Source organism: Notamacropus eugenii, chromosome 2 (assembly GCF_028372415.1).
Source record: "Notamacropus eugenii isolate mMacEug1 chromosome 2, mMacEug1.pri_v2, whole genome shotgun sequence".
NCBI classification, from domain to species: Eukaryota; Metazoa; Chordata; class Mammalia; order Diprotodontia; family Macropodidae; genus Notamacropus; species Notamacropus eugenii.
Genome location: NC_092873.1, coordinates 433532392 through 433676570, shown reverse-complemented (window position 1 = coordinate 433676570; position 144179 = coordinate 433532392). Strand labels below are relative to the sequence as shown.

Below are 144179 nucleotides of genomic sequence, written 5' to 3'. Positions count from 1 at the left end.
TCCTCTGAACATTCTTCAGTCTATCAACGTCCTTCCTAAATTGTCACCTAGAACAGAACATAATATTCCATACATATATTCCATATGTAGTCTGACCAGGGAGGCCACTAGGTGGCACAGGAGAGTGTTAAGCCTGGACTCAGGAACATTCCTCTTCCCAAGTTCAAATCTGGCCTCAGACACTTAGTAGCTGTGTGACCTATTGGGCATGTCACTTAACCCTCAGTTACTTCATCTGTAAAGTGGGCTGTAAAAGAAAATGATAAACCACTCCAGTCAAGAAAAGCTCACATAGGGTCATAAAGAGTCAGACATGATGGAAATGACTGAACAACAACAAGTCTGACTAGGGCAGAGTCCAAAGGAACTATTATCACTTCATCATTCTTGGAAGCTGTAGCTTGAATAATGCAGCTGAAGGGAAACAGCTCTGAAACTTGTATGGCCGAGTAAATAAAGCACTGTATTTGGAGTCAGGAAGACCTGGGCTCAAGTCCTTCCCTTTCTATTTACTAGCTGGGTGACAGTGGCCTAGCCCCTGAAACTCTCTGACCCTCTGTCTCCTCATCTATAAAATGCGGGGGTTGGACAAGGTGACCCTTAGGGTCCCTTCTCTGAGTTCTAAACCTATGACCCTATAACTACAGAACTCTGATCACAGCAACGCTCCATCATGAGTTCAGAAGAATGATAATGAAGCAGGCAAGCCCTCTCTTAACAGAGAGATGACGGACTAGAGGTGCAAAAGAAAACATGCATTTCTGAATGTGGCCAATATATGGATCTGCTTTGCTTGACTGTGTTTATCTGTTATAATGGAGAGCTTCCATTAGTTGGGAAGGTGGGAAGAGGGGAAAGAGTTAACGATAGAGAATCAGAAAAGAAAAGAAAAGAAAGAATGGCGCGTCAATTTAACATTTTAAAAACATAATAAAGAAGACAAAAGTTTTTTAAAGGGAAACAAACAGGATAATTTTGTTACTGTGTTAAATTTAACTTACACTCAATCTTTTTTGTTCTTTTTTGTATACTGAACTGTTGAGATTTGTTGATGACTGTTAAGTTTATAATGAAAAAAAAGAAAATTTAAAACAATGCAGCCCAAGATCACGCTAGTTTTTTTGGCTGCCACACCACACTGCTGACTCATGTTAAGTTTGCAGTCCACTAATAATACCCCAAGACCTTTTAAACTCCATCTAACTAGGCGTCTTCCATCTTATACTTATAAAGCCAACTTACTGAACTCAAGTTTGTAGGAATTTGTATTTATCTCTATTAAATTTCATCTTCTTAGCTGTCATTCCCTGACACGGTTACCCCTCCTAGAACTGTATCACTGGCAGATTTAATGAGCCTGCCATCTATGTGTTTTGTTTTGTTTTCAAGCGGTTGATGAAAATGTCAAACAGCACAGAGTCCAACATAAATCCCTGTGGCACTTTACTTAAGATGTCCTTCCAGGGTAACATCAAACCATTAGGAATTACTATTTGGATCCAGCCATTCAATGAGATCTGAGTCATTCTAACTGTACTCTCATTTAGCCATTCTTTGTACTTTTTCCAAAAGAATAACATGAGAGACTTTATCAGACAGTGTTGCCTAGATCTGCCGGTTTAATAGCAGATGACTGTACCAGACCCAGAGGTCCAGAATCACAGAGTAAGCCAGCCATGTTATCTCTCTGATCACAGCTGAAGTGATAAAGTAGGGAGAGTTAGGTGATGCAGTGGATCACTGGCCCTGGAGTTCAAATCTGCCCTCAGACACTTATTGGCTGTGTGACTCTAGCAAAGTCACTTAACTCCAGTTGCCTCAAAAACAAAAAAAAAAGTGATAAAGTACATTTCTCTGAGCCACACACACACACACACACACACACACACACACACAGAAACACACACATATACACACCTTGTTGGCTAATAAAAGGCAGGGCACAGGCTCCCCATTGGGCAGCGTGAGCTTACAATCCAAGTCTTGCTTCCACCTCTGGCTATTGCTGAAGGTGGTGGCATTAGTGACATCAAACATGATGACACAGGCTGAGGCATCCCGATAGTATAGACGAGTCATGGAGGTGAATCGCTCTTGGCCTAGCAGGAAGCAAGAGACACTTGGTTATCAAAGGGGCAGTGCTGAAGACTGTCCGGAGGCTTCTATTTCCTTCTTCAATCCACTTGTATTGGAACATATAGCTGCTCCTAACAATTCTATCTTGTTTTTCTGCTTGGACAGATGAAAACCCAGGAAGAGGGAATATTTCCTTGATTATTGCAGAGGCAGCCAGCCTGCTGTGATAAGAATACTCACTTGCCTAATTGGACCTTACTTAATCACAGAAATAAAGGTCAATGCAGGCATTTCAGAGATAAAGTTTGCAGTTTCACAGGTCTTCAAGTTTCCAAAGATTCTCCACCACTTTTCAGTTTTTAAAAATTTTTCCTGGTTTTGCTACCAGGCTGATTCCTTCTGAGGATACTCAAGCAAAGCAGATTTCTTCCCCATCCCTACTCCAAATGGTACTATTTTACCTACTCACCTGCAATATCCCATAGCTGGAGCCGCACCATTTCTGAGTCAGACCACTGGACGACCTTCAGAGCAAAGTCCACTGCAAAATTCCAACCAAAAATTTAAATCTCAGGGACTAGGAGGTGTGTGTGTGTGTGTGTGTGTGTGTGTGTGTGTGTGTGTGTGTGAGAGAGAGAGAGAGAGACAGAGAGAGAGAGAGACAGACAGACAGACAGACAGACAGAGACAGAGACAGAGAGAATCAAGCTTTCAAAACATATGGGACAGTAAGAGAGGGGAGGGGAAATTTTTTTGCTGACTCATCAACCATTCCCCCCGCCCTCCCCCTATTATGCATAGGTATACTGTAAACCTCTGTCTTCTTTTCTCTGCGTTCTCTTTAGGTGACCTCATCAGTTCTGGTGAGTTCACTCATCATCTCTTTGCATATGACTTCCAAATCTGAATCTGCAGAACTTGTTTCTCTCCTAAGTGCCAATCCTGTACCACCAATTGCCTTCTGGGCTTCTCCATTTGAATTTTCCCTAGCCATCACCACCTCAAACTCATTATTTTCCATCCACAAAACCCACCATTCCTCCAAATTTTCCTACTTCTGTCAAGGGCGCGGCTATCCTTCCAATCCCCCAGGTTCACAGCCTTGGAGTCACTCTCAGTGCTTCCCTCTCCCACACCCCCTCTAGCCAATCAGCAGCCTAGTCCCATCTACCTTCCCAACAACCCTTGAGTCTGCCTTCTTCTCTCTCTCTCTCTCTCTTACTCACAAAGCCACTACCTCCACTGATCCCCTTACCACTTCTGGCCAGGGCTACTGTAATAGCTTTCTAATTGGTCAAGTCAGTCGCCTTTCTAATGAGTCTTCTACACAGACGCCAAACTGATATACCTAAAAGCAGAAGTTTCAGCACATCCCTCCCTTGCTGAGAAGCTTCAATGGCTCCCATTTTCCTTCAAGATTAAAGACAACCTCCTCTCTGGCGTTTAAAGCCCTCACAAAATAGCTCCATCCTCTCTTTCCAACTTGCTTTTATTTATGTTACTCCCTTGATCCAAACTGGCCTCCGTGCTGCTTCCTGTACAGGATGTCATGTCCCCTGCCTCCATGCCTTCTACCATGTTGGAATGCCCTTCAGGAACTGGCCCTGGTCACTTCCTCCAAAAGACCTTTCCTAATCCCCTCTGCTGTTCCTGCATTCCTATTTCTAACCCACTAAAAAAATTACTTTGTATCTACTAATCTGAGTCCATATTGCTCCCCTCCCCCAGGACATAAGGGCAGGGGCTGTTCTGTGTTTGTAACCCCAGCACACAGTAGGGGCCTAATGAGTAATCACTGAGCTGAATTGCTGAATGTGGACACTGCAGTGCTGTGCAAGGAGAGCAAGATTTGGAGTGAGAAGGCTGGATCTAAATACCCAATTTCTGTTATGTTTTTATGCCTTCAAACAAGTTACTTCTCTTGGCCTCAGTTTCCTCATCTGTAAATTGAAGGGTTTGGATTAAAGGACCCCTGAGGTTCCTTCTAGCTCTCTAACTATATGAACTCTATTTTATGGTTGAGGAAAAATTGGAGCAACCACTAATTATTATTGCTATCTGTACTCTTCAATCAAGAGTCACGAAAGGTAGGGCTCTCCCTACAGGGGGATGGGAAAAGGGACCATGGGATCACCAACCATTGACTTGCATGAACCTGATTGCCCCCAGGTTTTCTTTATTTTTGCCATCCCTTTAGAGCAGGTGCTTCAGACAACAATACATGATCAATCAAAATTAAAATACTTATAAAATTCACATTCGAAAGAAATCTGCATGAGACTGCTTGGTGGCTCAGTGGATAGAGTACTGGTCCTGGAGTCAGGAAGACCTCAGTTCAGACACTTCCTAACTTACTAGCTGTGTGAACCTGGACAAGTCACTTAACCCTGACTGGGAAAAGAAACAAAAAAAAGAAGAAAGGAAGGAAGGAAGGAAGGGAAAGAGGGGGGAAGAAGAGAGGGAGGGACAAAGGGTGGAAAGGAGTTAAGTGACACTGGCAGAACTAGAATCTTGTACAAATTGATGACATGGATGGAAGAGATATCATGGAATAGTGGGTAAAAATCCAGCCTTGTCAGGAAGATCTCCCTGGCAGTTCCAGTCTGGTTTCTGACACATACAAGCTCAACCTTCTAGTCAACCTTCTGTAAATGACAGGTAAGAATTCAAGCTCTTTGCAAGTGAGGATTATTTCATCATTTGTTTATTGATTGATGGATTTCTCGGGAGAAGAAAGTGAGGTTGGTGACCTTGCATAGCCCTCCTCACACAAATCAAAGTCAACTGCAAACTGATTGTTTAATGAATAGCTGATATGCATTGGAAAGGATTTCCATACCAGGTACTCCCTATATTGATGAAATTGACTGTCTAGAGATAAGTATCTATTTTAATGTGATTACAATTAAATTATATTTTAATAATAATATGAGATAGCATGACATACTGTAGTAGTGTCAAACTCAGAGACTGCAAGACTTCCCAAATGTAACAAACCAGATTAAAATGTAATTGGGAAATGTTTGACAAAATAAAAAAAACTACAATACTGATAATGTTAATTTTCTATTTTCTAAGTCAAGATGCAGCCCACAGGCTCAGTTTCTATTTCAGTTTGACAAGCCTGGTATAGTGGATAGAGAGCTGGCCTCAAATCCAGGGAGACCTGGGTTCAAGTTTCATTTCTGACATATACTGTCCCTGTTACCTTGGGCAAGTCACTTAACCTCTCAGTGCTCTGGGTAGCTCTTGAAGACTATAGTCAGAAGAGAAGGGAGTTTCCTCACCTGGAAGTTCCTTATTCCAATGAAATCACAGGTGTGTTTCCTGTCTCAAATAATAACTTGTAATCACTCCATTTTTACTTGATAACTATGTGTTTATTGGGTTTCCATCATGGGCACTCTCAGTATGGAAACTCCTTTAAAGATGTATTATATATTTAGGTAAATGTTTAATAAATAAAGCTAAAATATATCTTTAACAAACAAAACTAAGGGCAGTTAGGTAGCACAGAGGAACAGAGTTTGGGACCTGGAGTCAGGAAGACTCATCTTCATGAGTTCAAGTCTGACCTCAGATACTGTGTGTCCCTGGGCAATTCACTTAACCCTGTTTGCATCAATTTCCTCATCTGTAAAATGAGCTAGAGATGGAAATGGCCAACCACTCCAGTATCTTTGCCAAGAAAACCTCAAATGGGGTCATGAAGAGTTTGACAGGCCCAAACAACCAAAACAAAGCTAAGAGGAACTTGTGAACTACCTAGAAAGAGACACAGAGCAAATGCAAATATGTTTGCTGCTTGGTTAATTTCTTTGGTTCTACTTTGATAAGCATAAAGAGTTCTACCAAGATTTCATTCTGAATGATTACATTTATAAATTTTTAAAGTTAGGATAAAAATGTCCCTCAAACAGGAACAGTTTTCTCAGAAATGTGTCCCCTCTTCTGTCTGTTACATACATGCATCCTTTCCCATTAAATAAAAAGCATCTCTGTTGATAGATATCAGTATCAGTTACATGGACCAGGAGGGAAAGAGAAATTAACTGTTGATGAGTGCTCTCTCTATTCCTGTCCTACTCTTCTGAGGAGTGAAGTTATAGTAATATCTCTCTAAATCCTCTTCTAACAACTCCTGTTCTATATTCTGGGCGATGGATACACAGCTAAACCTCACACAAGTATCCTGTTGGGGAAGGGTGGTGAATTATTCCACCTGATTCCTAAAGCAAAGCTACAAGATGCCTCACCTCTCTGAATGCCTTTCCAGGATTCATACACATCCACTCGATCTCCTTAGTTCACCCAAGTTCTCTAACCTTCCCCATTTCTAGACAGATGCTCCCAGAGGACCAGAGACCCCTATGTGTGGTATGACAGCAGCCCTGGCTAAAAAAAGGCCTTTTTCTTCCCTGTTTCATGGACATGGAAAAGTCATTTGACCTCTGGCTTTCCTGTCTGTAAAATGGGGATAATATTATTCCTATTACCTCCTTCTCAGGCTAATGACGTAAAAGGAGGCTGTTCTTATAATTAGCTTCCAAAGCAGCTCGGGTGCCTTCTACATTCCCTCAATCTGATAAAAAAGTAAAAATCTAATATAAAACTATGCCTGGCCCTGAAAATCAGAGCAGCCCCCTGGAAAAGTCTTGTGCCAGGAGGGAAAGTTAGACCGTGAAAACTTAGCAAACTCCTCCGAGCCGCCTCCGCCTCCGATCCCCTCAGCGTCTCACCTTCCCAGCTGAGCCAAGGTAAGTCACTGCCCACATCTGCGCCCCCCGCCCCCTCCGGCTCGAGGACACCTGCTCCAGACCACCCTCCCGAGCTGGGCACAGAGGGGGCTTCCCAAGCTCGCCCGACCCGGCTCACCTCCCACGGTGGACTTGTAGTGTTTGCTGAAGCTGTCCTGGGAGTACCTCTGGACCAGGGACGTCTTGCCCACCGCGGCGTCGCCCACCACCAGCACCTTGAACAGGTGGTCTCGGGTGCCCATGGCCGCTGGGATTCCGGGAGGCCAGAGGCGAGGACCGGGCAGCCCCGGCGCTCAGCTGGCTTCAGTGGGGCTCCCTGATGAGAAAGCGAAAAAAGGGAAACTTGGCAGTCACCCCCAGACGCTTCCTGGGTGGGGCGCGCGGGGCCGAGGCTCCCGGGCTGACCCCCCGCTCCGCACCCCCTCTCCCGACCTAGCCCCGCGGGCCGAGAAGGATGCTCCGGAGGCCGCCCGGCCCCACGGAGTCCCCCAGGGCAAGGGCTAAGCCCCGGCTAACTGGAGTCCACCCCCGAGGCCCGGGAGGCAGATTTCCAGCGGCACGCCACGGCTCCGAGCGGGGTGGGGTGGGGGTGGGGGGGAGAAGCGGACACAGCTGCCAGAAGTCCAAGTCCAAGTCCAAATCCAGGTCCGGACTGCTCAACCCTTTCGCCTGCCCACCCCCTACCCGTCACGTGCGGGAGAGCTCCCAGGACTACATTGCCCAGCACACCCCGTGGGCCAGAAAGTAAGATACAGGGAGACGCTGGCCCGAATGGCCTCTTGGGAAATGTAGTCATTGTGCTGAAAGTTTCGTCGGGGCCTGGGTCCCTAAATTCCTATGCGGTGCTTCTTCGGAAACACCACAGTCTGTTCAGAATTGAAATCTAGAGCATCTGGAGTGGAAGTGCAGAGTAATTTGGCGTAAGTGAAGACAGTGCAGATTCAAAACCAGAAAGATGTGTGTTTGAGTTCTAGCGGAGAAATAAACCAGGACTGCACTGTCTCTGGGCTCTGTTGGTCTAGTAACTGTCTAAGAAAGGAGTTTGTAACTTGGGCTTCAGAGGGTCTGTAAACTTGGATGGGGAAAATGCACCTTTATTTTCAACGCACTCAGCCAAAACTTACCATTTCCTTCAGTCGTGACTACAGGCAGCACAGATTATTCAGAGTGACAAAAATGTTGAGAACCCTTGCTCTAAGACCATACGCTGCAGAGAAGGTAGCTACCAGCACCGGCAGGAGGAGCTTCTTCACCCCCAAGTTCCCTGTTCTAATGGAACCACAGGTCTCCACTCCTGGGATGGAAAGTGCTTTGGCAGGCTTTGTCATGGTCAGGACCAGACATACTTCTGCACGTCCCAGAAATCTGAGAACCTCTGACAGCCTAAACTCAAAGGGTCTAGGCTGAAGGCTTGGCTTTGATGATCACCAGTCAGGGGATTATGGATAAGTCAACTGACCTTCGGAGCCTCCATTTCCTCAACTGTAAAATATGACTATGTTGCGTAGCAGATACTACACCGGTCTTGGAGTCAGAAAGACCTAGTTGTGTGACCATGGGTGAGTTAGTGAATCTCTCAATGGCCAAGACAAACGTCTAAGCTAAGTTACAGGCAAGTTACAGACAAAAGCCTTTGTTGAATCGAATTGTATACTCCTACATCCCAGGCCACAGTCTCTTTAAACCTAATGTCCACGTCAAGCAGGTGAGGGGAAGCTTGTTCTGAGATCCCAGCCCTTGGATGGACTAGTCTATATGATATGAGTTATACGTAACATCAGGCATACCAACACAGACCAATGGCAAGGAATGTTTCCCTATTCTCATATCTATAGTCACTATCACAACCGCACCAATCATAATTCATTTTCAGAAGAAATCCAGGCAGTGAGTCAACCAACATATATTAAGCACTGCATGTCAGTCACTGTGCTAAGTGCTGGGGGTTGTTTGTCCTTCATTCTCAAAGAGGACCATGACATCAGGGAGGTGATGCCATGAAATGCAAACAAATTGGATTGAAGTGAGGGAGGGCTGTGCAAAATCACCAGCCTCACTCTCTCCTCTAGAGTCATCTGGATCCAGTGGCCGGGTTTAGATCAGGATGACTGGAGATGGCCCCAGATGCAGTGGGAGACCTTGGCCTTTAAAGAGAGGAATAAACAGACCCTGTTCTCAAGGAGCTCATAGTCTAAGGGGAGAGACAATAAATGTGTATATATGTGTGTGTGTGTGTGTGTGTGTGTGTGTGTGTGTGTGTGTATGTATATATACACATTATATATATATATATATATATATATATAACTGGGTATAAGCATGATGAATACAAAGTAGATGGAAAGTGATATGAAAAGGGAAGTCATTAGCAGTGGGAAAGGGGGTTGTGGTGCTGATACTGGTTATTCATCATCATAGTCTATCCTCATTTTCAAGACTAATGTATTTATTTTATCAGACAGCAAAAGCTTCTAACTACCTTTCCGTACTACCAGAATAGTTATGTTCACCCACCACCAAGGCCCCAAAGGAAATAGGATATTTATTTGGTAGCATGTGAAATAATCTGTTCTTTTTATGCATTTTTTCCAGAAGAAAAGAGAGTAGTAGCATCCTTGGGAATTCTGAGTGGATTCTGCTTAGAGGATGCGAGCCCAAAAGTTATGGTTATACTAGGTCTAAAGATAATCATTGTTTTCTGTGGCCTACTTGGCCTAAATTACTATTTACCCTGGGTAAGTCAGCCCTGAGTCAACTACCAGAATTAGACAAGCTATCTCATCTACCTCCCTTTCAAATAGCCTTTTCTCAGTTCTCATTCTCCTTGACCTTTCTTGGATATTTGATAGTGCTGATCATTCACCCCTGGAAACCTTTTGCTCTTGCCTTCCATGCTTTATGCATTCTAATTTCCTCTTGCTTATCCTACCTCCTGACCATGAGTATCCCCACAGCCCGATGATCTCAACCTTCTCACTGTACATTTTTTCCTTAGTGAACTGAACCAGTCCCATGGCTTCCACGGTCACCTCTGTGTGAACTGTTTTTGTTGTTGAGAGAGCAGTGACAGAAAGATTTAGATTCTAATTGAATCTCTGATTTTTGCTACCTGCATGAACTTAAACAAGTCCCTCGAGTAATTTTCCAAGACTAAGCTATGTATAGGTTGTGCTTTGAAGGAGTGCCCACATCCATGAAATGATAAGTTTTTGAGATATTCTTCTTATTAAATAAATCTCCAAGTTGTATATCTTCAACTGTCTGTGGGATATCTCCATTTAAATATTCTGCTATAAACTCAAACTCAACATGTCCCAAACAGAATTCATAATTTCTCTTCCACCTAACTCTTGTTACTCTAGTGGGAGTATGCCCCCTTTAGATCTGAGCAAAATTGAGGATCATAAAGGATAAAGATAGGGACAATGAAAGGAAGCCTTTTAAAAAATATATTTATCTTTGTAGATGGGAATAGTCACATGTATGGGTGTTTGTCAAGTTCAGAATAACAATAAAATTTTTTAATTATTGAAGAAAGAAATATTTGCATGATGCCCTTTCAGGTATCAATTGAATATGTGGATCTGAGATTTGGAATGGTTCAATTGCATAAGAAAAGAGTAGCAGAGACAATGCACTTTTCCCCCTCTTCTCCAACAGACACTCACTACCTTTGTTTTCAGCCACTTGTTTATGTAAGACCGGACAGGAATCAGAGAAATGTTCTGGTGGAATCACCATAAATTAGGATGAGGTCCCTCGCCAGCCCTGAATCACAAAGAATTGTCAAGAAGATGAAAAGCTGACTATCTCTCACCCCCTGCCTGGGAGGTGACAAACATCAGAGCTGAGGCCTTGAGGAAACAGAATTGGAATGACTTCTGACAATCCTACACAAAGAATTTCTGACCTTTCTGAAAGAACACAGTAGCACTCCAGCTGAGCCTGAAGCTGGATGTGTTGGATATTATAGCTCCCTATCAAAGACTGAGTCTGTAGAGTCCAGGGAATCAACCTACCACTGATGTCACACCCTGTGAGGAGCCAGTCCAGGAAAGGGGAGACCTTTCTGGCTCAGCCCAGCAACAGATAGATTCATTCTGCAGAGATGCTATATCCTGTGCGGAACAGGTCCAGATGAGTCACCTGTCCCTCTCCAACACCATATCCCACTCCAGAGCACTCTCTGGAGAGAGAAAGGACAGCATGGCCCTGCAGCTCCATAATTGTGAGTTAACCTGGCCACATAGATTCCCTGTGCATGTGCCTTACTACCATGGTAGTAAGTACTCCTTCTCCCTTCCAAGGATTCTGTGGGTATTTATGGAATATGCCCCAGGTTCTGGAGGCCTTTGTATCTACAATTCTTGCTTTGACATTTGAATAAATTTCTTTTCTAAGAGCTAATTGACTATACTTGCTAGTTGTTAATGGGAAAGTACATCACTGGGAATTTGTGAGCTGTGGCGTTAAGAGTAAGTGTTAAAAAGTACCAAGTATAATCACACAGACTTACCACTAGAACCTGAGGTAGCAGTTGTCCCTTTGGAAATTTGACCTTCCAGGGCAAGTGAGAGTTGAAGGAGTGAGCCTAGGTTTGGTGTTACACTTCTATATATCCATATTTCCATTAGTGTGAATACTCCCTTCACCAGTACAAAATGAATCCCTTAGGGTTCCTCATCCAGTGCGTTCTTGTTTTGACTTTCAGTAAATCCATTGGAAGATCTACTCAACGTGTTAAAGATTTTCCTCTCCTTTTACTCAGGGCAATGAGGTGGTGCAACGAATTGAGTGATGGACCCAACTTCAAATCCAACTAGATACACTTACTAGCTCTGTGACCCTGGGCAAGTCACATATTCTGGAAAATATGTGTGGGTAGCCATAGAGCAGTCAAGTTTGGGTTCCCTTCCAGAATTGATGGTTGTATTGATTTGATTACCATTCTTAGAGCAAGTGTTGGAAGTAGGTAGACAGGAATTGCATCACAGCAGGCTGGATGTCCTGGGGCAATGGAACACAGAGCAAGCATGGTCTGGGGCCAATTAGATACAGAAGGTTAGGTAAGTGTGCACTCACTCATCCATAAATTTTTCATTAATTCTAGCCAGCTTCTTGGTTTTTCCTTTATTATCTGTCTTGACCACAGTCAGATCCATATCAGATAAATGTTTGGACAGAGTTCCAAACTTGGGTGTATTGACTCCCCTAGGGATCAGGGTATGGTTTTAGGAAGCACTTTGTACTTATCCTTCCTACCCTATCCCTATTCCATTTCTTCAGCGAAATATTGAATATAAAACAGATCAACTCTTTTAGAAATGATTGACAAGGGGCCTTGTGGCTTTCCAGTAGCTAGCCTTGCAGTTTTAGCCAGGGGTAGGAACAAGAAGTGAGGGTATCAGGGCAGAACAAGGCTGACTCAGGCTCTTCCAAGGGCTGGTAGCCAAGCCCTGGAATATGTGGGGCTTTTGGGGAGGGGAAGGCAGCTTGGTTAAGTATCAGGGACCTAGTTGTGCAGTTTCCAGCAAAATGCCCAAGCAACCTTCCTGAGATAGAGGGCTGGCAGATTCATTGGCCAAGGACTTCTCTCCTGACTAATGCATCAAGTCAAGGGACAGTAAAAAAGCCAGAAACGGGCCTAGGCCTGCAGTTGAATGTGGTAGCGCCTCGGCCAAGTCGAGCTTGCGTATTTTACTGATTGTGGTTAGTGTGGGGAATAGGGTAGGCCTAGTGTACAACATCACTGAAGAATGAGGGACTTACAGGTCATCCAATATGGAGCCTTAATACGAGTGTGATAAGTGAGTCATTTACTTTGGGAAAAGGAAGTTGAAGGATGCAGAAAAAATATACCATATACAAATATGCCTTTATTTCTCAAGCACACCTTTAGGATAGGGTCTTTTTACTTAAAGCCCCAAATAAGCTGTCTACGCCTTTGTCTAAATTGGTGATAAAGACCATAAGATCATACTTTTAGAGCTAGATCATACTTTTTAGAGGTCACCTGATCCAATCAACTTTTTTAAAGATGAGGAGATGCAAGTCCAGAGATGGTAAACGACTTGTCCAAAGTTCCATAGGTATTAACTGACAAAACTAGGATTTGAACCCAGACTCTCTGACTGAATCTAAGGTTCTTTCCTCTGTATCACTATTGCCCACATGTGACAAGCATGGATCTCTAGGACACTACACTAGCCTAATTCTTCATCCAATCTATAGTCACTTAACCATACTATCATCCAGCAACCATTTTTCCATGAGTCCTCTCTTTTCCATTAAAAATAGCATGAAAGGCTTTGTAAAAATGCTTTGCTCTAGTATCTTGCCCTTCAAGAAAGTAAAAGGGAAGGGGATAAGAGGGGAAGATGATAAAAGGGAGGGCAGACTTAGGGAAGGGGTAATCAGAATGCATGCCATCTTGGGGTGGAAGGAGGGGAAAGATGGGGAGAAAATTTGGAATTCAAAATCTTGTGGAAATGAATTTTGAAAACTAAAAATAAATAAATAATAATAAACAAATAAATAATAATAAAAATAATAATAAATTTTTAAAAATGCTTTGCCAAAGTAAACATGAATGAAATGGACTATTACTTCAGTCTAAGAAATCATTAATATAAAATATTACAAGAAGCATGGAAAGACTTACATTAATTGATACAAAGTAAAGAAAGCAGAACCAGTAAAACAACATATATGGCTACAACAATATAAATGGAAAGAAAAACCAATCAATCTTGGATATCACGTAAATATAATGACCAAGCTTAGCCTCAGAGAAAAAATGAAAAAATTCTTCTTTTTTGAAGAGGTGGAGACTATGGGTATGGAATATTGTATATTCCATCAGACATGGTCGATCTGTTGGTTAATTTTGCTGAACTTTTTTTTCTATTAAAAAATTTCTTGTTACAAGGACTTGGGTATCTGCAGCCTATGTCAGCCTATACTTTCCACTCTTTTTATATCACAGATTCTAAGAAGGATGGTAACTTATCCAGGGTTCCTATTATTTTCTCTCTAGTAAGCAACTTTCTTGGTAAGAATTACATTCATACTAGAAATTAGATTAAGATATGTAGATGGCAAGTTTATCAGATCTGGAGATAACACAAAGATGGAAGTGACAGCTATCATATAGGATGGTGCAGAATCCAAAAAGACTTCTTTGCAAGCTAGAATACTGTGCTAAAATCTAAGAATCTAAGAAATAAAGTAATTTAAATTACAAAGTAATTTTATTTAATTTACTTAAAAGTAAGTTTAATGACTTTTCTTGCATAATTCCAAATTGAAATTCAGAACAGTTGAACCATTTCACAGATCCACTAACTAGAGTGGGTACCTGTCTTTCCACAGTTTCACCAGCACTGATTGTTTTCCTCTTTTGTTGTTGTTGTTCTGTCAACGTTGAACGAAATGAGGCAAGATCCTCAGTATTGCTTTAATTTATGTTTCTCTTACAATTAGTTATTTGGAGCAAGTTTTCTTGAGGTCATTTACAGTTTGCTAATCTTCTTTTAAAAACTGTTCATATCTTTTGACCATTTATGTACTACAGAATGGCTCTGGGTCTTATATGTGTCAAATCCATATATGCTTTGGATATAGTAGATTTTCATTAGTGATATTGATACAAATATTTTCCCTCAGTCTACCATTTCTCTTTTAATGTTTTCTTCATTGATTCATTCTCTGTATATCTAAAGAAGTATCTTTAGGCAACTCCCTCTTTCCATTCTTTTTGTAATTATCAATTTTTGTATTCTTGAGAGCTTCTCATCTTCTGGATTGACTTCCCTAGCAGAATTTTAGGCTGTGGGAATCCATTTCTATTTCCTATTAATACTCTGAAGGCTGCTTGCTACTTTTCCCAAATCTGCAGCATATGTCAGCCTATACTTTCTTCTCTTTTTAGATCACAAATTCTAAGATGCATGGTAACTTATATGCAAGGTTCATATTATTTTCACTCTAGTAACCAACTTTGTTGGCAAGAAGTAGATCCATACTAGAAGCTGGATTAAGATATACAGATGGCAAGTTTATCAGATTTGGAGATGACCCAAAGCTGGAAGGGACAGCTATACAGGATGGTTCAGAATCCAAAAAAAGATTTCTGCAAGCTAGATACTTTGTTAAAAATCTAAGAAATGAAAATTTAACACCTGGGTTCAAAAAAGCAACTTGAAAAGTACAAGGTGGAGAAGGCATGGCTAGAAAGAAATTTGTCTCCAAAAGTTCTATAGGTTTTGGTGCACTCCAAACTCAGAATGAGTCCATTGCGTGATATGACCACTAGAGAAACTAGTGTGAACTAGGCTTCACACTAGTAACTGAGGTTTGAGACAGGCACATTGACCAAGCTTGTCCCCAAATAAGAAATGAGAAAATATGTCTTCCTCCCTTCTTTGCAGATGTGGGGGCTCTAGGTGCCATACTTGGTTGACGTATTGGTTAGTTTTGTTGATTTTTCCCTTTTCCCCTTCCCTTCTCTTTTGTTCTTTGTTACAAGAGATGGTTCACTGGGTAGAAGAAGGTTAGGAAGGATGTGTTTTGAAATGAAGGTAATATAAAAACAATAGAAATCTTGAAAAAATTTTTCACAGTAAGTGTTACTATTAAAGTCTAGGGAGGAGATTGTTCCATTGAACTGTGCTCTGGTCGGATGATGTCTAAAATACTGATACTGTAGCCATTTCTGAGTGTCATATTTTAGGAAGGACAATGAATGATCAACTTGGAAGTGTCACCAGGATGGGGAAGGGCGTTGAGTTTGTACTTTATGAAGATCAATTACAGGGACGGAGGATGTTTATCCTTAAGTGGTACATGATTGCAGTCTTCAAGTATTTGAAGAGATATCATGTGGAAGGATTAGGCCTATTCTGCTTGGTCCTAAAGGGTAGAATTAGGAGGAATGCGTGGGAGTTACAAAGATATGAATTTGAGGCTGAGGGGGTTCCAACTACAAGATATCCCAGAGTGGGATGGGCTAACTTAGAAAGGGAGTCCTTCCTCACCAGAGGTCTTATCCTCAGCCCATCCAGTCTCAATGACCGCCATCAAATAAAAATTACTTTCTCCAACTGGGATCTCTAGTTCTCTCTTTTTATTTTTTACTCATGACACTAACACAAGTTCACAAGGGGAGCTATTGGCAGATGTGGATAGAGACAGGATCTGTGATTTCTTTAGTACAGGAAATCTTGGGTGAGGAAACTCTCTTTACCAATGCAAGCAGACATTTTGGTATCTTCAGGAGTTGTTTAGGGCAGTGAGAGATCAAGTACAAATTCACACAGCTAGTGTGAGTCAGAGGCAGGACTCAAACCTGCATCTTAGTGGCTCTGAGGCTGCCACTTATTAACTATCGTTTCCTATAAATGCAGGGAATATGAAGATTCAAGTTCCAGGGGACAGAAAGGGGTTATGATTTTTATACCCTGTTCTAGGTACACCAGCTTTTTTCTGCTCTGGCAGGACCGTCTCCACATGGCCAATACCATGTTATGTCTCCCAACTATAATTTGTAGAGCTTTCCTTGGACAGAATGGGTCTCTTTACCTATTAAATCATGTCCAACCATCATGTTAAACTCAAAGAGAAGTGGGGGCCACTGATCTGTACATAAGGATTCCTATGGGCCACAAATTGACTTAGTTTTAAAATGTAATATCTATGTTTGATTGTATTTTTATTTATTTTATAAAATATTTCCCATTTACATTTCGATCTGGTTTGGATAATATTTAACAGTGTCGTGGGATGCATGAGGGGTCTTATGTTTAGTGTACAGCATAGTAAGAGGACATTAGGAACAGGAAATTTCATCCTTATCTTACAGATGAGGAAACTGAGGCCCAGACTGGTTAGTTGACATGACCAATGTCAAATGGAGTCAGCAGAAAGGTAAGTCTACTGGTTCTTAATCTGTTGCTTCCTTCTTACCAAACAATACTTTATTTTTTTTCCCCACTACAGATGAAAGGGGGAGAATTTCTAGGAGCAGGATTGCTTCTCAACTGTTTGAGACTCAGGACAGCTGAAGAGGAGAAACCTTTCATCTGAAGGAACATTGAGCACTCTATCTCTCCAAGATAACAAATGGTCGTGTTTTAAAATAAAGTGTACACTGAAATACTTGGATTTAGGGAGGAGATGGCTTCTAAGATTATAGTGGAGTATGCCTAAGGAGTCAGGCAGCCTATGACCTTGATAAAGAGAGATTAGCTATCTATTTAACTGGAAGGAATTGTGCAGTAGGGAAGGCCAGATACAATGTATTTCTTCTGTCCTCAGAGGCAAGAGAAATAACACTGACAAAGTACCAGTTTTCCCCCTTCTAACTCAGGAGGTGGTTTCCTTCTTCCGCAGGGGGAGATGGTGACAACTTTCATTCTACTCTTTATACTTCTATGGCAAGAACACTGGGTTGTCAGAAAACCTTGGTTCTTACCCCGCTGTGCTATCATGGATTTGTTCCCTGGGGTTTCTTGGGGACAAATCATTTAACTCCTCTGAGTGCTATCTTCTGACCCCCAGATTCCCAGCTCCTAAAAATCAGCGCTGAGAGCTCTATATACAGGGTATGATAGTTAATAACTTTAGGAAGCTCTAAACACATCATATCAACCAGTTAGTTCTTTCCATTAGGCTTTAAAAGTCTCATCAGAGAGATCTGGTGATGTCATAGTGCTAACCTGGGTATATTTCACTAATATTGGGCCTGGCAGAAACAGATTTGGGGCTCGGGACATTTATCTTGTTGGGCACAGTGTATCTCCTGCTTCAGTTAGATCATAAGTCCTGATAAGGTAAACATCTTGTCTCACACTTCTTGGAATCCCTACTACCCTTTGAACTGTGTTTGTCCTTCGATGCTGAAGACCACCATGCCATCAGAGAAATGATGACATGAATTGCACTTGACTTGTTTTGAGGGAGGGCTGTGCAGGTCACCAGCCTCACTTCTCCTCCAGAGTCATCTGAATGCAGTGACCAGATATTCAACAGGTTGACTGGAGATGACTCAAATCTTTGTTGATTTACATAACAAAGAGCATTACTCTTGGAGTCAGAAGACTTGAGTTCAAATCTCAACCTTAACATTTTTTAACTGACTATAGGCAAGTCACTAAACTCTTCTGGATATTTTTTCCTCATTTGTAAAATGGAGAAAATGATTCCTCCTTGCTGTGTTAGCAGTGCCGGCCCTCACTGAATGACTGGTCTATGTTTGAGATTTCATTGTGCTCCATGATGCTGGTTTTGTTCCATTCAGAACAAAAACCCCCTCTTTCCAGACACAAGTAATCACCCACAATCTAAATAAATGTCCTCTTTATTTAACCAAATATAATTTATCAGTTAAGTTGACATTTGTCAATTCAGTTATAGCAACTATAAATAATTCTCTTAAGACACAATTCTGGAACTTTTTAAGAATACAAGAGTAAACCAACATTGCTCCTTGCAGCCAGGTCTAAAGTACATGCACAGTTGGGGAAAGAAACCTTGGATGCATTTGCACTTTCAGTGATATTCTCTCACTCCACAGTCCCTCTTTCTTCCCCTCTTCTAGAAGGCCACACATTCAAGACCTGAGAGGGAGGAGGGTCCACTCACTGGCCCAAATAGGAATCTGTGGATGAGGGAAAGATGAGTTGGACAAGTTGGTCAAACTGGGAAGCTGGAAGAGGGATGACCTCTGGCGGGGGTTTTGTTTTGCTGTGTGTGTAGAGAAGATAGGAGAGGACAGTGGAGGCATGAGAGGAATCAGGCAGGGGAAGCAGAGAAGACAAGTCCAAAGCAGTGAATTTATCACTCTGCTGACATAGCCCAGGGTGGATAGATGATCATGGAAGTCACTTCCAACCAGAATCTAATTCTAGGATGAATGACTGGGAATAAAGGCTTGCTCCATAAAATTCAGTGGAAGGTCCCAGTGATGAGAGTGGTATCAATAAAAGATGGGGCTCCTGCCTAAACAGCCCCTAGGCAGACAATGCAGAAGATGGGGGTAGAAGTGGAGAGTGGAGATGAGCCCAGCCTCTCCTTTACCCATCATCCTCTTGGCTAAGAAGGAAGGTTTCATGGGAAGTCCTTAGAGCAAAGAAGCTGAGCAACACCTGCATCCAAATGCCCAGACCCATACATGCATGAGTCTATGTGTTGTTTTCCCCAGATTCCTGATCTGGTCCAGAGCAATAAACGGTGGAGATGCTGAGAAGCCCAGTTTCCTTCCAGTGAAAGACAGCAGCAACTGGGTAAGGTCCAGACTCCTGATTCTGGATTCTCTTGGGCGCCCAATGGGCAGAATCCTAGGAGTAGAGGGATGTGTGTGGGGGAGGACGGAATTGGGCTCCTGCTGGCTGCAGTAGGCATACACCTGGGAGACAAGCCAGGAACCCTGATGGACACCTTGGCTGTGGTCAGGGATGGGAAGAGGTATGAGCCAAAACACAGAAAAAAGGGGAAGCCTAAGTTTGGTGAAACTTGGGTTCCAGAAGCCCTCTCTCACTGCCAAGTTCAAAAGCAGGTTCTGTCTATAAGACCAAAGGAAGTAGGGAGTGCTTTAAGTAGCAAAGAGATGATGATGTGGGGAAAAACAAAGCCAGCTTCCTGGGGGGCTGGTCTAGGAGAAGACTGTTCTTCCAGGCTTTGTACACAGTGAGTACTCAATACATATTTGTTGGATAAGTGAATAAATGAATAAAGGAATGCTCCAAGACAGAAGCTAAGGGGAAGGAAAGTGGCAGTGGGGGTTAGGGGGAAGGGGAAGTGCTGCTTAGAAACCACAGAGTTGACTCCATGTGATTTAGAGCACAGAGGGGGAAATAGAACTTTCTCCCCGAAACTCTCCAACCATAGAACCAGCTGCTGACCCAGCCCCTTGGCTCATTCAGGGGGCAGGGTGTGTTCAAATATGAAAAAGGAGTGGGTAGAATGGGTGGGGGAGGGGAGGAAGAGACACGTAGTCTGTTGTTTGAGCCCTGAGAGGATGTGGGTATCAGTATTTGAATGACTGGAAGAATTTGTGGCTGGCAAAGGGTGACCAAGCCACTATTTGCTTCTTCCACGGAGTGTTAGGTAATTTGAGAACAGTGGGATAGCTTACTGGTGGTACCTAACAGTTATGGGGTGAGAGACATACCAGAATGGGAACAGTTAACCCACTTCATTCTCTTTGGGGGGCAGATTTCAGCAGCAGAAAAGAAGGCTAGGGACCAGTTGTCCCCTCCACTTAGCTCCTTTCTTATGACCCATTTTCAAGGAAAGAAGGGGATGATTTTATTATCCCCATCAGTCAACCAAGAAAGCCAGAGCCCACCCACAAAAGGCTCCCCTATTAGTCAAACATGTAGGTTACTCAGGTTGGACTCCTTGTCCCTATTTCCTAAAAAGATGTCCCCCATCCTGCCTGGAGGCACCCACCATGAAATTGCACTTGGTGATTGTCTCAAAATTGACTCATATTGTTTTTCTCAGTCAATCTGGCCTTCCTAAATGCTCACTGTACAAACTCGGCTTGACATATTAAAAATTCCCATTGAAAATAATGAGAATTCAATATCAAAATGAAGTCCTAGAAAGGGAGATGGGGAGAAAACAAAAAGAAATAAAATCAAATACAAGGTGATGAGGGTGGAAGGGTGGAAGCTAGTCCCCGACATCTGTGTCTCGGTCCCCGATGAGCCAAAGAATGTGGAAGCTGAGAGCCAGGAGTCCAGTGCCTAACAGGTCACCCAAAGCAGTCAAGTATGGGATGGAGAAGTTGTCTGGGTCCAGACCCCGGCCCCACATCCAGTGCACCATCCAGTCTGCGATGTATAAGAGGATCAGCACCTGGGGAGAGAAGGGAGGCCCAGCTGCATGAAACCTCTCATTTGAAGTGAAAGAAGCAAAGATCACCCCATCCAGCCCACAATCAGAGGGTTTAGGTGGCCAGGCCTCAGAGCACCAAAATCTTTAGCTACAGACCATCTTGTCCAATCCTTTGCCTCTCCACAATCCTTCCCCACCCCCACTCACTTCTCCCAACACTAAAAATACCACCCTGGACAGGGGGGTATCAACACCAATCTGGAACTAGTCTAAAACAGAAATGTCATAGGCATCTTAGGTTAAAAAGGGCAAGGTTTTTATTTAAGGTGCTGGGATGTAACAACTGTTCAGGTCATGTCCTGAAGTAGGATGGAAGAGAGATCTTAGTACTGGGACCCAGCTGTTATGGAAGAAAATAACAGGTGCTAATCAATCAACCCGAATCTTGCTTAAATAATCACCCTCACAGCCACCCCTCCTCTTCTCAACACACAAATGGGTCTGTATCTTCTCCATCCTTAGAAAATTCTCAGTACTGATACTATCATTCCTTCAAACTATTATCCTTTGTCCTTCTTCAGCCAAACTCCTAGAAAAATAAAAACACAACCATGTACACCTGTTACCTACACATTCTCTCCTTTCACTCACTTCTCAGGCCTTTGCAGTCTGGCTCCTGGCCTCATTTGTCAACTGCTCTCTCCAACATTACCCAATGATCCCTTGATCGCCAAATCTACTGGCCCCTTGGCAGTCCCTCCACTCTCTTGGCTTCTCTGCAGCATCTGATGCTGCTGACCACTTTCTTCTGGAGATTGTCTCCTCTCTGGGTTCTCACAACACAACTCTACTTCTCCTCCTGTCTGGCCACTCTTCAGTCTCTTCTGCTGGATCCAAATGCCCCTCGAATGCTGGTATGCTTCAAGGTTCAGACCTGGGCCCTCTTCTCTTTCCACATGCTCTCATCATTCTCCCACGCATTGAACCATCATTTCTACATAAATTACTCCCAGATTTATATATCCTTCAGATTTACATAGTTCTTGCCTAAGCTCCAGACCTGCATTACCAAACAGGTATTGGATATTATGAAATTGATGTCCTACAGACATCTCAAAATCAACACATTATCTTTCTATGCAAACATCACCATCTTGTTATGCAGGTTCACAAGCTTGGTATTCTCACTCCATATCCAGTCAGTTGCCAAATCTTGTCATATCTACTAACAATAACCTTATTTTTCCCCTCAAACTTTCTAGGGCACAGATTTAGTTTTTTATCTATTTCAGTCCTGTTTACAGCACAAAGTAAATCAGCAGCATTCTGAGGCAAATTAGGATAAATAAGTAACATCTTTCACAGTAGAAAGAGGGGGAGAGAAAGGCGGAATCATACAAGAGATAAAAGGGAGGACGACTCTGGGGGAGTATTTGCCATGCAGCTGGCAGGGTTTGCTTGTTACTGGAACGAGAAGGAATTCCTGTTCAAAGGCAGGAGACAAGGGGAGGTGACCAACTACTTTTGCAATTATGAAAGAGGATCCTTCACACAAAACTTCAGGGTTTAGGTAATAATAATAACAGCTAATAACAGCTAACATTTATACGGTGCCAACTACGTGCCAGGGACTGTGATAAGTGTTTTACTTTTACTATCTCATTTGGTCCTCACAACAAGCCTGGGAGGTAGGGGCTATTATTATCACGAAACAAAATTCTGGCCATCCTTCAAAGTCTAGCTCAGTTGTTACCTACTTCAAAGAACTCTTCCTTGATGAATTTAGCTGAAAAATCCCTCCTTACTTTGCATTCCAAAAATGGAATTCAATCCACTTAACAGGACACTTCTAACCCAATGCCTTGTATTGTAGAGATCTGTATTTGTTTCTTAGCTCTTCCACCAGACTATAAATGACTAGAAAGTAGGAACTGTGTCTCAGACAAATGAAAATTATCTCTTTCTGTTCAAATTTCTAGCATTTTGCCTAAGGCTTTGAAACAAAGTTATCAGTGTACCTTCTTTTATTTCTAGCCCTCACCACGGCGACGTGCACATTGATGATGATTACAAAATAGCTGGAGAATTGAATAACGTATCTTTGCTTCACCGAATCACTTGTGAGATCTGCTATTTTATATTCATCGCATTTGCAAGTTTCTGTCTAGAATGAATTGATGATGCTTGCTAAGCTGGGAGCTCTGACTGAAGGCTTTTTCACATATTTGACACTTACATGTTTTCTCCCCAGGGAGAGTTCTGTGATGTCGAATAAGTAACGAGCTCTGAGTGAAGCTTTTCCCACATTTGCTTCACTTATATGATTTCTCCCCCAGGTGAATTTTCTGATGTTGAATAAAGGATGAGCACTGACTGAAAGACTTCCCATATTCTTGACATCCACAGGATTTTTCTCCTGTATGAATTCTCTGATGCTGAATAAACTGGGAACTCCACCTGAAGTCCTTTTCATATTCATTACATTTCTAGTATGGATTCTCTGATGTTGGATAAGTAGTGAACTGCACCTAAAGTTTTCCCCACATTCATTACTGATAGGGTTTTTCTCCAGTGGGAGTTCTTTGATGTTCAATATGCACTTCATTGTTTGGGGGACTTTTGGCCTGGATAGCATGCTTATCTATGAGGTCTCCTTTTATTCTCTCTCTGGTAGGTACACATCCAAGTTCCTTCTACATTTACTATATTTCTGGGTTTCTTTTTCCCTCTGGCAATCTACTTTTACCAATTTTCAGTCACGTGGTTGGAATGTTTCTTTTGGGAAGAGGATTTCTTCAAAATAACTTTTTTGGGTTCCTTTGATAATTCTTCATTTTCCCTTCATATTCAATAGGCCATTCTTTAAGAATATTTCAGAAATTGCTCCATGTGAGTCTGTATCTTCCAAAGAGTGCACTTTTTCAAAGGAATGTTTATTCTCAGTTAATACCTTGGGATCTAAGCAGGAGCCTCTTGAGGTCTCTTTCTTCTCAGTTCCCTGCAAAATTTAGGACCTATAGCGCTTTCCCTTGCTCCAGCTAGGAGATCAGATTTAGAGGCTAGAAAACTCAGGGAGATCTTTGTTGTTCAGTCATTTATCAATCATGTCCAACTCTCCATCACCCCATTTTGGGTTTTTTTTGGCAAAGATACTGGAGGGGATGGCCATTTTCTTCTCCAGCTCACTTTACAGATGAGGAAGCCGAGGCAAACAGGGTTAAGTGACTTGCCCAGGGTCACACAACTAGTAAGCCTCTGAGGCTGGATTTGAACTCCAGCTTCTACACCAGGCCCTGGTGGGTAGCCCCAGCATAGGCAAGGGCTGAGTCTCTAACAACTTTCAAACAGCCCCCTTCTTTTTCCTCCTAAAAGCATGATCCGAGTTCAGGCTCTCATAAACTCTCAGGTGATCGATCTCCACACCTCCCGTCTCTTCCACTCCAATCCATTCTTTCCATCACTGCCAAAATAACTTCCCTCCAATGCTGACTCATTCATATCAGTAGCCTAAGGAATAAACTCTAGTGGCATCCTGTTAGCCTAGGATCAAGTATAAAGCCCTGTTTGGCATCTACAGCTCCTCAAAACCTGGCTCCAGATTAACCTGTCCTGCCTTATTACACATTACTCCCCTTGGTGGACTCGATGATCCAGTCATACTGGTCTTCTCACTATTTTTCATAATGACCCTGGATGCTATCTTTATACAGGCTATCCCCGCTGCCTACAAGGCACTTCCTCCTTCCCACCCGTTAAGGCTTGTCTCTGATTCTCCTTGGATGCTTGTATATTCCTCTTCTGAAACTTCCAATTATTCATTTATTTTGTATATACCTATAAAAATATAGGTTTGTTTTGACTTATTGTAAACTCCTTGAAGGCAAGAATTGTTTCACTTTTGGTTTTGTATTCCTAGTTCCTAGCACATAGTGGGTGCCTAATTAATGCTTGCTGAAAGTTAAGTACTTTTTTTTTCTGTCTTAGGTATGGGAATCTCCGGAGCTCATATCCAGTGCAAGGCCCAGTTGGGGTACTCTGTCTCCATACTTACACCTGGGCTAGACAATGGTGGTGGGACAGTTCTCCAAGGAGTATGACAAAAATTATGATTCTTATGGGGCCCCTGGCCCTGGGACTACAGGGATCCTAGGGATGTTTCATGGCCTTATCTACTTCAGGGAAAGTCCCATTTAACAAACTATGTAGAAAGCACTGTGCCAGGAACTGAAGATACAAAGAGGGAGACCACAAAGACCCTGCATCACAAGGAGTTTACAATCTCCTAAGGGAAATCGTGTACACAAAAAGCTGTGCCCCAAGGGACAGTGAAATAAGTGCAAAGGAGAAATTGAGGCAAAGTGCTATGAGAAATCTGAGGGAGAGAAAATTTCACTTGAGGGAGACAAGGAAGGTCCCACAGATGGCAGAAAGAGCACTAGATTTGGAATGAGGAGAGTAGGGTCTTAATAAAGAGTCTTGTAGTTCTGGGCAAAGCACTTTCTATTCTGGGCCTCCATTTCCTCCTTAGAAAAATGATGATCCTGGACAATAAAGGAAGGGTGGCTTGGTGGATAGACTACTGGACTCAGAACTGGGAAGACTCCTGAGACACTTAAGACAATGAGATTCTAGGCTCACAGATTCAGGGCTGGAAGGGACCTCACAGAAAAGCAAACTGAAGTGAAGGGAGAAAGAGTTTGAGGTCAGTGCAGCTGTGAGTGGGAGACCTCAGATTCCAAACCAGGGCCCCGCCTGCTCTAGTTCTGTGTTCTGTGAACAACTAAGGGAAGCTTATCTGTTTCTAGTACTAGAAGGTGGATAACCAGGATAGGTAGGAGACCACAGAGGGGAGCCCCAGAGATCAGTAACCTATTGTATGTGCCAGTGAAAAGGAGAGAGGCAACAAGCAATTCTCCAGAGTGCAGATCGAAGAAGGAACAGGTCACATTAGGGACAGGTCTTTAACAGTGGGTAGAGGAGACATAGGGGAGAGACATGAACACAGCTTCCCACTTTTGAACATAAACTCTGAACATTTTTATTTCCATTATCAAATGAGAAGACATGTAAAGTGCTTTGTAAACCGAAATGAGCTAAATAAATGCTGCTGTTCAGTTGTTTCAGTTGTGTCTGACTTTTGATGATCCCATTTGGGGTTTTCTTGGCAAAAATACTTTTGCCATTTCCTTCTCTAGCTCATTTTACAGGTGAGGAAACTGAGACAAACAGGGTTAAATGAGTTGCCCAGGGTCCCACAGCTAGTAAGTGTCTGAAGCCAGATTTGAACTCACGAAGATGAGCCTCCCTCATTTCAGGACCCACACTCTATCCACTGTGCTGCCTAGCCCTACATAAATGTGAGCTATTATTATTTTTATTATTTTTATTTTTCTCTTTCTCTCTGCAGAGAAAGGCAGCTGGAGTTAAGAGATGCTGGGTTCAAATCCCTCGTTACTCCCTATTTATTTGGGCAAATGATTTCACTGTTCTGAGCCTGAGGTTCCTCATCTGTAAAAAGAGGGGGTTGGATCTGGTAAACGGCAAGGCTCCATCCTAAATCTCTTATCCTAACTGAAATCCTTCTTGCCGTGATTCACAAGGATCTAGATTTGTCATTTTGCACGACTGCCATCTAGGGGAGAGAGGCCCTTCTCAGGGTGGCCTCTAACATTCCTTTGCTCAGTGAGGATTCAAAGAAAGAGGGAGGGACATCAGCAACATATTCAATATTCTCAATTAGCATTTGCAAAGCTCCCAACGTCACTACTCGGGGTCATCAAAATCTGATAAGTCCAAGCTTCCTTCCCTCATGCAGTCAGCTGTGGGCTCAGGAAACGAGAACTTATTTTTAACATTTGTTGTAGCAAAATAGGATTAGGAAGTGAAGATAGCTACAAAATTATGACCGATTGGTACAAATACAAGTTATATTTGGGTGACAAACTGTGTGTGACCTTGGTCAAGTCCTTTCCACTCCTCTGCATCTGTTTCCTTCTCTATAAAATGATGGGGTGAGCTAGATAGTCTTGGAAGGTCGTTTCTGTGCACAAATCCTGAGTGATGCTCCTGCCTCCCCTTTTTTTCTGTACCTGACAAGGTTTGTATTCCTTGTGTATTCTGGACTCTGCCTACCATTTGGATTCTCTACATAGTTAAGCATCAGTATAAGAACTAGTTGGATTTTAAACATTTGGGTTCAAATAAAGTCACTAGGGAGAGATTGACTTTGTAAATATTGTGGTATGAAAATTTCATCCCCAGGGCCCTCAAATAAGAGCTGAAGTTAGAGCTGTTACCTGTCTTAAGGCAGGCATGGCTCCCTACCCTTGCCCCCTGCCCCTGCCTATGGAAGCCAGTAGTCCCCCTCACCCCAGAGAGCAGTCCTGTTGCCGTGCACGGCCCTCCATGCTGTCCCTGGCCAACCACTTGTAACCTCACACCCTTCTTGGCAGCTGCGGAGGAAACCCATATAAAGAGAGTGTCTGAACAGCTGGAGGACTGTGTCCTGGGGAAGGGAAGGCAGCTGTTCCCACATTCCAGCCAGGGACTTGTGTCAGCTCAAGAACAGAGGGCCAGTAACCAGGAAGGAACCTTCAGAGAGGATGAGGCATCAAGGGCCACTGTCCCAGCTACCCTTTGTTGCTCCCGTTCAGTCATTCAGTTGCGTCCAACTCTGCATGATGCCATGGACTTTGTGTTCATGGGTTTTTTTTTTTTGGCAAAGATACTGGAGTGGTTTGCCATTTTCTTTTTCAGTGTGTCCCCATTTTATAGTCGAGGAACTGAATCATATAGGGGTTAAGTGACTTCCCCAGGATCACAGAGCTGAAAGTTTCTGAGACTCGATTTGAACTCAGGTCTTTTCATCCTCTGCCCCACCTCGCTGCCCAACTCCCTAGTGAGGTACAAAGAGGTCAGTCTCCCCAAGATGGTCCCAATGGGATCATGGGCTCATTCTCCCAGCCCAGGTCAAAGGAAGTGAAGAGTCAGGATTCCTGGGTTATTTTCATCTCTCTTTTGTCCATCAGTCACACAATGCCTTGGTGTCTGCCAACTGTAGTAGGTATGTGTAGGGGTGTGTGTGTGTGTGTGTGTGTGTGTGTGTGTCTATGTGTCTGTCTGTACGTGTCTGTCTGTGTGTCTGTGTGTCAGCGTAGGGCTTCTGGGGAGTAGTATAAGCTAGGAGGGCAAAGCATGGTTCTTACCTAAGTTCTTTAGCCTCTCTAAAGTTGGGAAGAAGCAGCCCCCCAAAGAAGGCACAAGACCAGCAGGGAAGCCAGCAGAGGCAGTTCTGTGATTTGCCGCACCCTGTAAGCTCCCCTTCCCCCTTTGCCCCCAGCAGCCCCATACCTGGAGCAGTGCGGCCATCATGTAGAAGATTATGAAGATAAGTGTCAGGGTGGTGTGTCCACCCTGCATGCAGCTGATGGTGTAGAGGAACACCAGGTGTCCAGGCACCACAAGGAGGAAAAGGACCCGGGATGAGCGGGAATTCACATCTGCGGAACAAGGGGTAAGACAAAGCTGGACGATCAAGGAACCCTTCTGTGAGGATCCTCCACAAAAGAGGAAAATCAAAGTGGTCAAGGCGGGGCCTAGTCCATTCCCCTTGCCTCAACAGCATCAGGTAACTGGCTCTCCAACCCAGAGATACTTAGCACCTCTTCATCTACACTCCACCAACTTCAGGTCTTCAGGTATCCTTGGGCAGTGAGAGGGATCTAACCTGCCACAGCACATGGTTCCTGCTGACCATCCAGGCACCTTAGTTCAATCAACTCTCCAAGGGAGGTTCACAGCTTCTAGCAATAAACTAGTTCCCTCAGTAATGGAAACTGTCCTTATCATAAGGAAAATTTTTCTAACACTCAGAGAAGTATAAAAATGGAATGGGTGGCTTTTGGGGTGGTGAGTTCCCTGTCACAGGAAGGATGGTCTTCAAACAGGCTGGATGAGCATTTGCTGGGGACACAAGTCAATGGGATTCATTGTTCAGGGAGGGGCTGGATTCACTGAGCTCTGATCTGAACTCTACGTCTGAGAATTAGTGATTTGTCTGTGTCTCAAGTCTGGGAAGTACCCAAGAATCCAGAGAAGTGAACTTTACCGGGACTGAAGAAAGTGGTACAAGGACTAGGGCAGCGCCGGGGCACTGGCTCTGAGCCTTCCCCTGGCATCCCATTCATGTGCAGATAGGTGGAGATTCGGCTGGCTTGGACTGCCACCAGATTGCCTCCAACACCTGCAGAGACAGACAGGAGTTTGGGTGTGAGGGAGGCAAAGAGACACGATTCCCTGATTTTTATCATTCAGTACCTTGGATGTCCTTCACACTGGGCCTATGGGTAGCACCCTAAGCTACTTGGAGAATAAGACACTCAGAAGAAAAGTCATCATGAAAGGACATGGGAGCCTTGTTTCTCACTTCCAGGAAGCTTTTGAGGCTGATCCATCCCCCAGGCTTCCACATCTTTGGGCATACACTGGGTCTGCACGCTTGTGTGTCCTTGTGCAGATAACAGGTTTCTAAAGTACGCAGACATATTTGCAGATTTCAAATACCTTTCTTCCCTATAGTGCTATCAGTCTTAAGACACATGATTAGGTCCTGCAAGATCTCAGAGCTGTGCCTCTGACCTTCTGTTGCTTGAGAGAAGTATAAAAATAGAAATAAATAGAAAAAATCATGTCCTAAGAGATACCAAGCACAGAGCAAGGCCTTATGTCTATGCCCCAAATCAGGAGTCAACAAACTAACAGCTCCAGGGCCAAAATGTCCTTTTACCAAAAGCTATGAACAGTTTTTACATCTTTAAATACAATACAAATAATTTTAAATGTAAGTACCATTTTTAGCTCAAGTGACATACAAAAACAGGCAGCTGGTTTAAGGCCACAGTTTGCCCACCCCTGGCCCAAGACCACATGAACAGGCCTAATCAAAATCTCAGATTATTCTAGACCTCTGAGATTTAGAGCTGAAAACGAAGAATCTCTCCCAGGAAATGAACCTCAATCAGTTTATGTAAGTCATTGCTTTTTACCACTTGGTCCTGTCCCTAGTTGATGCTAGGAGCTCACCGTTAATCACTGGAGTGAAGACAGCCATGCCAGCAAAGTTGGGGTCAGAGACAGTCTTATCCAGGATGAGGCCCCCTACACTGTGGGAATGTAAGAGATGAGCAGACATGTAGATATGTTTAAGACACTTGGTTTGGCCTCTGGGAGGTGCTCCCTTGATTTCAGAACAGAGTAGGGTCTGTCATGTTTTAGTTACTACCCTCGTCCCCCAGTACCAGGATGTAGGATCAGAGCATCATAGACATGGGGCAGGAAGAGGTTTAGTGCTTCTGGGTCTAGTTTCATCTGGCACTGAAAGTACAACTGAGGCATCCCTACGCTAGGCTAGCCACTTCTTACATCCCCCACTGCTCCCACTTCCCTCACCAGCAATAAGGGAGAAAGCGCTTTCTTAGTTTCTTGTCTTAACCCCACCTTCTAAGGCCTCAGCAGGAAGATTCTAGAAAGACCATGAGGGCTCTCTTTGGGACACAGACCCTACCTGCTGATGGCCATGGCGATGATGACTGGCTCCCAGCCAGAGTACAACACCTCTCGGGTGGCTGGGCTCCTCTTGGCTAGTACCACCCACACGGGCAGCAGGGCCACAAAGAAGGCACACACCAGAGGGTTGATATACGGCCTGCCTTCTGGAAAGAAGCAGAAAGAGTCGTGAGAACTGTCACTCCTGGCCCCACAGCCAAATTCTGGAGAACCCAAGCCCCAAACCCACCTTCATCCCATCCTTACTCAGTGCCCCCACTAGGAAGAACAGGGTTCTGGAGCTAAAGCTACTATTCTTTTCTGAGACTCAGAGTAAGGACAGTTTGGGGGAGGGGGCCCAAAAGCATCTCAGAAGAATGACAAACTATGCCGGGGGCTTGGTTTTATTTTTTAGTTTGAACTAATAATAATCCTAATAAAACTCTATGGTTATTTGGTCTTTTATACTTTTCAATGCACTTTCAAGTCAGTCATCTTCTCTGACTCACATAATCATTATCATTGTCGTCACCATAGCTCACAATCACATACGGCTTCATGGTCTACGTAGATTATCTCATTTGCTCAAGTCCCCGGTGGGCAGTGTTAGCCTCATTTTACAAATAAGCAAACCACGACGGGACAGAGGAGGCCCAGGGGCCTTGGCCAGGATCATTCAGACCTCAGGGCTCCTCCTTTCTCAAGGTCCTGCCCTTCCCTCTTGATCTAAGAACATCTTTTGGTTCCTCTGTTCCAGGACAGCGATAAACCTCATTACATCCCTGCTCAGGGCCTGCAGCAACATCACAGATTTGGGGGCCTGAAGGGTCAACTACTCCAACTTTAACCCTTACTGCTATTTTACATGAGGAAACTGTGACCTGCCCAAAGTTACAGGGCATTAAGGAACAGAGCCGAGGTTCAAACTCAGGTCCTCTGTGTAGGAATGTTGTTTTTTCTCAATGCACTCCCTTCCCACTGACAGATCAATATTAAAGTCTTTCCGATTGTCTTACATGTTACAGATTACTCCTCTCCAAGAACTCCAGCCATATAGGCCTTCTGGCTGTTGTACCCTGGTTATGGTCCCCTATGCCTGAAATTCCTTCCTTCCTTCACCCTGCCTTCAATAATCTCTGGTTTCCTTTGAGGCTTGGCTCAAGTGCTTCTGTCTGCATGAGGCCATTCCTGGGTCCCTTCACTGCTAGGGCTTCCCCAGGTTATCTTGTATCTGTATTGTACATTTCTATGCAGATGTGTATCACCTCCTCTGTTTGAATGTAAACTCCTTGAGTAAAGGGATTCTCTTCCTTTGTTTTTGTCTTCCCAGGGTCTACAATAGTGACTGGCACATGGTAGGTATTTTAAAATAATGTTTGTGACTGTTTGGTTGATTCTTTAGGTTTATGGACATTAAAAACTGCTTTCAAATTGAGTTTTTGTAAACACAGGAGAACTACAGGCCCATTTCTAGAACCCCTGGCATGGCTCCCATTCCCATCCCAGGGAACTTAGTCAGCCAGCACATTGGACACATGTTTAGACACAGCCTTGATGCTTCATAAGGTTAACCCTGACTCCTTCCTATTTGCCAATAATTCCCCGGGAGCAGTCTCACCCAGTTCCAGGTATAGCCCCCAGCTGATGCCTGAGAGTAGTGCCAAGGTGATAAGGTCTCCCAGACTGGCGGCAATGGGTGTGGCCACATTGTCAGGGTTGATCCCAATCTTCCTGGAGCCGATGATGACGCCGATCATAATCATGCCTAGTGGAGGCAAGAGAGGAGTAAGACAGTCAGGCTGGCATGGGGTGGGGGCTTAGTTCTAGTAAATACTCCTGCTTGGCTTCTTACCCAGCACCAAGGAAGCAATGAAGGCTGTGGACACACTGCTGGCACACAGCAAAACGGCATGGCTGATGCTGAAGTGACCGTCAGGGATCCAGCCAAAGATGACTGCCGCGATGGATGCCAGGAAGCCCACGACTGTGGCCTGCACCTGAGGCAAGGGACAGGGCATGAAGGTGAGGCCATGAACAACAGAAAGGGTTTTTCTTAGGGTTTAACTGTCTCTTCAAAGGATCTCAGACTTCTGGTCTCCCAACAGTCTGAGAAACTAGCATGGTGTTTGCACTTTTACTTTTACTGGATCCCCAAATCATGCCTCACACTACTGTTCTATTTCTTTCCTTCCTTGGTCAAGCCTCCAATTATCTTCCATCCCTATGTCCCTCTTTTACAGAAGATTTAGCCTCTTGCTACATGAGATTTAGGTAATTTGATGAGAGCCCCATCCTGTCCCCTCTTCCACTCCTTTAAACTCCTTTGTCATCCTCTCCTCCTTCTTTCCCTCTGGTTACGGAAGCATCCCTACCCTTTGGCACAGCTGATTTCTCTACCTGTGCCCAAGATACCCTTCCCTCTTCCTTCCTCCAGGACCTTGTTCCAGAAAGCATCCCCTCTCCGCTAGTTACAGGTGCACAGAATTCACTCCCTCCTCACCTCTATCTCATAGAATCCCTCACTTTTTTCACAGCTTAGGGCAAGTATCACCTTCTCCATGAGGATGTCCCTGTGCCCTCCAATAACTAGAGTCTTCCTTAACTACGCTGTATATAACAACCTTGTGTTTATTCTTGATATACATAGGCACATTTGTACATGTATGAATATATACATGTGTATAATGTGTGTATATGTATGTGTGTGTATGTGTGTGTAAAAAGAAGAGGCGTCATACTGTAGTTGACAGAGGGACAACCTTGGAGCCAGAAAGACCCAAGTTCTAGGTCTGCCTCTGACACATACCAGTTGGGTGACACTAGGAAAGTCACTGACTGCTCTAAGCAGCTTTCTAAGACACAAGCTCTTCATCTGAGGATAAAACGACCTGCTTATTTAAACATAACTGGTGCTCTTTGCAATCCTATGGATTTTACCATGTGTATTTAAAAACGTTACTCTGAGAAGGGATCCGTGGCACACATATAAAACATTAAAACTCCCTGTAAGACTAAGTTGCAGAGAAGGTGCCAACTTGGATTAGTAGAGGGGGTTTCTTCATGCCAGAGTTCCCTACAAGTCCAGGCCCGATCCCTGTATTTAAATGTTGTCTCCTGAGAGAATGTAATCTCATGTCATTTTTTGGTTGCTGTATTCCTAACTCAATGATTGCTCCCCACTCCTTCTCATCTTACAAACAAGCCCAGGCCTATTTGAAATCTTAAAAAAAGAGAAGGTGTCCATTGGTCTTTCCACCCTAAGGCACTGACTGTCCCATCTCTCTCCTCCTCTTCCCTGCTAAACCTCTTAAAAAATTGTCTATACCTGATGCCTCTGCTTTCTCATCACCCACTTCCTCTTGACCCCCTTGGCAATCTGGCTTCTGCACCTCCTTTACCAGAACTCCCCTCTCCAATGCCATGAACGACCGATTTTACCAAACTCAGTGGCCCTTTCCAAGTCTTTCTTCTCTTTGACTTCTCAGAAACAGCTGATGCTGTTGCTCATCCAGGGGGCAGGGCCCCTTCCTCTCTTCCTGTTAGTCAAGATTCTCCATTTTCCCTTAGTTTCAGAGAAACAATATTTTCTCACCTCTCTTCCAACCTCTTTGACCAATTCTGTTTTCTTCAACAGTTCTTTGTTTCCTTCCCAACACCTTAGGTAGGGAGTCTCCCAAGAATCCATCCTTAATTTTTCTCTATCTTTCCCACTTCTTGTATTCGTATGTTCTCATGGGAATGAAGATGCCTCCCAAATCTATATCCAGCTCCAAACCTCTATCTCCAAGCTGGCACCTCACACTCAGCATGTCCAAAACAAAGTTTGCCATCTCTCCTGCATTCCCTGTTTCTGTCACTGCTCCCACCATTCACCCTGTTTCCCATGTTTGAAACATGGATGTTTTTCTTTCCTACTACTCTCCCTCATCTCTCATATCCAATCAATTCTACATCCTAAGACCTGCAGATTCTATTTCTGCCAAACCTCTTGTAACCATCCCCTTCCTTCCCTTCTCCCAGCTGCTTCCTTAGTACAAGAGATTCACTGCCACTCACCTGGGCTTTTATCACTGCCTCCTAATAAGTCTCCCCATCTCTAACTCTAGCTCTCCTCCAATTTGTCCATACTTTATAAGGCCACTACAATAATTTTCCTTATGTGTAAATCTGGTCATATCATTCTTCTGCTCCCCAGGGACTAAAGCTAGAACTCCTCTGAGTAGGCTGTCCAACATGTGGTACCTCCCTACCTTTCCAACTTTATTCTCACTGCTCACCTCTGCACACTCCATGCTCGAGCCCAGTGGGCCTTCTCTCTGGGCAAGAAAACATTGTCCTGACTGTGCTTGTGTTCATGCTGCACCCTGTGCCTGAATATTCATCTCCACCCTCTTGCCTGCTGAATTACTTCCTAGCCTTTAAGGCTTAACTGCTGCTTCCCCCAGAATGTGTCCCCTGATCCCCTGCTGGTACCAGTGGTTCATTCTTCTAATATTTTGCTTGGTACCTCTCTAAGGGACTTCTGTAATTTTTTTTATTGTAGTTATCTGTTTGTGTTATAACCCCGCTGTCAAACTAAAGGTTTACGAGGTCAGGGAATGGATTTTTGCTCAACTCTGGTTATCTCCCAGTACTTACAGCAATGCTCTGCACACAGCAGGTGCTTAGTAAAGGTTTAACAGACTGAATTAAATTAGTTCCTCATGGGGAGGGGCTATGTCTTTAAAAAAAAAAAACTGGTCCCTCAACGCCAACTACCGCAGAGCTCCTCACTTAGCAGATGTATAAGACACTGTGTCAAACTTTGGTTGAGGTCTTCTGTCTCCTATGGTCCTTGGGGGCTGGTCTAGATGACCACCAAGGTTCTTCCTGTAGAGGCTTTGGACCTATGTTATTGACAAATGGAATCTCTATAATGGGGGGAGTTGAGACCTATGGAGGAGAAGCTGGGCAGGGCATTTCGGTGTGTGGCCTCACAGTCCCACATCTACAAGGCTTTGTGTGGCATTGGGATGATAGAAGCAGAGGGTATCTGAGCATTCCCAATCCCTCTTCTGTACTTCCTTTATGTTATCAAACTGTCCTTCTACCCTCAGGAGGGCCCTGGGGAACAGAAGCCACTGGGGAAGATGCTTCGATCCCTCAGGCTGTTTTCCTAAGTAACTTGGTTCCCACCCAATGCTGCTGTGCGAGGCAATGGAAGTCACCTCTAGAGACCCTAGATCACAACTATGTCATCGTGTTCTGCGTCAGATGCTCCCTCCCAAAGGGCTCCAAGATTTCTCTGCTTGGGTCTGCCTGCTCCCGCCAGCCTTCTCTCCCTGCCACCCTCTGCTCACTCTCACCTGGATAAGGGCCATGTTTCCAGCAATCATCTTCCAGAGCTCCGCTGGCGTGTCCATGTGCCCAATGTTGGCCTGGCAGGCGAAAGGGCAGAAGGTTCAAAGTGAGAGACAGAGAAATGTCATCCAGGACAGGATGGGAGGTCAGGCTAACAAACCCTCTAAGGACCCTTCCATCTCCCAGTCTGTAAGAAGCCCTTCAGTTCCTGGTCAAAGCAGACATCAGGCAGAACAGGAGAATCCACAGCCTAGAAGCTTTGCCACAGTTTCATGAGTGTCGGGGAGAGACACAGAATCTTTCTTTGATAAAGAAAACCTAGGCCTGGAGGAGGCAGAATTGTGCAAAAAAGGCTTGGAATCGAGAGGCCCGAGTTTGAGTCTCAGGTCCTTTTCCCCATCCACTTAATACTATCTGACCCTGGCCAAGAAACTTCCTCTCTCTGAACCTCTATAAACTGAGGACAATAAGGCCTGAACTGCCTATTACCCAGGGTTGTTATAAGGTCCACGAGAGACCACAGATCTAAAAGGCTGTGTAAGTCAACAAATATTTACTGAACACCTATGGTGTGCCAGGTACCATGCTATAATATCTATTATGATATCTGTTATATAATTATATGTTATAATGATAATCATATTCTATACATTTGACCTATATGCATATAGGTTATTGTTTCCAATATTATTATAGCAAAAAGTGCTTAGGGTTTTAAGGCTAATAACTGAACTGCTTACTTCACTGGGTTATTATAAGGCCTAAAAGAAATAACAGATCTAAAAATATTTTTAATATTTATTAAACACCCACAATGCACTGGTACTGCTAAACGGCAAATTATTACCTTAAAATATCTATTATATATAAATGATAAGCAATATAAATACAGGCTATTATTTTCAATATTATTATAGCAAAAGGGTGCTTAGGTCTTAAGGCTAGTAACTGAGGTACCTACTTCTCAGGATTCTTATGAGGCTCAATGAGACAACAGATTTAAAACACTTTGTAACTGAAGTCAACAAATCTTTATCAAGCACCTACATTGCCAGGTACTATGTGAAGTTCTATGCAATATGAATGGTAAATTATATTGTGATATCTATTATGTTACAATACCAATATAATTGCAAGCTCCTTTTTTTCAATGTTATAGCTAAAGTGCTTAGGGTCTTGAGGTGAAGGCATTTCCATTCTTCTCCTACCCCTGGAGATTCAGCGAGCACAGATGAGATGACTCACCTTCCTCTGAGCTGTGGCTTTGTGTTCCCAGGCTAGGTCAAGATGGCCTCAATACCTGGCTTTGAAGTTTACCCCCATCCCACTCCTTGATAAGAGGAGGTTAGGCATCCAGAGCCCAGCAGGAGGTGAGTTCCCACTGTACTGGCAGAGTGCCTAATAAGTAGGGGTAACATTGGGCCAGAAGCAGGGATGGGCTCTGGGCTAGATTTAGAATAGGTCCATCTAGTTTCTCTCCTTTTTATGCAGAGGGAACATGGCCCGTTCGGTGAGCTAGGAGACAATGTCAGTCACTCTTATCTCCCACCACCCCTCACTATGAGCTTCAGTGGCCTAGCTCCTGCCCCACAGGCCATTCCAGGGGCTTTCTGCCTCGGAACCCTCAATGTAGACTGAGCTGGTAGCCCCCTCACCTCAGTCCATCCTTGTTCCCCTGTCTCTGTCCTCAATGAACAGTCAGAAGAGCTCATTCAGGGGAAAGGGAGGGAAGAAGATGGGGGCTAGGGGTGGGGCTGGACAGTCCTGGCTACACTCCAGTCCCAGCTGCAGAGTGGGGATGGAGATCAGAGGAGGCCCCCATCTGTGCAGGGCAGGAGGGGAGGGGGAAGGATCAGCACGGTGCCATCCAGTCAAAGCTGCAAAAACAGTCATAAGGTGGGCCCAGGGAGTAGGGAGGCGGAGAGACAGGAGCAGAATATGACCAGGCTGTCTGAAGACATGACCTGGGAGATGCTTGGAAGCAGGGAGCTCCCCACAGGGAAGATATCCAGCTTGAAATCTCCTTCTACTAGTTATGAAGTCTCCCTTCTGTCTTCTCTCCTGGAGCACCAGCCTACACTGAACTGCCACTCTCTAGTCTCTGATCAGGGCCTTTCTGAAGCCTTATATACAGTCAGGTCCTCCCATGGATGCTTCCACACCCCAACCCTTAGATACTCACAGCTGTTGATAGTCTTGAGGCTAGAGTCATTTCCAGGTTCCCTTTGAGCCCCAGGAGTGCAGGTACCAGGATGAAGACTTCAGTTACATCCTTGAAGACTTCCCAGTGCTGCAAGACAGGAAGAGCGTCCAGGTAAGATCAGGGCAGATGAAGATGGGGGAAATCAGCATGGGAGTGAGAACCTCTTCCCCCACAACCCCAACACCAAACTAAGTCAGTGGCACACTTCTCACCCCCACAACCAGGCCAGTATTCAGTCCAAAGACTCCTCGTCGGATTCTTAACACTACCTGTCTCCCTCCCACCTCCAAGGCCAGACCATGCTCAATTCATTCAATTCCCATTAAGAGCCTACTTTGTACAAGCCACCATGCTACAAAGACAAGAATGAAAAACCAGTCCTTGAGCTCCAAGGAGTCCTTTACTGGGCGGCTATGACACTGGATAAGTAAACGCAATGTACAAAAGAAAGGTCTCTGAAGTAATTTCAAGAGGAAGAAGGCACAAACACCTGGGAGACTTTGGAAAGGAGTCTAGATGAAAGAGGTATTTCAGTCATGACTCTTTGAAGCAAGATAGGAATTCCATAAGGCAGATGTAGACACATGTGATGTGGGACCCTGTATGCAAAGACATAGGGGCTGTTGGGAACAGTAAAATAGTGGAAATGCAGAGTCTGTGAAAGGGAATGATATGCCAGCTGTAAGTCCCTGTTCCATGCAGGCCTCACTAATTTTCCCAAGGCACAGATCTGACGGTGTCTCCCCTGCTTACAAACCCTGGGTGACTTTAGGATAAAACAGAATCTCCTTAGCTCAGCATTTAAAGCCTTCCACAATCTGCTTCCAGTCTACCTTTCCTGTCTTAGTTTGTAGTACTTTCCTTTGGACTCTAAGCTGCAGCCAAACAAGCCCATTAGCTGCTCTATGAACTCAACCCAATTCCCACTTCTGCCTGTCTTCTCAGGTCATCTCTCAAGCCTGGTGTGTACATCCTCCTTATGCATGTCTCTTAGAATCTTTATCTTCCTTCAAGAGTCATCTTAGAACACGACTCCTCCGAGAGGCCTTTCCTGACCTGCTCTCCTGCCTCAGCTCCCTGCAGTGACCTGTCTGTGCACAGGCTGTGCTTGGCACCCCTCTTATAACGCAGCAGAATGAAAATCCTGAGGGCAGGGCCTGTGTCATGCCTTCCACATAGTAGGTGCACCATAAATGTCTGTGGGATTTGCTCAGGCTGAGGAGCTTCATTTGGACCCCTTCAAATGGCCAATCCGACCCCCTCACCCCACCTACTGTCCTGATCTGCCTTTAGTTCCATCTCTCTGTAGCTCTGTCCCTACACGTTATTGTTTCAGCTGTTCAGTACTGGGCTCTTCAGGTCTGGCGCTGAGCAGATTAGAGGCTTTGTTTGGTTTCTTTCTCCAAAGCTTTGCTGCTCTGTGGCAGAAACACCCCTTCAGGACCAGCTGCCTTCCCTCTACTCAGATCAACCTGGCTCAGAATCAGGGTTAAGGCCTCAGGACCACCAAGTACCAGTCCTCAAAGGGCCTTCCTTTTCCACCTCCTTCTGCTCTAACTAGGAAAGGCAGTATGGTATAGGAGAAAGAATGAGGAAGCCACTGATGGGAGGAGAGGTTTTAAGAGTCAATCCTTGCGTTACAGCTGAACAACAGTCCAGCCAAGGCTCTAGCCATTACCCAAGTTATCTCTGAATAGCTAGATTCCTTCCCCCTGTCACACATGCTCCACCCTATTCATTCCTTATCCTCTTGCCTATTTCCCTCCAGAGGGCAGGGTGTCAACTGGAGAAGCGAGGAAGCCACCAGATTCCAGGAACGAAGGGAGCTAGCTGGTTTAGAAAACTATCTGAGCTTGGACCAAAGCTGAGTCACTTGCACATTAGCCTGAAGCCAAAGCTCCCTTGTCTATGATGAGGAATGGCATCTATGGCGTCTAGGGGAAAATTCTAATTTCCTTATTTAGTATCTCAAATAGCCAGGCCCCGAGGTTGAGGACTGGGCTGGACAGTCAGGATGAGTAACCAAGATATAGAGGAAAAAATACCTGCACTGAAACTTGGATTCTAGACTTAGCTTGGCCACTAACCAGCTATGTGCCCCCGTGTACCTTTTCCCTTTGTTTATCTTAATTTCATCATCTGTAAAAGGTTAAGGATTCTGGCCTCTTCTCAATATGGCTGGGTTCTAATGACTTCCATATACCTCCCTTCCTCCCAGACCCCTCTGGGTTAAGGACAAGAATCAGGCTGAAGGAAGAGACTGAATGAAAGTCCTAAGTTTCAAGAGAAGCAGATCCCTCCCTCCCATTTTGGGGCACCCTTTCCCAAACAGGGAAACACTAATAGGAACTTAAAAGCTCCAGGGGGATGGGACTAATTTCATTAGTGTTAGATCTCACCCATTTCCTGGTCACCCTTAGCACAGATATAAGGATCTTCCTGGGGGCATACACATACTTCCAATGCCAGATACCCCAATGTCCATTCTCATGGAACCCTAATGAGGACACCTTCCCTAAAGTCGAGAAACATGAGTCCCTCTTTAGCCTAAAGGGCTATGTCAAAGACAAAAAATGGGTTAATCAGGGTCTGCCTTGGTTGGAGAGGCTTCACCACCTGCCCAGGAGGAACTATTGCTCTTGGACACGATCAGAACATACCACTGGTGTTCTAGTTTCCTGACACTGGGCCTCGAGTTCCCCTCCTCCTCCATCTCCCAAAGTAGATAAGCCAGTTCTGGTGGAGGAAGGGGAAAAAAAACCTTCCCATCATTCTTCTGACTTCTGTTCTTCCTGCCCCTGACCAGGAGTGAGATCAGCCTCCCATATTCATAATAAACCCCTCCTGACATGGAGGTATGACCAATTAAAGGGTTACAGATATAGGACAGGAAATTACAAAAGCTCCTCTGGTGGAACCCTCCCATTTTACAAATAAGGAAACTGAGGCTCAGAGAAACTAAATGACTCGTCACATAAGTTATAAGTGACACAGATGAAATTGAAACCCTAGTTCTCTGACTCTAAATCCAGCACTTTTCCCACCAAAATATGCTGCCTTCTTAGTTTCAAAACTTCCCTTGACACTAAGCCCCTTCTCATTCTAGAAGATTAATTCCCCCTCCTACAAGAGAGTTCATTTCCAGTCCTCTCCCTGCTGCCAATGACAGGCATCATGGCTGGTCAGATGGAACCTTCTGCCCCACACTTTATGTAGCTGCCGGAAGACATTATAGGACTTACCATGGGGAAGCAAGCACCGGATCAGGGCCTGCATTCCTTCACTCAGAGGGAACTTTTTGCTCTGGCACTCAAGGCCCTTCAAACCCTGGTCCCAGAAGGAATTATTGCTCTTGGACATGATCAGAACATACCACTGGTATGTTCTTAATGATGTTATTATTTGGATGCCCAGTGCTCTATCTACCCTGGAGATCCTCAAACAAGTCCCTATGCTTTTCTACTTCCACAGCTTTGCTTACATTAGCTCCTTTTTCTTAAATGCTTTCACTCTTTTCCTTTCTACCTCTTGAACATTGTCTTGCAAGGCCTTGACGCAAATTACACATTAATCAGCCTTTCTTAATCCCGCCAACTAGAAATGGTTTTCTTTTCTGAACTCTCATTATGGAGTACCAGAAATAACACTGGCCCTTGAGGCAGGAAAATCTGAGTTTATACTCCACCTCTGACACTTACTAGCTGTGTGACTCTGAGGAAGTCACTTCACCTCAAACTGCCTCTGTTTCCTCATCCATAAAATAGTGATAATCACAGCAGCGTTGTTTCGGGCATAAAATGAGATATTATGCATCAAGTACTCTGCAAACTTTAAGTGCTATCCACTTTAGCTGTTATGATAGGGTTGTTGCGGACTCAGAATGTACACATTCAGCTTTGTAAATTTTAAAGCACTATATTTACGCCAGCCATTTTGTGCCTCTCAGGTACACGTCGTACTCTTTTACATAATTTATTTGCCTATCTATACATCAAAGCCAATACTACTACTCACTGATACTTACATAGTATTATACATGCATTATGTCATTTGATTTTCAAAACAATCAACTGATTCATACAAGCAACCCAACCCATTTTACAGATGAAGAAACTGAGGCCCATGAGCTACGTTACACAGCTAATAAATGTCAAAGGCAGGATTTGAACTTGTTTCTCCTGTCTCAAAGTCCACGTTCTTTCACTAGACCGTGCTGCCTTTCCAAATGAATAACTAACAGTGGTAAATATCCTACCATCCAAATAACCATTTAACTAACACAGACCAAGCTCTGATCTTTGGGTCAGAATAGGCCTATTTCTCTGATTCCTTGGGAATGGCCTAGCCCCAAAAGGACAGAAATTCCCACCCCCCCAACAATGCAAAATCTCATTATCAGGGGTCTGTTTCTCCTCCCCCTCTTAGTACACATTTATCTTCCAGGTACCAAACTTCCAGTACCCCAAGTCTAGCAATTCAGAAGGCAGTCACCCTAGGCCCCAAAACTTCAGCTTCTAAAGGAAAAAAGAGGAAAATAAGAAGCTTAGAGCTAGAAATGGCAGGGCCCTAGGACTGAGGAGTGGGCTAGGAAACAGTCAAAGTCAGGTAGTGGCTTTTCTTTTCCCTGAGGTCTGGTTCAGACCCATCCAATTCACCCTGCTCAGCTAGAAAAAACCAGTTCACATGCCAGTGGCTGCCCATGAATTGGAGTCAGGAAGCCAAGCCACCCCCAAAGTCTTCCTGCTCTTTCTATAGATGGAAAAATATAAGTTCTAGGAAGGCCTGCTCTGTTCCTGGAACAGACACCCATGTGCTGTCATCTTGCATACCTGAAGAGTCCTTTTCATCCAAGTGAGTAACGCACCCGTATATCAATTCCTCTTTGCCAACCTCCTAAGCCTTAAACCTCTGAGCCCCTCAGAGTTGGGGATGGGGTGGGACTGTAGTCCTCTTTCTGGGAGAAAAACCTGATTAGCAGCTTTCCTCACTTCTCACCCCACCTTTCTTCCTTCCCACTATGCTCTCTGTCCTTCCCCAAGTCCCCATTTCCTTACCATGGTCCCCTAAATATCTTTCTGACCCTCAGCTTTTCCAACATCTAAACATTCCACCACTCTAGGAGGGGTTAGCCCTAGGGAGAGAAAGAAAAAAGGCAACTCACTGTCATCCATGGCAGGGAAGAAAGTTCATGGCCAAGAAGGGAAGAGCATTAGGTCAGGGAGAGGACCCCAGTGATCTGAGAGGGAGGAAGTGAGGAGTGAAACCTGTCCACCCTCCCTAGATGAGGGGTCAGACGCCCGCCTGGTGTTCTCCACCCCGAGGGATCCCCTAGGCACTAGGGGTAAGGGGCCTCAGCACATCTGAGATAAGAAGTAAAGCCCCAAACAAAGTCCTTGACAGCAGAGGGTCCAGAGTGAAAGGCAGCACAAGGTGAGCCTCTGCTCAAGGGTGAATTCCACCAACCATGTCATCCTACTCCACCGCCCCAAGCTCCACTCCCACCTTTCACTGTTACTTCTTTCCCTCAACAATTGGACTTCCCCATCCCCTCAAAGCCAGAGAAACAGGGATCAACTTAAGGTAGCACCATTCAGAGAAATGAAGTCTGCCTTTGGAATTAGGGGATCTCCTTCTGAATCCTGGCTCTCACTTCCTGTGTGACGATGGACAAACTATTTAACCCTTTTTGTCTTCAGTTTCCTTATTTGTAAAATGAAAGGGTGTGTGTGAATAAGATGACCTTTAGGGTCTCTTGCAGCTCTCAAGTCTATGATCCAATGGTCCTGCTTGGTAAGTAGAATGCTAGGATGGGGACACTGGGGTTACAGGCCTTTATTCTCCACATGATTCCACCAGCCTTAACCCATCTGGCAGGCAGACAACAAAAGGATGGAGTAGGCTGACTAAGGCATTATCTCTTTCTCACCTTTCCTCAACTTTATAGAATACTGACCTTGGAAGCCAAGAAGATTTTGGTTCCAACCTCACTTTCAACATTTAGTAATTAGGTGACTAAGAGGAAAGTCAATTAACATCTCAGAAAGATTTCTTCTTGTTTTTTCATCCTTCCTATTTTTTGGTAACATTTGGAATTGCTGACCAAGCCCACCTCTTCTCTCTTGTATAATTTCTCCTTTCCTGGCTTTCCTCCCACTCATCTCGCACTTCTTAGTCCACGTCCTCCCCCTTAGGTGTGGCTCTATCCCAGGGGTCAGCTGGGGGCTCTCTTCGATCATTATTTCCTTTCTTGGGGATTTCATCAACCTGTCACTTCCATGACTTCTAAATATACACACCCAGTCCTCATCTCCCTCCTGAGTGCAGTCCGGTATCACACACAGCCTGGCTGCCATTTACCTCCAAATGGATTTCCCTCAAGTCACTGAAGACTCAACATATCCTAAACCAAACTCATCATCTTCCCTTCATGAACTCCATATTTCTGTAAAGGTCCCCAGGGGAAGGGGTAATGGAATAAGCACACATAACAATCTCTACTGTATGTCAGTCGCTGAGCTAAGTGCTTTTTATAAACATTACCTCATCTGATCTCCACAACAAACCTGAGAGGCAGGTGTGATTACTATCCTCATTTTACAGGTGAGGAAACTGAGGCAAAGAGGGTTAAAAGACTTACCCAGGGTCACACAGCAAGTAAGTGTCTGAGGCCAGATTTAAACTCGGGTTCACCTGAATTCACTGCTGGCTCTAACTACTGTACTATCTGGGTGCCCTAAAGCAGGCTTCCTCTTGTCTCTACACAAAGTTCTTTGGTACCTAAAGCCCTTCACATCTGGGTCCAATCTATCTTTTCTCGCTAAATTCACATTTTCTTCCGTTAACAAATTCCACCCCCCCAACCCCCAATCCTTGTTCCCGGTCAAACTGACTTCACTGTTGTTCCCTACATACGTACATGATGTTAAATTTCCTGTTTCTCTGCCTTTGTACAGATTCTCATCCGTGGTGGGAATGCTATCCTTTCTCACCTTCTCACAGGAGGCATTTTTTGATCCAGAGATCCCCCAGGCTTTAGGTGACAGGGAGCCAGCCCATGATTGGTACAACAAAAGAGATATTTAAGGAATATATGTTGGGCTTCCCTGCTCTTAGGAGGTGTGTATGTATGTGTGTGTGTGTGTGTGTGTGTGTGTGTGTGTGTGTGTGTGTGTGTGTGTGTGTGTGTGTGTACGTATGCTCATGCATGTGTGTGTGCTCCACAGCTTGGGGAGGGACACGTAGAATGCCGGACACAGGGCTTTGTTTTGATTAACCGTACTCTATTTGTCAAAAAGAAGGCTCTGTTGGGTGGGCAATTATTGGGAATTAACAGTGAAATCTAAAAAAACAAAAACAAACAACTCAACACTTCAAAAAAATCAATAAAATATTAATGCACACAAAAAAGAGACTATCTACCTGCCATCGATAAACACGTCAGACTCGGGGGGAGACTCGAGTTAGAGAGGGCAGAGGGGAAGGTAGGGCAATAATCAAGAAACAAAGTCATCAGAGCTATGGATGAGGGGAGGGAGTTTTTTTATCTTCTCCAGAGCCTGGCACCATGGACTCTGCTCTCTCTCGGCACCTGCTAAATGTTGACTAATAGTGCATTGGGAGAGTTGTTGATTACCTCCCCTAACCTAATTATCACATGTATGCTCTGACTTTGTTTGTCTATGTACCACACTTCCATTTTCTTTGGGAATCCACAGTGCCTGGCACACTGGCATACTGTAGGTGCTTAATAAAAGGCTGGCTGAAATGAGTCAGACTCATTGATAAGTAAAATGGGGTTAACAGTACCTATAGCACCTACCTTCACAAAGATGCCATAAGGCTCAAATGACCTAATGCTCTTTGAGGTAAATGAGATCAAGACTTTGTGTAAGCCTCAAACATATTATAAGAATGTGTGCTGACATCACATATCCTGGGGTTGCCAGGACAAAAGAATTCATCAGCCCAACAGTATTGAACTTCTCTAGACTGAGCCAGAGTGGACCGTCCTCTAGGCCTTTCCAGAATGACAGAATCTGCCAGAGCTCATGGCCTTTTGGCACACAGCTTTTGAGAGCTGAGGGTTGTTAATGCCATACTAAGTAAAGCACTGGGGTGGGACTTCCTAGAGGCCCACAATGGACAGGCGTGGATCAGCTGTGCTCCATATCTCCAGAGACAATGACCATGGAGGCTACTTCCCTTCTTCCTACCAACATACCCATATCTCCCCTATCCTCAGAAAACTCTCTCTTCTTTCTTCCATCCCTATTATCATTTATATCTCTTCTCTTTTGTGCTTAAACTTGCAGGCCATCTACAATACATGCCTCCATTTTCTTCTAAACCCTCTGCGGTTTAGCTTTCAGCTTTTTATCCAACTGAAACTGCTCTCTTGAAAGTCAATAATGATCTCTTAATTGCCAAATCTAATGGCCTTTCCTCAACTATCATCCTTCTTGACCTTTCTGCAGCATTTGATAGTCAAACATCCTCTTCTCTTAGGTTTTCATGACACTACTCTCTCCTGGTCCTCATCCTATCTGTCTGACCACAATTTGGTCTCCTTTCCTGGATCTTCATCCAGGTCATACCCACTAGCCATGGCTATTTTTCAAGGCTTTATCATGGGGAAGACTCTCATTCCTTTTCCCTCTATATTTTTTACTTTCATAAACTCCCATGGATTCAAATTATAATCTCTACGCTGATGATTCCCAAATCTACTTATCCATTTCTGACTTATTTCCTATCCTCCAGAGTCAGATCTCCAACTGCCTATTGCATACCTGGAAATGGATATTCCATAGATATCAGAAACTCAAAATTAGACTCATTATCCAATGAGGTAATATCTGTAAAGTGCTTAGCATGGAGTATGACACACAATAAGTGCTTAACAAATGCTGGGTCGCTTCCCCTTCCTGTTTCCTTCTCTCCCCCCCACCCCCCACTATCCCTTTTTCCTAACTTTCCTCTGCCTGGGAAGTGCACCATCACTCAGAGTAGCAACCTAGGTTGCCATCCACAACTTGTGTTTCATCCTTTGTTGCTGAAGAAGATCATGCCATCAGAGAATTTCACACCTTCTATCTTATCTGTTGCTAAGGCCTGTTGACTCTACCTTCATGAAATCTTAATATTCCTCCTCTTTTCTAACATTGCCACCACCCAGGTTCAGGCTTTCATCAACTCATGCTTGGACTACTGCAAGTCAAGTCTGCTGGTTAGTTTTCCTGCCTCAAGAAGACTCCCACTCATGTCCAACCTCCACTCACCTGTTAAACTGATCTTCCGCAGGGCTGACCAGGTTACCTCCTTATTCAGGTATTTAATGACTCTGGTTTCCCTGCTGTCCTTTGAACAAGACATTCCATTTCCCCACTCAAGTATTTTCACTGGCTGTCCCCACACCTGGAATTCTCTCCCTCCTCTTCTCCACCTCTGGGCTTCCTTCCAGTCCCAACTAGAGTCCCTCTTTCTATAAAAAGCTTTTTCCCAATCTCCCTTAATGTTAGATTATCTCCAATTTATTTTGTAATAATAATAATAATGATAAAAATAATAATTCTTGGCATTTAGGTAACACTTCTAGGTTTGCAAAGTATTTTACAAGCATTTTCTAATTGTATCCTCACAATAACCCTGAGGGGCAGGTATTATTATCCCCATCTCACTGAGGAAGAAGCTAAGGTCTAGGGAGATTAGTGACTTGCCCAGAGCCACAAAGCTGTTAAATATCTGAGGAAGGATTTGAACTCACTTGACTGACTTGACTGACTGACTGACTGATAGAAACGGATGAGATCACTGCTCCATCTGAACAGCAGCAGCAACCATGGTAGGACCACCTTGGCTGGCAGGAGAAGAGAAACTAGTATCAGTCGGGTCATTTCCAGGGGAACTAAACTCTGCAGCCAGGGAGTGTTTACAGGATCCAAGGTTTCTGAGGAGCCACATAGAACACCTCCCCTCCTTCCTGTCCACCCCCAGGGATCCAGCCAGCCTTGGCTTCAGTGCTACCTCCCCTCCAAAGTACCACGGAGGCGTGGGGAGGGGCATAGAGCTCACTTGTTCTTTCCCTCCCTTTCTGACAGCAAGCCTTCAGGCCTTATCCTTATCTCACTCCAGCTGCTGGGCTAGAGCAGCTGAGTGAAAAGGGTACCAGATAAGAGGGGATTACAAATTGGCTGGAGTACAGCAGCCGGTTCAGTGGCTCCCAAGGGAAAGCTGTAGAAGGCATGATATCTTACAGGCAAATCCACCTTTCCCCATCTTCTGTCGCATCTGCCGAATGCCCAGGGCCACCCTGGGCTTCTGCTTGGTTCTTCAAAGCCCCCAGGGGTGCTATTACTAACTTGTCTAGCTCCCCCAGGCCTGGCCCAGAAAGAATTCTTCCATTCTCCAATTTCTCAGGTCCAGGATAAATAAAAAGTAAGGGTATTTCTGTTTCAGAAGGAAGGAAGAAAAGAGAAGAGAGGCCCACATCACGAATAAGAAGGCAACTGTTCTTCTTTACTCTGCCCTAGTCAGACTGCATCTGAAACAGCATCTTCAGTTCGGAGTACCACAGTTTAAAAAGGAAATTGATAATAAACGGGAAAGAAGCCAGAGAAAGATAAGGCTGGTGAAGGATCTTGAGTAAGGTCATAAAAGAAATGGCTGAAGGCATTGGGAATGTTTAGCCTGGAAAAGGAAGGCTTCAGCAACGAAGGAAGACACAAGAGTTTTGGGGGTCTTTTTAAGTATCTGAAAGCTGTCCTATGGAAAAGACACTAAGATTTGTCGGTCTGGTCCCAGGGGGCAAAATCAGCGGCAATGAGTATCAGCTACCATGAGGCAAATTTGTGCTTGATGTGTCAGGGAAAACTCTGCAACAAAGAGAGCTCTCCAAAAGGGAATCTGCTACTTTTGGGGAAAGAGAGAGCATTCCTCCTTCCAAGCAGAGGCTGGCTGGCTGACCACTTGTCCCAGTATGTTATTATGAGTATTTGTTTTGGGGGAAATGGATTATACTAGACGGCCCCTGAGGTCTCTTCCATCTCTCTCATTCTGCCATTCTGAAATCATAGAAATCTGCCAACACCCACTGCCCCAAACGAAGTCACAGTACTCTTTGCCCTCCATGTATCCCTGTCTTCCCATGGTATCACGGCACTCATTCTTGTGCCCGCTGCTCTGAGCCCAGCTGCTGCCTTCTGGTTGGGTCAACGCAGCTCCCCATCACTGGGGCAGGGGGAGAAGAGGGCCAGGGACAAGGAAGTCTTCCTGAGGCAGCTTTTAGAGAGCTCTCTTTGTTACAAAGTTTTTCCTGAACCATGATCATCCACAGAAAATACATGACAGCCAGCAGAGGCATCCAAGTAGAGAAAAGTATATTTATACAGTTATTCATTCATTCTTTAGCAAGGGCTGATAACCCTCCTCCCCGAAACCTTTTCACAGTTCAGTTATCTCATTCTCATGGGCTTTGAAAGGCCCTTTCTAGTTTTAGAATTCTCTGAGTTTGGGGGGACTACACAAGGGGCAGGGAAAGCTGAATAAGACTCCTTTGAGAATCCCAGACCACAGCCTGTAGGTGGTCCTATTCTTCTCCTAAACTCAAAGATCCTATGGCACTTCTTGCTCCTGTCATCCCAAAGTTTCCTAGGCTCCATGCTTTGGACCAATGGTGTCAAATTTAAATAGATACGGGAGTCATTAAACCATACATAAGGATCCCTGCCAGCCACACACTGACTTAGAAAGCCACAATTTCATGTTATCTATGTTTCATTCTATTTCATTAAATATTTCCCCATGACAATTTACTCTGTTTCAGGCCATACAGAGGAGTACTGTGAGCCATGTGCTTGATATCCCCCTGAGAAGACTTGTTGGGAGATTTTGATGGCATTCACCCTGGAATCTATGACTGAGCAGACCTCAAATTAGGATGGAGAATGGGATGGCCAGCCAGGTAAAATCCTAGGGACATGGCACGTAGGAAACATTAACAGGAAAAACAATCCCTAAACCCCAGCACTCCTACAGAATTCCCTTCTTAGGTTGTGGGCCTAGTGACAGATCTCACAGTACACCAGGGTAAAATATAATGAGGGAGAAGGTATGAGGACCAGTGATGACCAGCCTTTCAGGAATGGCTGAGAACCAACAAATCAGTCTCATTGTTTCCTTCTCTGTCCATGTAGCTCTAGGGCCTTACACAGTGCCTAGCACAATGTAGGGCAGGGATTAAGTTCTGTAGGTGAGAACCCATAGCTCAGTTCTCCTACTTTCCAGTTGGTTTTCCCTTTTGGGTAACAAATTCCAGGATGGTGGGGGTGGGGAGAACACATGACTCCCTTGTAAACACCCAGCCATGAAGCAGCAGCTGCAGAGTTCCTCACGAAGGGCACGAGTCAAGGTGGTCAGGGGGTGGGCATGCTGACTGTATTTAGCCAGAACTATCTGGAACTGTCGGCTCCCTAGTACCACTGGGGTATGAGCCAAAGGAGATGACACTGGGCATTGCCTGAGAGGACAGGAGGCAGGAGCCAGTTTTCTTTATTTCCTATGTCTTCTGTGGAGTTGGGGGGAGGGGGAGGCCAAAGGGGATGCCCTTTGCCTGCTGCGGATCTATTCCTTCCAATGCATTCAGTAGTCCCAGAATCCCTTCCTCTCTTGGGAATCGCAAGGGATGTTTCATGGTCAAAATCATATAGACTGAGAGCTCCCCAAAATGGGAATCATGTCTGCCCCACGAGGCTGGGAATTTCTCCAGAGTAGAGACCACCTCTCTTCTTCCATCAGCGCAAGAGGTTTCAGGGGAGGGATGATATCTCCACTATGAGACTCTAAGCTTCCAGGGACATGGCCCTGATTTCTTCCCTTTTTCCTCCTTATAGTAGAGAGACTCAGCACACAGCAGGAATTTGATACGTGCTGATGATTAACTCAGATCTCGGCTCCTTCAAAGAGCTTGGAATATATCCTACCCTTTGAGAACACCTCGTAGTACAGTCTCCCTGACACATCCTGTACCACATTTCTGTGACACACAGAAAAAGCTCCACGCTTGCTCAGACTTCTTAGTCAATGGAATGCATACTAGATTTAGAGGATCTGCATTTTAATCACTGCTCTACCTCTTTCCTTTCCATCACAGGGATCCTGGACCCGTAACCTGTCTGGGCCTCGGGTTTCTTCTTCTATAAAATGAAGAAGCTGTATTAGATAACTCCTAAAGACCCTAAAGATGCATCTGTGACTATTATCTTCTAGTTTTCACCCCAGTCCCTACACACCAGCCTAATGAAAAGCCACCGGCCCAAGGCAGGTAGATGTCTTGGTCCTACCCATGTCTGGTCATCATTTTGTCTTCATTTTGGTTGAACATAATCAGTGCTGATACTTTTCCAGTCATTGTGTGTATTCCAGCCTGTATGTGCATAATTTTAAGGAGACTGTACCAAAATGACAGGCAGGTGAGAAAGCATTTTATGACCCTTCCTAGGCACTGCAAACAAAGTCTCCTCCCCCACCTTGTCAGCCAGCCAAATCCCTGCCCAGCAAGGAGGGTTTAAGACTAAGCTCTCTGCTGGGACCCCCTGAAGGCCCAGATGAATGGATAAGAGCATTGGTAGAATGAGTGAAACATAACCAGTCGAGTTGGGGCCTGTACAGGGCCCCTGAGGAGTAGTAACAGCCCCTCTACCTCTTTCCACATCAGGGCACTAGACCATAGCCTATGCATGCTAGGCAATGATTACCCTCACCCTGGCTCCACACAGCCCGCTCCCTTCCCACGGGCTTCTGAAGAAAATGATTTGGAGGCCAGTCATGGGACTGAGAGTGAAGGATCCTGTCCAAAGGGGAAATGATCTTTCTGGGAAGACACTGCTTCTGGGTGTGAACACTCCTGCCATGGAGGCTGGAAGGAAAACTAGAATGGCCAGCTTTTTCTCTAAGAGCACAAGGTAAATCGGTCCCTGGTGTTCCCCAATATGCCTACCTGTACAATGTCCAGCACCATGCCTGCAGCAACGGTCCCAAAACCAGCCAGGAGAAAAGGGAAAAGCACCTGGAGCCCAATGGAGAAGGAGGTCTCCTTGAGGGGAGAGGCCGGCTCGGGGCCACGGTCGGTGCTGACATCGTCGCTCTCATTGCTCTGGCTCCCATTCTCTAGGAGGGCGTCCTCTTCTCTAACCCCTTTGGCATTGGCCCGTGACTCGATCACGACCACCTCCACTCCTGCCCCTTCTGGACCCAGGAACTCTGAGGTGCTAGCTAGTGACTCCCGTCCAGGGATATCCGCTGGGGAGGGCAGCTCAGGAGGGCCAGTCCCATTCAGCTGGTGGAGGTCTTTTGGTTCTGGCTTGGAGGACATGACAAGGGAGAATGGGAATTTCTCTCTCTCCCTTTTAACTCTGGAGAGACCTCGGTCTCAGGGAGAGCCTAGGCTCATTGGCCGTCTCCCACAGCTCTTTGCTCCCACCAGATGCTGTGAAGATTGTTCCACCAACAGGCAACCCCATCAAGCACTGAGGCCACAATCGGGAAGGAAAACAAGAAACCACCCCACTGTACTCAGCAGCCAACCACTAGGGGTGTGAATGCCTTATTCCAAAACTGGAAGAGCGGTCCAGTCCCCTCCTTGTCCGGGGGTGGGAGACAACCACTGTTCCTTATCTTCTTTGGTTCTCAGCAGGTGCACTGACCCCACATCACTTGATTCCCTAGAATGAGGCAGGCTGATCAGTACTAGAAGAATCTACCAAATCTGAGGCTGTCCTGCAACGGGATCCCAGTGGTTATACTTTTAGGTTTGAGTCTTTCAAAACGCAGGCTTGGCCTGGGCTCTGGTTCCTCCAAACTCTTCTTGCTGATGGCACGTTCAGATTTCTGATGCTGCTGAAGTTATACTGGTCCCGGGGCAGGATCACAGCTTCCCCCTGCCTCTGCTCTCTCCTCTGGCTGTCCCCTTACTTTCCTAGGAAGACTGTGTGCCTCTCCAAATCTCTGATTATTATTTAAAGTCACAGGAACTATGCTGAACACCTTAAGGGGGAAGAAGGGAAAAAAATTAAAACATTTATGGAGAACTTTCTCTCCAAAGCAGATTTAGTGGCAATGTTATTTCCTTCCCTCTGATTATTTAGGTACTCCAATTCTGCACTTTATCTGAATAGAAATTTGGGGAGTTACCTTTTTCATCTCCTCAAATAGTAACCAATTCACCTGGTAGGTCCTGCTAGGGACCTGGCCCTGGCCTGTAGAACTATGCTCAGACTTTGGCTGGGCAGACAGTTCAGAACCCTCTGAACAGCCTTCTTAGCAACCAGAGGTGGGCAGGAACAAATTCAAACAGTCCCCCTGATTGTTTCCTGGCAATTCAAGGCACTAGAAGTCTTCACTCTCAAAATGGATTTCACACACCCTATCCTATAGCCACCCCATAAGTGGAAAAGGGGCAGCAGCTTCCATCACCCACATGGCAGTGTGAGATAATTAGACCTCCAGGAGACATCTGAGACAAAAGAACAGTAAGACTCTGATAATGAAGGGCACGGTGTTCTCCTCAGTTTTCAGAAGTGACTCTGAGGCCTCTCTTAAGACCCTGGCCACAAAAATAGCAAAGGTTAGAGAAGGCCACGGGAGACAAGGGCAAGGCTGTCTATCAGAAAGCCAAGGGACAGGCTCAGCTCTGGTCATTCTTGTCCTTGAGAATCAACAGTTGCAAAGAGAAGTACAGTCAACTCTCCATGAACCAGGTAGTGAAGGAAGGCTGGGGAGATTCTCTTCATGTGGATTCTTCAAGCCCTCCCCCAACCCTCTCCTCCTCGGTTTTGGAGCTCGTAGAGAAGAAGCTTCAGTGGGTCCATGCTGATTACTGGAAACTGATCAAGTACAGAGAAATATACAAACACCAAGAAAGGCGGCAGCTCCTGGTAACTCTAGGGGTTCTGGTCTATCCTGTCCAGAGATCAGCCCCGGGCAATAGGTCGCACGCGATACTTCTCCAGAAGAGAGCCAATTCAATGAGGCGTGTGTGTTGGGGGGGCAGCTCTCATGGTCCCTAACAACCCCAAACATAACCAACTCCTCAACTCTAGTCTGTTGGAGATGGAGCAAACCCCAGTAACAGAGATAACAACACTACTGATAAAATCTCTACCCTGCCCTCCAGCACTGGAGTACAGGAGGGGTCCCCAGAGCAGGAGAAACAAGGGCTGAAATGGGGGGGGCGTGTCAGAACCACAGTTCAGGGCCCAGACGTACGGGGCGGGGAGGCAGAGAGAGTTAACAGTAAATTCCCTCCCCCCAAATTCTTCCGCAAGCTGATTACATTCTTGCGACTCGCCCCCCAATCCCCGGTACTTAACAGTAGTTATCTGCCCCCCCCCCCCCCCCCGCTCTCCCCCCCCCGGCCCTGGAGAAAGATGATGGGCACCTGGGGCCGGCGGTCTCGGGGGGGGTGCAGGGTACCCCCTCTTCTCCTCGCTCCTCCTCCTCCGCAGTCGTCCTCCGCGGGCCCCCCGCGCCCCCCACCCGCCCGCCAAGGCGAGTGTCCAGCCCCGGCGCCGGGCTCGCTACATCTCGCCCCCGCGTCAGCCGGAGGCCGCCGCTCCGCTTCCACGAGGGGGAGGTGGAGCAGGCAGGATATACCGCCCCGAGCCGGGCGCGGAGGGGTGGGGGACCTAGGCTGGAGGGCTGGGAGGGGGTGCCGAGCTCCCCGGCCCCCAATAGCAGCTCCACCCGCGGCCCGGGCCCGGACTGGTTGGCCGCCGGTGGCAAACGTGATCTAGGGCGGCCCGGCCTCCCCGCCCCACCAAAAATAGAACGCGGACGGACGGCCGGAGCAGCCAATCCGAGCCTGGGGAGGGGGCGGGACGGCCGGCGGCCCCGCCCCCTCCGGGAGCTTTTGTGCTGTTGGAGACCGGCTGGGGAGGCGGAGAGGGGAAATCGTGACTTCGTGGCGGGTGCCTGCCGGGGTCCCGGCGCCCTGAGGCCTCGCGGCCGGTCGGCGCCTAGCCCGCGGCCCTCCGCTCCCGCCGGCGCGGGACCCTGCTGCGGGAAGTCCCCTCCCGCCGGTGTCCGCATCTACGAGCGGGGCCGAGCCCGAGGGAAGCGCGCAGTTGTGGCTCGGCCCCCTCCCCGCCAAGAGCCGGAGAAGATACCTGGCGGCGGGGCTCTGCCTTCGGACGGGCAGCCGCACCTCCCGTGCTCGCTGCCTCCCACCTTTGCCGGAAGCCTCCGGGGATCCCTCCGGGCCAGTGGCCGGAGCTGGCGTGCATGCGCCCTCGTAAAGCCTCGGGCCAGAAGGCGAGGGCCCCGGCCGGGAGAGGAGAGGAGGACCGGTGTGGCTCCCAGACCCCGCACCTGAGCGGGGAGGGGGCGGGGCCGGGCGGGAGGTGACGAGCGCCTGCCGTGACGTGACTGGCCCGACCCTTTGGGGACCCTTCTGCCAGGGATGCAGTCCATGTGACTTTCCCTGATGTCCCTTTTTAGGAAGATCACGTCCCCCGGGGGCCCCTTGGTTTTCCGTGCCCCAGTGCCCCCTCTTCCGCCCGCACACCCCAGCCCACCGCGGCCCCTTCTTTTTTAGGATGTTTTGGACCCACCCTTCTCCCCTCCCCACCCTCCTTCCATCCCTGGGTTTCTCTGTTTTCCTCAGTGGAACTTCTGATAGGCATTTCCTTCCTTTCTTTTCTTTACTCTTGGGAAGTGGCTCTGGGGGCTACCCGCCGTGACGTCATTCCCGCCCTGGGTGGAAAGGGCGCAGCTGCCCGAACCCGCAGCGTGTGTATGCGAACCCAGCGAGATAAGCCGTCCGGCCTTGGGGAGTGCTGTCGGGCAAGGACGAAGATGACTTGGGCACCTGCGGAACACCCGCAGGAACAGAAATAGTAGACTAGTTTACACGTAGGCACTTCACCTATACTATCTCACGAAACCATACACCAGTTGGCACACCCCAGGATTCCAGCGCAGTGCCCAGCCGTGTCACCTGGAGCTCTCCACCCCGAACCCTGTGAATGGAAATGGAGTTATCTCAGCAGAGAAGTGGGGGATGGATGAAAACCTAAAGTCCCCGGACTCCACCGCTCCATTTCTTTCACTAACTCATTCTTTAATCCCTGACTTTCCACCCCACCCCACTCCCAGATCGGTCACAATCCCAGTAGGATGTTAGTGGAAAAACAAAACAAAATACTAGACTTGGTTTCAGGAGACCTGAGTTCCAATCCTGTTCGTGTCACTAGATACCTGTTAGTCCAATTCACTCCTCTGAACCTCATTACTTATCTGTAAAATGGGTGTAATAAAATGTGTATTACTTACCTCAGTGAGGAAATCACTTTTTAAACACTAAAGCGCCATATAAATGTTATCTCTTACTTATAGGTGGTGGGCTAGGAGGTTCTTCCGACTGTTATCTCTGGGGAAGTCAAAGGCAGTAACCGTTTCTGGGCAAAGGAGGAGGAGGCACGTTTAAACCTTTGACCTACAGAGACTCACCTGGAGTCAGATGCTAAGAAGGATGAATGGGACTCAGTTTTCTGTTAGCCCATTCAGTTATCTCAGAAAGGGGACGTTTTCCCCTTCCATCCTTCCACTCACCCTGTTTTGCAGAAATAACTCCAGTCCAGAGGGTAGAAGCAAGGATGTGGGGGGTCAGGGGGCCACAGATGTGAAAGGAGCAAACCAGGAGCAGGTTACAAGAGGAATGCTTCTGAAGAAGATTCCAGCCTAACCTAGGATTGACTCTCTCTCTGCCTCTCTGTCTCTCTGCCTCTCTGTTCTCATGACTGCTTTCCTCTTGTTCTGCCCTTAATAAAGATGGAGAATAACATGTCACCATGTTTTCTAAGTCTGAAAGACTGTTTTGTCCCTCTAGCCTTTCTTTGCTCCTCTGGGATGAATAATTTTCATCTTTGTTTTTTGTTTTTTATTTTATTTGGGTTGTATGATTCTTCAAGACTTTCCTCCAAAGCAACATTTCTTTTCTGCATCCTCTCATTCTTCCTGTTTAACTCCAGAGCTCAGAATAGACCTCAGAATGGGAATCTGAGATTGAGCTGGGAAGCATACAGTCTTTTGCTTCTTACTGAGAAGTGAGTCCCTTTAGCCAAAATCCTGAGAAAACGCAGTGGGAGCACCCACCCTGTCTGTATTTCTCTAGAGGGAAAAGGAGATGCAAAACTTAAAGCCCCTAGAATAGCTTTTCTGTCATTTTCTGCCTAAAGGATAGGACTGATCTGGCCTGGGTAGGTTAGCCCACCCTCTCTCAATTGTAGCTCTTTGTGGTCCTCACTACCTTCTTATAAGCCCAGTTGCTGCCCAGCAATGCAGGTTCTTATGGCTGATCCATGGTCCTTGGAAGTGAATATTAAAAAAGCCAAATGCTTTGAAGATGAGCCCCTATCCCCTTGACCGGCATGTCATGGTCATGGGATTGGCCTGACATCAATGGGAAATATCCTACCTTTTGTTTATGAAGAGGAATGATGCCCCCTCTTATTTTTCCCCTCACAGTGAACCCTCCCATACTATCGCCCTCCCAGAAGTCAACTTCCTTCCTGCTGGCCAGAGTTGAGGTGACATCCTCTCCCTGCTGTGGATGATCATGATTCATTCTGTTTTGGGAGTGGGGGAGGGGAGTGTCTATACTGGTAGCTCTCCCCCCTCCTCTACCACAGGAACACCAGGCCAGAGGCTACCCTCTCTCTCAGCACCTGGATCATCTATCCTAGGACCCTTGGGGACAGTGGTTTCCTAAGGACCATTTCCTGCTTTTCAGGCTGTGGGCATTTCAGATTCTCTAGGTCTGGTATTACTAAGGACAGCTGAGAGATCTATCTGTTGACCAAAAATCTGAAATGGGAAGGTACGTTTGAAACACAGGCTTTGGATCAGTCTTGTCAAAGGGTCAGATCAGAAATAGGGCCACATTCTGGAAAGAGGACTTCTGCAATATTTTTTAGTCCTCCACTTAGATCTCCTGATTCTGAATCTCAGGCTCTATTTCCTTTCTCCTCCACTTACAAAGTCAACGCTGGCAGCAGCAGGGATTTTCAAAGAAACTAATTCTTTTTGTCTTGGCAAAGGAAGATAATCAGTTTGGTACCGGTTCCTTTAGCCATGAACAGTTAAGTTTTAAAAACCTAAAGTTCTCCCAGAGCTGAGGCTAGCAGGTGGGTCTAGCTTGGATGGAAGGAAGTCAGGTTGAATATAAAATTCAGAGGTGTGTTCTAATGGCAAGTTCAGCATGTCCCAAGCTGAGCTCATCATTCCTCCCAAACAGGTCCCCCTACTCCCAGCCACAAACAGAGAAAGGGAGCTATCATCATAATTACTCAAGCTTGAAACTGTAGAGTCATCATCCACTTATTTCTCTGTTTCATCTTCTATATCCAATATACAGTCCTATTTTAACTTTGAGGTGTGTCTTGTATAATTGTCAACCAATTAATATTCATTAAGTGTCTATTGTGAGTTCATTCATTGTGCCAGGCTTTGGTAGAGATACAAAACACAAGAACACACACAAACACACACACCTTTAAAATAATTTTGTTTTATTGATGTATTAGAGATGAAAAAAAATTCAATTTTACCAATAGAAACTTTCCTTTTAAACAAGGAAATAGAGTTAAGAAAAGGAAAACAAAACAAAAATTGATCTGACGATCAATGCTTTATTTTGCATCCAAAGTCTCCTACTTCTTACTGAGAAGAGGGAAGTCAGACACCTGTTCCTTAAAAACTATTTTTGTTTTACAAATCTGTGGTCTAGTACTCTATAATGTCTTCCTGTCACTTAAAGAATGAAACCTAAACTTCTTTGTCTCTTTCCCTCTACAATATAGCCCCACCCTACCATATTTTTATATATCTGTGATCACACTTATACGTATTCCATCCACTGGTGCTGATAACAACTCATGCACACCCACAACCCAACACATGAACAAGTGTGACTCTTTTTTCATGTCCTTCCATAAATCCCCCAGATGGGGTCCCACCAATATCCTAGGGGTCTTTCAAAAAAATGTCTTGACATTATGTAACAATCTAAAAAGTAAGTTGTTCATCTGTTAAATTCCTTTTTACAATGCATTTTTTATTCATTTATTTATTTTTACCAGAATTTCTTCCAGGATTCTTCCCCTATGCTACTCTGATGGCAAATAATGTAACACATAATATTTTTAAGGAAAAAAAGACAAAGAGGAAGAAGAAAAAAATCAGCAAGGTCAAGCAATACATTAAAAAAATTTTCAGGAAAAAAATATATGCCATGTACCACACTTGTGGATCCTCCTCCTCTGCAAAGAAGATGGGATAGTGTTGATAAATATTTAACACCCGCTATCAAAAAACAAGCAAACATGCACAATACACTTTTAGTATCTGTGTTGTTAACTGTTTTCTCCATCATTTTCTCAAGTCTAGACAATTAACAAAATAATCAATCAAGCACTGATTTATAGCATTTGCTAACTGTCAAAGTGTAAATCCGCACACTGAAAATTTAACAATAGATTCTCCTAAGCTTATATGAGCTGGCTCTACCACATCCCTGTTTGGGAATGTCTTCTCATATCTCTTCTTTGGAGCTATTCCTGCTGTTTGTTAATTCTACAACATTCACTTTTTAATTGTTTTGCAGTTCTTTCCATTTATATTTTATAGTCATTGTAAATATTAGTTGGGTTTTTTTTTTGCTCTGCTTACTTCACTCTATCAGATTGTGTAACTCTCCTATGTTCTTGGTATTCATCATATTTATCATTTCATATAGCATATAATATTTTTCCATTATATTCATATACCATAATTTATTTAATCATTCCTCAAAAAATAAGCTGCTACTTTGGTTCTATAGCCAACATTTTAAATATATGACTGCCTCTTTTCCTTTTTTAGACATGGGATATCTTTTGTTGATATCTTTTATGCAACTTTATGTGTCTGCTTGTAAACTCTAAAATATGCCTATTTCTGCATGCCATGCTTTAAAAAATTTTTTAAGTATTAATTTTTTAAATATTCATTTAAAAATTTTTTTGAGTTTCAAATTGTCTCCCTCTCTCCTGCCCCATTCCTTCCACCCACTGAGAAAGCAAGCAATATGATATTAATTATCCATGGAAGTCATACAAAACATATTTCCATAGTAGTCATTTTGCAAAAAAAGGGATAAAAAGCAAGACACATAAAGTAAGAAAAGTATGCTTCAATCCACACTCAGAGTTTACCTTTAAAAAAAAATTTTTTTTTTGAGGGAATTAGGGTTAAGTGACTTACCCATGGTCACACAGCTAGGCAGATTTGAACTCAGGTCCTCCTGACTTCAGGGTTGGTGCTCTATCCACTGTGTCACCTAGCTATCCCTCACCATGTATTTTTGCATTGCTTGTTGGGTGACCAACAATCTTTAATTCTTCAGATTGTGATTTTCCATGATTCACAGTTCTACACTATTACTGGAAGAACAATGATGATTTAAAAATAGGATTTCCTTTCAGAGAGAAACTTACAGTCATGGAAAGTACATCACTGTCCCCTTCCCTTTTTCTAATGCCATGGAGACTCCTGCTCCAGGCTGTAGAAATTTACCCTGGTTGCAACAGACAGTTGGGCAGCTGCAGTTCCTCAGTAGAAAAAGCCAGATGAAGGCCACAATCTTGTAGCTCCAGTGGTACAAAGCTCTGAACTGTTGATGCTGGGCCAAAGAAGTAAGGAATAGAGGGAATTGAACAGTACACCAGGAAACTCTGTGTGTATGTGTGTGTATGTGTGTGTGTGTGTGTGTGTATGTGTGTATAGAGAATGTGCAGCATTCCACCAAGCCTGAGGGAAAAAGCACAGCATTCAGCTGTGCTTCTAACAACCCAAAAGTCAGTTAGGGCAAAGACCTAGGCTGGTGAACCATGGATTTCCCAGTAGGGAAGAAGTCTGAGACCCTTTGAGATCCAGCACTCAAGGTAGCCACAATGAGAAGGGAGGGAGTTAGAAAGTAAATGATAGAAAAAATAAGGGGAGAAAGGGAGGGAGACAGACTGAAATTACTGAAGGTTTCAGGAAAAAGAAAGCCCAAAGACCTTGAACATAAACAGATATCAATCAATAGGAAAACCAGTGACAATAGAAGGAAATATGGCCTCCAGATCTAGTAAATGAGTATGAAAAAACTGCAAAATGAAAGAAAACAATCTAACACAATGAGACAGAAGATCCTGAGGAATTTGAGGAGGACATAGAACCAAATAATGCTGTGTCTGAGTGATTCCATAGACAAATGAGAATTATGAAAGCAGAATTTATGTCTTGCATAGCAAAAATAAGAGGCAGAATTAAAAAAAAATCTTCAGTGATAAGCTCACCAAAGGAACAAAAGAGAGAAGGATAGTTTGGAAATGCAAATACACAGAAATGAAGGATGGTCTAGAATAAGAGAAGCAACGAACAATAACATTAAAAGAGAATACACTCACTATGTAAACAAAACATAGTGATCTTAAAGAGGAATTGTAGAGATACCTTAAGGATCACAAGTCTCCCAGAAGAACATGACAGGACAAAAAACCTTAACACTGTAATGTAGGAAATAGAAGAGAATTACCTAAAACTCATGAACATAGAAAATGAAATACCAATTGAAAGAATTCAAAGATCACCTCCAGAAAAAAAACAAGGCTGCAAACTCCAAGACACGTAGTGGTTAAATTTAACAATTTAATTCAGAAACAAGTTCTGTAAGAGATCAAAAGAAAGATCTTAAAATACAAAGAAAAGAACTTTCATATAATGCAAAACTACTTGACACCCACCAGAAAATGTAAAAGGGAATGGAATAATGTGTTCTGAAGATCAGTGGAGCCAGGGTGCAGTCCAGAGTGACCTCTCCTGCAAATCTGAGCTTAACTATAAAGGACAAAAGATGGATGGTCAATAATCGAGAAAAAGTTGAAACATTTTTAGAAAGAAAACCAGAACTGAAGAGATTATTTGTTTCTCAAACACCCCAAAAACAGAATGCAGGAAGAGTGAATAAGTACACTAGATAAAGACAGTAACAATAATAGAGTGACAACAGAGAGAGCAATAAGAAACTTCTATCTAAATAAACACAAGGAAACAGAGATGAAGGTGGAAATCTGGCATAAGTAATAGTGAAGAGGAAGGTGTGTTCCTTATGGCCAGAACCTTGGAGACATCCTGCATACAGGTGAATCTATAATTGTTTTGTGGGACCACAATATTGGAGGGCACATGGAAAGATGGGACAGGGGGACAGAGAGTAGTGAGAGATGTGCCAGGGTCAAATCAAGTACAGAACGTGACTCAAGTGATCTCAGAAAAAGAAGACCCTACAGGAGTGGGTGAAGATGAGGAGGAAAGATTGCTGCCTGCCATCTAGCATCATTCTGTCTCTTTTCACACCCCCCTCATTGTTCCTGGTTTTGCCTTCAGCAGACAAACAGAGCCAGTCTTATGTCTTCCCCAGGCCAGTCATAGATATGTAAAGACAACTCTCACATCTTCCTTGAGTCTTCTCATCTCCAAGTGAAGCATGCTCTGTTCCTTCAATTCATCATTATATGCTTTCTACTCAAGGCCCTTCACCATCTTGCTTGCCCTCCTCTGGACTTTCTCCTGTCCTTAAGTTGTGGTGTCCAGAACTGACCACAGTACTGCAGATGAGATCTGTCCAGAACAGAGAATATACTCTCAAAGGAACTCTCATCTCTCTATTCATGAACAAAGTCTCATGAGCTTTTTTGGCTATTATATCCCACAGCTGACTAGGATTAAGCTGCTTGAAATCATTCCAGCCCCCCTCCCCCCAGATATTTTTTAAAGTTAAATTTCATTAAAAATAAAAGAGTATGGCATTACTTTCCAAATATAATCCAGACCTCTCCTTCCCATTTAATCCTTAGCCCTGTTAAACGAATAGATTGCCCAAGGTATATGTACTCATTGTTCAACTCTTTTGCAGTTCTTTTAATTGTATATTATTGTTTGGATAATAGGCATTTTTCTTCCACTTGGTTTTTCCTATGTGGATTGTTACACCAAACATTTTGTGGATTATGGTTCCCATTTAGGATGTTGCAGTGTTCCAAAGTTCAATACAGTTAGCACAATTGATCTGCAAAGAGGAGACTCTGGAGGATGTCACTATATATAGTGAAATCCTCTTCCATTCATACTGGGTGTCCTCCATGATGGTGGCAAACACCATTTGTAAGTACACATGTCCCTGATTTATGTCTTATTTGATATTAGTAAATGAAACATCATCAAAGTTAGTTCTATTGTTATGCTTAATAAAAATAATTTATGATCTCAATATATTCATGGTATATATCTTGCTGGAGGAACCCCTTTAAGATAATCTTTTATTCTACCAAATCAAATCCTTTCTGTAGTCAACAAATGGTAGTCACAGCAGGACACTGTATTCTCTATATCCCTTTCAGCTAACTGACAATAAAACTGTATTGTAAAATATTGTTTGTGAAAGCACACTTATTCTTTTCTTAAATTTTCATCATGGATGTCCTTGGTGCCCATATCAATTATTCTCAGAAAGATTTTGCAGAAATGAAAGAGTAGTCCTGTGGGTCAGAGATTAGTGGTATCTTCTTGATTGTCTTTTTTGAACAGCATTAATGTCCTTTATTTAACCCCTGCCATAATTTTGTAGATTCTCTGCTTTCAGATAACCCTCAACACCCTAAAAAATGTATTATTTTGAGCATGGATCTTCCCTGGTCTATGCTCAGTCTACTTTAGCTGACTTTCTTATCTTTCTTTATTTTTAGTATCATTTGTATTTCCCCATGCGGAATACCAGGGGTTGTGATATTAGAATCTACATGTAGTGGTTACATTCGCATTGATGGAAAAAGTACCTTGTTGAATATATCTAATGCATAGATTATTTTTTCCATTTTATCTCTCTCTCTCTCTTGTCCTGCTTCCAGTTTTGATTTTAAAAAATTTTGGGATGATCCTAAGCAGGATCCTAAGAGGAAATAATTTTTCCTCTATCATTTGTCATTGTTTTAGGAGGTAATACTATTTTCTTCCAGCATCTTCTTTCATAAGGTTTGCAAGTGAATCTATATTCTAAACTAGTGATATCTTTGACTGCCATAAGGCAACTTGCCAAGGAGTTTTAAGTATTTACTGATGGAGTCACTTTCTAAATTCTTTCCATCTTCTCATTATGGTATTTTTTTTTCCTATCAGTTGAACTCCTTTTATAAATGCTAATAGTCTGTTAATGTCTGTTCTTTTATCCATTTCTAATTTTTCTGTATGGATGGTTTGTCTTGCTCTGATTATTTATCTTGACAAGGAGGTGACATTGGGTCCTCAAAGGCTATATACTGGGAAGCTCTGTTTAGTCCTACATATGTTAGGCTTTGAAAGCAGCTGGGACAACAGTGTGTGTATGATATCCAAGTACCAGACCAACTAAGTATACCTATAGGCCTCACTAGTCTAGTGTCTCGATGATGAGTTCTTAGTCATGGGAACCCATGAAACAAAGAAAAATATAAAATGGCCCTCAGTCTTATATAGCCACCTCTGCTTCTTCAATAACTGTGGCAGAATGGTGAATAAGGGAACAGAGTGTATTAAGAATGACTTTTTAAAGTTCTCTATAAACATTAACTACTTTAAATATGAGATCATTTCAGTGACAGAGACAAAATGCCACTCAAGGAACTGAATCATGTTGACATTGAAATTCTTGCTATAGATGGAAGCAAAGAACATTAGGAAATTGAAGCTAATTGGAAGAATGGTTCACAAAGATGATTTTGTTGCCCATCCAAAGGCAACAAGAAACATAATTTCATAGCAAGATATATATCATGAATATATTGAGATCATACATAATTTTTTATTAGGCATAACAATAGAACTAACTGATGATGTCTCATTTACTAATATCAAATTTCATAATTTTATCATCTCAACCTGAAGTGATCATGATAAATATTTTTAAATTAATTTTTAGGATGCCTTTTGAATTTACTTGTCCAGAGTCATACAGTCTTATTTCAGAGGCAAGACTCAAACCCAGGTCTTCCCAAGTCTATGGAGAGCTTTCTATTCACTGTACTATCTTGCTCCCCTTCATTGTAATAAAGACACAAAGTTAAGCAAAAATTCTGCTGATAACATATATTGTGTTCTGCTCTCCTTGTGCCACGTCCTTCCCTATCCCTGCTGAAAGTAGGAAGATATATTTGATTATCTCTTTTCTAGGACCATTACTAGGTTTTTAGTGACTTAGAATTCAGCTTTCTTTCAGAGATCTTCTCATTAATACTGTTGTAGTCATTATGTGTATTGTTCATTTGGTTCTTGTTACATGTGCATCATTTCATACAAGTCTTCCGATGCTTCACTGAACTCCTTCTTAATTTCTTGTTTCACAATAATATTCCATTATATTCTTATGCCAAAGTTTGTTTGGCCATTCCTCAGTTAATGTAACACAGTTGGCTATTAACTGACTTCCACTCACCAATGCTGAGCCAACATAATTTAAATTTATATATAGTATTTCCTCTCAGTTGCTCCTGTAACTTGCAGTTAGGCTTGTTGATTAGGTCCCAGGTTGGGAGGAGAAAAAGACAACTACAACTGCTGTCACAACTACCATGACTACTACAACTTTGATTACAACAATTACTATCATTCATTCCTCTTCCTCCTCCTTTTCCTCCTTCCCCTCCAACTTTCAGGTTCTTTTTACTTCTAATACTATAGCCTAGGAGCCCTCACCAGTGTGTTTTCCTTTAATAATCAGCTAGTAGATAATATTTAGTTCTTAGCAAAGGTATTTGTTAAATGCCTTTCGGCATAGTGGAAAAACCCCCCCAACAGTAGTCAGAAAACATTTCTATCATAAACCTATGGTAAATTCTCTCAAAAATATACATAGTGTCCATGGGAAGAGTGGGCTGAAACTTGAGTGCAATGGTAGTGAGACATACATATAGGCTAAAGGCAACTCACCAATCCTGGTACTGCAGGGGCCTTGAAGTCTTTTACCTCTTTGTAGAATTTTTATTCAGTTCTGCTTGGGTTCATGACTCTGCTGGATGGGTGCCTTAGCTGAATCTTTTCAGTCTACTCCTTTCCATAGTTTTTTTCTGCTGCCAGGGTATCTGTTCCTCAAATTTCCTTCCTCTTGAAAGCTACTTTCTTTCTTTTTTTTGAAAGTGATTTTCTATTTCCTTGTTTGTCTGGAATGCATGTTTTTGCTTCTTCAGGTATGTCTCAAACTCTCTCAATGAATTCTTGAACTACTAGATAGAGTGTTTCCCATTCTATTGCTAAACTCCGTAGCCAATGTGAAGAGGAAAGGAGAGAAAAATCCTCAAATCCTAATTTCTCCTGCAAAAATTTCTTTCATACAGTACTCCTGAGTTTGGAATCTCTTCTGCTCTAGAACTGCTGAAATTCATCTAGGGCTTAGCTATTTAAAATCCATAAAAGTGTGGCTAATTTATTTATTCAGTTATTCTATTAAACTCAAAGAAGTGTTTGAACTATATAACCTCCTTTCCTTGAATAAATCGTATAACCTTTCCTTGGATAAAATGATCACATAGTGTTAAAAATTTATTAATGCATTAAAACCTCAACCTTTCTGACTGTGTCAACTGAGTTGGGGTATAGGGTGAGTTCAGGGAAGGCTAACACCTTTGGTGTAAGGGACTGGAGCCCTCTTTAGGACTGCTTTCCACCTTTGGTGTCCACCTAATCCACCCAACTCTCAACTGTGTCTCAAAAAAGCTTTAACATACCAAGTGGCTACACCCCAATAAACCATATTGGCAGACAGCCTAAACCAAATGGAGGATAACTGACAGACCTCAAACCCTTTGGTGAGTTACAGGGTGTCTACCCCAAGCATGTGAAGACTTCCCCTGGCAGAGTGGGCAAATGAGAACAATTTGTTCCAATGACCACAAAGGCAGCTGAAGCAGGTGCTGTGGAGTGCTTAGAGCTTGGTTAGACATAGAAGACAGCAAGGTCATCCACTGAATCCTGAGCCATCCCCAATTGTCTTGATTTTGTCTTGTCTCTGGACTGTGATGATTCTAGAAGAGAGAGGCTGATGACTCTGTGAAACTCTGCCTCATTTAAATCCAATTTATGTGGTTGGATCAATTCACACAACTCCACCAACAATGAATGTGTTTCCATTTTTCCACATATTCTCCAGCATTTATAATTTTCCTGTTTTGTCATGTTAGCCAATCTGATAGGTGTGATGTGGTACTTAAGAATTGTTTTGAGTTGCATCTCTCTAGAGAATTTTTTATATGACTATAGATAGCTTTAATTCCTTCATCTGAAGACTGCCTATTCATATCCTTTGACCATTTATCGATTGGGGAATGACTTATATTCTTATAAATTTGACTCAGTTCTCTATATATTTTAGAAATGAGGTTTTTATCAGAGACACTGGTTGTAAAAATTCCCAATTTTCTGCTTCTCTCTTAATCTTGGTTGTATTGGCTTTGTTTGTGCAAAAAGTTTTCAATTTAATGTAATCAAAATTGTCCATTTTGTCTCATAATGTTCTCTCTCTCTCATTTGATCATAAGTCTGACAGGTAAACTATTCCTTGATCCCCTAATTTGTTTATAGTATCAGCCTTTATACTTAGATCATGTACCCATTTGGATTTTATTTTGGCATACAGTGTCAGGTATTGGTCTATGCCCAGTTTCCACCATACTATTTTCCAGTTTTCTCAGCAGTTTTTGTTAAATAGTGAATTCTTATCCCAGAAGCTGGAGTCATTGGGTTTATCAAACAGTAGATTACTATAGTCATTGACTACTGTGTCTTATGTACCTAACCTATTCCACTGAATCCACCACTCTGTTTCTTATCCAGTACCAAGTAGTTTTGTTGATTGCTGCTTTATAATACAATTTAAGACATGGTATGGCTAGGCCACCTACCCTAGCATTTCTTTTCATTAATTTCCTTAATATTTTGGACCTTTTGTTCTTCAAGATGAATTTTGTTATTTTTCCTAGCTCTATAAAATAATTTTTGGTAGTTTGATTGGTATGGCATTGAATAAGTAATTTAATTTACTTAGAATTGTCATTTGTATTATATTAGTGTCACCTACCCACAAACAACTGATGTTTTTTTAATTATTTAGATCTGACTTTATTTGTGTGAAAAGTGTTTTATAATTGTGTTCATATAGTTCCTGGGTTTGTTTTGGCAGGTGGACTCCCAAATATTTTATAATGTCTACAGTAACTTTAAATGGAATTTCTCTTTTTCTTGTTGTTGGGCTTTGTTAGTATTATATAGAAATGCCAATGATTTATATGGATTTATTTGGGAAGCAAGGTTCTAAGAGGCCATAGTGAGGGGAAGAGCATTATATGTATAGGAGGATAAATAGCCCATGCAAAAACACAGAGATGGGAGATGGAGTATCAGGAAGGAGGAAATATAATTAAGCCAGTGTAGTGGGATCAGGGGGTACATGGAATAAAGTGTAAGAGGACTGGAAAAAGAAGAAGGTATCAGACTGTGAAGAGTTTTAAATGCTAAACAAATGACTTTATATTTAATCTTGGAGGTAATGGGGAGCCACTTGAGTTTGTTGAATGGGGACAGTGTATATGACATTATCAGACCTACACCTGTGTGGCTGGATTGGAAGAGGTAGACTTAAGGCAGAGAGACAATGTAGAAGTCTATTGCAGGTAAGAAGAGATGAGGTCTTAAAACAGTGTGGTGGCTGTGGAAGTGGAGAGAAGAGGATATATACAAAAGCTGGTGTAGTGGTAGAAATGACAATATTTGGTAATTGATTGGATATTTGGGATAAGAGGAATAAAGGACAACATCAAGGTTGTGAACCTGGGTAACTGGGAAGATGGTGGTGCTCTCAACGTTAATAAGGAAGTTTAGAAGAGGGGAGAATTTTTTGGGAAAAATAGTGAGTTCTGTTTTGGACCCACTGAGGTTGAGATGTCTCAAGGGCATCTATTTCAAATGTTCATTTCAAGAAACAGGGTTAAGATGGGAATGCACTCCAGAAGTGGTGGATAGTTTGTATGAAACATTAGAGATAGAACAGATATGTAAGGAACAGGATGATGATCAGTTTGATTGGAGCACAGAATGCATGGTAGTGGGATGGTGGGGAGGAGTAATGTATAATAAGGCTGAAAAGGTAGGTAGGGGCTATGTTGTGTAGATAACAAACAAAGGACTTGATATTTGATCCTTATGAGCTCTTACCCTGTCTTAAATGGGGACTAATTCACTGATTCAAAAAGTTAGCATGCTGTGATCATATAGTTCACTAAATGTAGAATAAAAATTTTAAAAATAACTGGACCAATTTTACCTTCATATAGACATCTGCATCTAGCTATTTACTAGATTTTTTCTTGGTGGACTTCCCAGGTCTTCAGAGGTGACTGGGTAGGGTGGGTATTCTGACCATACTCATTCTTTTTTTCAAAAAATTTTTAAAGTATTTCCCACATATATAAACATGCTTTAACAATCATTTTAGATTCCTTCCTTATATCATATATATATTACATATATGTAATTTTCCCCAATGACATTTATTTATTTATTTAAGTTTTCAACATTCATTTCCACAAAATTTTGGGTTCCAAACTTTCTCCCCATTTCTCCCTCCCCCCATGCCAAAACACCGAGCATTCTAATTAGCCCTATCACCAATCTGTCCTCCCTTCTAACATCCCTCCCTTCCCTTAACCCCATCTTCTCTTTTGTCCCGAAGGGCAAGATAAATTTCTATACCCCATTACCTGTATTTCTTATTTCCTAGTTGCAAGAACAATACTCAACAGTTGTTCCTAAAACTTTGAGTTCCAACTTCTCTTCATCCCTCCCTCTCCACCTATTCCCTTTGGGAAGGCAAGCAGTTCAATATAGGCCATATCTGTGTAGTTTTGCAAATGACTTCCATAATAGTCATGTTGTGTAAGACTAAACTGTATTTCCCTCCATCCTATCCTGCCCCCCATTTCTTCTATTCTCTCTTTTGATCCTATCCCTCCCCAAGAGTGCTCCCTCCTCCCACTGCCCTCCCTTCCATTATCCCTCCCACCCTGTTTATCCTTCTCTCCCCCACTATCCTGTATTGTAAGATAGGTTTTCATACCAAAATAAGTGTGCATTTATTCCTTCCTTTAGTCGAATGTGATGAGTAAGCTTCTTGTTTTTTTCTCTCCCCTCCCCTCTTTATCCTTCCACTGAAAAGTCTTTTACTTGCCTCTTTTATGAGAGATAATTTGCCCCATTCCATTTCTCCCTTTCTCCTCCCAATATATTTCTCTCTCACTGCTTAATTTCATTATTTTAAGATATGATCCCATCCTATTCAATTCTCCCTGTGCTGTGTGTGTGTGTATGTGTGTGTGTGTGTGTGTGTGTGTATAATCCCACCAACTACCCAGATACTGAAAAAAGTTTCAAGAGTTACAGATATTGTCTTTCCCTGTAAGAATGTAAATAGTTCAACTTTAGTAAGTCCCTTATGACTTCTCTTTTCTGTTCACCTTTTCATGGTTCTCTTCATTCTTGTGTTTGAAAGTCAAATTTTCTTTTCAGCTCTGGTCTTTTCATCAAGAATGCTTGAAAGTCCTCTATTTCATTGAAAGACTGTTTTTCCCCCTGAATACTCAGTTTTGCTGGGTGGGTGATTCTTGGTTTTAGTCGTAGTTGCCTAGTTTCGTCCTAGAAGCCTTTGACTTCTGGAATATCATATTCCACACGCTTTGATTCCTTAATGTAGAAGCTGCTAGATCTTGTGTCATCCTGATTGTATTTCCACAATACTTGAATTGTTTCTTTCTAGCTGCTTGCAATATTTTCTCCTTGACCAGGGAACTCTGGAATTTGGCCATAATGTTCCTAGGAGTTTCTCTTTTTGGATCTCTTTCAGGAGGTGATTGGTGGATTCTTTCAATATTTATTTTTCCCTCTGGTTCTAGAATCTCAGGGCAGTTTTCTTTGATAATTTCATGAAAGATGATGTCTAGGCTCTTTTTTTGATCAAGGCTTTCAGGTAGTGCCATAATTTTTAAATTGTCTCTCCTGGATCTATTTTCCAGATTAGCTGTTTTTCCAATGAGATATTTCACATTATCTTCCATTTTTTCATTCTTTTGGTTTTGTTTTGTGATTTCTTGGTTTCTCATAAAGTCATTAACCTCCATCTGTTCCATTCTAATTTTGAAAGAACTATTTTCTTCAGTGAGCTTTTGAACCTCCTTTTCCATTTAGCTAATTCTGCTTTTTAAAGCATTCTTCTCCTCATTGGCTTTTTGAACCTCTTTTGCTCATTGAGTTAGCTTATTTTTCAAGGTGTTATTTTCTTCAACATTTTTTTGGGTCTCCTTTAGCAAGGTGTTGACCTGCTTTTCATGCTTTTCTTGCATCTCTCTCACTTCTCTTTCCAATTTTTCTTCCACCTCTCTTACTTGATTTTCAAAATCCTTTTTGAGCTCTTCCATGGCCTGAGACCACTGGATATTCATTTTGGATGTTTGGGATACAGAAGCGTTGATTTTTATGTCTTTCCTTGATGGTAAGCATTGTTCTTCCTCATCTGAAAGGATGGAGAAGATATCTGTTCACCAAGAAAGTAACCTTCTATAGTCTTATTATTTTCCCCTTTTTTGGGCATGTTCAAACCAATTACTTGACTTTTGGGTCCTTTGTCAAGAGTAGGGTATACTTTGGGAATCTGTAAGATCTCAGTTCCTCCAAGGTGGCCCAATCAAGTGTGTACTGGTCTGGATGCATAGAAGGATTTTTGTGCCCAGAATCTTAGCAGTTACCTTTCCACAGCCACCTGGCCTCCAGTTCTGCCAAGTCAGCACTGGGAGCTGATTTTCAGATAAGCTGGATGGGCAGGACCACCATTCAGTGTGAGACAAAGACCAACTCCCCCAGGTCCTCCACTCAGGGCGGAGGCAAGACTCAGCTCCTCAATGCCCCCAGGGTTTTTTTAGCTCCAACAGTGGAAGCTGCTGCTGTGCCTGCTGATATGGCCTCTGCAGCGCATTTAGGGTTGGCCTCTGCAGCAGCTGCCTAAGGCCAGAGCTGTGGAAGGCCCTTCTCCCTTCCTAGCCAGCTGAAAATACCCTGTCACTGACCTTTGGCTCCTGTGGGTTGAGGGATCTGCAGACCTACTGCTGCTACTGCGACTGGGAATTCTGAGACCAGAGATTCTGCCCCTGAGGGCTGTTTGCCAGCCGCACTGGGCAGCCAAGGCTGGGCTGGGGTCCGCTCTGCATCTGGTGCAACAGACATTTCCCATGAGCCTTTCAGGTCACCCTGAGCTGGAAATCTCCTCCACTCTGTTGTTTTCCACTTCTGCTGCTCCAGAATTTGTTGAGAGTCCCTCTCTACAGGTATTTTATGGGCTGCGTGGGGAGACCCTGTGTATGTGTGTCTTTCTACTCCACCATCTTGGCTCCTAGCATCCCCAGTGACATTTAACAACCATTTTTTAAAACTTAGCATTCCAAATTCTTTCCCTCCCTGATGCCCCTCTCTCCTCCTTAAGAAGCCTAGCGATTTGATATAAATTATAAATGTGAAATCATGCAAAACATATTTCCCTATTAGCCATATTGCAAAAGAAAGCACAAACAAAATGAAAGGATGAAAAGAAAGGGAATAAAAAAGTATGCTCTAATCTGCATTCAGAATTCATTAGTTCTCTCTCCGGAGGTGGGATAGCATTTTTTGTTATGGGTCTTTGGACTTACTTTGGGTCATTGGATCAAAGCAGCTGTCTTTCACAGTTGATCATCCTGACAATATTACTGTTAATTTATACAGTGTTCTCCTGGTTCTGCTAATTTTACTTTGAATCAGTTCACATAAGTCTTCCCAGGTTTTTCTGAAACTGTCCTCTTGTCATTTCATATATAGCCCATAGTATTCTGTCACAATCATTTACCAAAACTTGTTCAGCTATTCCCCAATTGATGGGCATCCCCTCAATTTCTAATTCTTTGCCACCACAAAAAGAGCTGCTATAAATATTTTTGTACAAACAGGTCCTTTTGCTTTTCCTTTGATTCTTTGGGATACAGATCTAGTAGTGGTATCGTTGGATCAAAGGGTATGCAGTTTTAGAGCCCTTTGGGTGTAGTTCCAGATTGTTCTCCAAAATAGTTGGGCTAGTTCACAACTCCACCAACAGTGCATTAGTGTTCCAATTTTTACAAGTTCCCTCCAGCATTCATTATTTTTCTTTTCCATCATGTTAGCCAATCTGATAAGTGTGGAATGGCATTGCAGAGTTATTTTAATTTGCATTTCTCTAATCAGTAATGATTTTTTTCATGTGACATTTGTTTTGATAGGTTTGATTTCTTCAGCAAATTACATATCCTTTGATAATTTTTCACTTGGGAGTTGGCTCCCATTTTCATAAATTTAGCTCAGTTCCATATATTTGAGCAATGAGGTCTTTATCAGAGAAATTTGCTGTAAAAATGTTTTCCTGGTTTTCTGTTTTCCTTCTAATTTTGGTTGCATTAGTTTTTTTTTTGTACAATAGCTTTTTAATTTCATGTAATCAGAATTATCCATTATATCCTGTGATACTCTCTATCTCTTATTTGGTAATAAACTCTTCTTCTCCTATCCATGGATCTGACAGATACATTTTTCCATGCTCCCCTTATTTGCTTATGATATCATCTTTTGTGTCTAAATAATTTATCAATTTTGACCTTATCTTGGCATATGGTGTGAGATATTAGTTTATGCCTAGTTTCTGCCAAACTGCTTTCCAGGTTTCCTGGCAATTTTGTCAAATGTAGAGTTCTTGTCCCAAAAGCTTGGATCTTTGGGTTTATCAAACACTAGATTACTGTGGTCATTTGATATTGTGTATTGTGTACCTAATCTACCACTCTATTTCTTAGCCAAACAATCTCTGGCTAAGAAATACAGTAGTGAATCAGTGGAATAGGTTAGGTATACAATACACAGTAATGACCCTGGGCAAATCACTTCACCCTGTTTGTGTCAGTTTCCTCATTTATAAAATGAGCTGGAGAAAGACATGGCAAACCACTCTGGCATCTTTGCCAAGAAAACCCCAAATGAGGTCACAAAGAGTTTGATACAACTACCATGACTGAACAATAAAAACCCAGTCGTTTTGATGATTACTGCTTTGTAATATATTCTGGAATCTGGAAGTATAAGGCTGCCTTCCCTCACATTTTTTTTTGTCACTGATTACCTTGATAATCTTGACCTTTTGTTCTTCTAGCTGAATTTTTTACTATTTTTTCAAGCTCTATGAAATAAGTCTTTAGTAGTTTAATTGATATGGCACTGATTAACTAAATTAATTTAGGTAGAATTATCATTTTTGTTATATTGTCTAGGCCTCCTATGAGCAATTCATATTTCTAGAATTGTTTAGATCTGTATTTTTGTGAAAAGTGTTTTGTAATTGTGTTCACGTAATCCTTGGGTTTATATTGGCAGGTAAACTCCCAACTGTCATTATTTTAAATGGAATTTCTCTATCTCTTGCTGCTGGGTTTTGTTGGTAGTATGTAGAAATGCAGATTGATTAGGAGGGTTTATTTTATATTGTGTAACTTTGCTGAAGTTGTTTAGACTAGTTTTTTAGTTGGTTCCCTAGGATGCTCTAGTATACATCATATCATCTGCAAAGAGTGATAACTTTGTTTTCTCACTGCTATATTTATTCCTTCAATTTTTTGTCTATTGCTATAGCTAGCATTTTTAGTACATTACTGACTAATAGTGTTAATGGATATCTTTGCTTCACGTCTGATCTTACTGGAAAGGCTTCAGATTTATTCCTGTTAAAAGATACTTGCTCTTGGTTTTAGATAAATACTACTTATCTTGATAAGTTCTTTTGATTCCTATACTTTCTAGTGTTTTTAATAGGAATGGATATTGAATTTTATCAAATGCTTTTTCTGCATCTATTGATGTAATCATATGATTTTTGTTGTTTTTGCTATTGCTATGGTCAATTATACTGATGATTTTCCTAATATTGAATCAGTCCTGCATTCCTGGTATAAATCCCTGGTCATAGTATGTCTTCTTTATGATATATTGCTGTAATTTCCTTGCTAGTATTTTATTTAAAAATTTTTCACGGATATTTATTAAGGAAATTGGTCTAGTTATCTTTGTTTTTATTCTTCCTGGTTTAGGTATCAAAATCATGTTTGTGCCATAAAAGGAATTTGGTAGGACTCTGTCTTTGCCTATTTTTTCTAATAGTGTATATAGTATCAAATTGTTCCTAAAGTGTTTGGTAGAATTCATTTGTAAATCCATTTGGTCCTGGGGATTTTTTCTTAAGACATCTCATTGATGGCTTCTTCAATTTTTCTTTCTAAGATGGGGTTATTTAAGTATTCTATTATTTCCTGTTAATCTGGGCTTATATTTTTGTAAATATTCATCCATTTCACCTAGATTACCAGTTTGATTGACACATAATTGGGTAAATACCTATCAATTGCTTTTATTTCATTTTCATTACTAGTACATTTGCCCTTTTCATTTTTGATACTGGTAATTTTGTTTTTTTAAAAAAAATTAACCAATGGTTTATGTATTCTATTGTTTTTTTTTCATAAAACCAGCTGCTAGTTTTGTTTATTTGTTTAGTAGGATTTTTTCTTACTTTCAATTTTATTAATCTTTGATATTGAGGTATTCCATTTTGGTGTTTAATTGGAAATTTCAAATTTCTTTTTTCTAGCTCAATTGCATGCTCAATTCATTGATCTGCTCTTTTTCTCACGCGTTCTTTTAAAAAAGTTTTTTAGTTTATTATTTATTTATTCTTACCATTGTTTTATTTTTAAATTTTGAGTTCCAAATTTTCTCTCTCCTCCACCACCATCCCCTGCCTCAGTCACTGAGAAGGCAACCGTTATGATATCAATTATACATGTGAAATCATTCAAACATATTTCCATGTTAGCCATCTTTTCAAAGAAAAATAAAGTGAAAAAATTATACTTCAATTTGCATTCAGAGTTCTTCATTTTTTCATTAAGAGTCCTTTGGAATTGTCTTGGAACATTGCATTGATCAGAGTAGCCAAGTCTTTCACAGCTGATCATCATTACAAATTTGTTATTATTCTGCACAACGATCTCCTGTTTCTTCTTACTTCACTTTGTCAATTCATATAGGTCTTTTATTTGATGACCTCAAGAATCACAGAATCTTGGAGTTGAAAAGAGGTTATCTAGTTCAACTTTTTTTTTTCACTTTTGAGGTTGGTTTCCCTGCCACCAATCTTTTTCCACTCTAATCCATCCTCCCTTAGCTTCTGACCATATCACCCTGCCATTCAATAAATTCCTGTGTCTCCCAGTTACCTTCAGGATCAAATAGAAAATCCTCTGTTTGGCTTTCAAAGCTCTTTGTAACCTAAATGTCTTCCTACCTTTCCAGTCTTCTTACCCCTTACTTTGCCATGAGGACACTGACCTGCTTCCTCACACTAGACCCTCCTCTGCCCAGTTCTGAATGTTTTCACTGGCTGTCCTCCATACCTGGAATTCTCTCCTTCCTTGTCTCAGTCTCCTAGGATCCCTGGCTTTGTCAAGCCTTAGCTTATGTCTCACCATTGGCAAGAAGCCTTTCCTGGTCCTTCTTAACCTTAGTGCTTCCCTCTGGGATGGTCTCCAGTTTCTCCTGTAAGGGTTTGGTTTTTACACAGTTGCTTTATTTTGTCTCCCCCTTTATAAAGATGGTGAGCCCCTTGAGAGCAGCGACTGTTTTTTTTTTTTTTTTTTGTCTTTCTTTGAATCCCCAGGCAGAGTGCCTGGCATATGGTAGATGCTTAATGTTAATTGACTGACTTTTAAAAAGAAACTTTAGAAAAAGCAAGATCTAGGATTGCCTTCTTGGAAAGTCCTGGGACTTGTAAGCCTGAGTTAACTCTTGCTGCGAATAGATGAAGTTTCTTTCCCCGAGACTTCCCTACATCAATGAAATTAACAGATCTATTTCCTCTCCTGTCCCTAGGCCCCTGCTCAGTCATAAAAAGACATAATCTCCTTTTGAGCCATAATTTGCCTCCTTGCAGTTTCACCTACTGACCCCAGTTTGATCTGCAGCACATGAGTGAGTCACTTGCATTGGATTTAAGTTTCCTGGAGGCAGCACTGTGTCTTCCCCTTCTTTCTGACTGCCCAGGACTAGAGGTAAGACTTCATGTACAGAGTGGGCATGTGGATGGTACTGACAGACTGACTTGGCTGCCTTTGCTATCATCAACACAGGAACAAATTGAGACTGAGTAGATAGATCTCTTGAATGGGATCAAACCCTCCTGCACCTTTATCCAATCTTCAAGGACTCCTAACTCTCCTGGTGCTTGTGTACTGCATCTTCTCCTTTGTCTCCTCCCTCCCTTTAGCCTTGGGTAAGAGGCTAAAACCTCTTTTGTGTGCGTAAAGAATACACAGAAGGTGGTAGCCTCCATGACATTCTGGGCAGTGGGATGGGTGGGTGGGAGTTACCTGATACAAGTTCCCCCCCCCCCCCCCCCCCCCGTCCTAATCAGTTCCCCATTGGCTCATGTCATTTTGGGCCAGGTCTTTGGCCGGAGTATTTCTATGTAAAAGCCCTCAGGAAGTCCGTGGGATTGGAATGTCTAGTGCTCTCTGAGCCAGAATTTGTAGTTCCTTCTTCCCTTTCCTTTAAAAGCCTCTCACTCCTTGGGTGGGAGTTCAGAAAACATTCTTCTGAGGCCAGAGAGTGCTTTTCTCAAACTAGGCAGAGAACAAGAGGTATCTCCCTAGCAGCCCTTGTTAGCCTCATCCCACTCAGGGACTGAATCCAAGACCTGGTTGGACACGTGCTAAGTTGCAGAAGAAAGCCTTACATCTCCTACAGGCAGAAAATAAGAGGAGCCAGTAGGAAAGGGGAGAGTGGTGTGTGGAGACCCTGTAGGGGGTGCTGGGACAGAGGTGGGCCATAGGGAGGAAGAGCACAGCAGCCTTCTTCAATCCTGCTCTTGAGCATTCCCATTGGGGCAGGCCTCGTGGATCCCATCGCACTCCCAGTGAGTGAGTGGCTGCCCGGGACTCTTTCAATGATAAAAGAGCCAGGGCTTCTACTCAAACCCCTTTGTGACGTGCCCCTATGTAACTGAAATCCAGATAATTAGAAAAACTATTGAAGTCAAACCAATATTTTCTTCATCTTTGCTGCCTACCCTGGAAACTGGATCTTAGAGATCATTTTTTTTTCCAGTGATTGCTAACCTGAGATCCATATATCCCATAGATTTCCAAAGGTCTGAGAGCTTGGATGGGAAAAAAATGACATCTTTATTTTCATGAATCAAAATTAAACACACTTCAATTAACTGAAAATATTACTCTGAAAAGGGGTCCATGGGCTTCACCAGCCTGCCAAAAAATTCCATGACACAAAGAAAGCTTATGAACCCTTGATCTAGTCTAACTTTCCCATTTCAGAGATGAAGAAATTGAGGGACAGAGGGCTCAATGACTTAACTAACACCTCATTGGGAGTAAGTGATGGAAGCTGGGTTCTACCTCACTCTGGAAGGAGTTGCATTTTCTACTGTAATTTTCTACCCTACCCTAAAGGGTGAACTCCAAAGAAATGGTCCAAAGGGAGGTGTGTGCGCGTGTGTGTGGTGTGTGCATGTGCATATGCGTGTGTGCATACGTGTGCACACATGTGTGTGCATGCATGTGTGTATGTGTGTGCATGTGTGTGTGTGTGCATGTATATGTGTGTCAGGATGAAAAGACCAAGTATAGGGGACAGACAAGAGCAGAGAGTTGATTTGTTGATTTTATCTCTTGCCCCATTGGCCCTCTGAGGAGTTTCTGGCAATCCTATCCGCTGACCCCAGGGAAGGTCTGTGCTTGGCTCAGATAGAGAAAGCTCCCCTTAGGCCAAGCCCCTCTACACTTCCTTCATTCCTCTTACGACCCAGTGATCCACAAAGAGCAGCTCCCAAATCAGGACAAACAGCACCAGTCCTTGTAGACCCCCCACCTGGTTGTCATGGAAACAGATTCAAATTTACTTGGGAGGGTAAAGTTAGGAGCTTTCTCTCTCCCCCTAACGGAGGCCAACATCCTACTTCCATCCATGTCTCATCATCTAAATTAGAATGGCCTAAGTCCCATTTCTTCTTCTCTCTAGACCCCAGAGTACCCCTCCCCCTGCCTTTGATCAGACTCAATCAGGTCATGGGGCTGGGCCAGGGCTGGGGCCCTGCTGGCTAGCAGCTCAGCAGAGAGGCTGGGGCCATAAGGGCACTTGGACCCTCCCCTCCCGGAGTACAAAGCAGGGTAGGGGGGAAGGTGAGGCTGTGCCAGGGGAATGTTTCTGCAGATTAACACTGGCAGGGGTGCAGAGAGCAGGGGTAGCGGTGGAAGGAACAGGCCTGCAGGAGGGAGCAAAACTCCAGGCCAAGTGGGAGGGAGGAGAACAACCCAGGAGAGCTGGGGGCAGCCCAAGGACAGGAGGCCCTTCTCCCTCCCTTCCCCTAGAATCAGACCTCACTCAGGTTCTGGTCTCAATGCCGCTGCTTCCTCCCAGGGCTGCTCTCTGTTCCTTCTGACCCTATGCTTTGGGTGTCCCCTGGCCAGAGCTAGGCCTTTGTTTCTCCAGTAAGTGACCAGAGGCAGAGACCGCATCAGCAGGGAATAAGCTGCTGGGTACTGATCGCTTTATTTCCTCTCAAGTTGGTTTGTCTTGCTCCATATCTGGGTTCCTCTCAGCATAAGGGGCAGAGGAAGAGGGAAAGGGAGGGAGAGAGAGGGAAACAAGAGGGGGAGGAAAGTATATGAGAGGGCCAGAAACTGGGGATCCTAAGGTCAGAGCAACAGAGGGAAGGATGTAATAGAAGTAGTTGTGTATAGAAGGTTAAGTCATAATGCCTACAAATGAAAATCTTTGTTAGGAAAAAAAATGATTACGAGCCCAATACCCCAGGCCTGAAAGTTAGTAATGAGACCTAGGAAAGGTGTGTTCCATGGGAACAAAGAGATCTGGGAGATCAGGCTAAAGCTGTCTACATTCATCCTCCCCGCCCACTCACTGAAACCCTGCTTATTGTCAAGTCTGGAATTGAGGCAGGAAGGCGGGCAGGGTGCTGCTTCATGGATTAGTCCAAAAGTCTCTGGCAAAATAACGTGTATTTCTACCCCCCCCCAGGGGCTGTTTACTTTGGAGGAGGGTCTAGCATCTCCCAGGGCAGACAGTCGGAGATAATCACCATCCTCTCACAGCTCATGGACAGCAGAATGAGGTTTGGGAATCTTCTCGCTATCTGCATTCTGGATCAATTCAAACAGAAACATCACCTGGGTCTCGTAGGCTTGGATGGAGATCCTTTCATTTAGGCCATGGACACTAAGAAAGAGAAATGGGGAGATGGGCCGTATTACTATAGTATCTGCTCTGATACAAGCAATATAGAACTCCCTTGAGATTACCCGTCTCTGTCCCTGCAGGAGCAGAAGGGGGCCCGGACAGGAGCAGTATACAAGAGATTGGGATCACTTCTCAATGATTCCACTTTTAGAGTTTTCTTTTAAGCCTCAAGTTATATTTAGAAGACAAGTTCGTTTATAATACTAAACTTTCCATCAAGGGAAACATTTTATAGTTACCTATCAATATTCATTGAAAACTATTTACAATTTGTATTATTTAACCAATTATGGAAAAGATCTGGTATCTAATTCTTCACAAATATGCAAATGATTGTCACTGGGTTATCAAAATTTCAAGCATAAACAGTATAAAGTCAGCCATAGTAAGATGAGGAATTTTAGTCAATAAGTATAAAAAGCCTCAAGAGAAATAGTTTTTAATATTCATCATGTTCTAGATTTCAGAAGTAATCTCATAGTACTTCAAGATGATCTCTGCCGTCCTGTCTCCTTTACAGTTTGCTCTCCCATGGGATGACTTCCCTACATTCCTAAGGCACTAGATATATCCACCCTGAAAATCCCATTCCTCCTTCCACAGATCCTAAAGTCATGAAGAAAATAGTTAATTTTGCAGAAAGCCCAGGGAGTCTGTTTTAGACAAATATTCAAATTAAATTGCATGTTCTGAGTATATGCTGACTGATGAGAGGAGACCTGTCAGAGGTGTGCAGGGGAGTCAGTGGGGTCTGTCATCCAGGGATTAATTTTCTGAATAACCTATAGGTAATTAACTGAGAGTTGATAATCATCTCTTAGAATTCATAGTCTATTTCCTCCTAAGAACTCAAAGCATTTTCCCCTCTTTTGATCTTGTATTCATATCCCAGTGAAATGGGAATGAACAGAAACTTGTCATTTTTGTGAGACAGAGACTGAGATGCAGAGATTTTATATAATCTAGCTCTTAGTGGATTAAAACCAAGATTGATATTAGACCTCAAGAATTTTGATTTTCTGGGTTCTTTCTACTCAACTTAGACTCTTGCATGAGTAAGACGCTTTATTAGGACAAGGACCAGTTTTTATTCATTTTAATATTCCTATTGTGATTAACACATAGAAGGATCATGAATTCTATGTAAAATGATTCACCTTTCTGAGTATTACTAACTTTAGGGAATCAGAGATTTAGATTTGAAAGGAATGACTTACCCAAGGTTACCAGTGGCTAATCTGTGGTATGAACCCAGGTCTTCTGCCTCCACATCCAGTATGTTAACTTTCCCACAGTACTCAATAAATATTTGCTAAATAAATGCATGAGTAAATAATTTTCTTTCCAAGAGAATTTAGGTGTCAATGCTAGAAAATCCTGGAAGGAGGAGGACCTTGGCACAGAAGGCCAGGTTTTCAGTTTTCCTTTATAAGACTTTATGTTCTTTTATTTCATAAAGGAGGTGGGGAGGTCAAGGGAAATACTGCCTATCATCCCACTGCCTCATCCTGCTTCGCTTACCTCTTAAAGCTCTCTTGACTGAGAGGGACAGGGTTGAATCGATAGAGGCCTGTGGAAACGTTCGCATAGTGTCGGACATCAGTGTTACCAATACACGTTCCTGGGGGTAGACGGACAAAAGGGACACAGTTAGGCAGAGACCTACCATAGGGTTATGCCTAGAAATTCTTAGGAACCTGTGTCAGGGCCAGATTCCTTTGCCACTCTTCCATCCCCTATTTCCACATTTCATACAATTTCTCTCCAAATAGGGGGCTGTGATTTTGTTTTTATATGTATATATATATATACATATATGTATATGTATACATATATATATGTATATGCATATATATGTATATATACATAGATAGAGAAACCATTTCAGCATAATTGGTTTCCTTTGTAATCTGCTCTGTTTTGTGTTATACATTTAAAAACATTATTTCGAAAGAATCTTGAGGTATCATTAGTCATCAGGAAGATCCATTATACCAAAAAAGGTTGAGAACTCCAGTTCTACACTTGAGTCAAAGTGAACAATGTGCTATACTTGGTACTATGTTCCCCCCTCTACTCTCTTCCCTCCTCCACCTTTATCCCACATTTCTACCTTGAACTTGTGCTCTTCCCTATATCTAGACTCTACCCTTTGCAATTTCTCAGCTATTCCCTTTCCATCCTTTAAAGCACAATTCAGATAGCACCTCTGTAAGGTTGTCTGTTATGATGCCCTAGGAGGTAATGACCTCTTTTTCCTCATAATTCACCCTGTTCATATCTCTCTCTCTCTTTCTCTCTCTGATCAATAATACTTTATTTCTTCCCCAAGTGCATGTGAAAATAATTTTTAATATCCATTTAAACAATTTTGAATTCCAGATTCTTGCTCCCTTCCCCCTCTCTGAAATGATTGCTATACCTTGTATAATCACATCTCTCTTATGCACTTATCATGTACCATTTACAAATTATGGTTCTCTCCAACTACGAGACTAGAAGCTCTGGGAGGGCACAGAACTTGTCTTATGTAAACTTTAGATCTCTCTCAGGGCTAGGTATGGTGCTCTGTACAAAGTAGATATTTAAGAAATGTTCTGTCAAACAAAACTGCAGATTTTCCTTAAGATCATTAAAGTAAGGTGCTAGCTGGCAAAGTGGATAGCGTGCTGGACCTGGGGTTGGGAAGACCTGAGTTCAAATCCAGCCTTAGACACTTACCCTGTATGACCCTGAGTATATCACTTAATTTCTGTCTGTCTCAGTTTCCTCATCTGTAAAATGTGGATAATAATAGTACCTCCTCTCAGGACTGTTGTGAAGATCAAATTTATAAAGTGCTTTGCAAACCTGAAAGTTGTATTCATTTTTAAAAATAATCTTTAAAGTTATAGAAACTTTATAAAAAGTTTATATAAACTATATATAAAGTTATATAAAAAGTTATATAAAGTTATAAAGTAATGAACACAGTGTCCTATTCCCCAGCCCTCAACTCTGGAGTTTCCTTCCTACTCGCATCCTCCCTAAATGTTGGGGGAGGAGGGGAAGAAAGGAGGGTTGGCAATCAGTTGAATATCTTAGATTTAGGACAAATCCATTTGCTATCTCAGCTGCGGTACTTTGTGTGGAGCTCCCCTCAAAAATTCCTCTCCTGATAACCCTTTTTGAAGACCATTATCACTAAGAGTTACAAAATCAACCCAGAAATGGGATGGGGAATTTCCTGGTAGTCTCATTCTCGGCATCTCCCTGGAGAGGGAGACCAACTCAGATGTGACTTCCTCCTTGAAATCTTCCCTCATTCCCAGTGGTCATATATCACTTCATTCTGTATTGAATATTGTACTTTGATAAGTTTTTGTACTGGACTTAGGATTTCATTAACATAGGGAATTCTCAGTGAGGAAGTTCCTCTTTGTCATCTCAAATTTTCACATATTTGGCAGCTCAAAGTCTCAGAGAGTTGCCTGGGACAATGAGAGCCTAAGTGACCTGCCAGATTTGTAAGGTGAATCAAATATGCCAGAGGTAAGACTCAGCCTAGGTTTTCCTGTGAAGCCTGCTTTCAATCCACTACAATGCATGTACAAAGTGCTCTAAAGTCTTCCAAGTGCATGACATGTCATAATAATCCTATAAAGTGAATAGTATAGATATTCTTATCCTTATTTTACAGATGAGGAAACTGAGACCCAGAAAGTTCAAGTGATTTGCCCATAGTCACATAAATAGCATCAGCTGTGAGATTTCTAATACCCTCTGCCATATTTTTTCCCCCTTAGAATAATCTATATCTGTGTCCCTCTACAAGCTGTAAAGCTCTGTGGGGAAAGGGAGCAAATCTGATAAAAATATTTTGTATCTTCCCTAGAACCAAGCTCAGAGCTCTGTACACAGAAAGTAGGCGCTTGCTAAAGAAGTCCTCCCTTCATGTTAAATTTTGATGGCACTTTGTGACCTAAGTGTCTTTGCTATGAGTCATAGGGAGGAGGAAGATGGAAACATAGGTGGGGATGGTCGAGGTTTTGGATTTTTGTCAGTGTAAATGAAATAGGTTGAGGAGCCTTCTGCCTGGCTAGCTGTTAACCCTGCGGGAGCAGAGGCTCAGGCTGAGCAAAGACTGCTCCCTCATGCGAACAAAACTAGTTCTCCTTCTTCTCTCACCTCCAGAATGGCTGCTGGGGTTTATTGTTTCTGTCTCTTTCCTGTTCTTTCCTGTTTGCTTTCTTCCTTCTACTCTGATAGGAGAAAACAGTTACAGTTGAAAGATCCAGCTGGGCCAGGGGAGGAAGGGAGGAAGGCAGTCAGCTGTTTCCAGGCATGAACAACTGGAGTGAGGGTGAGGGGAAAGGGAAGTCAGATAGGAAACCATTCCTGGTCACCTTTCCAAGTGACTACCCCTTGTGAAGTCATTACCTGGAACAACGGCAGAGACCTCTGGGAAGACATCTCTTATGGTCCTTCTGAGAAGCTGGTAGCCAAAGGCCTCATAGTCATAGGGGCTCAAGGGGAGGGGGTTAAAGGCACTGAGCACTTGATACTGGACGCGGTCATCAGCCACAATATTCTGGGTAATCTCTAGCACCTTTAGAAGGAAACAAAATGGAATTAGGACTTCCACCCAAGCACCCTGGAATCCAAACAGTAGTGGTCCTTTAGCTTCTGAAAGACTGAATCAATCATTCAATCAATAAACATTTATTGAAAAAAAAGATCCAACAACTATGAAATACCAACTCTACCAGGCACTTTGCAAAGACAAAAACTGAAATGGGCTTAGTTGTAAAAGAGCTTATATTCTAACAGAACTGGAGCCCTGGGAGGTAGGTACCCAAGATCAACCAGGATTAGGTTTCTGTGCATGACTCAGTAGGCACTGTGCTAAGGGCTAGGAATACAGAGGCAAAAGACAGTGCCTTCAAGGCACTCAGCCTAATGGAGCAGACAATATGCAAACAACTACATACAAACAAGATATATATACATATATATATGTAATTTATATATATACACATACATACACACACATATACATACATACACACATATATATGTATGTATGTACGTATAGGATCAACTGGGGGTAATCTCAGAAGGAAGGTACAGCATTAAGGAGGATTATAGTAGAAAGGCTTCTTGTAGATTTGAGCTGGGACTTGAAGGACACTAGGAAAGTCAGGAGGCAGAGATGAGGAAGGAGAGAATTCTAGGTATGGGAAGGCAGCCAGTGAAAATACCCAGAAGAGCACCAGCTGATTACTTCCAGGGAATGGAAAAATTATTAGGTACTTATGAGTCATAACCTCAACAAGAAGGGCTAGAGCTTGGTGAGCTGCAAGTGAGATGCAAGAAGTAACTCCCTCATATATAGCTACCACCAGGAGTAAGACCCAGGCAGCTGACTGGATCAATTTCCAGAGCCCTGATTTCATGACCACAAGAGGGGAATGGGGACCCAGAAGTCTTAGAATTATTGAGTTGAAAGAAACCTCACAAGTCATTCAGTCCAACCCATAAGCAAACATGAATCACTCTCTCTCTCTCTCTCTCTCTCTCTTTTTTTTTGGAATCAATCAGTGTTAAGTGACTTGCTCAGGGTCATACAACTAGTAAGTGTCTGAGGCTAGATTTGATCTCAAGTCTTCCTGACTCCAGGGCCATTGCTCTATTTATTGCGCCACCTACCTGCCCTACCTTTATAAGATCTCTGACCCATAATTATTCAGCTTCTGCTTATAGATGTACTGTAATGAGTAATGGCTATGCTGGATGGCCCGGCTGACTTAATGACAAGAACAACTAACATTTATGTAGCACTTACTATGTAATGTGCTAAGTGCTTTACAATTATCCCATTTGATCTTTATAACAATCCTGAAAGGTAGGTGCTATTATTACCCCCATTTTACAGATGAGGAAACTGAGGCAAACAGGGGTTGAGTGACTTATTCTGAGTCTCACAAGCTGGTAAGTGTCCGAGGCTGAATCTGAATTCAGCAAGGCCCTGGACTCTATCCATTGTGCCACCTTTGCTGCCCAATTGATTGAATGAGAAAGTTTTTGTAAAGTGCTTAGCAGAGTGCCTGTGACATAGTAGGTGTTTAATAAATGCTCGTCCCTTCCCCTTTCCCATCCTTAATCCACAAGTCTAGTCTCTTCTGCCTAGTAACTTGAAAAATGCTGGAGCCCTGTCTCCCCCATTCCTGTAACTTTCTTCCTTTCTTAGTAGCTACTCTTGACCTCATCCAATTAACCCACAATTGCTAGGTCATAGCGGGAAGGAAGTTTCATTTTCTGCATTCTTGGGTAAGTTCTGACATCCCTGTGCCTCAGTTTCCTTGCAGCTGCAAAATCAGGTTGAACCAGAAGACCTCTGAGATCCTTTCATCTCTCTAAATCTACAATCTTCTCTGATCTTGACTAAGATCAGAGTGACCCTGAGCACCTAACATTTTGGGGCAATGGGTTAGAACCTGTTGAAGCAAATTTTGACATGATGCAAGGAAAAGTGTCCTTTGAAGGGCAAGAGGGTTTCTAATCACTGATTTGAGTGATTGTTGTTTTTCAGGCTGGACTTATTAGGGACATTATAGAGGGGGTTTCTGTTCAGATATAGGTCAGATTAGATGATGTCTGAGGGCCTCTCCAATTTAAGCATTCTATGAATTCCAAACAGTGTTATTTGCAGATGAAGACAAACAGCTGTTTCTGATCCCCCCTGAGAGTAGAACGAGGACAGAGATGATGGTGGAGTATGATGGGGATAGAATTTGGATCAGACATGCAGAATGACTTTTAATAATTTTGAACCATTGGGCTGGGTGATTGAGAGAGATTGTGTCATTTTCTTTTATGGGAGTAAGAAAGGAGAGAATGGAGAGAGTCTCACCTCTCTGAACTGGAGGGTGTGGAGGGTGTCTCACCTTGAGGAAGGGGGATGGGCATGATGAATTCTGAGGGACCTGTCCAGTTCATGGGTGTCTCATATTAGTGATTAAAGTCTCACACAGTCTTATTTCCCCTCCCTGGGGACCCTTGCTTCCTGTTTGTAACCAGCTACATATAGAACCAGGAAAATGATCTCAGCGGTCAGGACAGGGACTGAGGAGGGCATAGACTAAGCAGACTTTCTTTGCTTCCTCTCCCTGTAACTATACAACTTGGTCCGAGGTTATCAGAGCTTGCAGCCCAAATCAGCCATGCTCTAAGGTGAGTGTGATGAGAGAAAACTTATAATATCTGGGCTCAGGGAGTCCCAGAGAAGTGAGGTTTGTTGTGATCCCACTGGAACTATCATGGGATGGACCAGGGAGATGGTTTGGGGTGATCAGTATCTCACTCATCCTTTTAGGGGCTGTGCTGGGACTAGTGTACTTTGGTAATAGCTATATTCCTGATGTAAGACTGTCTCTGAGAAGGGGTGTAGTCACCAGGATGGCTTGGATTCTCTCCAATGAGAAGGAATCTAATAACATTACCCCATCATTCTCCTTCTTAGAAGGCAGATGTCATGCCCAACTCCTCTGTTGAGCATGAGTAGTAGCTGGGTGCTCATTGAATCCAAACCCAGTTGCCTCTTTTCTCTAGTCTCCTATCTTCAAGAACTATCAGTCTAGCGCTAGAAGGGACCTTGAAGGTCATGTAGTTCAACCCATTCATAAGACTCCTAGAGATTAAGTGACACAAGGTAGCAAGTAGCCAGGAGTTCAGCCCAGATATGTTGGCTCCCGATCGTTCACATTTGCTGTTCTGCCACTTCTCAGCTCCTTCCTTTCAGTCTAGCTTCTCCTTAGCACCAATGGGATCTTGGACAAGTCACTTAAACTTTCAGCTTCAGTAGAGCAATCCAGGTAAAGGAAGGACGCTGGCCTCTCTAGAACTGCTATAACTCTCCTAGAGTGCAGCACAGGAATCATGTAGCTTTGTAGTGGTCTCCAGTCGCACATGACATGATCTCCTTCCCCTGAACAGAGGACAAGGAGAAAAGGAATGGATTGGTATACAGGAGTCTTGGATTCTAGACACCATTTTTCCCTTCTCCTACTAACTTACTGTGTGAGAATCAGGGGGATACAGTGGAAAAAGCCCTGAGTTTCAAGTCTGGGGACCTGAGGATGAATCTGGACTCTGCTACTGACTAATTGTGTAACCTTGGGTAAGACATCTCTAAGCCTTAATTTCCTCATGAGTAAAATGAGGGAGTTGGAACAGATCATTTTGGAAGTAACTTCAAATTCCAAATCTATAAGACTATGATGGATAGACAAGTCATATTCCCTTTATGGGCATTGAAAATCTATAAAATGGAGGGTTTAGAGAAGAAGGGTTTAGGTCTTTTCCAAACCTGAATCTGTGATTCTATCCTTTAATTGCATCCTACAAGGGATAACATTTATAGAATCTTGAGACTTGGAAGGGACCTTATAATCCCATAGTCCCTTTTCTCACCCCATGAAAGAATTTCCTCTACACACAGACAGGTCAAATTCAAGCCAATAAAATCCTGAACTGGATTAAAATGTCAATTGAAAATTTTTAACAAAAATGAATAAAAGTATGATACAACACAGATAGGGGCAGCTAGGTAGTTTAGTGGATAGAGCACTGACCTTGGATTCCGGAGGACCTAAGTTCAAATCCGGACTCAGACTCATTAGCTATGTAACCCTAGGCAAGTCAATGAAGCCCAATTGCCTCAAAAAAAAAATACAGCATAGGTAATGTTAATTTGTGGTTTTCTGATTGAATATGTGGCTAGCAGGGCTCCAGATTCTGTTTGAGTTTGACATTACTGCTCTACAATATCATCAACAGGTCATCTGGTCTTTCCTTGTACCTGTCTAGTGATGGGGTGGGGTTTGCCCTCTCAAAAGAAGGCACATTCCATTTTCTGAATAACTATAATAGGAAATTCATCCATATTCTGAGCCAAAGTCTGCTTCCCAGTAACCTCCACTCGTACCTCTTTTGCACATCCTACCTCTTGTGCACACATAACAGGAGATGGATACTATAATGCTTACTGAATGATCTTGTATAAGACACTTCTCTCAGCCTTAGATTTCTTTTCTAGAAAACAAGGAGGCTTATGGTCTCCAAAGTTCCTTCCTACTTATAGAATCTATGACTATGAACAATGCAAGATAAAGCTGAAAAGCAGGGATTCAATAGCATGGGCAATAATAGGGAGCTACTGTAGATTCTTGGGCAATCACAGTGAATGATTGTGTGAGATGATTCTAGCCATGTGGATATCCTTTGTTGCTACATTACTGTTTGTCCTTTGTTTTCAAAGAGAACCAATGACATCATAGGTGATGTCTTGACTCATGCATGAATTGGATTTAAGGAAGGCAGTTGCCTTACTCTCTCTTCCAGCATCATCAAAGTCTAGTGGCAGGACAAAAGTCAAGATGGCTGGTAATAGTCCAGAATGCAATGGATGAACTTGGCGTCTTTGATGTCTAACTAAGCTTCAGGGATTCTACAATGTCTACTTCAGCTGCTTTCATGGTCATTGGAACAAATTGTTCTCATTTGTCCATTCTACCTGGGGAAGTCTTCAAAGCATTTATGTACAGCTAAAGACTTGTGAAGTGCTATACCTATGTTATCACATTCAGTCCTCACAACAACACTTTTGAGGCAGGTGCAATTATTAACCCCCTTTTACAGATAAAAAAACTGAAATAATTAGAAAACATCTGGGACAGGTCTTACTGATGCCAAGTCCAATGCCCTCTCCACTGTATCACCTAATTGCCCAATTTTGTAATGCCATTCCCCATATACCTATATGGGAGTGCTTTATATAGTGGTGCTGGTTTGGGGAAAGGATGTGACTAATCAATGAGCTTCAGCATTGGCTGAGGGCATTTTAGACAATGATTGCCTTCCATAGATACCTCCGTGTGTGTGTGTGTGTGTGTGTGTGTGTGTGTGTGTTGGTAGAGGTGTGGGGGTGAGAAAGAGCCTCACGTGAGGATTCCAGAGAGTTTCATACAGATGATCTTAGGAAGGAAGGCCACCATGGCCTGGGCATAGAGGAGAGGGAAGACAGCCAAATGCAGGGAGATATTTCCATGGTCATGAGGGAAAGGCCCCAGCTGGGTGGAAAACATGCCCTTGGAAAGGGCTGGAATGATGCTAGGGTGGGAGAGAATGAGTGGAAAGAACCTAAATTTGGGGAATGCTGGGATTTCCTGAGATAATGGCTACCCCTTAGGGAGAAGTCAGGAGACTGGGGTCCCTGCTCCAGCTAGATTGCTTTCTGGTCCATGACTCTATGCAAAAGGCTGAACCTATTTCCCCATTTGTACCATGGGGATAATCAACTCCCCTATGTAGTGAGACCAAAACAAACAAATAAACAAACACAGATGGGAAAATGTCCCTTGAGGGCAGCTGCTATAGTTTTTTTGCCTTTCTTTGTATTATCAGCCCTTAATACCCTGCTTCTTACATAGTAGATACTTAATGATTTATTTATTTATTTTTTTGCCTGACTTAGGAGGAAGGATGCTGGAGAAATTCACATAGAATTAAAAACACAGTCCACAGTTGTAGACAGTGCTTTGGGGTTACAGAAAACTCACCCTCCTCTCATTTGATTCTTATAACAATTTTTCACCATAATATCATTACTCCCATTTTACAGGTGAGGAAACTGAGGCTCAGATTAAATGAATTTCCCAGAGTCACACAGGTGGTAAATGGCAAAGTCAGGAACAGAATTCTGGATTTTTGATTCCACCTGCTCTCTGCTACACCATGCTGACTCAAGGATCATAGTATTAGATCTAGAAGAGACACCATCAAGCCCAACCCCATCATTTTACAGAGAAGAAAATTAAATCCCAGAGATACGTAACTTCCTCAAGGTCACATAAGTAGTAAGTAGCTGAGACAAAACCAGGTCATCTGGTTCCAAACTCGGGACACTTTGCATTGTGCGGTGATGTCTCTCCCGATACTTTGTAATCGTGACTCATATTTCTCAACAGATTCAAGGTGGCTAGTTTTGTTTTATTTTGTTTTGTTTGGCCCAGTCTGTGATTTTACTGGCACAGGGAAATGCTGAGGGGAAAACTCATTCTACCAACGGAGAATGGCAGCTGCTCTGAAACGTTCAGATTATACCTTCCATCTATGTATATGTATACATATGTATATGACACACAGAGGACATGCCATGTAACATATGCATGTATATAACATGTGTGCATACATATAGAGGTAACACATGTGCATATGTAATCCTATAAAGGTGTATGTTGTTCTTCATTCATTGTTTTATCTGACTATCTGTGACCTCATTTGGGGTTTTCTTGGCAGAGATATGAGAGTGGTTTGCCCTTTCCTTTTCCAGCTCTTTGGACAGATGAAGAAACCGAGGCAAACAGGGTTAAGTGACTTGCCCAGGGTTACACAGCTAGTAAGCATCTGAGGCTGGATTTGAACTCATGTCCTCCTGACTTTAGGGACAGTGTTTTGTCCACTGCATCACATAGGTGTCCCATTGTTTTTCATAGTAGTTCAACTAGAATTCTAATACATAATATAATAATAGTAGTATATTATTTTTTTAATGTTAGTCTACACTTCCTCTGCCTCCTCCACTTCTGCCCAGAATTGCCTCTTCTGTCATCTGATTTCTGAATGCACTATTCACATGAACCTGCCCTGTACAAGATAACCAATGACCTCCTAATCGCCCAATCCAATTCATCTTCTTTGACTGTTCTACATCGTTAATTTACCTTTCTTCTTGATACCATAACCTTACTTGGATCTTGTGACTGGGCTTTTTACTGTTTCTCCTGATCACGCCTGCTGGAACCCTGTGGCTGATTTACTAGTACCTTCACTTGACTCTCTCCCTTCAGGTGTGAGACATCCTGTAAAGCTTTGTCTTTGACCTTGTTTTCTTCCTGCATTTTCTTTTGTAATGTCATTAGCTTGAATGATCACCTCTATGTTGATGACTCTCAGATCGAGATATCCAGCTTCAATTTCTCCCATAGGCACAGAGAATCTCCTACCTCAAATTATGTATAGCTTTAGAATGTGTCATAATATTTGCTATTATGTTGCCTTTTTTCTTTTTTAGCAGTAGCAGCATTTTCTCCTCTGCATGGTCTTCCTCAGGCTGATATTAAAACAAGACCTTATTGTCGAATGAGGAATGAAGGTTGTATTGTCCGAGCTGGTACGGCACTACTCCAGGGTGAGGCAGCGCAAGAAGACTCATGTAAGCTGACAACATTTGCCTGCGCCAAGGGCAAGGGACATTGGAAGCCATCTAAGTGAACCACTTCCTTTTACAGACAAGAAAACTCAAGTTGAGAGAGAAATGACTGCTACCACTTAATTGGGAAAATAGACAACAAACACTAGCCGAGAGTCCCAAAGGTATTGGAGCCAAATCACATAACAACTCAGATTTCTATGTTTTAAGGCAGGGGTGGTGACCCTGCAGGCTTGAGGCCACATGTAGCCCTCTAGGTCCTTGTGTACAACCTTTTGACTGAATCCAAGTTTTACAGAACAAATTCTTTTATTAAGGGGATTTGTTCTGTGAAGTTTGGATTGAGTCAGAGGACCACACTTGAGGACCTAGAGAGTCACATGTGGCCTTAAGGCTGCAGGTTCCCCACCCTTGTTTTAGTTCTTTCCTCACAAAAATCTTGTAAAGTCATAAATGAGAATATTACCCCTATTTTACAGATGAAAAAAAATTGCGGCTTAGAAAAGTAAAGTCCTAGGATCGTAAGAGTTTGGAGCTGCTAGGACCTCAGACGTCATCCAGTACAACCCCCTATTTTTATTGATGAGGAAAATGAGCCCCACAGATGATAACTGAAGTGCTGAGACTCCAATGCAAGGCTTTTGCTCTTTATTCTATATTCTTTCTACCATACCACCCTGATTCACTTATCCTCATGATAGTTGGGTCTTGCCTATTAAGTACTCAAAGGAAACACTGATACTGGGTCATTCCATAGCTCTTAAAGGTTTATTTGGGGAACCTGTTGTAACCACCTTATTTCTGATTAAACAAGCCCTGAGATGAGAGTGACATACTCTGGGTCATGAGAGTCATGCACCTATGCTATTCCCCCAAAAACTTCCAGATCATACCTCAGAGATGGTCTGGCCAGGATGGATCCGAAAATTGACTATTGCCTGGGCGGTTCTGGGGAGGACATTCATCTGAGGAGAAAAAAAATGACACATGTATAACACACGTACTACAGTTTGAACCAGTTCCAGATCCCTATAGACCCAGACAGGCTCCCTTTACCCAGCTGATCAAAGAATGACTGTTGAGAAGGCAGAGAGATATTGGAAATCTCCTATTAGTCAACTTCCTGGAAAAATCAAGTTATAGAACTGGCAGAGGATGTTAAAGTTTATACTTTGGGTCTGTTTTTCTTCCCATCCTGGGTGTTGGGTTAGATAGGTGCTGAGCAAGGGCACACATGGTCATTTTCAGGGCTACAGACAAAATTCAGTGTTGTCTATGATACAGGTATCAATCCTGTCTTTTCTCTGGGGCTCACTTTCTACATCTATCTAATGGGGAGGTCAGATGGATGGTCTCCAAGGTTTCTTTCTGGCCTTGTGATTCTGATTCCTGCCTCTTAGTTCTATTTCCAGATCTTCTCTGGGTCTCAAATGAAATTACTGAGAAAGTCTCTAGCCATAGAGTTTCTTCTATCTAGATTAATCATAGACTGAAAGGTCTTTAACAGGTTGTTTGGGCCAACCCCTCATTTTACATAAAAAAGAAATTGAAAGGGATGAGAAGTGACTTATCCAAGGTCACCAAGTAACTTAGTGATAGAGAACCCTTAGTGGATGGTTCTTTCATGAAATCATCACCAGTTGAAGCTGGAATAAACTTTAGAGATCATCTAGTCCAACCTCATTTTACAGGTAGAAACGGAGGCCCAGAGAGAGGTGACATGTACAAGGGTGCCCAACTAGCCAATGACAGAATGAAGAATTGTATTCAAGTCTCAGGTCCCTGAGTCTTGGGCTCTTTCCAATTGATTCATTTGTTCAGTCTTATCAGACTCTTTATGATCCCTTTTTGGGATTTTCTTGGCAAGGATACTAAAGTGGTTTGCCACTTCCTTATCCATCTCATTCTACAGATGAGGACACTGAGACAAACAGGGTTAAGTGACTTGTCCAGGGTCATAGAGCAAGGAAGTGTCTGAAGGTTAGATTTGAACTCACGCCTTCCTGACTCCAAGCCAAGTGCTCTATTCACTACATTAACTGGCTGCTGCTCTGGGCTCTTTCCATTTCACCTTAAGGAGACTCTGGGCATTTCAGAGGTATCCCATTTCAAGATAGATAAAATGCCAACATGTTTCCTAGAAAGGTGTAATACTCACTGGCATGTTGACACATCAGCATAACTTAGTTTCTTATATCAGCCAATGTCATGTGGGGGAAGTGCCCATGGGATATGTAAGGGTGGATGGGGAAAAAAACATGACAAAGGTCTGGAGTTTTATTGAAGACTGGGGGTGGGAAGGGAATAGGGTGATGTATGGTCTGATTTTATAGATGCAATGAACCACCAGAGTAGACAAATTATACTTGGCACAAGAGTAATGAACCATGGGCTGTAATGGGTGGAAACTATAAGCAAGTCATTTTCAGTTCAATATAAAGGAGTTCCTCACATTTTCAGCTGTCTACAGATTGAATGGAGGTAGTGAGCTCCTTACCATGGGAGATGTTTAAGCAGAGGTTGGATGCTTACTAGTTAGATATGGTGCTGAGGTGGGGAATGGGGCTAGATGGTTTCTGAGATAATCTCTGATTCTAAAAGTCAAGATGATTCTGGTACAGTATAAAGAAAGCTACATAGCAATAATAATGATAATGACTAGCATTTATAGAGTCCTTTAAGGTTTACATCTATTTACATTAACATCTATCAGCTCATTTGATCTTATTATCTCCTTTTACAGATGAGGAAACTGAGGTAGGCAGAGGTTAAGTGACTTGCCCAGGGTCACACAGCTAGTAAGTGACTCAGGTCAAACTCTGCTTCATTTAAATCCAATTCACATGCAAGTCAAGACATCACCCCTTGATGTCACTGGTCCTCTTAGAGAACAAAGAAGGTCATATTGGAACTCAGGTCCTCCTAACTACATGCTTAGGGCTCTCTCCATTGCATCACCCAGTGGCCAAGGTGTAGAAAAGGCCAAAGAGTCTAGTTTCAAATCCCAGGTCGGCCACTTACCAGTGTGAAATTTGGAAAAAGTTATTTAACTAATTTAAGTCATAGTTTCCTGATCTGTAAAAACAGGAGATTGGACTAGATCATCTTTAAGACCCCTTCCAGCTCTTAAATTTAGTTTCTTTAATTCTGAATATATGAGAAGATATGCCGTGTTTTGTTTAAGGTGCTTTCCCATTCTACAATTCTCCCCTGATGATGCTTGTATCAGAGAGAGATTGCTGATAGCCTTCTGTGAGGATGGCTTCATCCACCTCTGAAGAGATTGTTTTCTCTGCAGCAAGCCAAGGACATTAAAACGACTTGTTCTTTGGAAATTCAGGTGCTGTTTCTATTCTGGCCACTGAGCAGCACCCTTGGTTTGCTGAATGACTGCTGTCTCTGTGCCTGCAGTTAGCAGTCAGCACCCCTGTCCTGCTTTTGGGAGTCTGAAGTCCCTTCCCTGGCTGGGCATCACTTGGTCCCTGGGATCTCTGCAGAAAGGATGTCTCCACTGTGAGGAGGAAGTTATCATTTCCAGGTTTAAAACCTGCCTATTCCCTTCCATGACAGGAAAGCTTGGAATTAAGGGTGGGATGACTCATTCATGGGTCAAGAAGGTCAGTTCAGAATGGAGAAGTGGGCTGAGGCTGGGAGGGGAGAGAAGGCCTGAAAGTGTCATTCACAGAATTTAGAAGTGACTTTCCCAAGTCATGTAGCAAGTTTGTGGCAGAGGTAAGACTCAAACCCAAGTCTCCTAACCCCCAGTCTAGTTATACTCATTCCACAATTCCACTATATTCCCTAGGAAGGCAATGACCCCCAAACCCTCTCCATCTGTGTAGTGGGAAAAGCCTTGGAATGGGCATGAGAAGGCAGGATTACTCTGGGTAAGTCACTGAAATCAGTTGAATTCCTTCATCTGTCAAATGATTGCCCATTGTTCCTTCTGTATAACAAATAAATAATAAATAAACAGAATAAATAAATAAATGGAATAAAAAAACTTAACTAAATAAAATGGGGCTGTCAGTTTCACCAAGCTGATGTAGGATCATAGGATGAGAGGTAGGCTTATAGGCAGGTTCACTGAATTAGAATAGGAAGGAGTCCTAGAGCTGGATGTGGGGGTGTTCAGAGGGTCTAATATCAATGGTATTTTTATTTTGGGGAAGTATCACAGGCAGATTATCCTGCTTTGTAAACAGCTTGGGGTTGGACAATACACTTTGCCAAAGGGGATGCTGAAAACTGCCTTCCCTTCCAAGACACATAGGTTGACTCTGCCCGAGGTTAGTAACTCACATCTAAGGCACATTTATCTATATGGGCAAAGTAAGTAGTTAAGAACTATGCTGAATCACATTCAAGGAACACAGGATGGGTTAACATTTCCAGAGGCACTAGAGGTACGCTAATGGATTAACCCAAGAGGCTATGGGAATGGTGTTGACCCATTTTATCTGAAGGGTGCTAGAGAGGGGAAAGGGACCTGTGTAGGACCCAGGAGAGAATTTCTTCAGTCTCCTGGATGGGGTGTGGAGTCAAGGGTCAGGAGCTTTCTGGGGGTGTTACCTTGATCCCTGAGTTGAACATGGTGAGTGCCGCAGTGGTTCGGATCATTGCATTAGTGGTGGGACTTTTCTCAAGTATTCTGAAATAGGAGGGATTGAGGTTAGACATAAGGAAGAACTGTCCAACAGGGAAGAGGAATAAATGCTCTCTGAACCAGAGAAATCTTAAAGACTAAAGGGCTGCTATTCACATGGGCTACAGGCAGTGCCCTTTTGGAAGGAGGGGGCTGGTCAGTTTGGGGCTGTTTGGGCAGGGCCTGCTTAAATAAGAGTGGAAGGCTGGGGGAAGGGGATAAGAACTCTTTACCTGCTCACAATGGGTCCAAATAACCACAAGTTGGACAGGATGACATTCATTGGGAAGCCAGACTAAAAGGGGAAAGAGCCAGGTTAGCAGAATTTCCAGAGGTTGGCACATGGGGGTCAGTGTGTCTGAGGTCAGGAACTCCCAGTAATCTAGGTTTATACAAACAATGCCGATTGGGGCCCGTGTGATCAGGACCTGACTGGGCTTTGTTGGCTTTGTGAACGCTGGGAAATAATAAGTGTGAGACTGTGATTACTCATCTGGGTTTGTCTGTCTGGTTAATGGACACAGTCAGACCAACCACCCATGGGGCACACAGTAAGCTTGCACTGGTGGGTGTGGAGAAGGAATACCTCCCACCTGAGGGTTCTGGATCAACCTAACATTATGGTATTGGTGTGGAAGGTGGGGTGGGTAATGGGTCTCCTCAGCCAAGGCTTAGTCCTAGACAAGGATGAAGGGAAGACAGATGATATAACCATCCTTTCCTCAGCAGGGAGTTCCTCCCTGTCCCCTGTTATAGTCCTATGGCCTCCCCAGACTCATACCTGTCCTGCAAACTGCTCCAACATGCTCTTCTCAGTCCCATATCCAAACATATTAGGCATTGGTGTTTGTTCCAGCCTGAAAAAGACATGGTTCTCTCAGACATGCTCAGAATGACAGTATGGGGGCACAGATAGGGTGTTATTGGACTGGAAGTCAGGAACACTTCCCCACTCTTGCCTCAGATCATGGGCAAGTCATTGAACTGCTCTCAGTCTCAGTTTATTCACCTGTAAAATGGAGATAATAATATTACCTGCCTCACAGGAGTGATTCAGGGATCAAATGAGATAATGTCCTCAAGTACTTGGATATAGCACAAGAGTAGAAACAGAAAAAAGTCTTGCACAGTCAACAGCTTCCACTACCAAATTTCTCTTAGTTCTGATGTTATACTTGCCTCTTCATTTCCTTTTATCTGTTCTCTCCTATCCCTTTGATCTGGTTTCTGATCATCTGCTTTGGATAACCTGATCCACCTAACCCTGTCTACCTGGCTTACCCTGACTGAACTTATACATGACCCCAAATGGATGGATCACTCCATTCTCAATTTATTTTCTACCACCCGGCATGACCTATGACTTAGTCTTCCCAGGCCTGAAATGGGGAAGGTACAAGGCAGGGAAGGACCACTCACCGGCTGACAGCTGCTGCGAGGATGCCAATGCTAGTCTCCTTTGGTGGAGCCGACGAATGGCCTGGAGCAGATTCTACCTGTAACATGAGGTTCATGCCACCTTTCTCTGATACTGAAATCCTGGCAGGACAGAATCAAATTCAGTAGACACTTATTAAATGACAACTACGTGTATGGCACTGTGCTAGGCACCAGGGAACCATAAAGTTTAGATCAGATACAAACCCCAACATTGAGGAGTTTGCAGTCTAGTAGGTGAATGTGACATATGCATAAATAACTCCAATAACTCAAAATAGCACTTAAGTGAGAGGTTCAAGCAAAGTTCTATGATGAAGTCTGGGTAGAGAGTACCGAAGATCATTGCTAACTGGGGAGGAAGATAAGGGCAGACTTCCTCAAGGAAGTGGCAAGTCAAACTACCGCCATCCTCTTAGCCACCATCTCTCTTCAGATCCTAATGAAGATAGCCCAGGACCCGGTACACAAGAGCCTCGGGGAACAGAAATGCTTCCAGCCCAGTGGCCTCAGATATCACACTGGGAATCAAATTCTGTGGATATGCGGCCTGGCAATTGCTCCTGTAACCACAGTGACTCAAGACCCAGAATAGAAAGTTCTTCCCACACAAGTCCTTGGACTGTCCAATGGTTCAACACGGGGAAGTGACAGGATGTTATTAGTAGAAATGTCATCAAATGGTAAGCATCTACATCTGCTTTGCTACTGCGCCCTAAGGATCCTGGGACTTTCCCACCTGACTTGCAGCTGAAACCTTCCCCATACTGTCTCACTCATTGGGATGTGGGCTCTTTGAGAACAGGGACTGCCTCACCTTTCTATTTGTCCCCTCGAGGCCTATGACGCTGCTTTGCACATAGTAAACAATAAATACTTATTCATTCATTTGTTGAGTTGGGCTTTAAAAATGGACAGGAACAATGTAAATAGAAAGAATGAAAAAAAAAAACTGAACTGAAGCTGTGTAAAATGACCCAGTTTGGCCCAAGAGAAGGGCTGAGAACATGCCTGCCTCTCCCTTCTCTGCTGATGGGGACGACGGGAGTTGAACAGAACGTAGATGGTCAGATTTGGTTGATGTGTTGAATGTTTGATTCTCCTTTTTTCTCTCCTTTTAATTCTTTCTCACAGTGGATGGCTTGATGGGTTGTAAAAAAAAATATCAATAGAAATTTGAAGCAAATTAAGACTCCTTTCAATAAAGAGTGGATGGAGAGTCAACAGGCAATGGAGGCAGTAGAACGGGCTAGTTATCAGGAGCGTTCTAGACCCATAAAGCTGAATCAACAAAGTTCTGCAAGTGGGAATGCATAGGGTGGGGGCAGGGTACAGACAGCAGTCTAGTCTGGCTAGAGCATCATGTACATGAGGAGGAGTGGCATGAGAGGGTTGAAAAGATAGGGTGGTACCTGATTGTAGAGGGCTTGGAATGCCAGGCTAAGAAAATTGAAGTTTACTCAGTAAACAACAGAGTATTATTGAAAGGTTTTGGACAGAGAAATGGGCTCCTTCTAAGGTTCTGATTGGGTGGCAGTCACAAAAGCACTGCTCAGAACAATGAGATAAAATGGAAAGTCTGGAGCTATTGGACTTAGGGAGGGAAGGGCAGGAGGGAGCTAAAAGCAGATATGCCAGCATGGCCTAAAGCCAGTGGGCTCCAGGGGCAGAAGGAGATAGATAGATGGGACCCCTCCAAGATAAGGTTCTGTGAGGCCCAGCCCAGTGGGAGAAGTGAAAAGTTAGGGTAACTTTACTCACATTGCAAAGGGTTTCTCGATGCCAGGCACAAAACCGTCCAGAATATAGCCTCCCTCGTCTATGATAAAGGACAGCTGGACACCACGTGATTCCAGTAGGGCTGCAATCTTCTTTGCTCCATGATTCCCAGAAACCTGCATGTATCACAGACCCATGTCCCTTCCCAATCTGATCTCCAGAGTGTGTATAAGTGTGTGTAAGAAGAGGGAGGGTACACACAACCAACCGTCCCAAATCCAAATCTTTCAGCACCCCCTTTATCTTGCAGAGGATGGAGGCTAGGTTTTAGAATATTCTGCCTCATACCCAACCCTTCCTGTGGGAAGGAAGCATGTTGTTCTTACAACTGAAGGACAAATAGGATTGGCTTAAGATCTAAGGCCTTAGGGAATCCAACACTGAGGCGCCATCTTGAGTCCTTGGGGATTCTGTTAATGGATTACCTCTTCATCATGACCAAGGGAGATGTAGAAAGACCTTTGAGGGACATAGTTTCTTCTCAGCAGCAGTTCCATGGCCTGCAGGATTGCCTGAAGGATATAAGCACAGAGCAAGGACAGGGAGGCTGTGAGGAGGAGCTATTGGGAAAAGTGAAACCAGGAGAGTAATACCATTCAGAATCCCAGGTCAGATTTCCCCAGGATTAGGATTTGGAGATGAGAAAAGCTCTCAACAGGATGGGCAAATTCACATCATGTCACAACATTTGGGGCAATTTCTAGAGAATAAAGCTGCTGGAAGAGAGAACCCGGTGGATTTCCCCCATTCTCTGGGAAAGTAAAAGATTCTCAACATTGGGCAAATGCCTGAATGCTCCCTCCCCTCCATGCCCATTCTGGGTATTGTGAGGCAAACCATAACAGAGTTCTTGTTGTCCAGTGTGCCCCGGCCATAGATGAAGCCATCACGCTCCAACCCAGAGAAGGGTGGCACCTCCCAGCCATCGTCAGACGCAGGTACAACATCAATGTGAGCAAGTAGCATGTAGGGCTCCAACTTGGGATCTGATCCACGGATGGTGAACAGGTGGCTATATTCTTCCACAATCTCATGCTGGATGAAATTTGTGGAGAATATGGAAGGGAAGACTAGGGGGAAAGGAGAAGGAGGGAGAGATAGAGGTGGGGTGAGGGGAGAGAAAATGGCAGATGGAAAGAGAAAGGGGGGAGAGACCGAGAGTGAGAAAGAGTGAAAGAGAGTGAACAAGTAAGAGAGAGAGAATAACTTTTTTGTTCTTGGCCACCATACTCCATACCATACCCTCCTTTTAAACTTTAGCTCAGGGTACTCACCTCTAGGAAGGCTTCCTGGACTAATCAAGTCCATTTTCTTTTTAAATTTAATTTTTAGTTCCAAATTCTCTTCCCCTCCCCCCTCCCCCACCTACTAAGAAGGCCAAAAATTAAAAAAAAAAAGAAAACCTACTAAAATATGTATAGACATGCAAAAAAGTTCCATAATAACCATGTTTCCAAAAAAAAAAAGCAAGAAAAAGAAAGAAATAGAAGAGAATATACTTCAATCTGCACTTTGAGTCCATTAGTACTCTATCTGGAGGTAGACAGCATGTTTCATTATGACTGTTTTGGAATTATGCTTGGTCATTGCGTTGATAGGAGTTACTAAGTCTTTCAAAGTTGATTATCTTTACAATATTGTTGTTACTGTATAAACTGTTCTCCTGGCTCTAATCAATTGTCTTTTAATCAGTTCATACAAGTCTTTCCACGTTTCTCTGAAACCATTCCCTTCCTCATTTCTAATAGCACAATAATATTCCACCATAACTTGCTCCTCAATTGATTGGAATCCTCTCAGTTTCCAATTCTTTGCTACCACAAAAAGTTGCTATAAATACTTTTATACATATAGGACCTCTTCCTCTTTCTTTGATCTCTTCAGGGTATGGACCTAATAGTGGTATTGATGAGGTCAAAGGGCATGCAATTTAATAGCTTTTTGGGCATAGCTCCAAATTGCTTTCCAGAATGGATGGACTAGTTTACATTTCTACCAACAGTGGGGGATGTATTTTCCCACATCCTTTCTAGTATTTGTCATTCTCCTCTTCTGTCATCTTAGTCAATCTGAAGAATGTGAGATGGTATTTCAGAGTTGTTTTAAATGTACATTTCTCTAATTATTAGTGATTTAGACATTTTTTCATCTGGCTATTGATAGCTTTGATTGCTTCCCCTGAAAATTACTTATTCATGTTTTTTGATCATTTTTTTTTCTTTTTAAAATTTTTAAAAACTTTTGTTTTCAGTGTTCTACAATCACTTCCATATATCTTAGATTTTTTTTCTCCTTCCTCTCCCTCTTTCCCCTCTACCTCCCCATTCCCATACAATTTTATATAGGTTCTACAAATACATTTCAATTAAATGAATTTTCACTTTAGTCATGTTGCACAGAAGAATTAAAATGAATGGAAGAAATCATAAAACAAAAAAAACATTCTATGATCAAATTCCATAGTTCTTTCTCAGGATGTGGAAGGCATTTTGCCCTGAGTCCATTGGGAATTCTTGATCATTTTTCAACTGAGGAATGGCTTATATTCTTGTTAATTTGACTCATTTTCCTATATACTTTAGAAATTAGACCTTTATCAGAGAAACTTGCTGCAAAAATTCTGTGCCCCCCCACCCTATTTCCTGTTTTTCTTCTAATTTAAGCTGCATTTGGTTTTGTTTGCATAAACCCTTTTGATTTTATGTAATCAAAATCAATCATTTTACTGCCTATGAACCTCTATCTCATGAACTCTTCTTTTATCCATAGATCTGACAGGCAATTTCTTCTATATTCCAAGAATTTGCTTATGATACCATTTCTTATGTCTAAATCACGTATCCATTTTGAGCTTCTCTTGGTAGTGTGAGATCTGATCTATGCCTACTTTCTGCCAGATTACAAACAATTTCCCAACAATTTTGGTCAAATAATGAGTTCTTGCCCCATTAGTTAGAATCTTTGTTTTTTTTCAAACACTAGATTACTGTCCTCATTTGCTTCAGTATATTGTGTACCTAATCTTTCTCACCGATCAATCTCTCTCTTTCTAATACAATACTACATTGTTTTGATGATTAATAGCTTTGTAATATAGTTTGAGATCTGGTACTGCCAGTTCCCTTTCTTCTTCTTCCTTTAAAAAAAATTGATTCTCTTGATGTTTGTTCTTCCAGATGAATTTTGTTACAATTCTTTTACCAGTTCTATAAACTAGTTCTTTGATAATTTAATTGGCATGGTTCTGAATAAGTAAATTAATTCAGGTAGTACTGATACTTGTATGTGGCAGGTTATTGTTCAGTCATGTTCAACTTTTCGTGACCCCCTGGATCACATTGTCCATGAGGTTTTCTTGGCAAAGATACTGGAATGTTTTGCCATTTTTTTTCTCCAATGGATTGGAGCAAAAAGAAGTTATGTGACTTGCCTGGGGTCACACAGCTTATAAGTGTCTGAGGCTGGACTCCAGTCTCAGAACTCTATCCACTAAGCTACTTGTCTCCTATGTGACAAGCAGATCCCCTTAAGTATTTTATACTATCTATAGTTATTTTAAGTGGAATTTCTTCCTGCTGGATTTTTTTGGTAACATATGGAAATGTTGATGTTTTGGGGTGATGTATATCCCGAAACTTTGCTAAAAGTTCTTAATGGCTTTGATTAGTTTTTTGTTTGACTCTCTGTGGTTCTCTAAGTAAACCATCATATCATCTATAAAGAGTGGGCGTTCCATTTTTTAATGCCTATATTAATTCTTTCAATATCTTTTTCTTCTCTTATTGCTATAGCTAACATTTTTAGAATATTGAATAATAGCGGTGATAACAGACATCCTTGCTCTACCGTGCCTCGTCTTATCAGAAAGGCTTCTAGTTTATCTCCATTACAGATAACGCTTACTCTTGGTTCTAAATCAGGGGTGGGGAACCTGTGGCCTTGAGGCCACACGTGTACCTCTAGGTCCTCAAGTGCAGCCCTTTGACTGAATCCAAACTTCACAGAACAAAGGGGTGGGATCCAAAAGTGATATGTGGCCTTGAGACCGCAGGTTTCCCATCCCTATTAATTTAGATAGATATTATTTATCATTTCAAAGGAAACTGTTTATTGCTGTGCTTTTGAATGCTTTTTTTTACAAGGATGGTGTATTTTGTCAAGTGTTTTTTTCTGCATTAACTGAAAAAAATCATATTATTTTTTGGTTGCTGATATAGTCAATTTCACTTATATTTTTCCAATATTGAAGTCTGCATTTGTGATATTAAATTCACCCTGATCATAGTGTATGACCTGTGATACACTGCTGTAATCTCCTTGCTAGTATTTTTTGTGTGTGTGTCAACGTTCATTAGAGTAATATAATTTTCTTCTTCTGTTTTGACATTCCCTAGTTAAAGAAGATATCAAGACCATATTTATGTCATAAAAGGAAATTGGTAGGATTTCTTTTTTTAAAACTTATCTTTACCTGACTGAGTGCAAGTGGACAATCTACTCGTGCCTGGAATAGACATGAAGTTGGGGAGATATTGTTTCCCTGCAATGTCCCTACTCTTAGTGGCAATTTCCTATAGTCAAAAGGTTTGTAAGCTTAATAGCAGATCTATTCAATTATAGATTATGGGTACGGGAACATCCGAGGTTGTCTAAAATTAAGCTATTAGGCATAAGACTTTAGACCGACAACATTAAGTTAGGGTCTTTTTATTCTTAGTAATACTGAGGAGACAATCAAGAGATTGTGAAGTTAGCAACATAAATATTATCTGTGTCTCAGTTGGTTTATGTTTAAAAAAAAATTCTTTTGTGGTCCATATTGTAAAAAGGTGTATCACCTGACCAAAAGTTTGAATTGCTTTATCTGTTATAAACTGTGTTAAAAAAAAACTTATCTTTTTAAACAGTTTGTACAACATTAGAATTATTCTTTAAGTTTGACAGAATTCACTTGTAAATCTAATTAGTTCTGGTTTTTCTTAGGGAATTCATTTATGATTTGTTCAATTTTTTTTTCTAAGATAGAGTTATTTACGTATTCTACTCCCTGTTCTGTTAGTCTGGGAAATTTATAATTTTGTAAAATTCATGTATTTCATTACGATTGTCAGTTTTATTGGCATATTGATGGGCAAAAGAGCTTCTAATATTTGCTTTTATTTCAACTTTAGTGATTGTAGATTCACTTTTTTCATTTTTTGATGTTAGTAATTTGATTTCCTTCTTTTAAAATATCTAATTAGCCAATAGTTTATACATTTTATTGCTTTTTTCTAAAAAACAAAACACCAAGATGCTTTATTAGTTCAATGTTTTTATTTTTTACTTTCAATTTTGTTAATTTCTTTTCTGATTGTCAGGATTTCTAGTTTGGTGTTTAATTGGGGATTTTTAATTTGTTAGTTGCATGCTCAAGTTTCTCTCTCTCTCTCTCTCTCTCATACATTTTATACATTTTCCACTAAGTTCTGCTTTTGCTACATCTCATAGATTTTGGTATGTTATCTCATTGTTGTCATTCTTTGATAAAATTATTGTTTCTAGGATTTGTTCTTTGACCCACCTATTCTTTAAAATGAAGTTATTCACTTTCTAATTAATTTTTAATCAGTGCTGCAAAGGCTCTTTATTGAATGTGTTTTTTATTTCATTACAATATGAAAAGATACATTTAATATGTCAAATTTTCTGCCTTTGTAGATTTTTATGTCTGTGGTCAATTTTTTTGAAGATGACACACATAGCTGAGAAACAGGTATACTCCTTTCTAATCCCATTCAATATTTTCCAGAGATCTGTCATATTTAACTTTTCTAAAATTCTTTCCATCTCCTTAACTTCTTTCTTGTTTATTTTGTGGTTAGATTTATCTAAATGTTATATGGGTAAATTGAGGGGCCCCCCACAATATTATAATTTTATAGTTTCCTCCTATAAGTCATTTAACTTTTCCTTTAAGAATTTAGATATTATGCTTTGGTGCATATGTATTCAGTATTGAAATGAATCCATTACTATGGTACCTTTTAGTAAAATGTAGTTTGCCTGTTTGCCACTTTTAATTAGGTCTATTTTTATTTTTGCATTATTTGAGATCATGATTTCCACCCTTGCCTTCCATAACAGATTCTGCTTGAGCTTCTTATTATAACTCTGTGTGTATCTTTCTCTTTCAAATGTGTTTCTTGTAAACAATATTTTATTGGATTCTGGTTTCTAATTCACTCTGATATTATCTTCCACTTTGTGGATGAGTTTGCTGTGTGTCCCTCCATTCTATTTTATTAGACATACTCCTCCCCCTTATCCTGATCCTTCAAGAGTCTGTTTTGTACCTGATCGCTGCCTCTCCTAATCTACCTTCCCTCTTGTTCTATCCCTCTCTCTCTTTTTCTGAACCCTTTCCCTGTTGGGCAAGCTGAATTTCTATACTGAATTCTATGTGTGTGTGTATTCTCCCTCTCTGAACCAGTTTAGATGAGAGTGAGGTTCAAATGTTGCTCAATCCCCCTTTCCACTTTGCTGCCTCTATTGAATAAATTCTTCCTTTCAAGCCCTATTTATGTGAACTAATTTTCCCCAGTTTTTTGTTTCTCTTTCCCCCTCTCCCCCACCTTCCATTTTTCTTTTGAGATCATCTAAACATACCAGTTTTGCACTCAGGCTCTGATAACATTCTGAGGGGTTACATGTATCAATTCCAAGTCCATTTTCCAACTTGCTAGCATACTCTTTGACTTTAAACTTTTTCTTTTTAATTGTGAAACAATATTTCTGATAAGGAATACCTGTCAGAGTTCTCCTATTAAATCCCTGCATTTGATGGGATCAGTTGATTATTATTATTTTAACATAAAGATGTAAGATTTTACATTTGGGAAGGGCCTTGAAGATTGTCTAGTCTAACACCCTCAATTTACAGATGAGGAAAGTGAGATTCAGAAAGGAGTGGTCCAGTATTCAAACTTAGGCTCTCTTACTCCAGATTCCCTGTTCTTTCTACCACACCACACTACTGTATCCAGAATCCCTGAAAGCAGGTTGGACCCTAATATATACAAATCTAAGGAGTTCAGAGCATTGTCTCAGGATCTTTTCTTGAGCTTTAAGGCAGTTCTCTAGGATACAGAAATCTCAAAGGATGTTTTTTGTAAAAACCAGGTCATATAGAAACTCTAGTGGCTTGGTGATCTCAATGTTCTCAGGACTCTGGACAGTGCCTGTCACAACCCAATCATCCCCATCCATTCTATGCGATACTTGTTCATTGCCTTCCACAAATGAGACATGGGACCTGCTCAATGATATGGTTCCCTTGAATTACTGGCCTGCTGGTCTTTTTCTTTATTCTCTTCATTTTTATTCCCTACTCATTTTATTTTTCAGTTTTAATTTTCTCTCTCTTCCATCTATCAAATTAAAAAGAAAGATAGAAATAAAGAAAAGCAAAATCCTTCTAATAGACGTTCATAGTCAAACAAAAAGAATTCCTGCATTTGGCCTTCCAGTCTCCCTTCATCTTCCAAAGAGGAAGAAAACAGGATTTCTATTTCTTTCCTTCATTCTCCCCTCCAATCTCTGCACCTAGACTAGAAGCAGGAAACTCTTTACAACTGGGGGAAATAGGGAGAATTAGTCCCATCAATTAGTCTTGTAAATCTGGAAAAGAGGGTGTCTACCCTTAGCATGAGGTATACCTCCAAGGAAATGGGGACACAACTAACTCACTATTCTAGAAACTTGCACAGACACCACAAATGCCTTTGGGTTATGCCTTTACCTTGTTCTACTGGCTACCTCACAAGCAGATCTGGGGCAAAAAATGGAGAAAAAGTCCAAACGTGATAAGCCTTCAAAGACTAAAAGGATCAACTTCCAATCTTTCTGACCTCCCCCCATAATGAACAGGAATAATTCCCACCAATCTAGTCTCTCTCTATCTCCAAGGTAAAAAATTATGCAAAGAAAATTAACTCTTCTGGCCTAGTCAATAGTCAAAGGTCATGATCCATCCTGGAACAGGGACCTTGGACAATTAGCTCTGAAAAGGGGCAGTGTCCCAAGAGCAGTTGCCCTGTTCCCATCACCTTCACTTCTGGAGCTGTTCATGCTGTTACCTTTCCGAAGGTGTTCCCCAAACTCAATCATGGCTGTGGTGTTGATGTTCTCAGAGCTGAAAGCCACTGTGGGTATCCGAATAGCTTCTGTTGGGAATTAGAAGAACAAAAAACACAAGTTAAAACCCAGTGGTAGTATTTCAAGCTTGAAAAGTTTATTTTTAGTGATTTTTGTCCAGTTCCTTTATTTCAAAGATGAAGAAACTAGGGCCTGGAGACTGGCAGTGATTTGTTCAACAGCTCAGCTTCCAACCCAATATCTTCTAACTTGAATACATTTTCCATTAGACTATGCAGCTTCTTCTGTATAAATATCTAGCCCTCCGTGAACATACTTCCAGGTTAATGATCCACAACCTCCCGAATGATACAAAGAGCTCTGTATTAGATGTTAAGAAAGGAATATGGTGTGATATAGTGCAAAGGTGGTTAGATTTGGAGTCTGAGTACCTGGGTTCAAATCCTGGCTCTGACATCTATAAGCTATGAAATCCTGGGCAAATCACTTCAAGTCACCGGGCCTTGCTGTTGTTCTCTGTAACATGAGGAGGTTGGACTAATGATCTTAAGGTCCCTCCTGGCTCCAGATCTCTGACTCTGTGATCTTATGAAACAGAAGACTGAGGAGCTAATGAACCTTGGGTACTGGCTATGAGATCAGCATAGATCTAAATCCCCACTGGCCCACTCAACCACAGAATTAAATGGGACTCCCAAGGCCACAGAGCCCAATCTGTTGTTGAAGGAAAAGGATATTAACACTTTACTCTTTGTTTTAGGCACAAGTTGATCAGAAACAATTTTATTTAACTTAACATTAATCTAATATCCAAGTATTTCTAGCTTGGAAAGAGAAGGAGATGTCTAATCCCAATACTCTCTAACGTGTCTCTATCCCAAGATGATTTGAGATAAAGAAATCTAGAAGGAGGAGGAGGAGAAGGAGGAGGAGAAAGAGAAGGAGAAAGAAAAGGAGAAGCAAAGGGAAGACGACTAGCCACGAAAAAAATCAAAACGCTAATGGGCTGGCATTCTTGAATAACAAAAGTCAGGATCTCATTCCAGGGATCAACCCTCTCACGGATTAAAAGGGACTCTATCCTTCAGATCAAAATTGTTTTAGTCCATCAATAAACATTTATTAACAACAAACATTTATTAAATACATACCATATGCCAGGTACTATGACAAATAATGGGGATACAAAAAAAAGTTAAACGACAGTCTACTTTCAAGGAGTTCACATTCTATGGGGTAAACAACATTTAAACAAATATATACAAAAAGCTATAGACAGGATATATTGGCAACAATAAGCAGAAGAAGGCACTAGAATGAAAGAGGCTTCCTTTAGGAGGCTGGATTTTAGCTCGGTCTTGAAGGAAGCTAAAGAAGCTGGGAGGGGATGAGGAGGGAGAACACTCCAGGTTAGATAACCAATCAGTGAAAATGCTTGGAGTGTCTTGTTTGAGCAAGAGCAAAGAGGCTAGAATCCCTTTTCCTTTTGTGAGAAAAAAGGAAGTTCTGTTTCCACAGAGTTGTGATCTAGCACAGTCAAGTAGAGGTTTGTTGTGCACAGGTTTGATGAGCCGTTTTAGGGAACGCCTATCAGAGAGGAGAACATGAAGTCACATGACCAGGGGATGGTGGGGTGCTGAGTCCAAAAATTCAGAATATAAGAAGCGTCTGTTAGACTGAACAAGTTGTCGTCTTCCTGTAGCCTTACTGGGAAGCTACCTGTTCATAACGAACATAGAAGGCACTCCCTCCTCTGAAGTCTATTTGAATAAATTTTCCTTGATATCCTTTTGTGTGTCAAATGCATCTCTAACACTTTGAACAGAATACAGAATTTCCTAGGGTGAGTTTACTTCAGGTATTGACAAACCACAGTCTCCACACAATCTATTTCTTTATGAAAAAGACTTTTTATCTTTGTCATTCACTTTTCCAAGGAGGGCAAATCTGGAAAAGATTTTAGATCAGAGATCATATTTTTTAAACATTTTCAGTTTTGCTAAAATAGAGGTTTTCCATATGCTTTGGCATGATAAGAAGGGATTCTTGGCTATGTATAATCATGAAACCATGCTGACTGCGTCTGCTGCAAAGTTTTATTACATAATCTCAAGCAGGCCCTTATTGAAGCAAGGTAATCTTTTCACAGCTCCCTAATTAACTCACTCTCCAAAGCAGCCCTTCCAAACCTTTTTCTCCCTTCTAGAACCTTCCATGGCTCTCTCCCTACCCTCTCAGTTGGGAACTGAACCTCATATTTCAATGAAAAAAAATGTAGACCATTGAAAGAGAGCTCCTTCTTCAACCCTGTTCCTTATTTTGATGGGGTACAGACTCTGGGAACCTCTTTGAATCTTCCCACTTAATCTGGCTTTTCATAGCCAAATCTATTACCCTTAACCTACCCTGGCCCTCCAGTGTCCCTTACCTCCAGATTGCCTCTGGCCAATTCCTATCCTAGGTTACTCCCCACCCCAGCCCTCCATGGTCTGACACCTCTCAATGGCTTCTAGCTGTGTCCTACCCCTGATTACATCACTGGTTACCCCAGTTTCATCAAGACTAGACCACCCCCAGATCCCTCCCACAGTCTTTCTGTATAAAAAGTTCCATCTCACCTCCATGAAGGTGCTGAGATTCAATCCAGCTCAGATTCAATCTAGCTGAGATTCTGCTTGTCAATACAAGTGTCACAAATGGTGAAGCGTCTTAAGAGTCAACCCAATACGGCAAATTTTTAATAAACTTTGTTCTACTTTGGTTGAAAGAAGGCTTGAGTCAAATTCATTTGGTATGACCCAGCATGTCAGTATTTTGGGGTGGTGAGCACCCCAAACCTCAACATTATGGTTCCTTGACCTCAACAGTCTCACATCACTCACATGCCTTCTGCCACCATTTCCTCTTTCACTCCTGTCTCACATGAACTGGAGGCCCTCCTCTTTACGAAGACAAATCTTCTTTAGGCACAAAGGTTCCCACTCTTCTCCCACTGCATCTTCTCTAGCTAATTGCCCCGTTCATCATTTCCACCCTTTTACTTGTATTTGACTTCTTCTCGTCTACTGGCTGCAGCCTTGCTGCTACAAACATGTCCTTGCCTCTCCCATCTTTAAAAACTCCTCCCTTGATCTGCTTATTCCCATTAGTTATGATCTCATAGGACTCCTCTCTTTTAGTTAACCTCCTTGAGAAAGCTGACTGCAATAGGTGTCTCCACTTCCTTTCCTCTCAATTTTCTTTTTAATTCACTACAGTTTGACTTCAGTCTCATTGTCCAATCAAAATTGGTGTCTCCAAAGTTACCAATGATTTCTTAATTGCCAAATCCAATGGCCTTTTCTTAATCTTCATCCCTCTCTGCAGCTTTAGGTGGGCCTCCTCCCCACCAATTCAATAAACTCTAGTGGTTCCCCATGACCTCTAGGATCAGATAGAAAATCCTGTCTTCCAAAGCCCAACCTGACCCCTTCTTACCATTCTGGTCTTCTTACACCTTACTCTCCTCCATCTACTTTGTGATCCAGTGACACTGGCCTCTTTGCTCACATGACTCTCCACTTTGTGATTCTGGGCATTTTCACTGGCTATCTCCCTGGCCTAGAACACTTTCCTTCCTCATCTCTTCCTCCATGCTTCCCTGTTTTTTTTTTCAAGTCTCAGGTAAAGTTTTCCCTTTTGCCAAAAGTCCTTTTCAAGGGAAAAATAGAATGGGGCAAATTATCTCACATAAAAGAGATGTAAAAAAGCTTTTGTCTGTTGAAAACTAAAAATAAATAAATAAAATTTTTAAAAAAGCCTTTTTTCAGTCCTTTAATCTTTTTATCTTCCCTCTAAGGAAGGCACTTATCTGTCTATATCTTGTCTGTACATAGTTGTTTGCATGTTGTCTTCTTCATTAGCTTATTTCTTTTTTTTTTTGAAGATGTATCCATGTTTATTTCTCTCAAAGTGGGTGGCAAGCATGCATCCATGCATGGAAGCCAGTCTGGAACTGTGCTCACCTTGGAGCTAGGGTTCACAGTTTATATAATTTTATATATCCCTTTTTCCCCTTAATTTATTTATTTTTAGTTTTCAATATTCATTTCCACAAGATTTTGAATTCCAAATTTTCGCCCCATCTCTCCCCTCTGCCCACTCCAAGACAGCATGCATTCTGATTACCCCTTCCCCCACTCTGCCCTACGTTCTATCACACTCTCCCTTCTATAATACTCCTCCCTTTTCTTATCCCCAACTCCTTTATTTTCTTGTAGGGCAAGATAGATTTCTATGCCCTATCACCTGTATGTCTTATTTCCCAGTTGCATATAAAAACGATTTTTAACATTCATTTTTAAAACTTTGAGTTCCAACTTCTCTCCCTTCCTCCTTCCCCACCCATCCCCACTAAGAAGACAAACAATTTGATATATGTTATACATGTGTAGTTATGCAAGAGACTTCCATAAAAGTCATGTTGTGAAAGACTAACTATATTTCCCTTCATCCGATCCTGCCCATTTATTCTATTCTCTCTTTTAACCCTATCCCTCCTCAAAAGTGTTTACTTCTAATTACCCCCTCCTCCCATTTGTCCTCCCTTCTATCATCTCCCCACACTCCGCTAATCCCCTTCTCCCCTACTTTCCTGTAGGTAAGATAGTTTTTTCATAGCAAATTGAGTGTGCAAGTTATTCCCTCCTTAACCAAATGTGATGAGAGTAAGGTTCGCTTTTCCCTTCTCACCTCGCCCCTTTTATCCTCTATTGAAAAAGCTTTTTCTTGCCTCTTTTATGAGAGATAATTTGCCCTCTTCTATTTCTCCCTTTCTCCTCCCAATATACTCCTCTCTCACCCCTTAATTTTATTTTTTTAGATACCCTCTCTTCCTATTCAACTCACTCTGTGCCCTCTGTCTATATGTATATAATCTCTCCAACTACCCAAATACTGAGAAAAGTCTCAAGAGTTACAAATATTATCTTTCCATGTAGGAATGTAAACAGTTCAACTTTAGTAAGTCTCTTATGATTTCTCTTTCCTGTTTACTTTTTCATGCTTCTCTTGATTCTTGTGTTTGAAAGTCAGATTTTGTATTCAGCTCTGGTCTTTTCATCAAGAATGCTCGAAAGTCCTCTATTTCATTGAATGACCATTTTCCCCCTCTAAGTACTATACTCAGTTTTGCTGGGTAGGTGATTCTTGGTTTTAATCCCAGCTCTTTTGACCTCTGGAATATCATATTCCAAGTCCTTCAATCCCTTAGTGTAGAAGCTGCTAGATCTTGTGTAATCCTGATCGTATTTCCACAATACTCAAATTGTTTCTTTCTGGCTGCTTGCATATTTTCTCCTTGACCTGGGAGCTCTGGAATTTGGTTACAATATTCCTAGGAGTTTTCCTTTTGAGAATCTATCTCTTTTAAGAGCCAATAAGTGAATTTTTTCAATATATATTTTACCCTCTAGTTCTAGAATATCAGGGCAGTTTTCCTTGATAATTTCTTGAAAGATGATGTCTAAGCTCTTTTTTTGATCATGTCTTTCAGGTAGTCCCATAATTTTAAATTGTCTCTCCTGGATCTATCTTCCAGGTTATTTTTCCAATGAGATATTTCACATAGTCTGCTATTTTTTCATTCCTTTGCTTTTGTTTTATAATTTCTTGATTTTTCATAGAGTCACTAGCTTCCATCTGCTCCATTCTAATCTTTAAAGAATTATTTTCTTCAGGGAGCCTTTTTTTTGGACCTCTTTTTCCATCTGGTCAATTGTGCTTTAGGGCATTCTTCTCTTCATTGGCTTTTTGGCTGTTTTTTGCCATTTGGGTTATTATTTTTAAAGGTGTTATTTTCTTCAGCATTTTTCTGGGGTTCGTCTTTAGCAAGCTGTTGACTCATTTTTCATGATTTTCTTCATCACTTTCATTTCTCTTCCCAATTTTTGCTGTACTTCTCTTACTTTGTAAGGGGCGCTGACCGCCACACCATCTGGGACGCCACACTGACAGACATCAGGTAAACTGAGTCCGGTGCAGGGAAGGGTGAACAAGATGGCGCTGGAAGGGATGGCCCCACCCCTGGTTTGTTTTTGTCACTATAGTTCCAGCTTGTGTTCATTACTATAGCTTTGGGTTTGTTTGTGTGTGTTACCATGGTTCACTGGGCTAGCTGGCAAAGACTATATAATCAGAGTGCTTGCTTGAATAAATCGGAGTTGCTTCATGACTCACTCTCCCGCCTCATTCTTTTACTTGCAAGCTCCACAGGAGGACAAGCAGCCTGCTGGTCAGGCATAAGACTTGCTCCTCTCAGTAAGCTATGCCATCACCATAGCAACTTGGCCCCCAACGTGGGGCCACAAGCAGGGGGAAGGAGCAGGAAGCTTAGCCAAGGGAAGTCAGGTCCCTTAAGAAACTCAGCCAAGGGAAGTCAGGTCCCTTAAGAAACTCAGCCGAGGGAAGTCAGGTCCCTCAGGAACCCCAGCTGAAGGAATCAGGTCCCTCAGTAACCCCCTGAGTGAGTCAGGCTCTCCAGAAGCCTAGACAGTGTACAGGAGCTATCAGGACAGGGTCAAAAGCAGACACCTGAGCGCGACAGGAAACTGTAGCCTGTCTGCCTCACTGAGTTCCTCCGGGAAGCGAATCGGAGAAGCAGACACAGGAGAAGATGCGCGCATTCAGCTTGAGTGAGACGAGGTGTAACCGTGAGTAAGATTGAAATGGGACAAAGCTCACAAAAGTTGAGTCAGGGTCAGTACACATTCTTTCTATATAACATGCTGAAGAATGTGTTCATAGAGGAAGATGGTGGCAAGGCAGTGCAAATGAGAACATTCATCACATCCTCACACACAGCCCCATCAGAGTCAGAGACTAGTACAAGGGACAATAGCCCAGAAAGGCAGCCAGCACCCATATATCTAAACTTAGAAGAGAGATGGAAGAACAGACTGATGGTGCAGAATTTGCAGGGCAGTGTGAAAGAGCTAACTGATAAATTGAGAAACCTACTGAAGAAAGAGAAAAGACACCTCAGAGATAAGGCTTTGAAACTCCCAGGTGAAAAGGAGGAGACTAGGTGCCACTGGACTTTGTTCCAGAGTCTCCCTCACTTCCACTTGCAGTTTCACAACTTTTTCTTTCAAAAACATTTTTAAGGAGTAGCCACAGATGTGAAATTTTCTTGAGTAAAAGTTAGAACCATCAAGATTTTTATTTTACTCTATAATCCAGAAATGGTGTTAGAGAAAGCAATTTGTAATCTGAATTTTGTTGAAACTAAAGATGTTGGAAAAGTTATGTTATTTAGAAAACCAGGTATTTTCACCTTTGCCTGTTAAAAAAGTTACAGCTAAAAAGCTGCTGTTTTAATGCTAAACCAAAAATTGTTAATGGATTACTATGTGTGGAAAGAAATGGAGTAATAATTTATTTAGACTGGTTCTGCCCATTCAGAACAGTCCTCCTATATGTTTGGGGTTGGCAGGCATGGGATCCATGCCAATTCCTTTTATTTTGTAAAACTGCCAATGCTCCTTTCATGTCGACACGGTCATCAGTCCTAAGAAAATTGTTTGGCTTGTATAATTCATAAATAATGAATGTGACTTGCTCAAAAGTTGTAACAATTGGCTTTTATATCAGGACAAGTTTTAAATTTGAGAAGGAAGGATCTTAAATGAAATCTCTTATGTATGTGAATCCTGTTAATGTGCATTGCTTATTTCAACTCCATGGGAATACAAATAACTGTATTGGGCTTTAAGTTGGGATTAGTGAAATTTGCTGTTTAAGGTAAAAGTATTTGGGACCACAAATAATTTTGTTTAAGTTTGAATTTGGGTATAGTTGTCTGCATTAAATCAGTATCTGAAAGGATATGCCACAAATTACTTAGAGGGACTGTGATCCTTCATCCTGTACTGTTATCAGGTGAAATTTGTATCTGGAGAGGAAACACTGAGGGGACAATTCTAGACTCAATCTAGGATGGGATCCTCCTGGTCAGTTTCCCCACTGTATCCTTTTATAAAGGAATGTTTCCCACCTGATTGTTCCTGAGTCTGGCTATAATACAGATACTGCATGACTGGAAAATTTCACTCCTATCTGAATTCAAACAGAGTCAAAGATGTTTTATATTTAGGAATTCTTTAATACCTAAGAATCTGGTTTGTTATCATCTATTCATTTGTGAGAAGATTTATGGTACTTTGCAGAGTACTTGCATAGTGGCTAAATAAAATTTCTCTTCCATAAGGTCTCTCTCCTTAGATACCTGAGTTCCAGGTATTCAGGGCTTGTGGATGGTTGGTTGGTTCCCCCCCTTACCAGCTACCAGCTTTCTTTGTGAAAGTGCTGTGGGCTATAGCTGAAACTTGGAAGGTACCCAAAAGCTACTCAAATCTCCCCTCTTTTCTAAAGCCACATGAGCAATTAAGTTGGATTCTCTGCGTTAGGGTATAAAAATTGTGCTTCAGTTTTTTTTAAGTTGCCTCCCTCCACCAGGTGGAGAGACGTCCCTCTCTCGAGAATTGTAATATCACCTATCACCCTCTGAATCGTCAAGTTCCTCATACTGGTTAAAGACCTAACCCCTCCAACGTTGGGGCCCTGTGAGGCAGGGTCAGCTCTACGTCCAGTCTCAGCAGGAAGCAGTTTCAGAAGCTGAGACCTTCATCCCTTATCCCAAAATATGTTGGGTCGCATCTGCTTAAAGGGAGACAGGGTGGGGTGCTTGAGTACATGTACTTGGACCCCAGAATTCAGGCCAGGTAGAAAGGATGAATAGAACCCTGAAGGAATGTATTGCTAAGCTTAAGGCTGAAACTGGCAAGACCAAAAATGAGATGATTTAAGTGTGGAAAAATAGGACATTACCAGAGGGAGTGTAGAAACAATGCAGAGGGAAGAAAGGGACTCCAGAACCAAGGGAACAGAACGCCATTTAAGAGTAGGCCAACCACACCCTGCCCAAAATGTAAGAAAACAGAACATTGGGCTTCAGAGTGTAGGTCATTCTCCCCTCTCAAGGGTAGTGCTCAATATTTAAACATGCAGACGGGCGTTCCTCCAGCCCAGGAGAAAAGGAGGGGCTACTGGGAGGATGCAGAGATGATCCCACAGGCCACTTTAGAATTCAGGAGGAAGTACCAGACACTCAAGTTGGTGCCATACAGTTAAAATTAATTAGAAGCCTAGGGAATTTCCTGATACCTCCATGCACAACAGTATGGTTACCAATAGGGGGAGTATGCATCAAAACAAAGCAAGAGATTATCATTTCTGCACCAGCAAATGCTTACACAGGCTTACAGGCTGTAGTACAGCAACCACCAATTGGTACCTTGCACAAGATACTGATGTGCAACTCTAACAATGTGGAGGTTGAGGTTGATAGAGGGCAACTGGTACCACAATTGATACAAATGAATCATAACATAGAACAAATAATATATTGGACTCAACAAATTGGCAATCAGAGACCAATGCTTACCATATATATAGAAGGAATACCTAAAACAGGCCTTGTTGACACCGGTGCAGACAGAAGCGTATTCCCTTTTTCACAATGGGAATCTCAATGGCCTATAAGAGAGGAAAACAGTGTATATGGCATAGGAGGCTCACAATGGGCCAGGGAGGTGGCCAGACCACTATGGTGGACTTTTGAGGACAGATCAGGAAAATTTTGGCCACAAGTATTGGAAGGGCTTCCCATAACACTATGGGGAAGAGACCTGCTTACACAATTAGGGGTAAGATTAACAACAAATTTTTGAACGGGTCCATTGATGACAATGCCGTGAGAATTCCACCACCAAAATTACGCTGGATCTCGGATGAGCCCATCTGGGTGGATCAATGGACCCTAAAATATGAAAATCTCACGGCCCTGAAAGACCTAGTACAAGAACAGTTAGAGTTAGGACACATTGAGGAATCCTTTAGTCCTTGGAACTCTCCTGTATTTGTCATAAAAAAGAAATCTGGAAAATACAGAATGTTGACTGATTTGAGAAAGATCAATGACATCATGCAGCTGATGGGTGCTTTGCAGCCAGATTTGCCATCACCCAATGCAATTCCCAGCAGTTATAAACTTTGGGTGATTGACATCAAGGGTTGTTTTTACAGTATTCCTGTTCATCCTGAGGATAAGGAAAGGTTTGCATTCTCTGTACCCAGTGTCAATCTACAGGAGCCATACCATCATTACCAATGGAAGGTACTACCCCAAGGAATGAAAAACAGTCCCACAATTTGTCACTGGTATGTAGACAAGACATTACACCCAGTCAGGAAGAGATTTCCCTAGGTGTTGATACTCCATTATATGGATGATATCTTAGGAGCTCATGATAACATTGAAATCTTAGAAATGACATTACAAATGATAGAGAGAGAATTCCTCAAACAGGGCTTAAAAATAGCATCTGATAAGATACAGAAAGACCTGCCTATACACTACTTAGGACACACCATATTAGAACATCAAATCCATATTAAATCACCAGTAATAGATGTGTCTAAAATCAAAACTCTCAATCATATGCAAAAGGTGATAGGAGAGCTTCAGTGGATTAGAACACAATTAGGAATACCTACAGGTGAATTACACCCATTATATGACATGCTGAAAGGAGATCCTGACTTAAATTCACCACGAGAATGGACTCCTCAAGCGTTGGAGTGCATCTCCAAAATTCAAACAAAAATCATAGAGGCTAGCACCAGGAGATATGTACCAACAGAAAGTATGTATATCTCTATCCTTTTCACTGTGGAACTTCCCACAGGATGCCTTCACCAAGAAGAAGGGATATTAGAGTGGATACACTTGAAGAGAATACACAACAGGTCTTGTGTCCCTTACTGTGTACTAGTTGCACAAGTGGTTTACAAGGCAATTCAGAGAGTGAGGAAACTGATAGAAAGACATCCTGATGCCATCTACTGTAAATACACTGAAGAACAAGTAGAGAAATGCTGTACAGAATACCTAGAATGGCAAGTCATTATTAATCAAAACTTCAAAACAAGGAACATAAATAAGGCTCTAAGCATATACCAGGAAACACCATGGACATGGGCTGAGAAACACCATGACACTCTGGTCATAGGAAAGAATGTATTTACTGATGCCACAAAATTAAACAGAGCAGCCACATATGTATATCAAGATAAATGGTTGCAGGTATATAATACTCCGTTCTCATCCACCCAAAAGAACGAACTATTTGCGGTCTGGAAGGCTTTAGAAATTGATGAGCCTATCAATGTCATTACTGACAGTAAATATGTAGCCACACTTATACCAGAGCTAAAGACTGCCTGCATATCAACTCAATTAGAAATTGGACAGTTGCTAGCGGAAGTCCAAAACACCATAAGAGGACATATGTTCCCATTCCACATTTTACATACAAGATCACACTCCAATCTACCAGGGCCTCTAGCAGAAGGAAATGAGGTTGTGGATCGAGTAGTATCAGGAAGTGTATACCTAGAAACCACTGAGGAAGCTCAGCAGGCTCACAATAAGTTTCATATATCAGCAAAATCATTAAGACATTTATATAAACTTACTAAGAAAGAGGCCTGAAAGATTGTAAAATCATGTACAGCATGCATTCCTTTCCAGCCACTGATGCCATGCAGAGTGTACAATCCTAAGGGATCACATCCTAATGCTATCTGGCAAATGGATGTGACTCACATGGCTTTATTCGGGAGGCTTAAATATGTCCATGTGTCTATAGACACTTTCTCCGGTTTCATCATGGCTATTCTACTCACCGGAGAGGCAGTTAAGGACGTGTGTAGTCATATGCTTCAATATTTTGCTGCTCATGGTGTCCCATGACTATTAAAGACTGATAATGGCCCAGCATACACTGCTTCGGCCTTCCAAAAATTTCTCTCAGAATTCGGAATCTCTCATGTGACTGGGATCCCCTATAACCCCACAGGACAAGCCATAGTAGAATGTGCGAACCGCACCATAAAACAATATGTCCAAAAACAAAAAGGGGGAGCTTCGGGACCCAGGTCCACGGCACATGATCAATTAAAACTGGCACTTTACACAATCAATTTTTAAAATTTAATGAGTATGGTCTTACGTCTGCCATGAAATACATGGTCAGCTCAGACTGACTGCTAGAACACATACCATACTAACTTGGGGCAAGGGTTATGCTTGTATCTTTACAGGAGACAAGGAGATCTGGGTACCAGTGAAAAGACTACGGGTCATACAGCACCAGGAAGAAATCACAGGGATTCTGCCAGAGAAAGAAGAAGAAACTACAACACCTGAGCCATGAAATTAGTCAGCTGCATCTTACTGCTTATAACAGTGAGTCAGGCCGAGGACCAGTATTGGACCTTTGGACATTAGTAGACATTTCAACTTTACAGGACTGGTGAAGGGCTATCCTTGGTGTTTGTACAAATAATGTATCAGTGGGATTTAGGGAACAATTGAGGATGGATCATGCATTCTAACAGGCCATTCTAATGTTATAAAATGATGTAATAGCTAGTGGAGATTAATTGCAGGCCATAGAAACACAATTGGCTTTAAGATGTGATTACAGATATCGTCATTTTTGCATGATGAACAAATTGTACAATGATACTGAATTTAACTGGGAAGAAATAAGAGCTCAGTTGCATGGTTTAACACTCACCAACGTTTCTAGTGAAATGAAACTGTTGGAAAAATTGGCATTGGATATAAATACTCAAGGGACAAAAAGGTTAATACCTGAAAATTTTGTTTCGGACATGATGCAATTGTTTGGTCATTCCACCTCATTGTTTAATTGGCTAGGTCCATTGTTGTCAGGAGGTATTGTTATCTTGATTATTATATGTCTCATACCAGCATGTCTCAAATATGCCTTACAAACGGTAAAAGATACTATGTGGACGCTTACTGAAAATCAGTTCTAGCTGAGAGATGTACAAACCTGTGAAGGTCATCAGGTCTAAAACAAAAAGGGGGAGTTGTAAGGGGCACTGACTGCCACACCATCTGGGACGCCACACTGATGCACATCAGGTAAACTGAGTCTGGTGCAGGGAAGGGTGAACAAGATGGCGCTGGAAGGGACGGCCCCACCCCTGGTTTGTTTTTGTCACTATAGTTCCAGCTTGTGTTCATTACTATAGCTTTGGGTTTGTTTGTGTGTGTTACCATGGTTCACTGGGCTAGCTGGCAAAGACTATATAATCAGAGTGCTTGCTTGAATAAATTGGAGTTGCTTCATGACCCGCTCTCCCGCCTCATTCTTTTACTTGCGAGCTCCACAGGAGGACAAGCAGCCTGCTGGTCAGGCATAAGACTTGCTCCTCTCAGTAAGCTATGACGTCACCATAGCATTACTTCATTTTCAAAATTCTTTTTGAGCTCTTCCATGGCCTGAGACCAATTCATATTTTTCTTGGAGGCTTTGGATGGAGGAGCTTTTGGCTTTGTTATCTTCTGTTTGCACGTTTTGGTTTTCCTTGTCACCAAATAAGATTCTATAGTCTGATTCTTTTTCTAGTTTTTGCTCATTTCCCCAGCCATTTACTTGATTTTTGAGTTCTTTGTCAAGGTAGACCTCTGCTTTTAGCAGGGGTGGGAGGTATATTGTCAGCCCCTTGATTCTCCCCAGCCCCCCAAATCTGTGGGCCTAGAGCTCCAGAAACAGTTGCTGCTGCTGCCTCTGCGGCTGCTGTGGCTGCCCTATATATCCTTTCAACAAGGGCTAATGTCTCCCCATCGTTTCACCTCTGGACAGAGGAAATACCTCTTTTATCAGAACACCCCCTGGATTTGGGCTGTCTAGACAAATACAAGGGGCTTCCCTACTTTAGATTAAATTGCTTGCAAGCTTGGCGGGGGTGGGGGGAAATGATCAGGATAAGCACAGACAATGCAATCTCATTATCAGTAATGTCCTTCTGAAGAAAAACTGAACATGTATTAGGGAATAGAGATATTGCAAAAAAATGTAAAAAAATACAAATAGTAAATATATCCTCTATAGAGCTTAACACAACAAAAACTGTCTTCCTGGCATAGGGTAGGTACTTAAACATGTTAGCAGGTTGATTGACATGTTTGACAAGTGGTTATTCAACCTCTGCTTGAAGTCTTCCTAAGGGAGGGTGTGTTATTTCATGAGACAATTCATTCCACTGTTCAAATATTCCAATTGTTATTAAGTTTATCCTTATATAAAACCTAAATCTACCACTTTGCATGGCCATTGCTACTAGTTTTGACTTTTGGGGCTAAGCAGAACAAGTCCAATGCCTTTTATTCTTTACAATCCTTCATATACTTGAAGACAGGTATAATGTAGCTTCTGAATTTTCTGATCCTTGAATGATATGGTCTTAAGTTTCTTACCATCTTTGATATCAGCATCTTATGGATGTGCCCAGTTTGTCCATATCCATCCTAAAATGAAGCATCTAGAACTGAATACAGTGTTTCATAGAGGGTCTGACCAGGGTAGAATACAGAGGAGTACTCCTGATTCTAGACACTGCAGCTTAGGATAACAATAACTTTCTTGGCTTCCATGTTAACATCTTGGCTCATAATGATCTTGTAAAAAATGTAAACCATTAAAGCCCCCAGGAACTGTTGTTTAGCCACACATTCCTCCTCCTGTACTTTTGAAACTGATTTTTTTGAACCAAGTGTAGAATTTTGCATTTATTCCTATCTTTAAGCCCAACTCAATGAATATGACAAGAATTTTGGCTATAGCTAACACTAAAAGAATGCTTACTAAAGATTTCTATAGCTATAACCACACTCTCTTTCCCTCAATAATTGCTCTAAATTCTTTCGTCCATCCTTAAGTCCCTAAATACTATTTATTCCCAACTCCCAGGGATAACTGGTCCTCTTAGTTCATTGATCCAGCTATAAAACTCTGTGATAGAAACTCCTTCAACTCCAATTCCTCACTAGCCCTAAGACTTCTCAGCTTCATCAGATGTTAGTATAGTGGAAAGGGCAATAAATTTTGTGTCACAAGACAGGGATTCATGTCTCAGCTTTGGTACTACTTGTGGTGCAATGGGTAAGTCAGTTCCTTTGTCTGAGCTGCACTTTTCTCATCTATGAGATGAGGGGGATTGTATTATATGACTTTTACTGTTCTTTCCAGTTCTAAAGTCTGTAAGCAATATAATTTATAATTCTTTGGTTCTGAGCAGAATTTTTTTTTTACCTCTATATCACTTTTCAACCAATTAACATGCCATAAGTATCAACTGAACTCTTCTGATTTGCTAGGTAGCTTAGAGCAATACTAGCTTCTGTAGCAGAAACGATAATACATTGAGGAAGTGGAATACTTGGGTTCAAATTTCAGCTACAGTGGTTACTAAAAATTGCTTTCACTTTTCCAGTGCTTTATAATCCCAGCATCAGCTGACTTTTCTATACCACTTCATAGTTAACAAAACGCTTTATATCCACTATCTTATTTAAGTTTCATAACATCTCTGGGTTAGGTGGTACAGATGGTATTATCCACATTTAACAGATGAGGACGCAGAGGCACAGAGAAGTTAACGTCACACAAATAGTAAGCAGCAGAGGCAGCATTTGAACTCAAGTTCTGAGTCTCAAAATCTTGATCTTTTAAAGGCTTCCTATAACTTAGTTCCAATATGCCTTCTCAATCTTATTTCATGCTGCTCCTTTTCATGTATTCCATAATCTAGACTGAATCCTCGTCTAATTTTGTTCTTTGTGTCCTCTGTGCATTCTCAAAGGCTGCTCTTCAAACCTGGAAACCATTCTTTCTTTGCCTCCCTCTAACTATTGAAATTCTCCATTTTCTTCAAATCAAACGAGATATTTGTAAAATGCTTATCATCGTGTCTGACATATAATAAATGCTTGTTCCCTGCCTGCTTCCCCTTCCATCAAGGTGCAGCTTAAATGCTATCTCCTGTATCATATATTCCCTTATCTTACTAGCTGAAAATGAGTTTTTTCTTCATATTTTCTTATAGAACTTTATTTGGATCTCTCATTTGCTTTTAAAGGCTGGGGTCCCAGGGAGGGGTTTGTGTGTGTGATTACTCTTCTAAATTGCAAACAGTATCTCCTATGCATCTGGGCTCCTACCACTATGAGGTTCATGAGCCCCCACATGTGAGTTTCCCTTTCATAATCTGCTAGTAGATACAATTACCTTAAAGCAAAGGCATTTACTAAGATGGCTTAGTAAGAACAGTAGCTACACAACATTCCTCCCCAAGTATGAGATGCAGTTCCTCAAGTATATATGACATACACTGGAAGAGAAGACACACCAACTTGGATAACAATCGTAATGAAGTACACATGTGAAAACATGTGTGGTCAAGAGATCTTGAGTCTATGGTTCTGCAGAACCTCTTCTTGTGGGAACCCTCATATTGTTCTTCCTGAGGACTTTGTTTTTGTTGGACAGATCACTCAGCTATGTTCCTTTGCACGGGTCAAATCCTCATCTGCTATGAACATTCTCCCTTGTACCCATGGTTAACTATTTTCTCTGTGGTTAGGGGTCATGCTTCTTGAAATTGCTTCCTCCTGGAGTCACTGTGACTTTGGTTTTATGTGTGAGAGGAGAGTATGTTTCTCTGTACACTCAACTGTACCCTTGGACTGTCTTGAACCAATAAACTCTTGAACTTCTGGATGGGGTGTTTCCTGTTGGGTGACTATATCTACTGTTAAGTTGGGGAGGAGACAGAAATCACTTCTTTCCTCTTCTGCTGCCCTCCAGAGTAGGCACAGAGTATGTACTCCCTGAAACTGTTCCCAACATATATTCATCTGAATGGACTCAAACTGACCTCACTGGTTTTATCTTTCAAGGGTTGCCCAGGGGCATGATCATTTGCAGGTCAGTGGACAGGTTTTCTTTCTAATTCAGCCAAGTTGGCACTTCGTAAAAGTATCATAGGTTGAGAATATTTATAGTTAAAACATTTTGCTGGCATTATATGCTGGTGAAACCTCCTGACCATTTCAGAAATGGGATAACTGAGTGTCTCCAATCACACAGTGCATCAGGGACACAAAAAAAATTCAGAATGCTTATACTCGATTGTGGTCTAGTTCTTTACTTCCTTCTGCTCAGAATCAAAGAATTATAAATTATAAGTTGGAAGAGACTTCAGAGCTTGTCAAACCTGGGTCTCCCATTGCATCCTGGGCCATCTCCAGTCATCCTGATGAATATCAGGCCACTGGATCCAGATGGCTCAGGAGAAAAAAGTGAGATTGGTGACTTTGCACAGCCCTCCCTCACTCAAATCAAAGTCAACTGCAAGCCATGTCATCATCTTGATGTCACGGTCCTCTTTGAGAACAAAGGACAAACACAAAAAGCTCAAACCTGTCTTATAGATGAGGTAACTGAGAGAAAGAAACAACTTGTTCAAGGTCTATACAAAGAAAGTAGTAAGTGGCAGAGATGCAATATAAACCCAGGTTTTCTCACTCCAAATTCAGCGTTCTTTCCACTGCATCATGCTGTGACTACATAGTTTAAAATAATCATGCTTGGCTGGCAGTGAACACCTTGTCCTACGTCCCTAGGCAATTGCTTAGTTCCTTCAAGTTTCAGATACAATCATAGTGGCTAGCTGATATGTGTATCTCTGCTCAGACCGGGAGTTGGGTATGAAACTGCCCCAAGTGTGTTTATGTTGGCAGCATCTTTTAATCCTTTACTGAGCCCTACAGAAGGGAGTAGAGCAAAGTTTAATTTGGTGTTGTGCAAAGTCAAGCCCTGTTAACTTCCAGCCCTCTCCAGACTCAACTCCTCTTTCCTCTTAGGGATCAGAAAAGGAGGAGAAATTCATTAACTTCACTGAGGTTTGGTTTTCTAAGTATTCTGAAATGCCATCACATGAATTTATGAAGTGAAGAGATTACCTTTAAATGTTATTATTACTAAAAGATCAATTAGTGTAATGAATATTGGTCTATGGGGGGTTTGGGGTGGGGAGGTATATGGAGTGGATTCAGCCAGAACTACATCATTGGGAGGTTAATTCTTTTCTTATGAGATGTTGGAGTAGAATTTTACAGTCCTTTATCCATGACCATGACTCCATCTTGTTGATCATAGATTCTTGAGAACTGGCATACTTTTTTAAAATTTAATTTTTAGTCATTTGGGGAATGGGTAAAAAAGTTGTGATATATGATTGTGCCAGAACTACTACTGTGCTAAAAGAAATGATGAGCTGGCTGATTGTAGAAAAACATGGAAAAACTTGAATGAACTAATGAAGAGTGAAATGAGCAAGAGAATGTTGTGTATAATGACAGGAATATTGTTCTAGAACATTAAAAAAATTCAAAAGATATGATTTCTGGATAATATTCTAATGAGGGGTGGGGGATATAACTTTGATTTTTGTCATTTAGTTCTAAATTGTGCAGCCTTGGGTAATCTAATCAAAGAATTTATCCCCACCCATACCTAGGCTTCCCTATCTGGTTATGAGGAGATAGTTAATTCAATCTATTAGCAGCAAAGTCTTTGAACTGAGACAGAACTGACATGAGGACTTTAGAAAAAAAAGGGGAACTCTGGATCTTCCCAAATCATTGGTTATTAATAATCATTTCTCTCAGTTTGAAGAACAATTCTGAACGACTAAGTTATTCTGAGTAATGCAAATACTCAAATCATGCATAGTTGTGTGTGTGTGTGTGTGTGTGTGTGTGTGTGTGTGTGTGTACCTATCTGTGTCAAATGATGGTCTCTAGGGAGGAAGGGAAACAGTTTGAAACTTAAAATGTAACAAAAATAAAATTAAAGAATAAATTTAATTTTTTATTTTTAGTTCCACATTCTCACCCTCTCTCAGCCTCCTTTCCCACCAATGAAGAAGGGTCAAGAAATAGAACACTCATATGTGTGTGTGTGTGTGTGTGTGTGTGTGTGTGTGTGTGTGTGTATATATATATATATATATATATATATATATATATGCAAAACCACATTCATATACTAAAAATTGTTCGTCATTCTCCAATTGATGGTCATCCCCTCAGTTTCCAATTCCAATATTCTACAAATATTTTTGTACGAGTCTTTCTCCTTTATCCTCTGATATCCCTAGGGCATAGACCTAGTAGTGGTATTGGTGGGTCAAAGGGTGTGAGAATTAGTATACTTGATAGTGTGACTTTTTATAAATGAATATATTCTTAATGCCATAAAGTTCACTGACCATGACATAAATATATTTTCTGATAAGTCAGACTGCATGTGTTTCAAGGCCAATGAAGTTTCAAAGTTTCTGGTACAATTTTCTAAGTCCCCACCACTGCAATTTTCAAGACCTTGCCCAGGAAGCATAAATATCTAATGACCTTTCTACCTACTTTAACACCTAACTGCCTCATCTTTTGTTGGTTTGTTCTTGAGATTGAAGATAACAGACACATTCAAAGTCCAAATCAATCAGGTCCCTCCCTCTTCCCCTCTCTAATTTCCCTTCTCTGTCTTCCATAAACTGGAAGGCTGGATTATTGTCCTTTGATTACGAAACCACTTCATTTTATTAAGCTTTGTCAGGGAAGACTTCAGAAGGCAGGCCCATGATCTTTAGATCCAGACCTCTAGTTATCAGTTCATTCCTCTCCCCTTCTCCCCCTGACTATCTGCCAATTTCTCACAAAGTGTGGTTGCACAGAATTAGGAGGTATATCTGGCAGATGGGCTGTTTGAGAGGGAGGCTGCTGGCCCAGATAAGTGTGGAGCATTCCAATTTCCAGGGAAGTAGTTTCTGCATGGAAGCAATCATTTAATTAAATGGTGCTTTCAAAAATCTTAAATCTCAAAGTTAGAAGGGAACTCAAAGACCACCTCACTCAGCCCATATTTTAACAAAAATCAGTTCTATCACATATCCAGCAAATGGCCATCCAACCATCATAGATCCTTTTACCTATGCCTTTTTAATATCCTCTCCACCCCACCTCTCCACCCCACTAACCTGAGGAAGAGCTAATCTTTATTCTTAATTTGGCATCCAAATTAGATAGCCCAGGACCCACTAGACTGATTGGTAAATCAAAACTTGGTAGCTGTTCATGCCAAGCAAGTGTCTTTCAATATTAGCAATGTGTTATACTGCATCTCTCTCTGTATGTGTGTGTGTATACACACATATACATACATACACATACAAACACACACATATATGTATATATATACATATCACACACAAAACAGTGATATTATATAGATTATCACATAGGTAGATAGGTAGATGAATAGATAGATAAACAGGTAGACAGACAGACAGATAGATAGATAGATAGATAGATAGAAAGATAGATAGATAAAGCAATGGATAGAGTGCCAGGCCTGGAGTCAAGAAAATTCATCTTACCAAGTTCAAATCTGGCTTCAGACCCTTACAAGCTGTGTGACCCTGGGCAAGTCACTTAACTCTGTTTGCCTCAGTTTCCTCATTTCTAAAATGAGCTGGAGAAGGAAATGGCAAGCCACTCGTGTCTTTGTCAAGAAAACCCCAAATGGGGTCACAAAGAGTCTGACACAACTGAAATTACTGAAGAATATCAACAATATAGGGGATCATAGATCCAGAGCTGGTTCTTGGAGACCAGGTAGTCCTGCTCTCTCATTTTACAGATGAAGAAACTGAGGTCAGGGAGGTTAAGGAACTTGCCCAAGGTCATAGAGCTGGTCATTGTAGAGTTGGGATTTGAACAGGTCTTTTGGCTCCTGAGCCAGTGTATTTTCTTCTACACCAAGTTGGCTATCCTAAAGTAGAAAACACACTGTGTTGAGACTTGAAATCAAATTCAAACTCTCATATTAGTTGTGTGACCCTATCCAAGTTACTTTGGTTCTCTGAGACTTAGTTTCCTCATTATAAAATAAGAATAATAATACCTATTCTATTTGACTCCCAGGACTGGTGTAAGGAATCTCTTCGATACACCTTAAAGGTATCATAGAAATATATGCTATTTTTGTGCTCAGTTTAACTATCCCTGGTCAGGAATTTTTTAAAACACATCTTCCTGTCACTCTTTGGTTTAATCTTTTTTGGGGAACCTGGAGAGCTTTGCTTTCCTCAATTAATAAAAAAACCCACAGAATTCTGGGAATTCTAACTGAATTCTACAGTAGATGCAATCCTTAGTTTTTCCTTTCTCTCTGTGCACATCTTGCATTAGAGTGGCAGGACACTGAGAACCATTATGGGCTTAGTTCTAGCCACAAGCATCCAATTTTTTTTTTTCAACTTAAACTCCTTTCTTAGAATTAAGTTGGTTCTAGGACCACATATCTCCTTATGATCCTTGGAATTCTGTAAAGGAAAAAGAAGGACAAAACAAGAAGCAATGGATGGAAGTTACCAAAAGACAAACTGAGGCTTCATCTAACACTTCCTAACAATGAGAGCTATGCAAAGGTGCATTTGGCTTCTTGGGAGGTAGCTGATTCCTTCCGGATTAAGATCTTCCTGTAATGACTGGACAGCCACTGGCTGAGTATGTGGTAGAGTCGGTTTTTGTTGAAATATGCATTGAATGAGGTGGCCTTTGAAGTCTCATCCAACTTTGAGATTATAGATTTTGAGAGCATGACTGGGGGCCCAGATAGTATCTCTAATAACTTCCTTATGGAGCAGGGTGACTGGGATTTTCTAAGTATTATATGCTTCTCCCTGTCATATATGTTCCTTATAGTTTCTAGTGATCACAGCAGCTTGGTAGCCTTTGCAAGATAAGAGGATGTGGCTATTGTGTGGGGCAACACTGCTTCCTCTTTGCCACTGACATCATTTCCCTCTTACCCTAACCGTCTGCATAGCGGTATTTACCTAGGAGAGTCACACCATACCATACCATACCATATTTTGGGAGTTTGACATCTTTGGAGCAGAAAGAGAGGCTATGGACAAGGGGAACTCAGATTGCTGCCCAGTTCCTCAATAACAAAGGGTGACTAAGATGATACCTGGGGGGTGGGCAGGGGAAGGGCAGTGGCAGGAGACAGAATGGCCAGGCACTTAGGGGGAGGGTGTGGAGCTAAAGTTGAGAGAACAATATGGAGATTGGAGTGCAGTAGGGAAGAGCTAGACAAAAAGGGACCAGAAGTTCTTTGACTGGGGTGGCTTATTTCACGGATGCAAGGAGATTTCTGGGCATCAGAAGAAAGTGGAGTTGAGTGAGCAGCAGTGGACTGTGAAGAGTCCCAAGATGAGATGGGAGTTCAAGTTCTGATTTTATGTGACCCTGAGCAAATTACCTATTCTTTTATTACAAAATAGAGATAAATGATAACTGGATATTTGGGTCAATTTCCTTACACTGCTGGTGGGGAAAAAAATCAAATAATAAGTCTGAGTCTTTTGGGGGAGGGAGGAGGCAATCCCGGCTAAGTGACTTGCCCTGGGTCAACACAGTTAGTAAGTGTCTGAGGTCACATTTGAACTCAGATCCAATTTTGAGTCTTTAAAAAAAATACACAAATGTAGATTATTAATGACACAAAGCAAGACAGGGACTAACTATACAACAATGAAAATGAACAATCTCTGCCCTTAAGGGATTATAATCAGTTGGAGGGTGTGAGATTGGTACATGAAGTGGACATTATTCCGCCCCCCTCCCAAAGCCCCTGGGTTGAGATAATGTATGTTTAGTTCTAGGCAGGGTTGGGCCTAGTAGCCACTTTCTGTTAGTGGCTACACTCTCTGTTGTATCCCTTTGCCTAGTAGCTGCCTGGGCCCCCCTCTCTGTTGTACCCCTTTGCCTAGCAGCTGCCTGGGCCCCCCTCTCTGTTGTACCCCTTTGCCCAGCAGCTGCCTGGGCCCCTATCTCTGTTGTACCCCTTTGCCTAGCAGCTGCCTGGGCCCCCCTCTCTGTTGTACCCCTTTGCCTAGCAGCTGTCTGGGCTTCCCTCTCTGTTGTGCCCCCTTGCCTAGCAGTACCCAGGAACCCCTGTCAAAACTGTTCTGTGAAAAATGTGTGCTATTGGAACTGTAAGGCTGTACCGGGAAGTGCTAAGATGCTTAAAAAGGCACACACACCTTTGTTCAGGGCTGCTTCCTTAGTGAATAGCTGCTGGCTAATAAAGACGCTCCCAAATTCTCAATTAACTCTTTCCTGTGCTTGTCTCCGTCTGTCTATTTCAGTACACAAATAAGAGGAAGTTAGAAAATGACTGAGACTAGAAATCAGAGTGGGTAGGGACATACAAGGATGGAAAGGTTGCTTCTTTCTTGTAGAAATGAAATCATTATTAACTTTTCAAGGTCTTTGGATCTTGCCACTACATACATTCTTTGTATAATAATTATTTGTGTATAGGTTATATCTATCTCCTTTTTCCTTATTCCTTTTTCCTCCCTACCCCACAGTAGACTGGGAGATCCTTGAGGGTGTGGAATGCATGTTTAATAAAGTGGGTTTTTTTGCAAGTGTTATATTTTGTAAATTCAATTTACAGATAAAAATTATACTAACGCAACTACAACGCTCAGGGAAGAGGGGCAAATGGGATGCCTGGAGGGTTGGGGGGTGGGGAGGGAGATAAGGAAGGTTTCCAGGGAATCTGTAAGAAACAGCAGGAAAATCCAAGGGAAGTAGACCTTGGGGCCAGAGAAGGTGGCTGGGATCTGTCTATAGGTAGCAAAGCCAGGGAATCTACCCTTGGGAGATGAGTGCGGGCAGGGGACGGGAGGGGAGATCACCTTTCAACGCCTCTTTCATCGCTGTCAGTTCAGCTTTGGTGAACTTCGCAGGGATCCTGGACGCTCCTGGGCGCCCCCAGCCTCGCAGCTCGTCTGGATCCGATAAAGTGGCGGTGCGGAGCAGCAGCACAGCCACCAGGGCTAGCACCGTCCCCATCACCCCCATGGCCAGCACCCGGACTCCCGCATTGGCGGGCCCGCGTTGGGCCGCGTGGGCAGCAGCACCACGATGCGACATCTCCAATCGGTTCCAGCAGCTACCAACTGAAGTTTGGACTCTAGCGACCAGACTCAGAACTCTATCGTCCTCGAACTATTCTGGCTCTGACCAATAGCAGAGAGCGGGGAGTATCGGTGCAGCCAATTACGACGCCCCCTGGTTTGAAAGGGTTTTGTGGAATTGTAGTTTTCCTCCGCAGGGAAAGACAGATGTAGTGTAGAGGTAAAGGGCGTGGTATCTGGAAGCTTAAGAGAGGTAAGAACTCCTTCACTAAGTCCTTCTACCATGCTTCATCCTGACATAAAAGCACCCTTAGCTCAGGAAAGGTAGGTCACTAAAACCTTAGAAAGGCTTCTCGTATGGTCCTGTTCTTCCAGGAAAATTACTGAGTTAGAGAGGCTTTTCGCCTACAGTCAGAATAGCCGCAGGGTGATGCTTTAAAAAAAGATTTAGTACCTCTCAAATCGGAGAGAATGCTCATACTCCTTGGTAGGGGGATAACTGTGCTCCTGAGTTTAAAGAGGGCTCCTTAATACAGAGGGTCAATGTACAAGGGGTCTTTGCCGGTATGACCATGTTTGTCCCTCCCCCTCCTACTGCAAACCAGTACATCTGGTTTCTTTTTGAGTCCAAACAAAAATGGTCTCTCCCTTTCAAAATGCTTTCCCACCCCATCATCACTGGTTTATTCTTCCAGTTTCAGACTCACTTTCAGCCAGAAGGCAATCAGCAAATCAGTGATCTTCAACCATGTCTATATCTAACCTTGGTGAATTAGTTAACTCCAGGCAAAGCCCGAGAGGGAGTTGAAACTACCACCAAATAGGTTTCTCTATTACCAAAAATAGGAATAATTTAACATGACGCATTCCCTGCCTCTCCATCCGTCACCCCCGACAATTTCACCAAATGTATTCCTTTCTTTACAGCATACCATTGAGAGGATGGTTTTCTTTATACCTTCTGGGCAATTGTGTGACCAGGTAAATAAAGTCTATCGATGAGGATTTGCTTGTTTCCTTCTCATATTTTTATAAAGGATACTCTCAATGTGAATACAAATGATTATTATAAAGGATTTTTTTTTTAGAAATAAGAAAGCAGGCTTATGGGTTGGCAATTGTTGATGCCATCAATCTCTGTTCCTTTTTAAATAATAAATAATTAATATTTTCCATTCTATTGGAATTATCCCCTCTTTGAGGTGCTTCAAAAAATCTAACTTTGAGTGACTTAAAGTTATGTCAAACTCCAGCATAAATTTTCTCTGCCATTCTTTCTAACTTTACCTTTTGAAGTGCCATTTGTACTTTTTATAGAATCTTGGGTACCAATGTTTTAGAGTACAGATATTAGGGGCCCCACTGTTATTGATGATGAGAACAGATTACTTATGTAAACACTGGTAGGTCTATCCCATTTTGTATCAATTTGTTGTCCTTTGAATTTCATTTAGAAGTACTCCCAGAATTTCACTTAGTCGGATTTTCTGCCAAGTTTTCTTTTACATTGTTTTGCCTCGTTTTGTGAGGCATAGTTGGTAGTCTTCCTCTCTAAAGTTTTGTAATTATCTCGATATTGGGTAAGGTGGTTTGTGGGCTCCTGAATAGAGATGCAAATCTATAGTCTCAAGGTTTGAGAAAACCCAAAGAGGCGGTTCTTTGAGATTAGCAAAATATGGTCCTTGGACCATTGAGGTCCCTTGACCCTTTTGGGGATTCACAAGATCAAAACTATTTTCATAACAATACTAAGATGTTATTTGCCTATTAAAATATTTCTTCCTTTTCCAACTACATATCTTTGTGAGGCTGAATTTTATTCATATACAGGGTGTTCTCAAAGTTGTATCTCTAAATCTTTTGAGACACCCCATATGTCAATGAAAATGACATATAGCGACAGGCTGAATGCAGAAGCCAATATAAAATACAGTTATCTTCTATTAAGTCAGACCTAAGAGACTCAAAAGAGTTATACCAATGTTACTTTTTTCACTAAATTTTTTTGGGGGTAAGAGTGTTTTTCCTAAAAATATATTAACATGAAATGAATTTATTATTTTTATTTTAAACGAATCAGTCAACAGATATTTTAAAATGCATTAATTTTAATTTATAACATGATAAATGTGAATTGATACAACCCATATAAAGAAAACCTCTTTGGTGCCCTCAATAACTTTGGCTATTGAGGTATGCATCAACCTCATTGTCTACATGGACATCCCTAGAAAGCATACTGCCAAGGTAAGTGAATTTATCTACAGCATTCAAAATTTCTCCATTTGCTGTAACCAGTGTATTCCATGTATAGATGGTGTGATTGCTGGCTGGTGGAGAACCTGTTTTCTTGGTGTTAATTGTTAGGACAGAATAAGCACACACAGCAGGGAATCAATACACACTTTGTTGCATCTCAGCCTCACAGGCTACATTGAGTGCACAATCATCTGCAAAAAATGTCATGTACCAACTCTCCTTCCACTTTACTCTTGGCTTATAGCCTTTTCAGGTTAAATAATTTATTGTCAATGAGGTAGCTGACCTTGATGCTGTTTTCATGCTCATTGAAGACATCCAAAAGCATCACAGAAAACATCATGCTAAAAAGTATGGGAGCAAGCACATAGCCCTGTTTCACTCATTTGGGGACTGGGAAAGTTCAAGAGCATCATCTATTGGTTGGTTGATTAGTTTTTGTCCTTTGTTCTTGAAGAGGATCAAAATGACATCACTATAGTAGAGTCAAGTTACAGTGTGTCTACATGTGGCTGATCAGACCAATATGAGCTTGGAATGTTCTATCACATGTTGGGCACATATAGGTCATGTGAACTTTTTGGTTATATTCCCTAAATTTGCACATCTCATGTTTCTTTTTAGCTACTTCAATACAGCTTTTCTCATAGAGCACAGAACCTTCTTTAATGAGGGCATGCCATGCTGGGCAGTCCTGTGCCAGTGTCTCCAGAACTTCTACAAGTATGCTGTCACACAACTGTCATACAATACTGATGAATTTCTCTGGGTAACCAAATTTTGCCATGATTTTCCATAAACCCTCATGACTGACAGTATTAAAGATCATGGTCAGATTGATAAATATTGTGTAGAGACCTCTGTTCTGCTCCTGGCATAACTCCTGGAGTTGTCAGGCAGAAAATACCATATCAACCCCTTCTGAAGCCATATGGGATCTTGGTAGATGATCATCTTCCAGGGGAAGGATCAGCCTATTAAGAAGGACTCTGGCAAGAATATTGGCAGCAATGACTAAGACAGAGACTCCGGACAACCTATTTCTTTTTCCTTTATAGAGATAGACAATGGAGGCATCCTTGAACTCTTGGGGAATAATCTCCTTTTGCCATATAACCTGGAAAATTTCAGCTAGCTTTTCTAGTAGTCTTGTCTTATAAATCTCACCTGAAATAGAATTAGCACCTGTCACTTTGCCACATGAGAGGAATTTAATAACATTGAAAACCTCTTCTTCAGTTAGAAGTTTGGATAGAGAGGGATTCAACCTGAGGTATACAGTCAGTGACTTCAGCATTGATTGATGATTTTCTGCTGAGAACACTATGGAAGTGTTCAGCCCAGCCCTCCAGGATCATGTCCTTCTCATTAATCAATATGGCTCCATCAGCTCTGAGCAACTGAAATGCTCTATAGGTCTTTGATTCATTAATAACCTTCAGGGCATCATAAAAATGCTTTGGATTGTTACTATCAGTATAAAACTGAATTTCTTCTGCCTTCTTACTGAGCCAAGCATCCTGTATCTTTATAAACTTCACTTGCACTTACTTTTGATGGAGTCAAATGCTACCTTCTTAGAGAGAGACCAACTGTTCTGTTGATAAATCCTACAGAGTTCTCATTTTTCATTTAGCAGCTTTTGAATTTCCCCATCATTTTGGTCAAGCCAATCTTGATGTTTTCCAGTGTTCTGGCCCACATGAGTAAAAAGATGATATAAACCAAATTTCTGAAAGCTGCCTACTCCTTTTCTGCTCCACTGTTGTTGACCCTGTATTGGCTCGGTTTTCACTCCAAATTAGGAATGAACTGTTCTTGCTAGAAAAACTCTAATCAGTTGATGTTAAGTGTTCTAGTAGTTGTCTTGCTTTAGGACTGTTGCTTCTCTTAATTGTGAGTAGTTAGATTGAAGAGGATAAGTCTATGATCAGTTCGGCATGCTGAACCATACATTGCCTTCATCATTTTCATCTCCTGTCTCTTCTCTTTACAATAACATCGTCTGTTGAATGTCAATGTTTGCTGGGAGGGGGCATCCACGAAATTTTATTGTATTTAGGTCAATGGAAGACAGTTCTGGTGATGAGAAGGTTACGAGAAGCATTAGTCTTCAGTAGTGAATGACCATTGCTGTTGCTCTTTCCAACCCCATTCCTCCCAAGGACTCCCTATCATGATAGTCTGTGCCTCCTCTGCAGTTAAAGTCACCCAGAATTACAATCTTGTCTTTTTTCAGCACAGTGATGATGAGGGTCTCTATATCTTCATAAAATTTTTCTTTGACCTCATCAGGGTTTGTCATGATGGGAGTATATGCACTGATGATGGTGGCATGTTGCTTTCCTGCAAGTGGCAATCACATGTTTATGAGCCTGTTGTTTATTTCTTTTGGGAAGCATACAAGTTTGTTGACTAGATTAGTCTTGATTGCAAAATCTAGTTCAGCTTCACAGTACTCCCCATTACTGTGACCACTCCATAAAAACTGTATCTAGTGTGTCTTCACCTGCTGCTTCATCTCTTGCCTGTCACCACAGGAATGTGAAGTAAGCAAAAATAGTAAAATGAAGTGACTGATGTCTTTTGACTTGTACATAAGTTGGATCTAAGTGAGGCAGAGTTTTATGAAATTACAGGCTTCACTGTGTCTTCCAGGGCCATTGGAATCTAGTGGCAAGACAAAGTCAAGATGACTGGTGATGGCTTTGGTTGCAGTGAATGACCTTGGTGACTTTGATGTCTAACCGAACTCTAAGCACTCCACAATTTTGGTTTCAGTTGCCTTCATGGCTGTTGGAACAAACTGTTCTCAACCTCTCATCCTGCTATGGAAGTCATCACATGCTTGGGGTAGACACTCCCCCCAACTTAATGAAAGGTTTGTGACCCCTCAGTTACAACCTGGGTTACCTTGACTGCTGAAATGACTTACTGAGGTGTGGCTGTTACACATGCTATGGCTTCTTGGAGCAACAGGTGAGAGCTGGGTGAATCAGGTGGACACCAAAGGTGGATGAGCAGCCCTGAAAGGGGCTCAGCAGCCCTCATACCAGAGGTGCTAGTCCTCTCTGAACACTCCTACACTCCAAGAAGACAGCACTAATAACTGAAGGATGAGGAGATGCCTTGAAGAGGAAGAGGTGTCAGACATTTTTGGGAAGAAAATTGTAGCTTCTAGGAGCTAGAAATGAAGGTTGTGCACATTCAGATGGGGGGACCAAGGGCATTATGGCAGAAAATGGAATAATGGAAAATCAGGAGCAGAGGGCCAGATTAATTAAAATGAAGGGAAATATTATAAAATAAGACTAGAGATGAGATCCATGTGATGGAGGACTTTAAATTCTAGGCTGAGAATTTTGTGTTTTATGTTAGGTAGAAGTTCTTAATTTGAAGTGTGTGAATGTAATTTTTTTTCTTTTTTTGCTGTTGGAGCACTTTGCATTTAGCATCCATCCTACAAGACATAAAAAACTATTGATGATGAAGAAAGTCAAATACCACAATGCTGTCATTTTCAGGTTAAATGCTTTTGCCACATTGAGCAGGGTACAATGGCTGATTCTGGGGCAATAATGAACACAGAGGGTAAGGAAGGAAAAAGTAATATTGTGATGCCTCACTATGTGCAAGGCTCATATTTCTTCCCATTCTCAATGCATCTCTTGTTTGGTCATAAATTCCTCCATTCTCCATAAATCTGACAAATAAACTCTTCTTTGCTTCCCTAATTTGTTTATAGTATCAGTCTTTATATCTAGTTTGTGTATCTATTTGGACTTTTTTCTGGTATACGATATCAGGCATTGGTCTATGCCCAGTTTCTACCACACTATTTCCTAGTTTTCCCAGAAGTTTTTGTCAAACAGTGAGTTCTTATCCCAGAAGCTGGGATTGACTACTGTGTCATGTGTACCCAATCTATTCCACTGATCTACCCCTCTATTTCTTAGCCAGTACCAAGTGGTTTTGATCATTGCTGCTTTAAATACAATTTAAGATCTGGTATGGCTAGGCCACCTTCTCTAACATTTCTTTTCATTAATTCCCTAAATATTCTGGACTTTTTGTTCTTCCAGATAAATTTTGATATTATTTTTTCTAGCTCTGTAAAATAGTTTTTTGGCAGTTTGATTGGTATGGCACTGAATAAGTAAATAAATTTACTTAGAATTGTCATTTTTATTATATTAGCATGGCCTATCCACAAGCAACTGATGTTTTTCCAGTTATTGAGATCTAACTTTATTTGTGAGAAAAGTGTTTTGTAATTGTGTTCATATAGTTCCTGGGTTTGTTTTGGCAGGTAGACTCCCAAATATTTTATATTTTATTATATTAAAATATAATAAAAATATTTTATATTTTTACCTCTATAGTAATTTTAATGGGATTTCTCTTTCTTTTTTCATTGTATTTATTTATTTATTTTTAGATTTTGACATTCATTTTCACAAAATTTTGAGTTCCAATTTTTTTCCCCATCTCTCCCCTCCCCCACCCCCTAATACCTTGCATTCTGATTACCCCTTCCTTCTATGTACCCTCCATTCTATCACACCCCACCCTTCTATTATCCCCATCTTCTCTCTTCTCTTGTGGGGCAAGATAAATTTCTCTACCCCATTACCTGTGTTTCTTATTTCCCAGTTATATGCAATAATAATTCCCCACATTCATTTTTAATACTTTGAATTCCAACTTCTCTCTCTCCCTCCCTCCCTACCCATCTCCACTGAGAAGGCAAGCAATTCAATACAAGCTATATATTTTGCAAAAGACTTCCATAATACTCATGTTGTGTAATACTAACTATATTGCCATCTATTCTAGCCTGTATGTCCTTTTTTTATTCTCTCGTTTGACCTTGTCCCTTCCCAAAAGTGTTTATTTCTAGTTACTCCTTTCTCCCATTTGCCCTCCCTTCTATCATCCCCTTCACCCCACTTGTCCTCTCCTCCCCTACTTTCCTGAAGTGTAAGATAGATTTTCATACCAGATTTAGTGAGCATGTTATTCCCTCCTGAAGTCATATGTGAAGAGAGTAAGCTTCACTTTTCCCCTCTCACCTTCTCCCTTTTCTCCTCCACTGAACAAGATTTTTCTTATCTCTTTTATGAATTATAGCCTGCCCTATTCCATTTCTCCCTTTCTGCTCCCAGTATTTTCCTCCCTCACCCCTTAATTTTTATTTTATTTTTTTTGTGGATATCATCTCTTCTGATTCAACTCAACCTGTACTCTCTGTCTATGCGTGTGTGTGTGTGTGTGTGTGTGTGTGTGTGTGTGTATTATCCCTCCACCTACCCAAATACTGAGAAAAGTCTTAAGAGTTACAAATATTATCTTTCCAGGTAGGAATGTAAACAGTTCAGCTTTAGAAAGTCTTTTATGATTTCTCTTTCTTGTTTACTTTTGCATGCTCTTAATTCTTGTATTTGAAAGTCAAATTTTCTCTTCAGTTCTGGTCTTTTTATCATGAATGCTTGAAAGTCCTCTATATCACTGAATGTCCATTTATTCCCTTGAAGTATTATACTCAGTTTTGCTGGGTAGGTAATTCTTGGTTTTAATGTCAGTTCCATTGACTTCTGGAATATCCTGTTCCAAGCCCTTGGATCCCTTAATGTTGAAGCTGCCAGATCCTGTGTTATTCTGATTGTATTTCCACAATACTCGAATTGTTTCTTTCAAGCTGCTTACAATATTTTCTCCTTGACCTGGGAACTCTGAAATTTGGCCACAGTATTTCTAGGAGTTTCTGTTTTTGGGTCTCTTTCAGGTGGTGATTGATAGATTCTTTCAATATTTATTTTGCCCTTTGGTTCTAGAATATCAGGGCAGTTTTCCTTGATAATTTCATGGAAGATAATGTCTAGGCTCTTATTTTGATCATGGCTTTCAGGTAGTCCCATAATTTTTAAATTGTCTCTCCTGGATCTATCTTCCAGGTCAATTGTTTTTCTAACGAGATGTTTCACATTATCTTCTATTTTTTCAAACTTTACATTTTGTTTTCTAACTTCTTGGTTTATCTCATAGTCATTAGCTTCCCTGAATTCAATTCTCTCTTTTAAAGAACTATTTTATTCAGTGAGCTTTTGAACCTTCTTTTCCATTTGGTTAATTCTGCTTTTTAAAGCCTCCTTCTCCTCATTGGCTTTTTGGACCTCTCTTTCCAATTGAGTTAGCCTGTTTTTAAAGTTGTCATTTTCCTCAGCATTTTTTTGGCTCTCCTTTATCAGGCTGCTGACATGCTTTTCAAGCTCTTCTATGGCCTGAGCCCATTTCATATTCATTTTGGAGGTACTGGAGGCAGAGACCTTGACTTTCTCTGACAGTATGCTTTGTTCTTCCTCATCCAAAAGGATAGAAGAAGAAACCTGTTCACCAAGAAAGTAACTTTCTATGGTCTTATAATTTTTCCCTTTATTGGGCATTTTTTCAGCCAGTTACTTGACTTCTGAATCCTTTGTCAAGAGGTACTAGAAATGTTAGCTTTAACAATAAGAGAAGAAAAAGAAATAGAAGGAATTGGAATAGGTAAAGAATAAAATAAGTTACTGTTGTTTACAGAAAATATGATGATATACTTAGAGAATCCTAGAAAATCAAGTAAAAAACTACTTGAAATAATAAACTACATTAGCAAGTTGCAGGATACAAAATAAACTTACATAATTCATCAGCATTTCTATAAATTACTAACAAATTACTAACGGAAAGAGATAGAAAGAGAAATCCTGGAGTAGAGCCTGATGGCCGAGTAGAAAGCCACATATACTCTAGCACTTCCCCCACAGCCCACAAAATACCTGTAAAAAATGACTCTCAACAAATTCTAGAGCAGCAGAAGATACAGAACGACAGAGTGAAAGAGGTTTCCACCCAAAGGTAACCTGGAAGGCTGACAGGAAAGGTCTATCTCATGGGACCCTGAGCGGAGTTGAGTCCAGCCCTTGTGTCTATTTCTTTCTGTGTGTTCTTCTCCTTCCTCTATCCCTATCTCCCTCCTATTCCATCTTCTTGATCTGTTTTCCCCCTCCCTTGTCTTTATGTCCACCCTTCTGTTTTTTCCTCTTCTACTTTGTGTCTCTGTTTTTCTCTCTTTCCTTTCTTTGTTCTCCCTCCTTTCCATGATTCTTTTTCACTCCCAAGGGCCTGTATTATGAAACTAGATTTTTTAAAAATAGAATTGTATTGCTGTCTTTTGTTTTTATGTTGTTTTTATATCAGCCATATTTCCCTTTCTCCTCTCCCTCTATGAAAGCCATAATAAAGAATGAAAAAGAAAAAAAAACCACTTTCAATAAATTGACATTGTAAAACCCTGACATCTTATGCATCCTTCCACATCCATGGTACCCTTTCTCTGTAATGAAGTGGGATGTCCATTTTCACAACTCCTCTTGAGGACTAAACTTGGTCATTATAATTTGGTCAATATAATTATAATTATATAATTGTTATATATATTATATAATTATATAAATTATATATATAAAACCACATATTTATATAAATTATATAATTATATCATTATAATATCCAGGTTTTATTGTTTTCATGTTCTTTCTATTTACACTGTTGTAGTCATTTTGTATATTGTTTTCTTGAAATTATCTTTAAGAATGTACTTATTGGACCTGTTTCCCATTTTCTGTTTCTAATGTAAAAATTAGAGGAGTTGCCCTTTATTCATCCAAGGCCTTGGGTTGATCCTTTCCTCCCCCCCCCATCCCCTTTCTTTTCTTGTATAGAAAAAAGGTTCCATAACTTCTTTCTCTTCTCCTGCTCTCAAATAGCACACTTCCTCACAGACTCAGGTCAACAACACATTTGCATAATACATTGATCTCCTATGAATGTGGAATGGCAATGCATATGATTCCTGTATTTTTAGTTACAGTTGACAGGATCAGTCTGTGACTGACTGTATGAGAATTACTCTTTGCTTTGGGTGGCAGCCATCACTTTTGTAGGACTTGCTCTGAGAAAAGTGTTTTGATTTGCCAAATGTTGGAAGCCTTTGCTTTGAACAAACAGCCACATTCTGGGCTGAATGCTGCTATTCTGGGATTTCTGCCACTCCCTTTGCCTAGGAGACTGAAGCAGGGCTCTCCTTCTGCAGGACAAGTACTGTATTTGGCCTTTGCTGCTTGGGGTAAGTTCATTTCAGCTCCCTCTCCATTAGCTATGTGGATGTCCTGTGATATTGGCCATTCTTTGCCAGCATTCAGCCCAGTTGAGTTACATCATAAGCAACCAGGCTTAAGTGTGGGTTTAGAGGAAAGGGCATCGATTAGGAATTAGAATGCCTGGGGTTCTCACTTCCCAACACTGGATTTCATTTTTCTCGTCTTTTGTCTGGGGTGGGGGTTGAGATGGTTGGACTGGGTGACCTTTGAGGCTCCTCTTTCAACTCCAAATTCTCTGAAAACTTATAGTTGTGGGATAAAACCACTTTTCTTCAGGTAAGATTTGCTTAGTTTTTTAAATTAAAAAGACATCTGGTCAACCTGGGAGGTGTACACTTCTGTAAGAAATGATCCCTATTCCTTAAAGTGCTGAAGTGCTTTATATGTATCTAAGAATAGGGGAAAAAAAAACCTGTCCAGGAGAGTTTAGGATATCTGTTCCAGATTTTCCCATAATGTTTGAATGTAAACATCTTGCCATAAGAGAGACTGAGGAAGAACATAAAATTATTATCTAATGGCAGGGGCAAGGTGTTTTAACAAGCAACTCCAATATATACAGGATATACTTTCAAGTTTAATCTGCATTACTAATACTTTCTCCATCTTTTAAGTCTATCTACACAATCAACCACCAAAATAAGCCAAGCCCTTATTTGTAGCAATTGTCAATTTCTCAAGTATGAGGTAAATGCTCACACTTAAAATTTAACAGTTGGCTCCTGGTGGAATAAGCTGGTTCCAGCATACCCTTACAAGCCTCACTTAAATTAGATTGGTTTTCACGGCTGGACAATATCTTCTTTCACAAAGGAGTATATAATTTGTGGGAAAAGGTTGAGAATAAGGGTACTGAGGCAACAGGGAAAAGACTGTTTTTAAATAGATGTGCTTCAACTAAGTTGCCTTTTAGACTATGAATTCTGGGAGGGAGCTGAAATGAACTTACCCCAAGCAGGAAAGGCCAAATATAATGCTTTTCCTGCAGAAGGAGAGCCTGCTTCAGGTAAACTCTGCTGTAGAATCTCTTTGCTGATCCTGTCTTACTACATACCATTCAAGCATAGGATTTAGGTAGAAGGGCATTTTTGTGGTTGGTTTCAGATCTGTGCTGTCCTTTCTCTACATAGAAGAGATTAATCCCATGGCTATGCTAGGGTCTCCCTTTTCTCTTCATCTATATCTCAAAATCTTTCTACTCTATGGAAGTGAATGTCAA

The 144179-nt window shown here is 42.0% G+C and overlaps 4 protein-coding genes across 7 annotated transcripts in view; 1 reads left to right on the top strand and 3 right to left on the bottom strand.

Annotated features, from left to right (window-relative positions):
• The window catches only part of RAB29 (RAB29, member RAS oncogene family), a 10116-nt gene extending 2574 nt beyond the window's left edge, over positions 1 to 7542 (bottom strand). Inside the window, exons 1-3 of the mRNA XM_072648037.1 lie at positions 6952 to 7542; positions 2546 to 2617; positions 1918 to 2099 (exon numbers count right to left, since the gene is read on the bottom strand). Coding sequence (XP_072504138.1) covers positions 1918 to 2099; positions 2546 to 2617; positions 6952 to 7075 — 378 coding nt within the window. The 5' untranslated portion in view covers positions 7076 to 7542. The remainder of the gene's footprint in view (positions 1 to 1917; positions 2100 to 2545; positions 2618 to 6951) is intronic.
• Positions 7543 to 18173: 10631 nt separating this feature from the next.
• On the bottom strand, positions 18174 to 52658 carry SLC41A1 (solute carrier family 41 member 1). Of its 3 annotated transcripts, none has more exons than XM_072648032.1 (10): positions 51752 to 52658; positions 37738 to 37845; positions 35561 to 35632; positions 32068 to 32212; positions 31834 to 31980; positions 30235 to 30382; positions 29754 to 29833; positions 28780 to 28914; positions 28023 to 28171; positions 18174 to 20693 (listed from the first exon to the last, which is right to left on the bottom strand). In XM_072648032.1, the coding sequence occupies exons 1-10, from the start codon at positions 52124 to 52126 to the stop codon at positions 20508 to 20510; spliced, it is 1545 nt and encodes a 514-aa protein (XP_072504133.1). In that variant the 5' UTR covers positions 52127 to 52658; the 3' UTR covers positions 18174 to 20507. The 3 variants fall into 3 exon arrangements, with proteins under 3 accessions (XP_072504133.1, XP_072504134.1, XP_072504135.1); XM_072648033.1 differs by having other exon boundaries at positions 30235 to 30379; positions 51752 to 52262; XM_072648034.1 differs by lacking the exon at positions 18174 to 20693 and adding an exon at positions 20974 to 21072 and having other exon boundaries at positions 51752 to 52262.
• An 843-nt stretch (positions 52659 to 53501) lies between these two features.
• LOC140523149 (uncharacterized) lies at positions 53502 to 56081 on the top strand. The gene is made up of 3 exons (XM_072638175.1): positions 53502 to 53687; positions 54176 to 55097; positions 55466 to 56081. Exons 1-3 carry the CDS (start codon positions 53502 to 53504, stop codon positions 55645 to 55647), a joined length of 1290 nt encoding a protein of 429 aa, XP_072494276.1. The 3' UTR covers positions 55648 to 56081.
• Positions 56082 to 78169: 22088 nt separating this feature from the next.
• On the bottom strand, positions 78170 to 132562 carry PM20D1 (peptidase M20 domain containing 1). Of its 2 annotated transcripts, none has more exons than XM_072648030.1 (13): positions 132279 to 132562; positions 108506 to 108592; positions 101226 to 101458; positions 100814 to 100900; positions 100371 to 100504; positions 98592 to 98711; positions 97954 to 98029; positions 97406 to 97467; positions 97100 to 97178; positions 93421 to 93492; positions 84697 to 84865; positions 81799 to 81898; positions 78170 to 80256 (listed from the first exon to the last, which is right to left on the bottom strand). In XM_072648030.1, exons 1-13 carry the CDS (start codon positions 132514 to 132516, stop codon positions 80127 to 80129), a joined length of 1587 nt encoding a protein of 528 aa, XP_072504131.1. In that variant the 5' UTR covers positions 132517 to 132562; the 3' UTR covers positions 78170 to 80126. The 2 variants fall into 2 exon arrangements, with proteins under 2 accessions (XP_072504131.1, XP_072504132.1); XM_072648031.1 differs by lacking the exon at positions 132279 to 132562 and adding an exon at positions 118006 to 118099.
• Positions 132563 to 144179: the final 11617 nt, after the last annotated feature.

Bases quoted from the DNA above. Each gene is read 5' to 3' on its own strand.
- LOC140523149 (XM_072638175.1), top strand. From the start codon at position 53,502: ATGAACCAGGTAGTGAAGGAAGGCTGGGGAGATTCTCTTCATGTGGAT. The intron at 53,688-54,175 runs GTAACTCTAGGG...CCGGCCCTGGAG, and splicing joins AAGAAAGGCGGCAGCTCCTG to AAAGATGATGGGCACCTGGG. The intron at 55,098-55,465 runs GTGTGGCTCCCA...ACTCTTGGGAAG, and splicing joins GGGAGAGGAGAGGAGGACCG to TGGCTCTGGGGGCTACCCGC.
- PM20D1 (XM_072648030.1), bottom strand. From the start codon at position 132,516: ATGTCGCATCGTGGTGCTGCTGCCCACGCGGCCCAACGCGGGCCCGCC. The intron at 101,459-108,505 runs GTAACAGCATGA...CTTTCCCCCTAG, and splicing joins TGGGGAACACCTTCGGAAAG to TCTTCCCTTCCATATTCTCC. The intron at 98,030-98,591 runs GTGAGTGGTCCT...TGTCTTTTTCAG, and splicing joins CTCGCAGCAGCTGTCAGCCG to GCTGGAACAAACACCAATGC.
- SLC41A1 (XM_072648032.1), bottom strand. From the start codon at position 52,126: ATGTCCTCCAAGCCAGAACCAAAAGACCTCCACCAGCTGAATGGGACT. The intron at 30,383-31,833 runs GTGAGACTGCTC...GCTTCTTTCCAG, and splicing joins GGGGCTATACCTGGAACTGG to AAGGCAGGCCGTATATCAAC. The intron at 28,915-29,753 runs GTGAGCTCCTAG...CTGTCTCTGCAG, and splicing joins CTTCACTCCAGTGATTAACG to GTGTTGGAGGCAATCTGGTG.